General features: G+C 40.2%; 1 protein-coding gene and 1 pseudogene across 4 annotated transcripts; both read left to right on the forward strand.

Moving 5' to 3' along the window:
* Positions 1–223: 223 nt before the first annotated feature.
* On the forward strand, positions 224–65,940 carry Mkx (mohawk homeobox). 4 transcript variants are annotated; one of them, XM_063253715.1, is made up of 7 exons: positions 224–357; positions 2,278–2,547; positions 4,038–4,197; positions 11,741–11,894; positions 12,241–12,576; positions 63,281–63,314; positions 63,418–65,940. In XM_063253715.1, exons 2-7 carry the CDS (start codon positions 2,360–2,362, stop codon positions 63,602–63,604), a joined length of 1,059 nt encoding a protein of 352 aa, XP_063109785.1. In that variant the 5' UTR covers positions 224–357; positions 2,278–2,359; the 3' UTR covers positions 63,605–65,940. The 4 variants fall into 4 exon arrangements, with proteins under 4 accessions (XP_063109785.1, XP_063109786.1, XP_003468676.2 ...); XM_063253716.1 differs by having other exon boundaries at positions 63,423–65,940; XM_003468628.5 differs by having other exon boundaries at positions 266–480.
* A 14,543-nt stretch (positions 65,941–80,483) lies between these two features.
* LOC111756424 (small ribosomal subunit protein eS6-like) lies at positions 80,484–81,232 on the forward strand (annotated as a pseudogene).
* The last annotated feature ends 62,947 nt before the right edge of the window (positions 81,233–144,179 follow it).

Below are 144,179 nucleotides of genomic sequence, written 5' to 3' on the forward strand. Positions count from 1 at the left end.
TCCAGCCGGGACCTGGGGTTTGCACCGCAGCGTCGCAGCTCCCGGAGCCGAAGCGAGCGCTCCTGGAGGCTCCTACAAGCACTCTCCAAAGTGCGAAGGAAACAGCTTTTTCGCTCCGCAGCCGCAAGGCCGGAGGCCCTGGAGCTGCGCCCCGCCCGGGAGGACTAGGGGCCCGGGGCAGCTTCTCGGCGAGGAGGGAACAGCAGCTCTCCGGGCCCCGCAGGCGCGAACGCTTCCTCTCTACGGCCCGGGAACCTGGATACCGCGCCAGCAGGATGTTCGCCGGCTGGCCCTGGCGGTCAGGAAACATGAGAAGGCCTCGGCATTCCTGTTCCCGGGCCGCGCGCGCCCGTCCGGGTAAATAAAGCCGAGGCGACAGCGGTGGCGGCGGGGATCGTGCTGCAGCCCGCGCGGAGAACATGCTGCGGGGATGGGCGCGCGCCTAGCCGCGGGGCGGGGGAGCCAGCTGCACCGCAGCAGGTACTGCCCAGCTCGCCGGTCCCCTCCGGGCGGGGGTGGCAGGGCGCGGGACTCGTCCGAGCCGGCGTCCCCGCTCGTCTCGCCCTTCCCCCACCTCTCTCGGAGGTCCGCTGGGGACGCCCTCCGCGGCTGCCAAGGCTGGCTCCAGGGTCTGCGGGGAGCCGGGGCGCCCACCTGGCCGCGCCTCCTCAGCTTTAAAGTTATTGGCGGGCGTTGGGCGGGGCAGTTCCGCAGGGAGTGAGCGCCCCAGCACAGTGTGGAGTGAATCTGGGTAAGTGGGGAGCAAACGTCTTGTATCCCACGCGGGAGCCCGGGAAGGATTTAGAAAGGGAGGTGTCCCATGTTTCTGGGCTCTCGGATGTTTATCACCACTCGGGTCTGCAGACCCGGAGCGCGGCGGGTATCCGCGGGTGCGCTCTTTGCGCGGATGAGATGCGGAGCAGCAAACGCTTCGCTAGGAGAAGCACGCGGTTGCCTGTAGGAGGCCAGAGCTGGGAGGGGACACATAGGGAGGTTTGGGAAGGGCTGCTTTACAAATAAAACGGCAGGAACGCAAATCAACAAGCTCCCTGATGGGAAAAGAACGTCGAGCACCGGCCCGTGCTGTGACACTGATCGCTGAGGCTGTGTGCTCATCCCCTCACGTACCTGTCAGCTCCGGAGGACTTGGCCTTAGGGCATGCGGTGGCCACCCTTTAATCGCTGGTGGCCGGTGCGGTGGCCGGAGGGCGGAGCGGGGGCCTGGCGCGTGCAGATACCCGGTGAAGCACTGACTGGGGGAACGGAGGGGGTGTCTGCAGTGGAGACTGCACCAAGGACCAGGGCGCTGCCCCTAGGCTCAGGGCTGGGCAGGGCGGGGCGGCGATCTGCCGTTTCCCTGGCGGCGCGGGCTGGACCCTGACGCCTGAGAGGGGTGGGCAGAGGCTGCAGACCTCGGATCCCAGGTGAACTGCAGGATTCGGAGACTGCAGCCGCGGAGGGGAGGTGTGGCGCCCCGACTTCCGCCGCATCCTGCCTTAGGTCGCTTGACACCTTTACGGCCCCCAGCTTGTGGCTCGCACACGCGCGGCGGGCGAGCAGCCTTTGAGGGTCGGGAACGCAGAGCCTCTGCCTGGACCCTGCGCGTCCGGGGATGCTCTTGGGGATATAGCTCATTTTTGAAAGAATGTGGTGCATTTGTTCCTACACCGCTTAGCTTTCCAATGCTGGAACCTGGAGAACCTTAGCTGGAAGTCACAGGGGTTTCAGCCAGGAGCCCAAGATCTAGAAAACAAGAAAATCCCTGAATCCTAGCATGGCAGGGGACTCGTTAACGGGCCCTTGCTGATGCAGTGATGCAGTTGGTTGTATTACCCTAAGTGTTCTCTTCTACCCCACTCCTCCCGAAGTCTCCAGTCAGGGTGCCAGGTGCTTGCACTCTGATGGAAGGACACACAGAGCCCCTTGCTCGCCCTGCTGAGCTAGTCCCATCCTCAGTGCTCCTCTTTGAACCGCGAGGCTCCTTTGAGAATTGCTCCCTTTGCCCCCATAGGTGCGTTATTTCTGATTCAGGTTCCTGGGAAGTAGGGATGGGAGTTTGATGCCCCGAAAGAAAGGCTGCGATTTGTCCTGGATAACAGTGGCTGGGTGGGAGGGTGGAGAGACAGGTGGGAGAGGCGGGAGTCTGCTGGTCCTGTAGCTGCGGGGCTGCCCCGCCCCTGGGCTCCACAGCCCAGCGCTCCCTCCAAGTCCAGGGCCCGAAACCTGCGGGAATCCGAGCCTTGTCAGGCGGTAACGCGATGCACCTTGGTCTCCTAGAACTCCAGCTCTGCTGCGGAGTTCCTGGCTGCCGGGCCCCGAGGCGCCGCGGCCGCGCTGCGCGCTCCTGCCAGCCCGCACCATGAACTCCATCGTCTTCAACAAGCTCAGCGGCGCGGTGCTTTTTGAAGACAGAGGCGCTGCAGAACGGGAGCGGGGCGGCCGGCCCTACAGCAGTGTCCTGGACAGTCCCCGCGCCCACCCCGAAGTGGGCATTGCCGACGGCCCACCCCTCAAGGATAACCTCGGCCTGAGACACCGGAGGACTGGGTAGGCGTGCGCTCCTGGGGCCCTGCCCTCCTGCACCCAGCAGGGTGGACTCATGCACCCTTGGGTCCGAGGCTTGGCACCCTGGAATTGGTCACTCAGGGTTTCCCCAAGAAGGAAAGTACGGGTCACCTGGGGTTGCATGGCCTTGTTTTATGGATTTGGGATCCCAGAACATTAGCGATCCGTTCGTTTGAACAGTGGAAGAGGCTTTTGGGCAAAGGCTAATCTGGGGCATGCTGTCCCTCCTCTGCTACCTGGACCTCAGGGTTGTTTCTTGTCCCCTGTTCGTTCGTTCTGCTGGCGCAGAAATGACTGAACGGGCTGCGTAGAAACAGGGTAGAACAACAGTCTGGGACCCTGGGGTCAGGTCTCTCGGGGGTCTGCTTTTCTGTCATCCGGTCCCACGCCCTGGAGAGGGATTGGGAAGGTCACCTCCCTGCTGGGCATCCAGGGCGCTCGCCGCTCGGCGGGCCTTCGGTTCAGCGAGGTGAAGGGATTCCTGGGAGACTGGGGGCCACCTGCTCCGGTGCAGGGTGAGGGCTGGAGGTTAGACTTTAATGGCCAGGTCTAGGAGGCCAGGGGAGGAGCCGTGGTCCTGGCTGCCTCCACCTGAAAGATTGCATCAGCAGCTTGCTCTGCGGCCTAGCTGGTTAGTAAAATAGAGATTAAGTTTCGTCAAAAAAAAAAAAATTTACTACCAGGCGGTTCGGCTGGAATTGCATTTCAAAGTGTTCAAAAAGGCAGACGCCAGCAGGCAGCGGCGCAGGCGCTCCAGCTTCCCAGACCCGGGCGCTCGGGCTGAGGCGAGGCGACACCTCCCGGAGCCGCCCGGGAGCGCAGCGCGGTCGTGGCCTCGGGGTTGCTGCTGCGCCTCCTTTGCATATGTTTTTCCCGGGGTCTTTTTACGTAGCCTGCTAGGATTGAGCTTTCACACTTTCCATCCTGCCTTAGCCAGGTAACAGCGCCTCTTGAGTGTTTCTTACATTGTGCGTCTTTCTTGCGCAAACCTTTCTTTCGGAAAGTTTCCTCCCTTTCCCAGAGGATCAAAAGCAGTAGCGGAGACTTCCAACAACTGGGCAGTTTCCATCCTTTGCTCGATTCTTGATGTCCACTGGGCGCCCTTTCCCCTGATCACAGGCAGACTGAAAGGCCTAGGCTGCCAGCGAGGCCAGGACTCTTGAGGGCGTAACCCCAGGGGGCGATGGGAAGGGTGCAGTCACCCCTTCTGTTCTTCATATCACCTAAGCTTTATCTCCCACATCCCTAACTTTGAGGCTGAGGGTATTCTCCATGTCAAGATCAGCTTAGAGTAGGTGCTGTCACGGTTAGCAGGCCAGTGTGGATTCCTGGCCTGGTCTCAACCTGGGGGCATGTGGAGAGGGGTGCTTCTTGGGGCTGGGGCCCTGGTAGCCTTCCCCAAAGGCTGGGATCACGTGGCATATCCCTTAGGGCGCCGCTCACCAAGGCTTCCTCCTCTCCCGGGGTTCTAGGGCCCGGCAAAACGGCGGGAAGGTGAGGCACAAGCGTCAGGCCCTGCAGGACATGGCGCGGCCCCTGAAGCAGTGGCTTTACAAGCACCGTGACAACCCGTATCCCACCAAGACCGAGAAGATACTCTTGGCCCTCGGCTCGCAGATGACGCTAGTGCAGGTAAAGGGACCCAGCAGGCTCTGACTCCATCCCCCCTGCTGGCTGAGCAGGATATCCTGCGCAGGGGAGGATGGAGCCCAGAGCCCAGGGAAGGGCGGGCCGGATGCTTGGCTTTGACTGCAGAGGGTGATGCTGGGTAGGGGGCCCTCAGAGCTCTGCGCTTCTCTTATTTATCATTTCGGTGGGAATGCTCGCTCCCCCAGGGATGGTAGAACGTGCCGTGAGGTGGGGACTGGAAGATCAGCTTCAGAATTCTGAGAAGGCACTGGTAATCTACATTCAGGTGTGAGGTACATAGGTGGAGCTGCTGGCATTTAGTGCGCACCTGGTTAAGCTGAGCGGCTTGGGAAAACACAGACTCCAGCTCCGCATCTGAGTTCCTCATTTAGTAGGCTCCAGTCAGATCAATAAGTGACATTTCTAACAAGTTCTCGAGGGATTCTGCAGCTTCTGACTTTGGGCTCAAAATCTTTGAGAATCTTAGAACTTGGGAGCAACACATAGGGCCTCGTATTAAAACTTAAATTTGGAGTAGCTCTCAGAATTACAATTATTAACACAGGGGAGAGGGAACTAGGGAGACAGGTGATGAGTTTCGATATATATATATTTTTTAAACAGAAGGCATTAGATGGACAGGAGGATGGAAGGCATTAGTACAGGAGGTACTTTGCTACTGGTGCTTTTCTCCCAGGCTGAAGGAGAGGAGGCAGAGTGCAGTGGTCAGATGGCTGAGTTCTTTGCCAAATGCAGAGAAATGGTGCGAGGCTGTTTCTCCTCCAGTGAACAGGCGCTGGTTTGCATGGAGCTGGCTTTCCTAAACACAGTTATATTTGCTATTGGTAAAAACATAGCGATGTAGAGCAGTTACTGTTCACAGTTCACCGACGACAATGTAGCCAAAGAGCATGGATGTTCAGTGTCAGTAAGGCGCTGAGGTGGGCCTGGCAATAGAAATATAATTTTAGATCAAATGCTTTTTCCATTTCAGCACAGTTTTCTTGAAAAAATTTAGTGACATGGACGTTTATGAAGGAAACAGAACAGCTAGACCCAAGGACAGAAGGAAGGGCAGGATGGACCAGGAAGGGCATTTTACACAGTACAGCAGCTCCGTCTGTGAGATACTGAACATCCTGTGAAATTTAGTAAAGGAAACACCCCAAATTAAGCAAAATAGTAAAATAAAAATCTCTTTTCTGAGTGTTTAAACTTTTCAGTTACAAATTACTTTTTGACAAAACACGAATGCTGGCTTGACATCAGGCCTATCAAAATTATATGTATTTTTCTGCTTATTTTCAGAATATAGCTGTACAAGAAACCCTCTATTTTCCTTCTTATTGACAGGAAATTGTATTCTAGTGATTTCCAAAAGCACTAGAGGGAGAATCTAATATAAGACTTCTTGGCTTAATACCTGTTCAACATAAAATAACTCCATAATGAATATAATCATTATGTAGCAAGCAAGTACTGATAAAAACATTTAAAAACTTATGAGCTGTTTAGTGATTTACAAAAGTAGTTTCTAAATCAATTATTGTAATCAGAAAAGTGACCTGAAAATAAAAGCATATGCTGATTTTAGTTTAAACATGTATGCTATTTATTTTGAACATGCACTAGTTTATAGTTATTGAATATTTCACAATAATATCAACAGTGCATCACTGATTTTGGTTGCCATTCTTTCATAGAGAAACCAAAAAATTGACTATTTTAAAACGTATTTTAGTTATGAAAAAATAAGGAGAGACATTTAAACTTTTTTTTGTTTTGTTTTTTGTCTTTTTCCTTTTCCTTTTTATTGGTACCAGGGATCGAACTCACGACTGCCTGCTTGCAAGGCAGGCGCTTATGCAGCTGAGCTAAATCCCCAGCCCCAACATTTAAACTTTTATGTAGTAGTTTTGTTGAGATGCAACTCAAGTAATTATAATTTTCATGATGAATCAAATTATTTGCTACCTGTAACAATAGTTTTAATACATATAACAATTCTTTTTACAGTTACATTTTGATAAGGCTATTACATTTCGGTAATTTACATGAAATATCTATTCAAAACCATTTTCTTTCTCTTATATTAGTCCTCAGAAAATAAGAAATGCACAAAATATGTAATTTTTAAATGGGGCAAAGATTATTGATAATAGCAAATGATACCTGTATATAGATTTTCACATTTCACCATAATCTAAGTTGATTTCTTAAACTTTAAAGTAATAAGTGGAAAAAGTTAATATGTATAGAATTACCCAAGGCACCTTAATGTAGGATCCAGTTTATGTTCAGTTTTCAACTAGGCACAATGGTATGTCTTTGTAAATTTTATAAATATATTTTATTTGTGTATATACTTGTAAAATACATACATATATATGCTATATGTATATTTTATACATATATATGAGTGTGTATAATTCAAACATAAACTAAACATCCAAAGCAAATTGTGAGTATGGAAAACTGCATAAATTATAGTTTACATTTCTGGGGCAAATACAAAGCTGTGATCTGAATAAAGCTTTTGAACCATGCAAATTAGACCCAAAGTAGTGAGTCAGACTCTCCCAGTGAGTAAGCTTCTCCTGGGAAGTCAACCCTCTCGAGAAGCGTGCTCATGTCTTACCCGTGACATTCTCCCCAGCCTAGGGCTTTCCATGTAGTAAGTTGTCCACACACTTTTGTGGAATAAAGAGTTTACTTCTGGAAAATAATACTGTACTCATCATGTAGCTTTCCAAAATATCTCTCTGACAACTAAAGAAAGTCTTGAATTCTTAAGATCTTCTACTTTAAAACTCGTCCTAGTGTATGGAACACATAGAGAGGGGCTTGTGGCCTTTAATTCTGTATGCTAGTTCTGCAGCACAAGGACAAATATAACCCATTTTATTTTCAAAATACCTGGCAATATATCACATCTATGTCTAGAGGCAAATATGGAATGCTTCTCTCACATCTGTCAAACCTTTATTTTTTTCCTGTCTTGCATTTTTCGTGGCTTATATTTATAAGCTGTCAGCCTGTTTTATTCCTTAACTATAAAAATATATAAGGAAGTTTCTTTTGTATTTACTTTTTTCCTTTGGGTCGTGTTACTCTTTTTATGCACAGTATTTTCACTACTTTAAATTGATAAGGAAGAGTGTGGAATCTTGTCAGAAATGTCCCTTGAAGCCTAGAATTAAAAACATAAAAATAGTCTTGCGGACTTCAAAAGGTGCTTTTTCTTATCAGTAGAAGTTTTGCTAATCAGAAGACATTAATCAGTACCCACTTATGTTTGTCCTTGAAACATGAAGAAGGGAAATGTTTGTGCCAATTTCATTTCTTTTTGCTCACTTGACCTGGGTAGTTTGTTGCGATTTGCTGTGGCTATGCTCAACTATGCTTAACTCTTATTTGTATTATTAATTTGACATCTTTTTAATGTGATAATAACATTTTAAAAAAATTAACACGAGGCTGATTTGTGTGTACATTGATTTTAACTGAGCAAAGTATTCCATTGTGCTTGGTTCCTATAGCTGGCTATTGCCCAAACATTTGAAAAATATATTTTGTACTCTCAAAATATAAATATTTTTATTGTGGAATAATAATATGAAGTTGTATGAGATTGGAGTTTTCTTCTAGGTACATGCCAAGGATTAATACTTGGTCTTTTTAAAAACTTCAAGTCCCTCTGATCTACTTGGCTAAGGCTGTTGTGTTGTGAGATGTCACTCATTGTGGTATAGCTCTGTTTTTACCTGAAGGTGAGTGTCATGGCTGAAACAGGTACACCCAAATCAATTATAGCAACTGTCCAATAGTCAACAAAATCTCAAATCGTCCTTATAGAATACATTATTCCCAGGATTCTACTACGTAGAAACCAGGTGCTCAGTATTTCAGCAGAATAACCCAAAATGAGTTTGTCAGTTCAGTGTGTTCAAAGGTGGACCCCATGCCAGTTTACCCTTCAGATTCACTGTAATGATTGCTCTGTCTGTATGGTGAGTGTAAACACCTCTGTTAGAATAGGATAAAAGTGTTTTAGTTTTCTCGTCCAGTTCCAGATATTTGGCTCTCTATGCTTTCCCTGTAAAATGTGTGGTTTTTAAAAGCACTGAGTTTAACTTTAGAATGCTGTTCCAGAATTTATTCTTGGTAAGGAGGCCTGTTTTATATAAAACACAGTTTAAAGAGACTATGCATTACACCCTGAAGGGAGCCATAGTAGGTCAAAGATAGAAAATTTAAACTGGTATTTCTATCTTTAGCGAGATATGGGTTTGCATTAATTATCAGGAAAAAATGCAAAAATTATTCAAATTAATCAAACAGTGTTTTGTATCCCATTTATAGGACTTACTGATAAACATATATAAAATACCTTAGACTATGTCTGCCTTAGCCTCCAGGTTATACTGCATATTGCTGGTGAAAAATATTGGCAGAATAAATTTATTAACAAATTGGATAACAATCAAACTTATGAAATCAATTTAGAATCAGACTGTTAGATATCAGTAAACTTTTCTGGAAATTTTCCTAATGTATAAGTGTTATAATATGGTAAGAACTGTAGGCATATAAATCATTGAAAAGGATATGACCCCTATATATGAAAAATAGCTATGTACATTAGAGTTATAGTGTACTAATGTTTTTTATTAGAAGTCTGTTATGTTTGCATTATATGATGACTGTGGTAGGAATTGGTTTTTAAACTGCAGTATGTGGGTACAGTATAATCTAGTTAAGATTGGTTAAAATTTGATTCACTCTAGATTGTATGCAATTTAGTAAAGAAAGTAACAGAAAAGTTTTGGAGTTGTGTTCTGTTAAATATGAGTAATACAGGGAAACTGCCAGCTGTGCTCCTTGTGTAGGAGGAGGAAAGCAGGAAAAATCACACAGAGCTGGCTGCTAGAGAGAGGAGCGTGAAGAGCAGAAGGTAGGTTTGTACCAACACAAAGCGAGTCAACACTGACACAGGAGAGGTGAAGCAGGTAGCGATTTTAGAGAGAAAAGATTTGAAGTTTAGGGAACGTCGAGTGACCTAACTAGATTTGTGCATCATGTTTTGACCAATTCTGGCCAGGAGACCAGGTCTTTTGCCCTCACACCACAGTTAGGATTGCAGCACATCAATGAAGACTTGAAGAAATTAAGCAATTAAGTAAAAATGACTGTAAACAGTTGAATTTGTTGAGGGCTGTTAACCATGCATGTAATCTTATTATTACAAACATGTACTAATAAGAGTTTAAAAAAAACTTTAAAATAGATTCATTCAGAAGGATAGAATGGAGGACAGGGAAGTGGGAAGACCGTCATAAAATTCCTAGTTAGTACTCATGAGGACGCAGTGAAAACTTTGGCAGCGAGCTGGAACATCAGAGACAGGTTTGAGAATGTGAAGGAAGGGGTCAGGTGCTTTGTGTGTCCGTGTGAATGGTCACCTCTACATCCTGGTTAATCCCATCTCCACTGCTGATCCATCTGGGCTGCAGGGGATAAAGATGACTCAGTCCTGGCACTGAATGCCACGACTCACATAGTACAGCTTCTCTCTCCCACATCCAAGCGTCTCTCTCTCTCTCTCTCTGTCTCTCATATATATATATACATGTACATATCATACATATGTATATATATATACATGTACATATCATACATATGTATATATATATATATATATATATATATATTTGTTGAACAAATAGTTCTGATTTTGTCTAGACAGAATGAAAAGATTGGGCTCTTGGAGTCAGACTAAGTCACAGTAACACTAGTTCAGCTTAACAAGAAGCAAAGTTGGTGAAGACCAAGTCTTCTGCAGTGCCACAGAGAGATGATGTAACACCACTGCACATAAATGTGACGTGAAGGGGCAGTGTTCATGGCTAAGGCCGAAGGAGGTAATGCAGAACACACTAGTGTCAAATTTCTGTGCAAGAACTGTCATGCATTAGTCACAGAGATGGGGAGAACAAAATAAAATTTTGCTACTCTTAAAATAGAACTTACCATAGTTACATCCAACAATTAGGGCTTGATCAGTGTGTAAAATTGTGTATGACAGTGTAACAGAAAGGAAAAGAAAACAGAAACTTCCAGTGAAACCTTTGCCACATAAACCATACAGTAACATGGGATCACGTTCTGAAACAAACGGACAGGAAGACTTAAATCTCTTCTCATGTTTCATTCTTTTAAAAGAAGTTTTTGCTTGCAGATTTTTTTTTTAAAGTCTGCACTCTGATAAGATCCTGATATTTTCAAAGAAATCCCAAGGGCTACGTTAGCCTCTGGAAATCCAATGGCATCTTGAAAAAAGAACAAAGGTGATTTTTCTTTGTTTGGGGGTACCCATTTCTTTGGCCTCACCCAGTTGCTTTAGAAGCACTGGACTTTCACTCAAAGCTCAGGACTCTGGCTTTTTCTGGTCTTCTGCCCCTCTGCTCCAGCTCTGGTCATTTTGCTGCCGTCTCTCGCAATGGTTCCCGCTCCTTACGGCTGGCAGCTTCCCATGCTTGACCCCTGACCCTCTTATTTTGCCTCCTTACAGCCTCTGCCATCATCTCTGTACTCATGCCTCTCAAGTCTGATCATTTCCTCCTTTAAGTTTCAAGTATGACTTTTTATTTCTTGCTGGATGTCTCACTCATATGCTCTTCTAGTGCCCCAAATGAGATGTTCCCCTAACCAACCACATCATTTAACCTTTAAAAAGTTACACTTTCTCAGAATGGTGCTACTCCTCTTGGTTGCCCAGGTTTGATGTTTCAAGATCCTCTTAATTCTTCCCTCTTGATCACCGCCCAGCACACCCATGAATTGTGACTTACATTTGTTCCTTGTTCATTTTTGTTAGGAATACACCTTCTGTCCACTCCACCTGACACGCTCTAGCTGTCCTTCATTTACTAGCTTAAATTCCTCGTGAAGACTTGAGTCTCACTGGGAAAGAATCCTTTTTCTCCTTTGGATTCTTATATACCTTTTTGTTTTGTTTGTTTTTTTATTTTCTGAGATGAGATGTAGGTAACTTCCCAGGCTGGTCTTGAACTTCTGGCCTCAAACTGCATCTTCTGCATCTTAGCCTCCCTAGTAGGAGAGCCCACAGGTGTGCACCACCAAACCTGGCTTCATTTGGCTTTCCTGCCATTTTCCCCATTCTTTGGCATCTCAGGTGCTTGCTGGAAGCTAGGAAAACAGGTGGGACAGAGAACCAGGGGAGGGAGCACTGTGTGACAAACCAAAGTCATGTTTCTTAAGCATGTAGGTGCCATTCAGTTAAGACCAAAAACTTTTTTGATGGCAAGGCCTCTTTACTTTCCCAGCATTTAGAAAGAGCTCGATTTCTGTCACGTGTGCTCAGCACTGCTGAAAGAATGATCAGTCCTGAGCATCCAGTGCTCCTATGTCTGAGGCTGTCTACTGACCAAAGATGCTGGCAGATGCTTGGATCCTTTGTGACAAAGTAAATACAGAATGAGTCACGCTTTTGTGCTTTGTTGATGGAAAACTGCTCCCGTTTTAGGTGTCAAACTGGTTTGCTAACGCAAGACGTCGGCTTAAGAACACCGTTCGGCAGCCGGATTTAAGCTGGGCTTTGAGGATCAAGCTGTACAACAAATACGTGCAAGGGAATGCTGAGCGGCTCAGTGTAAGCAGTGACGATTCCTGTTCCGAAGGTGTGTTAATCCTTGTCATTCTGTCTCCTTTTGCTTTGCCTCTGAATAAGAAATTCCCCTCCGTTCCCACTTGTAAGACTGACCTCACCAAATAGGATGCTGCTGCGACAGCTGTTTGTCATTGCATGAAATAATTTTGACACTGCAGTCAATGACCAACAGAACTATGGCCAGAACATGTGAACTATTTGCTTACAGACTGACTGTGTGTGGAATCACCTTTTCTGTGAAATTAATTAAAATTAAAATATTATAGGAGAGACTACATAGATGACTGCCTTGTTTTGCCTAAAACTGAATCTCACATATCAACGAAGATTTGACACACTGTATGTATTCTTCATAGATGGGGAGAACCCTTCACGACCACACATGAATGAAGGGGGCTATAACACTCCGGTTCATCACCCTGTGATTAAAAGTGAGAACACGACCATCAAAGCCAGCGTGCGCCCCGAGTCGCGGGCCAGCGAGGACTATGTATCACCCCCCAAATACAAGAGCAGCTTGTTGAATCGTTACCTTAACGACTCTTTGAGACATGTCATGGCCACTAGCACCGCCATGATGGGGAAAACGAGGCAAAGGAACCATTCAGGATCTTTTAGCTCCAATGAATTTGAGGAAGAATTGGTGTCTCCATCATCATCAGAAACCGAAGGCAACTTTGTCTACCGCACAGGTAAGCTTGGGCTTTTCTTGTTAATACTGTGATATCTTGGGTAGAACAGAAACAAAACTGAGGGAGAGGGTTTTAATTTGACATAATTAAAGCTTATTCATACATTACTTATAACTCAATTTTAGAACTTTTGCTTTTAATTGATATGTTGCTTTGTAGATAATGGTCTTATAGATGAGAAAATTTCAATTTGAATAAAGAGGATAAAATTTATATTCTTAATGATAATTTTAATCTTAATGCTAGCAGTGTTTAGAGGAGGTACACATGTCTAGTGCCCTTTATGAATAATTTATAACACAAAAATGCATTGGATTACAGCCATTCATGCAAATACCTTATATTACTTTATAGTCCATCTTTTTTCTTAAATACTTTGATTTCTAATACTGCTGGAAATAAACACAAATTAACATGATTGCCAAGGTTTTTTTGAAAAGTATAGGTCTGGCTTCAACTGCTTTGGAAATTTTATTTTTATTCCTGGAAAGCACAAGTAGGGTTGATAAATAGCTTTGAATTTTTTGCTCTCGTTCCAGAAATAATGAATCAATTTCTACCTGTCCAAAACATTCAGATGGAGTAGCATGTTTGGTAAATTTTCTATCCTGACTTCACTTCCCAGAAAGATTTGCTCTGACAGAGTGTTTGAACAGGTTGTTTTGGAACAAGGAATCTGTGTGACCTACATCTGGTGTAGATAGAGTCTGAGTCTTGAAAACCGCCAGCAAATGATCGTTAGTGTTAGATCTGGAAACAACTTCAGAAGTATCCAGTCCAGCCATATTAAATCACAGATAAGAAAAGCCAGACAAAGAACTCCGAAGTTACTCTTTTCCAGTGAAAGAGTGTAGGTGAGCCTGCATAAAAAGTAGAAGAGCGTCACTACTAAAAGATGTTGTTGTGATTATACCTGCACCTTCTGGATTTTTTTTTTTTTTTTTTTTTTTGTCTTTTTCCTTTTTATCAGTACCAGGGATCGAACTTACAACTGCCTGCTTGCAAGGCAGGCGATTATGCTGCTGAGCTAAATCCCCAGCCCCCAACCTTCTGGAATTTACTGCCTAGTTATGATATGTTAGGCAACAGAGGTGCTGAATGGTTGTTCCTATTTAATCCTCATGATTTTGAGAATCTTGGTAAAAGAACCACAAGGCTTTAAGAAAGAATGTAAATTTGGTCTTTTTTTTTTTTTTTTTTGTCTTTTTCCTTTTTATCGGTACTGGGGATCGAACTCACGACTGCCTGCTTGCAAGGCAGGCATTTATGCCACTGAGCTAAATCCCCAGCCCCCGTAAATTTGGTCTGTTAAATGTACTTTTTGGATTATTCAGCCACAAGTTTCATTTTCAAGTGTCTGCAAGTATACACAAGATGTGTGATCTAGGAAGACTCAGTGATAATATGTGTACATTCTTTAGTCAACCTTGTTTTCAGTATGTATCTCCAGTTCCAACAATATGAACATCCCCAAGCATGCAGAAATACAAAAAAGTCTTGTAAGAATTGGGGCTAGAAAGAAATACGAGTAAAATGACATTTGACAGATAATGAACTATATATGAACATCTAACTATGTATTAACATCTAACTAATACAGTTGTGTATTAATGTCTAAAGTAACCAGAGTAGAGCTTGAAAGTCATGGATATATGAATGTTTTATTTTTCAGAGAAGGGAAAAGAAACCATGTTATTTTAATACAGGTAACTGAAAAAAAATGTGGAAAGGTAAAATAGTTGAAAAATAAATAAATCAAAAAGTGACTCTTTGAAAGTAATAATAAAATAAGCAAAAACTCAAAAGTTAAAGTTAGAAATGGCTACATTGTCAATGTATAATTAATATTTTAAAAAATTATACACTATATACACAGTACCCTTGGTTGACAATATAATGTGTTTCACTGTGTATGTGAAATGAATTGATATCAACCATTCAAATTAAATTATAAATTTATAGGTAAGAAAATTCTAAAAATAAGTAATAATGCAAGAAAAATTCAGGTTTTTAAAAATCCACTTTGCAAAGCATGTGTCTTGATAGATCCATTGGTTTTTAATTTCTTCTCCAAACTTTGAATAAATAATTAATTTCATGTTTTATATATTTTTCTGCAACATGTAAAATTATGGGATGTGCATCAGTTTTTAAAAATGTAAATATTATTCTAATCCCAAACCAAGTTAAGATATGAAATAACATGAAAAGCATTTATAATATAGGAAAAAATGAAAAAGAATTCAAAATTGTGAAAACACCCCATGTAGCTATGACAATGCAAATGATGACAGACAAAAAAGTTAAGAAGGGTTTTGGAAAAAATGAAATTTATCTTAATGAGATAGGTTAATTGCTAGAAGATTATTTAAATGCAAATTTTCTTAAAAAATTAAAAACCTGTGGGTGTATCAAGTTGCAGGCCTTGTTAATTTCTTTATACTATCTGTTGAAAACAGGATTGTATTCCTATGAAATTTATCTGTTTTGGTGAATCTTCTGAAAATCCATGTTCTTTTCAAAGGTGACAAAATATAAAAAATTGAGAAGAAATTAATGTGCCTGCAGTTAATGCGTCCCACAGTTAAATAGCTCGGCTGTTTATTTTTATGAATGCATTCCAAATGCACTTTATCCATATTAAGGACTATTCATTTGCCAAGCTCTATTTTTCAATAAAAGCCTACTTTTTAAAAATGTTATGCAACCAGTGAGAACGCAGCCCAGACATGCAAACTTCTGGTTTGTGCATCTTTGTAGGCTTTAAAGAACACACTGAATTTTTATTTTTAAATAAATATAAGAAGAATTAAGAAAGACTGAAGCTTTAAGAGAAATCAGACCCAACAGTAAGTGGCCATCTGCTGGGAGCGAAGTGACAGCCCTGCTACATTGTCGTCGGCTAACACAGTATAAGCACAGACAGCAGGACGAGGATTTCAAGAAATGCTTTCTGAAACCACTTGCTGTGGTTTTCTTTGGCACACAGGCTTATTCTGAGTCCCCTTAGTTCCGGCTGGTTGTGTCATTCTTTCCTCACCTAAATAGAATTATCTCGCATCTGCTGGTAACTCACCCCAGCTCAGCCTTGCTGGAGTACTGCAAATATTTTTACCTTTCACAGTTTTTTTTCCCCCCATGAACACGTATGAGTACAATCAATTCATTTATATTCTAAGGAATGTTGCTGTCCATTTTTGTATAAGAATTGCTATAATGATTCATTTTAATAAACATATATGATCAAAGAGCCAAATGAAAGTTAGTGTGTGGAAATGATGCTTGATCACTGGATTGCATTTGGTCTGTTCTTCCTGAATGCAGGAGGGAGATGTTTTGTGAATTATAAGGCATATTGCTAGATGCCATCAAAACAGATGCATATTTGTGCTTATTTTACGTCAACATTATTTCCTGTAATTAGCAGTATTGGGCATTGTGCCAGAGGCATAGTAGTGCTCGATAAATATTGGTTGAAACATTTCTGACTGCAGTAGTTATGTTAGAATTGGTCAGAATTGTTAATGTCATCACTTCTAAACATAGTTAAGTAATGTTCAAGGACTCAATTTGTTCATTGAGTGGCGTTATCTAAATTAAAATTGCAATCCATTTTCACCATGTTGGCTTAACTCGTAGTCATTTCCAGATGTTTAATGGAGTGAATTCCCATTACAAACCAAGATCCAGGTACCTGGATAGATCTTGGGTGCCAGATAAAGGCTCTGGTGCTCATGGTCCCCATCGAGGTTCTAGAGCATGCCCTTCCCAGAGGCTTGTCTAAGTTGGATTAGAGTTTGACTTGAGCTTCAGCACCAAGCCTGCTGAGTTTCCTACCCTAGGGAAAGAAGCAGAAAGAGAGCTAAGAAGCACATGATAAAGAGAGAGTCAGGAATAAACTGTGTACATCCATTCTTCTGCTTGCCATGAAGACAAGTCCTTACTGTGCTTTGAATAGCTTCTAAATAGCTAGCAAATTCGAACAGCTATCTCTGGTTCCTACTACCAGTGTATGATTCATGAATGCAACTTGCTCAAAACAGGCTGGAAGGGTAGACTTCCTCTTGTTAAAGCGTCTTCATTGGGCACATCTGGTATAGCCAAAGTGTGCAGGCAGACACGTTGGGCTGGTTTCTGTGTTAGTGTGAGTGAAGCATGTTAGCTTCCCCTCCGCTTGATGCAGGTGAATATCTCTGAAGAATTGCAGTTTTTAACTGAGAGAAAAAAGAAGCCATTGCCTTAGGACACTTCAGAAGTGGGATTCCCTTGGGCTGCAAAAGAGGAACTAGATAGTAGATACTGGGGAGGATGACAAAGTCCAGCTGCTGTTTCTAAACCTTTTTTCCTCACTTAATGGTGGCCCTGAGAGGGAGATGTTCTTTGTGTTCTCTCTCTCTCTCTCTCTCTCTCTCTCTCTCTCTCTCTCTCTCTCCCTCTCTCTCTCTCCCTCTTTCTTTTCCTGCACATTCATACACTTTAGGATTTATACTGATACCAACAGTGAAATCCAGGCATGCTCTGGGTTTCAGTAAACCTTTGGATCAGCCTGGATCTTCACCTCAGCTTACAGCAGTTATCTTGGAGAAAGGTGCTCTCAGTGGGCCCGAGCATTCTGGCAGGTCACGGTGCATTTGCATCCAGCCTCTTCCACATGCGCATTTGCACAGGAGCGTGTGCATGGCTGCTCCCTGAACCTGTGCTAGGGTCACTACAGCCTGGGTTCTGTCGAGACTACTGGGGTCTATGAAGCAGATTTAAATCAGCCAGAAGAGAAGTGTGGAAGGATGCACTGGCTGACCTCTGAATGGTGAACAATCCCCGCTGGTGATTAATGTGAGGTCGGATTTGGAGACATCTTTCAGAGAGACCCCTGGTGGTCAGGAGGGGCCGGTGTCCAGGATAGGATGTAGATTTAGAGATGCTTTTTCTTTTGGATTTTCTTGACCAGGGAGCGTATTTCAGATGTTTTTCTTCTCTTCGTTCCCGTTTTGTTGTCATCCTCTTGTTTCTTGGTGAAAGCTCTGCTGTTTTGGATGATCCCAGGCATTCTTTTGCTGGCAGGCAAGCAAATGATTCTTGATGCACTCCAGCAGAAAATAATAAAACTCTTTATCAGCACTCCAGCTGGTGACATTTAGAGGGTACTTGAGAGTTTGTTCAATTTCTTGTCTTGTGGTTCACCTATCAAAAGCTGTCTGGGAGTGAGGTATTCCCTGTAAGTGAAATTTCTAGATAGTAGAAACTCAAGGGCCAGTTTTAAAAACAAAACACAATATCCTGCTCTTCTAAACCTCGAATATTGAGCACTGCTTTCGGGGTGTATTTTTATGAAACTTTCTTCTCTGTGCTCCATCCTCTTAGTGTTTCTTTCTTTAAAAAAAATAATTAGAGAATGCTAAGTCTGGTTTCAGCACATTCATGCATACAAAGAACAGACTTTGATCATCCTCCCCTAGCCTTTCCCATATCTCCCCCTCCCGTCCTCTCCTAGAACTTCTTAAATGTTATTCCACCTGTCAATTTAGTATCCCTTGACTTACCCACAATCCTGACATGCCTCTCCCTCCTTGGATAAAGAACTAACTATGACTTTCTGCTAATCTTTGCAAGAGAGCTTCCTTAATTATTGATTTCAAGCTAATAATCTTTTAAATGAGATTTACAGAAATACTGCCCTTTGTGTGTGTGTGTGTGTGTGTGTGTGTGTGTGTGTATGGTTTACTGTAGAATTATAAAAAGTGAAACATTATTTTAAGTGCTATAGATTCTTAATAAATTTTTGACTGTAATATTATGGAAGAGCATATGAATTTGTATGGCTTATTTACATGGATGATGTATGAAATTCAAACTAATTTGACATTTGAAAATTACATCTTAAAAATTATTTTAGAGAGAATAAACCCAAGCAAAATAAAACAGAATAAAGCCAATCAAAACAAAACAGTGAAAGTGATACAGAACTTCAAAACAAGATAATAGGAATCCACAATGGCTAGCATAATATATTGTGTTATCTTCAAAATAGCTGCCCATACCATCAGACATAATAAAACCAAACACAACAGAACACAATAGAACCAAACCAAACAAAACAATGAAAATAATACAGAACTGTAAACCAAGATAATAGGGAATTAACAGTGCCTATCACCTTCAGAAGGAGATCCCCCATAGCTGTAATATTGCATACTGTTAGCCTCCAAATAGGTGCTCAGATTACTGACTTTAGGCCTGCAAAGTCAATCAAACAATACAAGCAAGCATTAAGTTATTTTTATGAGATGATAGCTACTGAAAATTATATTTATTAATAGATACACTTGCAAAATTTATTTGGAATTACGCTAATGTTCTACTCACTGTGAGGAACTGAGAGATTGATAGCAGATTAACATACACACACACACACACACACACAAGCTGGGCAAACTTGCTGGATCTTTGGGGGTGTCTTTCATTCATGTTTCCTTGTTACATGGTGTCATACTGACAACACGGTTTACAATTGAATAGGTAGCAGCTCAGTTTAGAAAATATATAAAGTTTTGAGGCTGCGTTTGAGATAAGTCTGTCCTTTTACATTGTAGTATTTAAAAAGGATGGCAAGTGTGACTTCACATTTGTCAGAATGGAAAGAAATTGTTTTGTGAAACACAGCCACATTCTCTCTTTCCCTCTGGTACCAATTTCCACTGCCCTATATGTATTAAAAGCTCCTGGAGGCCCTGAAATGGTGTTTTATTAATTTAATTTTTATAGGCCCCCCTAGCACCTAATGTGGTGTCTTGCACATATTTGTTCCATAAATGTTTCTTAAATGAATGAGTTAGTGTTTTAATGATTTAGTCTGTCTGCTCTTTAAATCATGAAAAGACAGTTTCATGTACACAGGTATGTGTCGGTCTGTGTCAGTCAACATGACAAGAGAAAGAGCAGGTTCATAAATAAGTTTAGGTTGGTTAAAAAAGAATTTCTTTAAAAGAAGGAAATGAAAGATTTGAAAAAGTAGTTAAAGGATCAAGCAAAATGAACTGCAAAACAAGAAAAAGTTTATGAGATTCAAAATTAAAACATATAAAGTATAAAATAAAACTAAATTGATCTTAAGTAGAAGCGTGACTTCCAGAGAAATGCACAGATGATAAATAGAAAAGGTGAACTAATCTAAAGAAAATCCACTAAAGAATAAAAAGTAAAGCAGACAGACTACGTGCTGGTGTTTAATGTGTATCTCTACCTGGTACACAGCCTTGTAGGTGAGACACAGAGAAGCAAGTTTACAGCCACTCATACAAACTTTCCTGCTGTATTTATTTTCAAGGTTGACAAGAACCCTGAGACAGGGCTTTGTCTTTTTACCAGTAACTGTTTGGGGCTGGGGGAGGCTCAGTGGCAGAGCACTTGCCTAGAATGTGAAAGGCTCTGGCTTGTATCTCCACCACCAGGAGGAAAAACTTATTTTTAGTCACGTGTCAAAATAAGAGAAAGTGCATGTAGAAGTGTTCCATTTTCTTTCTTCCATGTGTAACAGAGATTCCATGCATTTTGTGTATCTTCCTAATAAAAACACGTTTACCAGGGTGAGACTCTGATTCTAAAGAGGCGTTCTCTGGTCGAGGCTTCAGTCTTCTACTGGCATTTATCAGCGAATTAATTATAATTGATTTTCTGATACCTAGTTTATTTCAGGCTTCCTGTATGGTCAGTTGCACCCTGATGCAGTTTTGTATGTAGACCCTGTGCTTGTTTAGGTCATACATGTATTTAAGACCATGTCAGTATTTCCATTAAGAGACTTTTTTCATTCCCTTGGGCTTCTAAATAAGTCATAAAAATTCAAGCCAAACTCAGGCTGGCATAAAAGGGTCTTTTTTTCCCCCTCCTTCTATGTGTAAGAAATGTAAATGCATAACTCCTACTATGTTTAGTTAGGTTTATAAACTCTGACAAGAACAAATAGGATCCATTGACACTTCTGTAGCCTGAGACTGAAAAGATGTCAAAAAAATTTCTCTGGTAAAATAACAAGGCGTTCTATTTGATGCATATGGTATGCAAGCAGTTTTTCCCCCCTCTCTGTCTCTCTCTCTCTCTTTCTCTCTGTCTGTCTCTGTCTCTCTCTCTTTCTTTCTGTGTTCCAGTTAGTTTTTCCCTTCTGTCTCTCTACTTTATTTCTGAAACTAAACAGGTATTTCTCTATGTATTTGTCTTTGTTGATGTAACAAATTTTTTCACTCAGGATAAACACGTATTTTCTTCCAGTCCTGAATTTTGGTACTTTTAGCTTTTGGAAACTTATGCTCTTGATTTTTATGACAAATGATATAATTTATAATTGTGAATTTCGAGGACTCAAAAGAAGTAATAGTAAACTTATTTACTCTAATTTCTTTCATAAAATTTGAGGCTTTTTTTGGCTGGTTTTTATTTTAAATGAAGGATGGCGTATTTAAACAACGGGCTGTATTATAAACTTTTCTACCTTTTCCTCTTTGACAGCTTTCATACTTAATCTCTTTCAATTTCATTGCACTAGAGAGGTAAATAATCTGGAACTTTTGCAAGTCCAGCAGTCAATTTCTAAAGATTTCTTTCGCTCAATCCTTTATTTTGCAGATTGAAAAATTGCTTTATTTACTAGACATTGAAAATTGCTTTTTATGTATGTATTGCTCCATTTCTTGGAAAAAGGAACCTGATCCTTGCTACAGCAAGTCCAATTGCTTTTGGCAATTGCGGGTACTTAATTGACTTCTACTTTAAAAATATTGGAATCATTAATATTAAACTTCTGAGAACTTTGGATGGGTGTGTGTACATTTCTAAAAATTTCTTTTAACGCCTCTATGGAAAGGTCCTAACCCAAGACTGACAGCCACACATGATGCCTAGGGATTGTCTTTTGGTTATTAAAGGAAAGAGGAATGACTTGGCAAAGATACTTAATAGCAAATACTAGCAGTCAAAGGTCTCTGTGGTGTGACTATGTAAATTGTGTGCACATGCGTGTGCATTAGTGGTAGTAGGAGATGAACGTAGCTGAAGAACAGAGTAGCATTTGCAGATGTGGAGACCCTGAAGTCATTTCCAGGAAGTGGTCAGAAACAATTGAGTGATGATAACCACCCAATTGGAAGGTGGTTTGAGGGAGATGGATGAGTCGTAGCTTTTACCAACCGCACTGCTCATCAGCTTCCAACAGTGTTGAGTATTCCCAGTCAGAAAAGTGATTCATGGATGATTATTTCCCAGCCCAGCACAATGAGCAGCGTGGGACACCCGAATTACTGCAGGAGACAATTCGCATTTAGAGTTCCCTTAGGTTGAGGAAAACGCAAGTTTACGCTTCGTTTTCTGGCAATGCCTTAACTATTGTCATTGTGACGTAGAAGAATATTCCAGCTCACTAGACTGCAGACAGGGTTAAAAGCTGCCTATTTGCCTGATGATTTTAGAGCATGTTTTTCTTACTTATAAATATTTCCTTGTTTTGGGTGTACACGTTTAAAATGAATTGTATTAATTGTGGGGAGTTGGTACATGTACATATATTGTGTCTCAGTTCTCTTTACAGTGATCAAGATGTACATCTTTGACAGAAACAATGTGTTTGCCAAACACATTTTGCCTTTAATCAGTTTTCATTTAAATAAAGAGCCAAATTTTTTTAACAGTACTGATTCAGGGAGGAACATTTGGGTAATATAAAGTTAAAATGGAAAAACAACTCAAATGAAAAATGAAAGCTTCTAAAACACCGAAAGGTGGTGAGAGACAGCCATTCATAAAGCGTGATTTCCAAGAAACACTTTGTTCTTTAAGTTTTCACGTAGCTGCCTGTGTGTTAGGAACCAATTGTCCCTGTAGTCCAGCCACTCACTCAGGTGATGGCAGACACGTCCCTCGGTATGGCATTTCAAGTAAGAATGCCCTGTTCTGCCAAGACTGTCATTATGACACTAAAATATACCCTTTTGCGAAGGGCCAAGACTGAGAGGCTTCCTTCCAGGTTCAACACTGATTTAGACAACAGATGCATTAGAAAGTGGTATTTAGGCTCATCTGTCACATGGCTTCAAGGCAAGAGGATGGCAGCCTGGCAAGAACAGGAATTCCTTAAATGTTACCGGAGGATCTTCCATTTCTAAGTGTAAAAGCCCTGGCCAGCAGTTGTTTGGTGCCAAGTGCCTTGCTGTGATGTTAGCCTAGCGTGAAACTGGAGGGTTGTGTTATCTCAGCTGCCTGTGCATCTCAAGGCCTTTGCTAGTTTGGACCAAGGTTGACCGATACTGATGTTCCCATGCTCTTGCACTGTTGTTTGGCTTGTGCTAATTCTTGCTCTGTGATTCTCGTCTGTTAAAGCTATCTAACTGGGTCAAGGAGTTTTCTCAGAACCTTGTCAGTGCAGCTGGTATTGTGTTAATTGTTATTATAGCTCCTGGGTTTCTTTACTTTAGACCTTTTAAGAAATACGGCACCAGTTCAGATTTTCTTATAACTCGTGGGGCCTCCGGTTTACCTAACCTGTGTACTTTTTTCAGAATTTTTTTTAGTGATATGTACTTTTCTGTTGTTGTTCAAATGTGCTCAGAAAAGCATAAACATAAGTCCTCTAAACTGGGGTGGGGATATAGCTCAGTGCCACAGTGCCTGCCTGGCAAGCCCTTGGTCGTGAATTCGGTTACTGATACCCCTCAAAAAACAAAAATCCTCTGAATAGTAATTGTCAACTATCTTGAAAGGTATTTGAGGGCTATTTCCCAGTTGTTATGATTGAAGCAGTAAAATTTAATTTATAGTTACAATAATTTTCTTCTCAGCAAATGTAAAGAAGCTTAGTTTTATGATTTCATGACATTAGCAAGCCCCAAATACCATTCCTAATCCGCAGCCCCCTGCCCACTGCCTGGGTGCAGTGCTGAGAGGGAAACTCAGAGAGCTCTGTCTGTCTGTCCTTGACTTCACTTGCATCCTCTCTCCCCCCGCTGCTTTTATTATGATCATACAAAAGACTCAAAGAAACGCTGTTGAAACACTGCAGGTTTAATCTATATTTTGAAAATAGTTAAATTCCTGTTGCTTCAACTGTGGTTTGGAAAATGACTTTGCTGGCCTCAAATTTTCTCCCTAGTTAGCCTCCTTACCTGGCACGAAATGACCCGTTTGTAGGTTAGGCCACAGGAAATTCACATGTGGAAAAACAGAGAGCCTTAGAAATCAGGAGCCGTGTATTGAGCTGGATCTGCTTAGCAACACTGGGTTTGTGTTTTCTGACAAGTCCCTTTACTAGCCAGGGCCACCTCTCCTCTTGCTGTAAAGTTAAGCTGTGTGGTGAGACAATCTGTAAGGAGCTTACACCTCTGACACGCTGTGATTCTGGGAAACGCAGACAGTAAAAGATGCCCACAGTTTTCAGGAAGCCTTAGATAAGTACAGCTCCAAGCAGCGACTCAGCAGCCTCTCAAAGGAGCTGGGGAACAGGACAGTGACCTGACCCTTGCCTCCCAGGGCGGGCACTGGGCCCAACGAGCACATCAGAGGCCAAAAGAGGTTAAATCTGCCTCTGTGTTCTGCAATGTTGTGTCATTTTAGGAAGAGGTATCCCAAAATAAATAAGGATGCTTCTATATTTTTCTAATATTTTTATTATTTTAATGTGCACCACTTATAACCTACAATTTATGTTTGTAAATTACACAAAGTAATTATCAGACTTCTATTTTTTTCCCAAGTGACAGCCAATGGTCCCAACATAGTGGAACACTTTTTAAAACCTTTCTTTCTTGATTTGAAATGCTAACTTTATTATATACTAAGTTGTATGTATATCTATTTCTAGACTCATATTCCATCAAATTTTAAAAAATTCTTGTATGAACAGTATTCCATTTTCACGACTGTATTTTACACTCGGACTGATGCCAGGTTGTGTCTACTTTCCTTTCCAAGTAGTCTCATCTAGGCCCTTGAATCTAATTTTCCAGTTGAACTTTAAGTAAATTTGACAAGTTCCTTATTAATATAAAACTTGTTGGAAATTAAGTTGGAATTTCACCGAATATAAGTTGGGGGACTGTTTTTGTCTTTGTTGTATCAAGTTTTTTCCACTCAGGGACATTTGTTCTGGTGATTTTTCATGACACTCAATAAGTTTTTACATTTTTCTTTACATAGACCTGGCATAGTTCTCATATGCTCATTACGAGGAGTCTCATTTGTTGCTCTTACTATTTCTTTTGAACAACTTCTTGGCAATTTTGTATTATAATAGCTATCATTGACATGCAGGAAACCCGTTGCATTTTGAATATTTTTATCTAGCTGGATTATCAAAGTTTACAAGTGTATCTTTTATTTTAATATGTCTTGTATTTTAATATAATACAATTTTTATACTGTGTCTCCCTAGTGTAAGAAACTGAAAGAGTAAATAAGATCCAAAATGTTCAATAAATATTGTGAAAGGATAAGAAATTGCTCAAGGGGGAAAAATAACTCAGACAGGGAAAAAAAGATAGAGGAAAGGAAAAAGATATAAATTTGTATATATACACTTAAGATAGCTAAGATGGTTGTACTACCAATTCTGTTAGTTCTTGGAGCAAATCAGTTAACACTCATAGGATTAGATCAATTTTGCCTGGTTATATTTGGTAATCTTAGTAACTTTTGAAGATAACTACACAAAATAACAATCTTTGTTAGGTTCCTATCACCTTGTTTTGAAAGCCTACATTGTTATTGTTTTGGTTTTTTGTTATTGTTGTTATTTGTTTCTTGTACATTTTCATTTTGTTTTGTTTTTCCCTCTTTAAAATAAAAAGTACAATTTTTAATTTTCCTTTGCCTTCCTTTCTCCTGTAGTTACTTCATCATACTGGAGAATACCAATGATAAATAATATTAAAGGGAATTTTTCTTATATTTTATCATTAAGTATATTTTTTTCAGAGGGCTTCTGGTTATAAGAGACAAAAGAAGTATCAGGTTAAGGTGTTTTCCTTTTATTGCTAAAATAGTTAATAAGCAACATTTCAACCCCACCAGAAACACACACACACACACACACACACACAGTTGAGTAGTTATTGCATTTATAAAATGCTATTGTCTCAATTTTTAAGACCATCTCCAAGTTACTGTTTTTAAAACATTTATGTAGTTATTTTTTAAGATAAATTTCCTAGTGTTTAACTGTCTTTGAATTCTTGGAAAGAATTTTATTTGATCACAATGTATCATTCTTTTAATATATTCCTGGCCTCAATTTACTAGTGTTTTATTTGGTAGTTTTGATATAGGAATGAAACTCCTGACTTACTATGTCCAGTACGAGTTTGTGTTCTGTAAAATCAAATGAATTTTAGGAACAACAGAAGAACGGAATATATTTAGTGAGAGAAAGAAAGCTTCTGCCTGAGAGAGACAGAAGGGGTCCCCGGCGGGTTGCTAGGGATGCTGTCTTTTCCAGGGGCTTTTATAGAGTAGAATCATGTAGTGAGATGGGTTCAAGGTGGGGAAAACTGGGAACACACAAGGCAGATGGGCATAAGGTGGGCAAGAACTATGGTTAGCCAATAAGATTATGTTCAGGTAAAATTGATTAAATTGGGGACAAATAGGAAAGTGAGTCACGTAGAAAGCCAGCATTCTTAGGGAGCAGTGACTTCCCTAGGGAGTTGGGATGGTGACTTCTGACTTTCTCAGGGTGATAGAGAACTAAAATATCAGTCTATTAGGATGTGGATGCATTTGTTTGATCTTTTGTCTTGAGGCCTGGCCCGCAGCAGGAGGTGTCTGTCTCCCCCACAGTTGCAAGGTATCTGGGCTTCTGGACCTACCCCCTGTCTCACTAAGCTACCAGTGACAGTTTTACATCAAAACTCAAGTGAGACTTGTCTATAATTTCTTAATCCTGGCACAATTTTGGTATTAGAATTAAATTAGTTTTGTGCAGTAAACTGGAAAATGTTTCTTCATTTTCCACTCTGGAAAGTTTTAAATGAAGTGACCACTAGCTCTCCTGATCATCTTGAAAGTTTGAAAAAGTCTTCACCTATGTGATGATCTTGGCCTGAGCTTCCTTATTTTTCTACCCTTTTTCATCTTTTTTCTTTATATTCTGCATACTTTCTGTACCTAATTACTAGTATGCTAAGCATCAACATTTCTCTGTCCATTCTATTAATCAGCTATCTGTTTAATTTTTCCTTCTAATTTTGATGACTTATTTTTATTCTCCAAGAGTCTCCTTTTTATCTTCTGCTATAGATTAAATCAGAAATGTCCTCCAAAGGCCCACATACTGAAGGCTAGAGCCCCAGCGTGTGGCCCTGTGGGGAGGGGTTGAAGCCTGCAGGAATGCTCCCTGGAGTGGGAGGAAATTAGGTCATTGGGGGTGTGCCCTTGAGGATGACCTTGGGACCCTGCTTCCCTTCTATCCTTTTGGCTTCCTGGACATATGAGGTGAGCAGCTTTGTTCTGCCAGATGATCTCTGTCATGATGTTCTGCCCTTGTCACAGACCCTAAATGTCCCGGGTAGAGCTAATTAACCATGGACTGAGCCCTCTGCAACCGTGAGCTGAAACTAAACCCTTACCCCTTGTAAACTGATTTCCTAGATATTTTGTCACAGTGAAGGAAAACTAACATCACTTTTCCCTCCTTTGTCATTGCAGCTGGGGTCCCTTTACAGATCAGAAGTTATCTCAGTCTCTATTTTCAGTGCTGGAGGCTGAACCCACTGAGTCCCACTGTACTTACTATTGTTGTGCTTTAAAATCGTTTGCTAGGATTCCTATTTAAACAGGCTCAGCCCCTTCTCCAACTTGCTTAAAGAACATTTGTAGCTGGATGACTCAGAAAATTCTCTGTGAACTCAGCGAGGCCTTAGACTCAAGTCTCAGATGGCTTTCCCTTAACTGGGAATCTTCATGGCTTCCTTCACAACCCCTAATTTTCTGACTGAACTTCCGACTTACATGTCTTCTGTGCCCTGCTAGGAAAAGCAGCTCGGGCTTGGCCCCCGTCTTGGCCTCCACATGTTTTGAGTTGTGGTTCTCCGTTTAGATTTCCCCACCAACGTGATGCCATATGTATTTTAACTTTCACAAATTTCTCATCTTTGCTGATTTGGCAGTCATGATCTTTACTGTCTCTGAGAACTGTTAGGTGCTCAGTCGAGTTTACATTCACTTTCTATAATTTTAATGAGATTTTGAAGGAGAAGTGAGTCAGGCTTAATAAGTTTACTACCTTAAATACACACTTTTACCACAAAATATGTGTTCTTAGTTTCCAGGAGTTTTCAGTGAGAATTTACACTCATTCACAATTATGCATAGATTCTGAATTTCAAGGAATAATAAATACAAAGTAACTGTCTGAAGAATGGAACAGTTAGAACTCTTTCAAAATTCCTGATATAATTTATTTGCATAAACAGCACATTATTATAGGTAAAATATCCTAATCTACAGGGCCTGAAATAAAGATCTAAATGCAACTTAATTAAGTAAAAATACCTGCAATTACAATATAACAATATACTATTCCCTGGCAGTTGAGCACCTAATAAATCCAATGCTTTGGAACTGTGACTCAGATCCAAATGGATACTATTTTACTCTCTGTAGCTAAGCATGTGGCAGGGCCTACCAGAAACTTTTCTTTTTGTCTTTCCAGTGGAAAACTTAAGTTCTTTGTTTGACTGAGTACTGTTGGGAATTTTTAAGTAAAAGCAAGGAGCTAAGAATTCCACTCCTTTTTGCCAATCTTTTCTTCAAACAAAATTATCAATTAATGGAGCATTAAATATCCTGTGCCCATATTGTTTTTTTACCCTTTTGCATTTGGGTTATTTTAGTACTAGGTAGTGCTACAGATGTGTTCTATTACAGTTATACATAAAAACAGAAGAACACCATGGGAGGGAAAGGGCTCACATGTCTCAAAAACATCACATTAATAAAGTACTATTAAAATTCATATTTGATTTATCATGAAAATGTTAAAGTATCTTCTTTCCTCTAATACCTTTCTGTCTTTTCCTCCTTCTCCTCCTCCTCCTCCTCCTCCTCCTCCTTTCCCTGCTTCTTCCTCTGTTTAAACATTTTTTCCTCTTCTAACAATAAGCGCTTCATCTTTGCTCAGGGCTTTCCTGTTCAGATTTTCTCCTAGTTTATTTGACTACAACCAAGTCAACTGAATATGTCATAACACTTCTGCATCTCTGGACAGTGGTAGAAGAGGTACAGAATATTTTTCTGTGCTCTTTTTTTTTTTTTTTCTTCCTCCAGGAATAAGCTTGGCTTTAAATTTGTCATCTAGAATATATACTGCTTACTAGTGCTATGTTTGAAATAGGCCACTGTTCCCAAGATATTTCCAAGATCAAAAACTCTTTGATTTTTAACATTTCTAGGGTTCTTTCTTTGTAGTGACTTTAGTGTTGTTGTCTCAGGCAGAATGGATGGGCCTTTCCCTGGATTCTGTAGCTAAGGCTTCGGTAAGTCCTTTAAGGTTCTAGAATCAATAATTTTATATATTGCCACTAGTTCACCTGGCCATTGGGAAGACAGCATAAACAGCAAATACCCAGTTGTAAATCTTAGCTGATGATTCCTCCCTCATGGGCTTTTCCTGAAAATATGGGGATTTGAAAGATTTATTTTTTGTTTTATTTTTAACTGAAAAATAATTATATATATATAAAACAATGTGATGTTTTGCTACATACATGTATATTGTGGAGTGATCATATGAGGTTAATTACCATGTCTGTTACCTCAAATACTTTTTCTTAGTGGCGAAACATTTAAAATCCTCTCAGCTATTTTATCATATATAATATGTTATTATTAATTATAGTTAATTTCTTTGGGTGTATACCCAATAATAGCTTTGTTGGATAGGACAGTAATTCTATTTTTAATGGAACTTCAATGTTTCCACAGTGACTACAATAATTTACTATTATTATAATAAATAATCAATATTTACTATTGCAAATATTCCCTTTTCCTCATTGCCAGCACTTAGCTATCATCTTTTTGATAATTCTATTAGCCAACCTAAGAAGTATAAAGTGATCTCTCTCTGTGTTTTTAATTTATATTTATCTTATAACTAGAGATGTTGATCTCTTTTATGTGTCTGTTGGCTGTATGTATGTCATTTGAGAAATATCTATCGAGTTCTTAATCCTCTTGTTATGGAATTTTTTGTAGCCATCAGCCTGTTATCTGATGTATGACTTGCAAATGTATTCTCCTAATTTATAGTCTGTCTCTTCACTCTATTGCTCTATTGTTTTCCTTGTTGTACAGAACTCTTTTAATTTAATGCATGCAATCCTATTTATCTTTCTCTTTTATTAATCATTTGTGCTTTGGGGCTCATATCCAGTAAATCGCTGCCTTAACTTGTATCATGGACCTTTTTCCTTTTATTTTCTTCTAGTAGTTTTGTAGTTTCAGATCTTATTTTGTCCTGAAAGAGTTTATTTTCCAGGGAAACATCTGTGTGCCTTTTATTGGCCATACTAATGGCCAGAAGCACATCCAACTACTTATTCTAAGTTATTAAATGAACCTCTTGCACTAAGAAGAACAGAGAAAATATCAAAAGGTAAATCTGAGCTCATGGCCCCTGTATTTCCAGGAGGGAGTGGCTTGTGTGCAGCACTAAGAAATATGGCGTGTTGGTTTTGAATTCATTAACAATACCAAGTCTATAAGTCTTATGACTGGAGTTACAAATCAAAACACAGTTGTTATGCCCATGTTTTAGTTTTCTCTCACTTCATGACAAGTTACCACACATTTTACAGTTTATGTCCCAGTTCTGTGGGTCCAAAGTCTAGTGCAGCATGGTTGGATTCTCTGCTCAGCATAACGTGAGGCCAATATGGAAATGTCTGTCACACCGGAGTCTTTGGAGCTGAGAAAGAACCCACTTACAAGCTTATTCCAGCCACTGGTATAGTTCATTTCCTTGTGGTTATGGTACTGGGGCCCCCATTTCCGGGCCTCACTGCTTCTCTTCTCCTTTTTCTGCTGGCTCCTTGCACTTTCTCAGCAGCCCTGTGCCCACCCCTACTCCATCATTAACCAGGACAAATTTCTGCACTTAAGTGTTCTTGTAATTACATTGAACCTACTTATCTAATGGTAAATAATCTCCCAATTTAAACTAATTGATCACCTGAATGACATCTGCAAATTCTCTTTTCATGTGTAACGTAGTATGTTCACACAGGGAATGCCAGAGACATGAGTGGGGATGGAGGGAGGCAAAATTCTGCCTATCCCAGCATAGATCATGTAGCAATGGGGAAATGTATAAGGTTCTGCCCATTTGTCCCTAAATTCTTATGCAATAGACATCATTATGTGGTTATTTTAAAGGATAAAAGATATACTGGTTTAAACGTTTCTGGTAATCTACAGATTGAATACTAAAACCTTGTCTAATTAAGTTAAAATGTATATATGAGTACAAAACACACACACACACACACATATTCTCTGTACTATAGATTTATTCTGATTTCCTTAGGTTACATATATTTTACAGAATGGAGCAGGCATCTTAGCATGCAGGTGGGCATCAGTGCACCAACAGCACAGTGGCCTGAGGTAGCTGGCCGGATGGTTCACAGTAGTGAGCAGAGTGCTGTGGATGCTGAAGGTGACGTCTCTTTGCTGTACATGGTCATAAAAACTGCAATTTTCCATGGACTTATTGCATACCTGGCTTCACACCATTTTATGTAAGTGAGTTATATTTTATGTAGTAGTTACAGTAACTCCATGATGGGTATATTACTGCCCTTATTTTTAAAGATGATAGAGAAGATTTAGGCAGCAGAATGTGCCTATGTAGACGGTATGGTTGAAAAATACCGTGTTTAACTTTTAAAGGTTCCAGTAAAAGACACATTGCCATTGGTCAAGCTCCTCAAAATATTCCTCTGCACTCCAAATACACTTATTCCATCATTCTTGCCACTTTCTAGAACAGTTATGGAAGTTCCCTTTCATGAGTACCCACCTTTTGTTGCACCATGTGACTGCCTTGATGTCCCAAATCAGTGCAAAACATTCACCTTCCATGGTCATTTTGACTTTGGGGAAGAGCAAATGCCACACAGTGCCAGGTCCAGGGAGCAAAGTGCTTGAGAATGTTTCTATGAGCCTGACTTTCCATTGGATGGCATTTGGTGGCAGCAGTCACTGCATTTTTGATCACTCTTTAGAAAGACACTCACAAAAGAGGACTCCCAGAAGTGCTCCAGAAACCTGCAACAATGACAGGGGGTAAGTTAGAAGCAAACCAGAGTGTTTAGAGAGGAAATTGATGGCAACATGTCTCCTGTGGCGATGTCTCAAAAATATGAACATGCACCATAGTTTTCAGTTAGCTCTTGTAAGCTGCGATGCTGCAGAGTCAGATTTAAGCTCAGATATGTTTGTCTTTGAAACTCTTGACCATCCTTTTTCCTGAATCTGAAAAGGTTTACCAAGATGGTAGCTCATCTGTAGGAGATCTTTCCTCCTCCTTCTATAAGTCTTCTACCTTCTGGCTTCTTTTCTTCTACCTACAAAAAAACCCTCAAACCGTCACCCCGGGTCCTCTACTAATCAGCCTCTTCAGAGTCAGTGTCACTGCTGATATCCTGTGGAATTCAGGAGAGAGTGACAATGACAGGATAGCCAGGCTCCCTGCTATGCATCCTGCATGCATTGTCTTAAGCTTTTACTGCTCCATAAAGTAGGTACCACAAGTATTCCCATCTCCCACAGGTATTTCAAAAACAGAACATAATCCATAAGGAGTTGAGGGTGTGAGAGTTTTCAGGGAGATCCCTCAGTTACTCTGAGCATCTTAATCCTTTCATTTTTCCAGAAAGTTAGGACCAGCCATGTAGCTTGTTGATAAGCATCTTCAGCCTGGAATTTATGTGTCCTTCCTTTGTCTTCTTGATAGTTACTTTCAGGGGCCTCACTGTGGGCATGCAGGGTCCTACTGTGGCCAGTAGGACCAAACTTTCTCTGTAGGCCAAGCCCATGACATTCTGGCTTTAGTGTAGCAGAGGGAGCCCAAGGGCATCTTTATAGAGTAGGGAGGGAATCTGGGAACAGAGGGTCGCTGGAGGGAGCTGAGTATCTGCTGAGAGGAACCGAGTGCAAAAGTGGGATGAAAACAGGTGAAGGGATCCTGTGGAACAGGGCTGACAGACTCTTTGTTAGAAGAAGGTGCTCCTTGCAAAGCACAGCAAGTCTGTGGAGGGAGCAGGACCCCAGTCAGACTCCCTGCTATGGCCCTGGCACGTGGTGAGCAGGAAGAGGAGGAGAAGTCTGTTTCTTCACTTGTGCCCTGCTTATAGATTTGACATAAGCCTTCTACTTCATGTACTTTAAGAGTCTGCAGAAAATACATAAAATATACTTCAGCTTTCAGGATAGATGCATTCCATAAAGTAAGGCTTAAATCAAATCAAGTTTTCTTTTTTTTTTGGTACCGGGGATCAAACTCAGGACCCCACACTTGCCAGGCAGGCGCTTATGCTGCTGAGCTAAATCCCTGGCCCTCAAATCATGTTTAAAGGACAGCACAGTGTTCTAGAAGAACTCTATGAGGAATCCTTTGTTATATAAACAGCGAATGTCAAAACTGTGTTCTGTAAGGCTATTAAGATATCAGGTTTTTCTAGAATTTAAGGTGAATTAGCAGTACCAATTGCCTCTTAGTAGCTCTTACTGTATCTGCAATAACATTTGTTAAAATATTGCCTCTTGCTTCTAAAATGTAACTGAAATCACTGGAAAATGAAATACTGAGTGGATGGACTATGACTATCATAGTTTGAAAACCACAAAAATGCCTTTCTGGGTTCGTGCATGCACATGCGCATGTGTGGGTATTCTCAAGAGTTTGATCTTCCTGTGACAATGAAGATTGTTACTTTAAGAGAAGAATTAATTTTTTCAAAAAGAATTTTTTTGAAATGCTTTCTCCAACAGTGGGACTCAATAGCATTCCGTTAAAACAACTTTCACTCTTAATCTATAATTAAAACCAAAGTTTTCTTTTAATTTTAAGAGCTTGCCCTTGAACTAAAATAACATGGAACATTTTAAAACACGGCTCCAAGCTGCTGTAGATACATTTTATTTAAACCACAGAGGCTGCAGTTAGAATTCTCAGTGCCAGACAGACTACAAATTATAGCTGTAGCAGAAGTGACTGAATTTCGGGATGTTGTGGGACCAGGGAGGCTGGTTGTTGTTTTGGAGGTGCTCCTACCTTTGGGCTCTACCCATGAATGACTTAATCCCTGTATAAGATCAAATGTCACCACCACTGCCATGCGGAGAAAAAGCAGTCAATGCCTCTTCTGCCTCTGCAGAAATCTAATGCATGCTCGACTGCAAAGAAGACAATAGGTAGAAAAAAAGTCACTGAAGTTGTCATGCCAGGTCAGAATTCAAGGAACTTTCAAGGGTTAAGAGTGCAATAAAAAATCATCTAAAGCAGAACACCATTGTTTATTATGGCAAGAGAAGAGGATACTATCCATGATTGAATTGTAAAAATATTTTCACTGAGTTCATTTTGGTACTTACTATTCTGGTGTTAGATTAGCAAATCTAATGCCAGATTAGATCTAATAATATCTTATACTGGTTACACGGTGTACCTTCGAAAGTGCATGAACGTCTGTTATTTTTATTTGCTCCTCATTACAACTCTATGAGGTAAAAATGAGGCTAATTATTCCCACGTTTGTGCAGAGAGGGAGCTGCTGCTCCCGCGCAGCTATTTTGTGGCAGTGGCAGAATCTGAGCCACTCAGCTCCTGGTTCAGGCTCTTTCCGCTTGATTTCGATTTTATAGTGTTTTCCATTCTGGTGAACTAAAATTTTTTTCAAAAATCATTCACAAGGTAGAAGTTTATACCACAGTGACTACTAACCTAGTGGAGCTGTTATTCTTTTTGAAAATTGGATAAAAAGCTTTGGCTCCTTCTCCAAAAAAAAATGCACACACACACACCCCATACAACTTCCACGTCATCTGGGTGACAGTGAAAGTGTCTCTGTCCTTCTAGGGTGCATGATCCCCTGGGGTGCGCTGGCTATGCTGTGGGGGTCCGGTCTTCCACAGATGCCCAAAGATTGCATCTGCAGAGTGCCTGGAGCTGTGTGCTTTGCAAAGTGAAGTGCGTCCCTTTTGTGGCTCTTGCTCTTCTGCTGCTCAGTGACTGATGGATGAAATGTGTCCGTCCTCCAGTGCCAGCAGCCCCCGTACACATGGCAAGCATGTGTCCTTGTCTAAATGGGAAATTGGGAGTGAATGAAGGAGGCCTTCCGTCACAGTAGTGCTACCCGCCTTGCTCTGTGTGTGTGTTGGGCTGGATGCCAGGGTCTTGCACATGCACAGAATGTGCGTTCCCCTGAGCCCCAGCCCTGCTCCTGCTCTTAAGCATCCCTAGGCCATCCCACAGGGGACACTGCCCTGCCTGCTCCACCCCATGGAGTCACCAGCCTGACAGCATCTGACCAGCTCGATTCTCACCTCTGCCTCCCTTTCCCTGCCTCCTTACTCACCTTGCTTCAGCGTGGGTCTCTCAGTTCTTTTCATGCAACTCCTCTGTGACACCACGTCCCTAGCCACACTTCCCAGACTCAGTGCCAGGCCAGCCTGCACCTGCTCAGACCCCAGTGAGGGACTGGGTGAGCCTAAGGGGCTTTGGGGTCAGCTTCACCTTCCTTAGAAGGCACGGTAACATTAAAAGGCAGCTTGTTTTCTTCACTTGCGTCTGCTCATGAGTTTGGGGGCTTCGAGAATTTTCTGTAACTCAGCTACCATCCTCTGCCACCAGAGATTTAGAAGCCCATTTGGGGGTTATGTTGTCATTTGTGGTCTTGGACCTGTGTACGAGCAGGCATTTATCAGGACTCCCCTTTCGAGTGGAGCTGGCATGGTGCACCTTGTTGGCCATAATGGATGGGGCTGTATCCACAGGTGCTATGGAGGCTGGGGAGAGGTTGGGGACCTGCTCACACCTGCACCTGGCCAGTTGACAGACAGTATGGAAACACCTGGAAAGAAAATCTAGTGAATTCATCCATCAAAAACAACTTTGGTTCATGCTTATCATCCTACCCAATTTTTTTCTTTTATAGAATTGTAAAGAAAAGTGAAAACATGATAGAAGGATAGAGAATGGCATAAAGTGGTTTTTACACATGTGGATGTTGACTTTAGAAAGGAATCTTAAAGTAATTTCATAAAGTTTGTTCCACTGTGAAACTGTGTTATTCTAAGAGATGCGTGGTTTTCCCAGCAATGGAGCACCTCTCCCGGGAAGGTGTCTTTGACTTCGAAGCACTATTGCCTGAGCTTGCTCTCTCTTTCTAGACCATTCTATCAGGTGTCATTCTGTTCTGACCTGTGATTGGGCAGTATAAAAAGATAAGCATCTTACTTGAAGAGCAATAATGTGATTAGGCCGGAATTTATGAGGCTGTCCATTCCAATGATGTGACTTAGCAACATTCCTTATAAGCATGAATGCCCAGAAACTGTGATCCTGTTTCTAATCCCTCTCTGTTCCCTGTGACATCCTTTTTTAAGCTACAGTATCAGTGGGTAACAAAACCTGTTGGAAAGAAGGAGTAGGGTCCAGTCTTCCATAGCACAGTGGGGTGAGTACGGTCTGCAATAACTGATCACGTATTTATTTTATGGAAATCTAATAGAAAGGAGTTCAAACAGTCCAAAAAAGAAAGAAATGATGAGATTTAAAAACTACCCTGATTTGATCAATGTCTTCTGTGTGGATGATGAAATATACTATCCCCCCAAAATATGCATAATTTTACATGTTAATCAAAAATTTTAAAGAAACTAAGTGACTAACTTTGAAAAAGAGGAAGAAAAAGGGAGAGAAGGAAGAAAAGAAATGATAAGGTGAACTCAGTGGCACATGCTTATAATTCCACCACTCTAGGAAGCTGAGGCGGGAAGATTGCTTGTTCAAGCCCAGTCTGGCAACTTAGTGGTTCACTGAGAACCTATCCCAAAATAAAAAATATAGAAGGGCTGGAGATACAGCTCCATGTGAAGCCCTTGGGATCAGCCTCCAGTGCTGAAATGAGAGAAAGAGAGGGAGGAAGGGAATAAGTTGTGGCGAGGCTTGGAGTTAGGAATAGGCCAGAAATATTAGTACACCCACTGCTAATTCTGAAGCTATGTTGAAAAGACAGAAATCCTCCAACTGGAATGAGGCCCTGCCCATCCTTAGCCCTCCTGGGGCTCAGGCCTCCTGTGTCCTTGAGGTCTTGGTTTGCTCTCTGAATGATCAAGGCTGGGATGATGCAGACAGGATGCTAAGTAACAGGACCAACTTTGGACACATTTTGTCTGCTCCAATTAGCTTATGATTAGATTTGTCTTTTCCATGCTGTTTGTCTTCAAAACTCAGCCAGAAAACTCAAAGGCATGTGATTCACCTCTTTATTCAAACCACTGACTAAATTCGAGTACTTGAGGCAAATTATACATAAATTTATTTTCCAGGAAGGGTGGGCTGTCTTAACAGTTAAGTGTGGCTCAGATAAACTTGTCTTGGTATAAGAGTTAAAAGGATCTGATTTTGAGAGAGAGTAACCCAGAGTAAAACCTACAGATAGGTAATCATATTTAAACTTCATGGTTTTGTGGCCTAATCTCTCTCAATCAAATCTCTTAACTCTTGCATCAAAGTACATGGCCACAGTCCGGTTGGTCATCTTCAACTTTTGCGTTGCAGGAGGATTCTAGGACAGTCAGATTTTACAGGAATGAAACTGGAACCTGTGGACATTTCTATATTTTTGAAACTTCACAAAAAGATAACATTATATGATCCCACTTGCATGAAATTATCTAGAGTCAAATTTATGGAGACAGAAAAACAAGTGGTGGCCACAAGGGGCTGGAGACAAGGTGAAATAATGGGAAATTGCTATTTGATGACTACCGAATTTCAATTTTGGAAGACAACAAATTTTGGAGATAGCTGATGGTAATGTCTGCATAACAATACGAGTATACTTAATGTTTAAAAATCCTTACATGGTGACTTTTATTGTACATGGAGTCTACCACAGTTAAAACTATTTCAGAACACAGGTTCTTATAACAAGCTAGACTTACATATGGGTTCGATGCAGTCTGTGATAACCTTGTATTTATTTTATGACCAGGAGGGTCGGGGTGAGAGTTAGTCACAGCTTGCATTGGTTCCAGATACCAACAATAAAAAACTACTCTGTTTCACATGTAAAAAGTAACTATTAGCTTGAATGCATTTCCTTTAATAATATATGTTGGAAAGTTTTCCCATAATGGGACTTTGAGGGTATTCTGCATAGCATTCAATCTCACTTGCAAAATGCCCACTATGTACTTGTATCAGTTTGTACTCAGACCAACAATGGATGAGTTCTTGTTTGCACACAGCCTCTAGAGGCGATGTCACTAAGTTCATTATTTTATCCCACTAGCTCGTGATGAATAACTTGAGCATCTGCATGTATTTAAAAGTTGTTTGCAGTTCTGTGTTTTCTGTGTACATATACTCATTCTTTTTGCTGTGGACAATTGTTGATACTGTTTTATGAATTCCAAAGGACAATCAGAAGCATATCCAATCTGCAGCCTAAGGACACTTGTCCCCCTTTTGAAAAATGCTACAGTAATAAATAAATATATATATGTAGAATTTTTACTTGTATACATTGACTGTAGTATATGTTTAATGTGTAGCCCAAGACAATTTCTTTTTACTCAATATGACCAGAGAAGTCAAAGGTTAGACACCTAGAAAGGTTACCCTATAATATGTGCAAGAAATGTATCATCCTAAATAGTAATACATGTAATTTTAATTGTGAACTCCTCATACAAATGTCTTTAAAATGTAATTACATTCATCAGTTTTTATTGCTTCTAAATGCAAAGTGAAAAGAACTTTGAAAAGAATAGCCCAAGTTTTCTTCTATTTCTATGGTTTACAATTTTACCTTAACTCTTTGCTTGTGGGTCTTTATTAGAAATACAGTATAATATACTAGGATGAGACTTAATTTTTTCTATATTCTTACCCAGTTATTCTAATCCCATTTATTTATCAATCTTTCTTCTCCCTTCCCAGTGGAAAACAGCACATTTTAAATTGAGTCGATCTTGCCCTTCTGTTGTCCTTAGTTAATTCTTCTCACTCTGCTCCTGTCTCACGTTGTTTTACTTATTTAGGCTTTAACACCTGATTTGCTTGTTCTTGCTCACTGTCTGTTTTGTACCGTTTTTCTGGCAATCGTTTATTTTTTCACATTAACTGCAGGCTAGACTTGTCTACTCAAAAACGGAGCCCTTTTGTTACTTTTATTGGGATGTGGGATGCTCACAAATTACAGAAAGTTGTGATTTTTAGGCTGTGGAACCTTCTTATCCAAAAACTTGCTATATTCTTTTGTGATCGTTCTTAGAGTCTTAAGATATTCCAAATTGCTCATGCTCATTGTTGTTTTATTCCTAAGCATTTTGTCTCTTTTTTATTTTACTGTAAGGAGTCCTTTCTGCTGTTAATTTTCTTTTTTTTAATCTCAGAAAACCACTGTATATTAATATTATTCTCTGCCATCACTATAGATGTTTCTCATTTCCGGTAACTTTTGAGCTGATTTTATTGTGTTTTCTAGTCATGCAATCTTATTTTCATAGTGATGGCTTTGCCTCTGTTCTGAATTGATTGCCATGAATGTCTTTCTCTGGCTTATTGTATTCATTGTCACCTTCCCTGACCATAGTGGCAGAACTTCTAGTATTTTCCTTTTAAGATGTTAATATGTAAGATGCTGGCCTTGGGGTTTTAATCCATGCTTGCTCTGTGTATGGTTTCAGACTTTGAAGAACAGAGTTCCAGGTTTTTTCTCTACCATTTACTGAGAAACATTAGGTAAAACATTTAACTTCTCTACTTCCATACCCACAAAATGAAAGAAATAAAAATACCTAGTTCACAGGGGGATTTTGCGACATTCAGATACAACAATGTGATCACAAAAGCACGTGGACACCATGCTATATAAATGCTTCCTGTTATTCCTATTTCCTCCGATAGAGAATTCTTCTCTCCAGCTCTCCTTTAAGAATTGTAAAAGCTGGGTTTCCCTTTGTGGCTCTGAGCCTTTTTGTAATTCCATTCACAACACAGTTCCTCCATCTACTCCAGGGTTGGAAAGAAAATGTGTTTTTTGAACGATGAGCAAATTCCTTTGCTGACATTTAACCAAAAAGTATTCCAAACCTGAAGCTTTTTGGAAGGCTAAGAAAATGTTGGTCACCGTCTTGTAAAAAAGTGAAATAAAAAAATGTTTATGTACCCCAGCGCTTCCTGACTGAGCTGGAAGTGAGTATTGCTGGGGTGTTGTTATTTTGTGGTGTTTTAGTTCTGGGAAAAATGAAACCAGAAAATATAGGAAATTTTTCAAGACATTTGGTTGGGATGGAAAAGATTTCTTTCTTTCTTCTTTTAATTTTTTCTTTATACACTCCCCTCTACTTTGATTACCATTAAAACAACCGTGTAGGTTTGGTTTTACTACAGATTTTCTGAAAGCTAATTCTGGCCAGTGACATGTGAGATTTTCTTCGGAGTTAAATTGGGTGTTTAAAGAATGAATTGCATGCCTAACAGCTCTGTTCATCCTTTCACACCTGATAACCTTGACTGGACGGAAAATAACTTGGGTGTGTAGGATTTTTATGTTCCTTTTTCAAAGCAAGCTCCCCAAACTGGTTTCTATTCAGAGTTGTATGTGTTGGGCCTATCTGATAAGATGTGCAAATTTACTTTTCCTTTTAAGAAACCACCCAGAAAGTGGCTGCACTCCTGCATGGGTTGAGTTACTTGAGTTTCATACATCAGCTGCGTCCCCCACCCCTCCCATGCAGCCTGCTAGCTTGGAAGGTACAACGCACGCTAGGTCCCAGGTTTTCTAACACCTCCTCACCCTCCCATCCCAGACAGCTCCCCTAGGACTTCTTCTCATGCTGTGAAGTTATTCTTTCCAGCAGGAGCAGCCGCCTATCTGTGGCTTTGGAGATGCCTCTGGCTCTGACATGTGGCTGGGCCTCAGCAGAGAATTCCGTGCTCCCTCATTTTCCTGGATTCAATTCCATGAGTACTCTTCGAATCTGAGGAATCTGCCCTTCCTGGAATCATCCTGGATCAGTTTTGCATTAAAAGCTAATGAGGCCTTACGGTATTCTCTTGTGGTGATGGGTGTGAGGGGGACACTCTAGCCTCTGGCACATGTTATAGATTTGTTTGCTGACTTTAAAGGCATACACATTTGAAAACACATTCCTTCATATATATTTATAAAATCTTTTTGCATATATATTTTATATGTGTAACATCTTTTTATACATTCTATAATCACTAATAAACATCTATGTAAAATCCCCTTTCGTAGTTCTCAAATCAAAAGCATAATGAAGAAAAAGCAATTTTGCAGTGTGCCATAAGGCATGAGAAAGTCTCCCGAGAACCCTTGCTTCTCCATCCACCAGGGACAGTTGCTGTGACAACAGTGAGCATCGCTCCCATTAGCTTAATGTCTAGAGTGCTGATCCCAGCACATTTAGTACATTAGAATCAAACTAGGAAGATTAAACCAGCCCCGACTCAGCCCTAAACAATACTGCCTGAATTGCTAGAGAGCTGGGGGACAGCGCAGAATTTGAGACTCCTTTAACAAACCCCTGCCATTCCACACATAGACTATGTTGCTCGGCTAATTCAGTAACAGTCAGAGAAAAAAATGTTCTAGTTTCAGGGGAAGAAAACTTTTCGTAAGTATGGAAATTCAAAATGAATGAAGTTAAAAAATGACAGTCTTCTGAACCCATGGGTTCAGAAGACTGTCATTTTTTAATTTGATAAACTTCAGAGGACAGGGACCTTCTCCCTTATGTTCACAGCTGTTAACAACACTGGCACTTAAAATCCGCTGATTGATCAGTTACTGATTGATCTCTGGTGGACAGAAGTGCTTCCCCCTTTGAAACAATCACAGTTTTCAGAGGAAGGCATGTATGTCTCTTGTTGTGTAAATACAACAGCAAGCCGGTAAATACGATGGGCCAGAACACATTCTTAGCTAATTAGGAACAGCCTGCTATGCTGTGGAAATGGTTTACGTTACTCTAAAAGCGAAATTTTGCATTTAGTGTAAGATGTAGTGGTAAAACATGGAGCTTTTGCTTTTTATCAATAGTGTAAACATTACTCCAAGATAGTCTCTCTGGAAATAATTTACTTAACTCTTATTTTTATATGCACGTTCTGTTCTAGAGACTTGTTGCAAAAATGGATGGCAAGTTATTTTCTTTAAGTGACAGTTTGTTTATAGAAATTCCTTGAAATCTTGACGGTTATTGAAAAGGCTGACATAAATGTGGCCTGAAGGCGTCTGTGTGAGAGTCTCCTCCACACCTTTCAAAGTGGCACCATACTTTATGAATAAATCGCCTAAAATTCATAAAGGTCACGGAGGCTGCTCCCTTTGTGAAATGAAATATTTATGTTTCAATCCCCAAAACATATTGTGAATCATTCTGGTGTTTTAAGTTGAGGGTACATAGTAAATTATTCCAAAATTATGGAGGCCAAATGTCATTCCCTCCAAAAAGTTTGTGTAATATCTATTTATCTGCGGGCAGATGACTGCTCTGTATAATCAGAGGCAGACTTTGTCAAGTTAAGTCTAAGTAAACACAGCTGAATATAAGCAAGTTGGACTACAAGGTTTTTTTGAGCTGTGCCAATAGTATATGACCTTGGAGAATGGGGATTTTTTTTTTTTTAGTACAATCTGCTTTCAATGGAGAAAAGAATTCTTTTTGCTTCAAATTAACAAGGGATGATTAGAAGCTTGTTATGTTCTAATTTTTAGATGCAAGACAAATGAACATCATGCACGCATTCAGAAAAAGCCACCTCCTGGGGGATTTATTCCTTTGTCTTGGAGCAGAATAGAAACTGATAGGCGAAGATGGAACCCAGCAAAATGCAGTTTATGTCTTTAAAAAAAAAATCCCATTTTTACCGTTTTTTCTTTATCTTTGTGCCATTTCAGCAGATGAACATTGTGGCTCCAAATGCCACTAGCAAGTGAACTTTATGGATTTGTCCATTCTTTAATAAGCAGCTGTCCTCGGTAGGAAAGGAACTTTACTTTGTCATTAGCTTTGGTTTGCAGTAGAAATTCTCATTCACCGTTTTATGCTTTCCAGAAGTCCTTGTTTTTCTTCTCCTTTTAAAAAATAGTACACATTTCTTTTCAACCACTTAAGACCTTGTTCTAGCATGAAGTCTAATACTTTATTACATTTCTTAAGAAGGCCCTTCGTGGCTCAAGTTTCCATTAAATACTTCATGTAAAAATGACAGCTTGGGTAGAAGATGATTAGTAGATATTTACCTTAAAACTGCTAGCATCTCAGTGTTCTCTGACTGGCCTTCAGCCAGATAACTCTGCTTGTTCTGTTCCTTCACTTACAGAAACTATTTCTTCCCTCATGCACCCTCTGCACACACATTTCCTTTTGAGTGTAAATGCAATATGTATTAAGGGTGTGTGACTAGTAAAGATTTGTCAGTGCTTAATCTTCCAAGATCTTGGTATTTTACAGCTTCTTGTTTCAAATTGAATAATATTAGCTGGGCATGTGGGAAAACATTTAGATTTGTGTACTAAGAAATTATTCTATAGTTAGGTGCATGTAAAACTTTATTTATTTATGTCCTTCTTTCTTCTGTGTACTGCTGAATTTCCACATGGAAAGGGATGCTTTAATAAGAAGCTGTCAAAGTACTGCAAATATTTGCTAAGAGACTTGGCTTCACAGTTTCCTGTTTTTGTGTTCAGGGGTGCATCATACATCTCTAAGCCCCCATCAACATCTGCATTTGAACATCAAGGCACCTGATGCTTTGAACACATCAAAATCGAGCTCTGTGAACTACCTACTACAAAGCAAAATTTGCTATGCTACCTTTCCTTCCTAATTACAGCAAGCCACGGCCAGTTATCCATTCACCATTCATTTCAGACTCCTGCCTTCTGCTCCCAATCCCGTCCAATCATCCAACAAGTCTGTCTCCTTGTACTCCTCGGTTTTCTAACTACACTACTGCTCCCTCAATCTTGGGACCCCTCTGTTTTCCCTCGGGTTCCCACCATGACCCATCTCACCCACCCATCTGGTCTTACACTAGGGCAAGAGGAGTCTGTCTAATGCCTGGTCAGATCCAATCCCTGGGAAATGTTCTCAGTGTCACTCTGCACCATGGCACTCAATGCCCATGGCATGAGCTAGGCATGGATGAGGCTCTGCCCTGCTGTCCCCGAGGTACCCTCCTCTTCGAGCTTCTTTCCCAACTGCACCCTAGCCCCTTCCTCCCCAGCATTTCACTGTGCTAGCTACAAAGACTTGTTTCATTTGCTGAATTAGTAACTCTTTTGGGGGTGAGATGTTTTTGCAGTTTTTATTTCTAGGGCCTGTGACAGTGGTTGGTGAATAGTATATCCTCAACAAATGTTTGCTGAATGAATCAATGGAACTGAATAAATAAATGAAGACAGCATAGAAAAGATCAGATTCTTTTGCACTTGAAATGGGAAGACATGGCCTGTATTCCTGGTCCTGGGCACACTGACAACTTGGCCACGGGCCATTGGTATTTCTGAGCCTCATTTTCCACGTTGTAAAATAGAGACAATTTTGCAAATGATGGAAATGCTCACAAAAAAGAGGATAAATTACACATTTATGACTTGCAAAATGCTACATAAAGACTGTTGTTATCACCATGGATTGTACTAAGATGGTCTGAACCATAACTATACCCAAACCAGGTGGACAACAGATAAAATTTTATGCAGAAAGTATAGTCTTCCATATGATACAGAAAGATAATTTGGTCTGTGTAAGTTCAGATTTATTGTAATATGGTTATTCACTCTCTACCAAAGCACCAGACATCTAAAGATCGAGAAGAAAATTCAAAAGAAAGTCAAGTATTTCTCCTATACTGTACCACAGGGCAGTGCATGGAAATTTGGAATTGTCAGTCTGTTTATAAACTATCAGGAGTATTTGAAATGATGTACGTTTCTTGTACCTGTTAAAAGGTATGGAGTACACTGGTTTAGGATCAGCAGTGAGGGCTGAATAAGAAAGGTCACAAGTTCGGGCTCACCCTGGCCCTTAGTGACCCAGTGGGACTCTCTCAAAATAAAAAATGGAGTAGTCTGAGGATGTAGCTCAGTGTGAAGGCCCTGGGTTCAGTGCCCATTACTCCAGAAGGAAGAAAATAAAGAGGAGGAGGAGGATAAGGAGGACAGGAGGGGGAGGAGAAGAAGAAGAAGGAGAAGGAAGAGAAGAAGAGGAAGAGGTGGAAGAGGAAGAGGAAAAGGAAGAAGAACAGGAGGAGGAGGAAGAAGAGGAAAGTCTTTTTAAGTAATCTATGTTTTAAGTGGCTATTTTGCTTCATTGTGATGAGGAATGCAATTAGTTACATGTTCATAGAAAATTCTGGGTAAAAAGCTTCTTGAAATCAAGAATATCCAAAGAGTTCCCCAGATTCAAATGCCATGCTGTATCATCAGTAAGGATCTTCTCATTTAAAACATTCTCCAAGTAATTAAACCTGAAGTACTTTCTGGGATTGCAGGTCAGGAGCAAAGTGGTTGCCTAGCATGCATGAGGCCCTGAGTTCCATTCTAATGCTGGAACAAGGGAATAGAACATTTTAACACACCTACGTGATTGAATGGGGCATATACACACAAGCTGCTAGTCCTGTGACTGCTCCATGCACTAATCCACACGGTGAATAGCAGGGTGGAAACCGGCATAAACCTGGGCTATGCTTTAGTAGCTCATTTTTCTGTCACTGAAGATTCCAGCCTAATGTGCTGCATATTAGATCTACTAGCCAGCTTAAGTGACCTCTTCTCCAAGCAGTTACTGCAGCTTCCAGAATCATGCAATGTTGTCTTTCTGAGAATTTTCCACACAAGAGCACCATAGACATAACATGACTTAGACAATTCCAATACAAAACTATTTTGAATCATTGTGTTTCTTATAATCTGTTCCATTTCAAGGCAAATCTTCAGTGTTCATCAAAAGTTTGCTCCCCCTACAGAAATAATAGGTGCAATTGTGGGATCATTATTGCTGCTACTTATTGTATATTACTGGGTCATAGTGTCTTAACGTAATTATTTCTAATTTTCACAATAGTCCTAATGGTTTGCTATTCTTCTATCCATTTTATACATGAAAAAAAAATAAGACTCAGACAAATTAAATCACTTGTCACAAGCCACATGCGAATGAACACTGGAACTGGAACCCAGACTCCCTGACCTCAAATTTGTTCTTGTTCTGGTGTACCTTACTGTTGGAGGATTAAATAAAGTTGACTTATGCCGCCTTTCACAATTCGGATTAGCAATAAATAGGTTTATCCACTTCAAGATAACCTGACAGTCCCAGTAAGCCAACCGCCATAAGCCTGGAGGAGAAGAAGCCATGCCCTGAGGCCCCATTAACATTGGGGGAGCATCAGTGAGCTGACACCCCACACCTCTCTGCCACCCCAGGAACCTCGATCAGAGGAACCCAGATGCCTACCCCAATCCTGTGCATTGCAGGATGGGCAGCCAGTGCAGGAAGCACCAGGGTCTCAGCAACCAGCTGATTCAGAGCCACACAGGAAAATGTCAAGGCAAAGAAGCAAGGTGCAATCTCAGACCTCCAGCCCACCCAGAACAAGGCCAGAAGACACAGACACAAAAGAAATTAGAAGGCATACACCTGAGCTTTTGCAAATGATAGCAACTGAAGTGATGGAACAACTTAGTGCTTAGATTCATTAATATTGCATGCTTATTGATTAATATTGCATGCCTGTATCTCCTGGAACAAGTCCAAGAGACTTAGACATAGAAGAAATTAGAAGCCTGAAATTTCTGAGATGATAGGAACTGAAGTAAGAAAACAATATAGTGCTTTAAAAAAAAAAGGCAAACCAAAAGGAGTCTTGAATCCCATTAGAAAGCAGTTTAAGGGATTTCACTAACTGAGTGTTTCAATTTCTTTTAAAATTTCAATAGTACATGTGTGAAGTACATGAAGTTTACATTCATCCTAGGGAGTAAATGTATGTATGTAACACAACTTGTTTCTCTTTTTATTCTTGTTCTCTTTTATTCTTGTATCTCCCTCCATTTCTAAACCCCCATTGCCTGTTTTTGTTCTTGTTGTGATTATCATTTTAAACTTACGTTTATGACATACAATATTTACATTCATTTTGGGTGTTTGGTATCTGTATATGGCCTATCATAAATCTTACTTCCCTTTCCCTTCCCTCTCCTTACCTTTGGTCTCCTGGATCCCTTCTCCTTTACTAGAGATTTATCCTCTTGTTTCCTTCTATCGACCCTTATTTTGCTCTTTGTGCTCTGCCTTATGAAGATATCGTATGGTATTTAAGCTTGTGTGTCTCGGTTATTTCACTTAACATTGTACTTTCTAGGTGCATCCATTTTCCTATGGATGTCTCAAATTCCCTCCACTGCTCCTGCTACATTATAGAACAGTTACTACTGATAATTGAACAGAGTCTGCATAGACTAGTGATAAAGAGCAAAAGTATAAACATAAGGTCTGCCATATAAAAGGGATTCATTGATGCTGTTGTAACGAGAAGTAATTCTTCCCTCAAAACATAGGGACAGAGTCCAAATCATTTAAATAGCTGAAGGAATAAATCCTAGTTCTGAAAATATAAAACTGGAATTACATCACAGGAAGGTAGTACCTTACTTTAAAAAAAAACAAAAAAAAACCTCTTCATATCAATTACAGGCTCTCTCCATCCTACTAGACCTCAATCTTCAGTACCTCCCCCAAAAGGAAATAAAATGAGAAATTAAGGAACAGAAATGTAAAAAATATAACGTACACACAGAATCATGGGGAAACTAGGCACTGGAAGACCTCCAAGGGCTCCTAACTTCCCCAGGGAGCACAGCGGATAGGAAAGCAGATACCAGGCAGAGGAACTCTACAAATTGTTTAGGAAAAGTAACTGTTACTCTCTTCCAGTGTGTCTTAGCGACTGCAAGAAGTAGCATGGAATTTCTTCTTCGATAAGCCTCTGATTAACCACAAACTGTGACACTATCACGGGATTGTGTTGCAAGACCTCCAGTGAATACCTGAGAACATGGAGAATATCAAACTCTGTATGCACTATGTTTTTTTCCTGCAGGTACATGTTAAAGTTTAATTTGCAGACAGAGTAGGAGATTCACAATAATAACCAATGATAACGTAGAATAATTATAGTACACTATGGTGCAAGGATTGCATTCAGCTCTCACATAAAGGAGGCATTTTTACATTTTTGCATCTTAATGCGTCTGCATTGTCAGCACTACCATTCTTGAACTTTACATTAGCAAATAAAATGAGAATTATTTATACACAAACACTGAGTGCCATAGTGTTTTATGCCTGAAACAGCTAAACGCCTGATTGCAGGAATCATCTGCAGCATGGACGATCCACGTCCCAGGTGGAACAGAGTGCAACACTGTTACACATCACAGAATGGTGTGCAAGTTAACACCCACGAATTGTTTCATTCTGGAATCTTCAAATTAATATTTTTGGATCAAAGCTGACTCTGAGTGAACGGAAGTGTGGAACACAAAGCCGGATAAATGGGTTCTGTTGTAGCCTTTTACTAGATGTTTTCCATATTTACTCCCTACAACTCCCAATATTTATGTGTTTTTTTCTTTGTTGTTGTTGCTTCTGTGTTATTGTTGGTGCATCTTCCCATGCAAGTGAGCCTGTATATCCTAATTTTCCAGTGAACTACTGTATGTCTTTCAAAATGACTTTTATAAACCTAATCTAAATGAGAAAATCACCTGGATAACATCTAATTACACAGAGTTTGAAAAACAAGATAATATTTTTTCTTGAGCTTCATCAACCATCTTTCCTGTCTCTTACTTTATTTGCTTGTTTACTTATTGTTGTTGTTGGTACTGGGGATCAAGCCAGGGCCCACAGCACTAGAACGTGCCAAGCAAGTGTTCTACCTTGGAGCTACTCCCTAGTTCTTTTGCTTTTTCAAATGTTGAGCAAGGGTCTTCTTACATCTTGGTCTTCCATGCAGGGCTATTACTCATAATTCATGTCTTCATATGTGTTTTGTACGTGATCTTACGTCCAACACCCACTGTGTGTGGCCTGGGAAGGAGCGTTTCTTCAGTATTCAATAAGTGCCTTCAGTTCCATTGGGTGTCTTGGGTCCATGTGTACAACAGAGAGATAGCTCCTGCTGGATGTGAGCTGGCTGGTGGGGGTGTCTAACTGGAGGAACTTTTAAAATAGAGGATGTCACAGGCAACAGTGCTGGTCTGTAGCGTGGGTCTCTCTGAGCTCTAGGTTTCTCCTGAGAACCTATGTGGCCCTGGAATCCAGTGGTGTTCTACACAAACCCTCTTGCTTCCATGAGTGGTGGAAAAAGAACTACGGAATCCTCCTGGGGAGGGAAACAGCACCATGCTAGAGTTTAGGGATCTTGTATGGAATGTATGATTACACACACACACACACACACACACACACACACACACACACAGAGCAATATGGGTTTTTTTTTTTTTTTTTTTGGTCTTTTTCGTTTTTATCAGTACCAGGGATCAAACTCACAACTGCCTGCTTGCAAGGCAGGTGCTTATGCTGCTGAGCTAAATCCCCAGCCCCTAGAGCAGTGTGTTTGAGTTTCTACAATGAAAATATGTAGTCTGTTTACTTCTAGTCTTCTTCACATAATACCTTGACTCAAGACATCCGCTTCTCACTGTTCATTGATTATCTACTTTTGGATGTCCGGAAAGAATCTAGGGTCAGGAAACTTAACTTTTAGCCTCCTTTTGAGTATATGTAGAGTTTATTCTGTCACCAAACAAAATGTACAGGTGAGTGGAAATGTTGTTTTTGCACAGCTTTCTGCCACTCTTTCTTAACTCATAAGATTACTCTTTTAATTATTGTTAAAGTACATCTCTCTCTAAAGTCTCAAAAGATAAAAGAATGGCAGAGAATTTATTTTAGTCCAAGAAAAGTATTTGGTGCATTGTCTGTGTCTAAATCAGTAATTTTAATAACTAAAATAAGTATTTTAAACAAATCTTAGACCTCTTATTTACTTAAAACAATAAGTGATGGGGCTGGAGGTTTAGCTCAGCGGCATAAGTGCCTGCCTTGCAAGCAGGCAGTCGTGAGTTCGATCCCCGGTACCGATAAAAAGGAAAAAGACAAAAAAAAAAAAAAAAAAACAATAAGTGATATCTCTATCACAATATGTGTGGCAGCTGCTTAGCACTTAAATATATTTACAGCATGTGAACAAGGCATACTTTGTTATCTAAATTTCCATGAAATGACTTTGCAAGCACCGTTTTTTATATGCTCAACTCTCATTTTTGCTTTTGGTTTTGCTTTTCAATCCAAGATCCTAAGAGTACCTGCTTTCTCCCTATTTTCCTCTCTTTATAATTTCTTGGAATCATGCTTGAGTACTACACTTTGAATATCTTGCAAGGGTGGCAGAAATGCTCCTCCTGATACATTATTTCTTGCAGCCTTGGTGCAAAGCTGTCCTTAGATTTCCTGTCTTGTTTTTGGCAGGGCTATTGCAAACTGTGTTCATGGTGCGAGGTGGTGCCACATGCTTTGAGGGGAAAGAATGAAGCAGGAGCATCTTGTAGAGGATCTCAGATCTCAGCATTTTAAGGGGAAAGGCAGAGTCTTGTTATGTAATTCAGACTGGCCTTGAACTCACTGTGCAGTCCGGGCTGGCCTTGTAACTTGTGGCGATCTTCTTGCCTCAGCCTCCCAAGTGCTGGGATTACAGGTGTGCACCAAAAACACCCTTTCTCAGATCTCAGCCTCTGTCTCTGGAACCTGTATGTGGCTGTGAAATAGTCACCCTCAACAGTCCCATCCTTGTCTTGGTATGTTTTCTGTTGCTAGACTATAAAAAATGAGGTAATTTACAAAGAAAAGAAATTTATTTTGCAGAGCTCAGAGACTGAGAAGTCCAATACCAAGGTACTCACATCTTTCTATTTTTAAAGAGAGAAGAATGGCTTATTAGAAGTACATATAAGATGCACTCAAGACATCTTAAGTCTCCCGCAGCAGAAGGAAAGAGAGGGTGAGAGAGCGAGCAGAATAGAGACAGAACCCCCGGAAACTTGCCAGCAGCAACTACTCTCTCCCAAGATGATGGCCTTAACCCACTCAAGGAGCAGGTGACCTCATCCTCCTCTTCAACACCTTACCTTAGGGATTAAGATTCCAACACGCAACTGTAGGGGCACGATCCTCACTCCTCCTTACAGTTAAACCCAGTACTCACAACCCTTGTATTCTATAAGGAGTGAGCAAAACACAGGGCGAATGTTTAAAACAAATACAGTAACAGACCTCGGCCCTCCTCAAAGTGCTCTGCTCGCTTCGAGCATTTATCCCATTGTTGGTGCTGCTTTCTGAAGCAGTTTTGGAAGTGCTCTTTCAGAAGTGTCTTTACAAGGTCTGAAGACAAAACGCAGTGCAGGCTGCAGTGAATCTGCTGCTAGCGCCATCCCACAGGAGTGGCGCGGTGTGTCCTCACCCGCCAGGACCCAGCCCCCTGTGACTTCCAGCTCTTTCCTTTGACCTGTCATGGTCATTTTGAACTGATTGGAGCACCAATGCGGCCACGATGACACAACTAAAGACAGGAAATAAGACGGCCACCCTTGGTTGCTTGGTTGCTTTTTCTCTTCATTCCTGTTCCTCTTTAGAGACTATGGCTCCAACTACCTCTCATGGCTGTGGTAGAAATAACAGATTAAAAACAACCAGGTTTACCAAACTTGTCTCTGTGTCAGTGTGCAGCAAAACAGCGCCCTGTGTTCTGACGGCGGGACCTGAGGTCTGTGAGAGGCACCAGCAATGCAAGATTACTTTATAGAAGCTTATTATCCTGCCCCAGAAAGGCATTCTACGTTGGGCTGAATAATTAGTTTTTGATGACCCCTGTGGATTACTGTTTGTCACCTTAGTTTCCCAAAGGGGAGATAAAAGAATAAAATAGGAAACTTACAAAAATAAAAGGCTCCACCACCACAGCATTACAGAGCTGGGCCAACAAGTTTATTTTCAAAACAAAAAACCACAGATCTTATGACAGTGTATTATTACCAGAGTCATGCCAATTAGAAGAAAGAGTGCATTTTGATTATTTGGAGTCTTCTGTAGTATAGTGAAATCTTGGGTTACTTTGTTCTGAAGTTTGTGTTACTAGCAACTCTCCCTGAAGTATATGTCAGAGCATAGTAAAAATTATAATAACTGGGGAGAAAGGATAAGAGGAAAGTGAGATATTTTATAGCTAAAGAGCCTCCTAGTGATATATATATATATATAAAGACAAAGAAGTCTTTTGATAAGAAGTCTTTTGAACTTGGAGTTACCCACTCCTGAACAATATGTTCTTGTAAAACACTGTATTATATCTGCTGTTCACGCTAACATAAAATCAAGAACTCGGCATTAACCTAACGGTACGGCCTTGGCACTGCTGTCTGTTCTTTGTCAGAATATTAGGAATCTAATAGTGATTTTTAAAAAGACATATAAAGAAATCTTGCCTTGGATTGCTGCAGTTGAGCAGAGACTGAGGAATTCCCACGTGGCATTTTTCACTGAGAGCAGCACACTCCTAACCCCTGCGCTCCCCAGTAGTCACCCCCGGAGGGCAGCCTCTTTACACAGCTCTGTGGGAGCATGTCAGGAGCTGATCCCAAGGCAGGTTATAACCACAGTCTTAGAGACGGGGTCCTGCATAATTAGTCTCAGAGCCGGGCCCAGCAACCTGCCATTTGGAGCATCCTCCTGATTTATTTTATTCTTTTCTCTACAGCATCCCAAGAAAGTGAACTCAGTGGGGTTAGTACCTTGTACTGTGGAACTTGGAATCATATTATGACTAGCAGGGAGGTTTTGCAATGTGGCTTCTCTCCTTCAGGAGTCTAAGGCCATGCTGTGTGCCAGGAGCTTCTGCTATACCCATTTTATAAATGGGGATGTCGTGTACATAACTAACTTACCCTTGGTTATATAATTTGTGAACTGCTCAGTATTTTCCTATGGGTGTAGTTCAGTCTTGTGCTGTAGAAAAATTAATTGTTCAAGCAGGTTTTTGTGTTCTAGAAAATGTTTTGGTCCCTTCCCTTAAAAAAAAGATCAACTTCAAAGGTTTAAGCAACTTATTTGCTACTTTCTTGTCTAAAAATCTCCTGTATTCTAAATTAAAATGATAGTGGTGAAACAGGATCTCTATCCCTCTGTAAAATTCTAAATATATATATAAGATACCATCTTATATATACAATGATAACCATTATTAAGAATTTAATAAATGCATAACAATTTGATTACTTTTAACTGTTACATAAAATTGCACATATTTAAGAGATATCATGTGATAATTGTAAATTTAATAGACAAACAGGATTTGGGTGTGGTGGTACATGCCTGTTATCCCAGAACTCTGGGAAGCTAAGGTAGGAGGATCACAAATTCAAACCCAATCTGGACAATTTAGCAACTTTAAAAGATCCTTTCTCAAAGTAAACATGAAATGAAAAAGAGCTGGGGAACATAGCTAACTGTGAGAGACTCTGTGTTCAACCCCCAGTACTAACTGGATACAATAAAAAAGAACAGGAAGGAACATAATCAATACTGCACAGCAGGGGCACCCCAGCCCCCGACACGTGGCTTCCTTCACCAGAACCTGTCCTGCAGCACTGGAAGCTCAGGCATTGTTATAACGTCAGTGAAGGTTTCCTCTTTCTACCCCAGAGAGTCATTGTCTGCTTGGTGTTGGTGTGCAACCCTGGGAAAATGTTGAGTGGACCCTTTAAGTCTGGCTGGGCTTAAAGAGAGAGAGCAGTTCTATGGTGTTGTCTTGGTCAGGGGCCCTGAAAGTCCACTAGACTGGAGGCCATCTCAGTTCTGTAGCCCCTGTCGCCTTCCCACAGAAAGGGCACTTAACTTCTCCTTCGTGCATAGTTCTTTTATAACTTCTCTGGTCCTTCAGTACCATTAGCAAACATCTTTCTAATTTCCATTTTAAAATAGACCTTCAGCCCTGCATTTCTGAATTGAAAGCAGAAAACTGCAGGACCAGAAGGCAGAAAAAGTCTTAGAGGACGCTGACACGCCACGCGCAGTTTTAGGTTCAAATGTATTAAGAACACTGAAGTGGATTTGAAATGTGAAAAGACCAGTGAGAGTGTTCTTCTTGCGGCTAAAACAGTTTTTCTCTTGTAATAGCCACAGCAGTTGAACTGGGAGCAGAGCAGCTGTCACTTGCTATTCTTCTGAAAGAGACAAGAAGCTCGTGAAAGTCGTTGCTTTTTGTGTGTCATTTGTGGTGTTAATGCAGTCAGACAGGTTCAACATCAGGATCTCCCAGTCCGCAGCATCATTTCTGGAGATGGCAATTTGAGGAATTTGAGAAGCACGGCAATCATGTGAGCAGGTCCAAAGAGATATTGCAGTTCGTATATCAGAGGGAAAGCGCTGTTTGATGATTTTTCAGCGATACTGAGGACTTTGGACCAAGTGCATGAATACAGCCAGACTTTCCGGTCAGACTTTCCATCTCTAATAACGTGCATCAGGAGAGATGCTCTTCTTTCCATCTGAAAACCTTCTTTGCTGTAGAAAGTGCTATAGTACTGTGCAAGCTAACAAGTCACCAGTATGTGTATTAAACAGTTCAACCCTTGTTGCTGAGTGTTGGGGCGTGTGTGTGCATGTGTGTCTGTGTCTGTGTGTGAGCCGTAAGATTTATCTTGGGAGTAACAGCCTGGGGGCTGCTAAGGACCACAGAGAATTCAACGTCAGGATTCAGGCGCAGACAAAAGGAAGCTGCAGCTAAGATCAGAGGAGGTGTGTCCAGGTTTTGGAAATAGCTGCCCAACCCGCATGTAAGCAGAGTGATTTACAATGCTTAAAACTCCTCTTAACGCACAGGCACAATCGGAAGTCTTCTGAGACTGTGGCTGGACTCCGGCTTTCACAGATGAAGCATTTGGGTAACATTTCCAATGTTCACCTTGGGAAAAATGCAGTAAGGAAATCCATGAGACACAGAGGGTTAGTCTTTAATGTAGGTCAGTGCTCTTTGGGTATGGGGTGTAATTGGCATAGAGAACATAAAAAAGCTACCTTGTCTTTGAAGATGACAGAAGCCCACACATTTACTCCATTAATCTGAGCTGATGGGCTTTGCCAGAGTTATGCTATGATGTCCTTCCATAATGCTTTTCATATTAAACAGTGTTGACTTTCCTGGTGACTTCAACCCTGTTTTCTAGATTCAAGAAAAGTAAAACAAGAAAGGTTAATTTTTCTTTACAGTGACTCATATTAATACTTGATTGTGCATGCTGCCATTCCTTTCTAACATTAAATATTGAATTAGTTATGTGGTCCTCATTACCAACACCCTGAGTCTGGGACTGTTGTCCTTGCTTTGCAAGTGAGAAAGTAGAAGCACAGAGAAGCCAAGCAGCTGACCGGTGCTCACACAGCATCCGTGGAGAGCAGGAATCCAGCTCATGCCATTGTGCTCAGCATCTGGGCTCTGCTGCTGCGTGGTGCTGCCCCTGTGACTCGGTCTAGGCCACCCATGTAGTTACTGCGAGCAGCCAAGAATAGAAATGAGAATATTTAACATGTCCAGACCCTCTGTCTGGTCACCTACCAACCCCTTTCCCCATAGACTGTGTTCTCATCTTCAAAGTGAAGTCTCAGACTGAAAGCTTTAGACTTGGGAAAGAGGGGGGTTGTTTGAGCTCACAGAGGAGCAATCTTGGAAGAAAGGACTATGTAGAATAATTTAGCATCAAGAACATTTAATATGTTTAGTGGGAAAGACTGTAAGTGAGCTGAAACATTATCATTGGGTGGTATTCTGTTTATTCTAAGAAGTTACTTTTAAGTCCCAAATCCCACTTCCTGCACTTTTAGTCCACCAGCCAGAATAGCTGTGCATTTTACCAGAACAAAGGCAACAGGGAATTAATATGGTGGCATCAGCACAGAGCCCATGTACTCTACGTAGTAAGGGAAGGCCATCAAGGCTACAGCTCCCCAATGGATAGGGACTTAAGCAGCGCTTTACAGGGCTTTGGTTCTCCTGGAATAAGACAGATGCTGCATTGTAGCTGTTGTCAGCCGCAGTGCAGCCTACCTCAGGCTTCAATGCAGGAACATCCACCAATCCAACCAGGAAGCTCTTCGCCATTGGTCCAAAGTAGAGGGGTGTGGCCACTCACTTTTAATTTCTGGCGTGAGGTAGAGGGACAATGTATTGACAGAAAGGCAGCTGAAGGCGAGGACCCCGTGGTGCAGACATCTGGGCATCATTAGCCACACTGGGGGCCAGCCCACATGAGAGGCAGCAGGAAGGAAAAGAATCTCTAGCCAGATGGTGGAAGTCATGGCTGGAGGAAACACTGGCTTAATTTTTGGAAAAGACTTTTCTTCCCCAGAATGAATAATTTAGCTGGTACATTGCAAATGGGAACAAATAGCTCCATCCATAAAGATGTGGTGGGTTTCATTTTATAATTCTCACTATTTAGAAAGCTCCCAAAGTCCTCCCATTGCTAGACTCACAAAACCCAGGCTCCTGCTAATCACTTTGTAAGCAGTAGTCTTGGTAGGCCCAGACTTTTGTTGCGGTTTCTTCTTGGCATATGGAAGTTTTAAAGTGGAAGGATTTTTCAATCAGTGAAACTGCTAGGCACAGTTTACTCATCAGCAGATCTGTGTTACAGTTTCTTGGGTATATTGGTTTTTGCTTTTTTTTTCCTTTCCTTTTCATGACAGATCATTTAGAATGATGTATCTTTACTCATTCAAAAGCTCTATCCAAAAGAGAGAGGAGCTATTTCAAAGATAAAAAGATATATTATGGCAGCCGTTTTGGATTTGCTATTATCTTGTTTTGAAGTCCATATTGCATTCATTATTTTGCTTTTATTGGTTCTATTCTATTTGCTTTGTTGGATTTTACTGTCTGGAGATATGGGTAGCTATGTTGAAGACAACAAGGTGTTATGGTAACCATTGTTGATTTCCTATTATCTTGTTTTGAAATCCTGTACACACTATTTTGTTTTGATTGGCTTTATTCTGTTTTATTTTGCTTGGTCTTATTCTCTTTAAAATAAACTTAACATTTAAAAAAAGAGAGGGGAGCCAAAAAAATTCCTCTAAAATGATGAAACAACGACTCTCTAGGAGTTAGTTAGCAGTAATTTATCCCTGGCTAGAGGAGAGTAATCAGAATTATATCAGTTCTCTGGAAACATCCTTCTTAAAATGTGAGGGCGTACTCAGGAGAGCTCATTGTGATTCCTAACCCTGCACTATGGACAGATTCCTTGATATTACTCATTAAATCATATGAAGAATACGTCTTTTAAAATCTCTCTGGTCTAAAATTCTAGCAGGAAGTAAGAAAAAGAGTTGGCTAGGTTTTTAGTAGACCCTCATTCTGTAGTCTTTTTATGTATGTGATGCTGTAGTCACTGTGACCTTTGTAAGTAGCTTCATCATCAGAGGAATGTGTGGTCACAGACATGGTCTTCAATGCTGGCCATAGACCTGGAGCTGTCTCCTCCGAGTCCCGTGAGATTCTCAGATACACAGGTTAAAGTGTCATTTGTCAGTGAAAGTGACAGTGCTACCTCATAAGTTTGTGAGCATTTAACCAGAGAGCATTTGTAGAGTTCCTGGCACAGTGTTTGGCATGAGAATAAGCATTCAGTAAATGATAGTAATTGTTATTTTATGGAAGACTCCTTCTCTAACATTGTGTTTCTCCATAGTCACATTTAAATTGATGGATATAGATTTCGAATTCTTTCAAGCTGCTTCTATTCACAGCCCAAGTCCACTGCCACATCAGGGGAAAGTCAACTGGCAGAATACCATCTTATTGATTAACAAAGAAAGGGTAATTCAGAAGTGGAAGTATTGTTTCAAAAGATGATCTGGTCATAGTGATGCATTCCTGTAATCCCAGGACTCTGGGAGACTGAGGCAGGAGGAACACACGTAGGAGTCTAGCCTGGCCAACTTAGTGAGATCATGTCTCAAATGAAAAAAGAGGAGAGAGAGAAAGCGCGCGCATAGTGGGGAAATGAAGGGAAGGGAAGAGAAGGAAAGAAAGGCAAGGCAAGACAGAACTGGTGATGCATCTCAGGGTGAAGGACCTAGATTTAATACCCAGGATTACAGAGACAAGCAAGCCAATCCGCAAGGTGTAAGATATGTACAGAATGACCTCAGCTTTAAAGCTTGTGTGTGATACTTGCTTAGAATGCCATAGATCCAAATGTTAATGCTACCTATCCTGTGTTTTCCATTGCACACTCTTTCTCAGTGAACCTGTGTTACTTTCTCATTAGATAAAAACAAAAAATGCTATTTTTAAAAAGCAAAGAAGTGCACAAGCACCAGTGGAACTTACCTATGGGGCTATAGCTAAATCTGGCCAGGACTTCTGGTGGGGGAGGAAGAGATACAGACCTTAGTTAGTGGGACCAGGATGCCCAGGAATCCCTTGGTGTTTTTATTAAGATCCTGCAAATTTGCAACAGTTGATATTCCAGAATCTCCCACGTGGATTTTTACAGTCCTCCTGTGTTTTTCCTCAGTTGTTCCAAGTATATGGATAACTCCAGAAGCTGGCGTCTCTGGGCTTTCTGTGCCTGTGGGGATTGTCCGCCCCTGCTGATACCAGTAAGGGTCCCCCAGTGAACCAGTGTATGGAGGAACAGTACTCAGGAAGCTGAATGTCTCAGTTTGTTTGAGATCACTGACAAAAAAAAAAATCCCCAGATTCTTCATTTCTTGAGGCCAAGTTTGATAGATGAGGTGAATATTTTCTTCAATTGTCTTAGAATGCAGCTTTTTTTCACACCCAACCCAAATGGTCACCCCACCCCAAGGCCACACAGCTACTTTGGGGATAATTCTTACTTCTTTGCCTCCCTTTTCCTGATCCCAAAAGTCTCTTTTCTACATTTTCCACTTTAACATAGAGAAACATATACATTATATGATTTTAAAATGCTCATATGCTTTCTCTTACTTAATTTTATTTACATTTCAGTGATGTGTATAGTATTTTGTGAAAACATTCCTAACTTTAAGACTTATTTGTTAAATCTGAAAAAAAAAGTCTCAGAGAAAGAAGATTTGGCTGTATTTTTCTTTTCATGGCTACAAATGTTACTTCAGGAATATATATTAGACTTAATACACTTCTGCATGGTCTCTAACAAAGTTGAAAAGACCATCGGCCCACAGAGCTCTGTGCTTCTATCTTGAGTTGCTGTAAAGCTGGAATTTTATTTTATTTTATTTTGTATAATTGTTTCTCTACTTAAATTTATGAGGAAACACATGTCCAAACTGAGGAGAGCCCCACTTTAAGTTTCAACATGGTCTGGGTTTTACAGCATCCAATATTTTCCTAACTGTGCACCTCTTTTTTTTCTTTCCTTTGGTCTTAAAACACGCTCTTTTGGCTGGTTCAATAAGTTGTTCCTGCCAACCAGTTGCTTTTATGGTAATTGACAGCATAGCTGATTTTTTGGAACCTTAGACTCTAAAAAGGCATTTGAGCTCAGACTTTTGGGAGGCCAAGCCAAACTACTTACAGAGTAAGAGATACAGCTGAGCTAGATGTGAGGGGCTCGACCCCGAGTCTGTGTCATCCAACGAAGTCTACGGAGCAGCCTACAGGCCGGGAGCAAGCTCAGACCTGCAAGTGCCCCCCGAATTTTAGCAGCATTTGCACCCTTCTTTACCCTGCAAGGGTCTCTGAAGTTACTGGGTGCAACTTCTGGGGGGCGGGAGCCAGTGAGACCACCTGGCATGAGCAGAAAGAAGTGGCCTGAGCCCTGTGACTCGTAGTGATGGGGACAACAGACCCACTGCTCCTTAAACACTGGCTTTGGGCCGAAAAGACACCAAATAGCTGAACTGCAAAAAAAGCCAGTGAGTTCTTACTTCAAAGGAAGGGAACATAAGAAAAAAGCATTACAACACTTAATACCACCACTTCACATAATGATTGAATTGTGAGTGTTCTGAGTTCCCCTGAGATGATATCAGTCCTTTAAAATAGCCGGACACCTCTCCAGATTTCCTCTTGACATTAAGAATAGAAAAAATAAAAATGTCTCCCAATCATCAGATCTTCAGAGTTCTCGCTTTCTTATTGTAATACCAACTTTTCTGAGTGAAAGGGTGTCTGCTGTCTCTGCTTTGCTTTTGGTCTGTGGCCCCTTAGGATTCATGACAGAATATCCTAGAGACACTGACCAGTGATAGCAACAACTTATTTTTTGAGCCCAGACACAGAAGCCCACAAAGGTAATAATAGCCAGCTTTTTCTTGTTGGTTTGAACTACTTGAGACTGAGCATTCTGACACACAATTTTAGCACTGCTGATAGTAACACAAGATATTTCTTCTCTTCGCTACATTTTATAAAGATTTTTATTCTGTTCTGGAAATGAAACCAATCCACATACCTGATGACCCTGGATATGCCCACCTGCCTTAAAATAAGATACAGAATCCAGTCTTTCAAATACAGGTTAAGATTTGTGAAACTAATTAAAATACTCAAGTAGGAATTGGAGTCAAGGATTGTTATACTTCAAAAGTATTTTCATAGGCAAAGTGTAAAACACATGCATTCTGAGAGTAAGCAAGATTTTATAATTTTACAGTCGGCCCCATAAACTTGTTCCCCAGTGGCACGAGTTCAAGGTGTCAAGCACAGGGAGGGTCGGCCATGCTGGGCGTTGCTGGGACTACAGAACACTCGTGTGGATTCCTCGTGAGTGTGTTGGAATTAGCCAGAGAGGGAATTCCGCATGCAGGACCCATGCACTGATGTCATCACTGTGTTTTGAGTTCCGCCGTGGATTTGACGGGCACTGGCTTCCTTCTGGTCTGCACAGTAACTGTCCTCTCTGGTTGGTGGCTCATCAGGGGAGTCGTTGTGGAAGCCTTCTTTTGTGAATCCAGGCAATTAGTTACGTCTAAATTAGGTTTGGTGGCTTCCTTCATAATATTTAAGCTTTTGTGAACCTTCTGCTTCTTTAGCCAGATCTCTTCACTGAATAAATATCCCCGTAATCTGTTGCTTCACTTTGGCAATAAAATTGCTGTAACTTGTGGGCAAAATTGAGCAAAGCTCTAAACTCATTTTTTCGTTGTAAAATGTCCAATGTTACTGGCTTTCTCCCAAACAGAGGCCATGACTTGTTCTCTGTCCTAGTAGCGCCTTGTCCCTGTCATTACCGAGCAAAGATTTATGGATAATGGGAATGAATAAAGAATGCCTTCTTCACCGTCACTGAAGAAATATGCTATCTGAGTACCAAGTCACTGACACCAAATAAAGTTAAATGCGAAACTCTGAGAATGGTGCCTCGCACAGAGTAAGTGATCCATAAATCAGGAAAATCAGAGGGGTGCCTTCCTCCACTTACATGAGTAATTTTATAATCCCCAAAGCAGCCAAAGCAAGGCCAGATGATGCAGAAGCTGACTGGGCTACCGAAGGCGACCATCCAACTGCTCAGAGATCCAGCTAAAGGATTCCTAAAGCCTTATAAACGCTGCCTGAGTATTCCATGAAAGGAGACTGGAGGGACTTGTGCAGTTCCTTTTCTAGGGAAGACACATGTGATCTCATTTGTTCTTTATAAAAGCCTTGGAGCTTTGTTTGCTTGTTTGCCTGGTTTTCTGTTTGTTTGTTTTGTTTTCTAGTTCCGTTGGCTCCCAGGGACAGTTGGTGAGAAGAGCTCACAGTGGCCCGTTTCTGTCTCAGGGTCTTTTAATGGGCTTTCCCTACTCTTTTCCACACAGAGGGCACTGAAGCTTAGCACTGGTCTACCTGCCTGTGTGATTCTCGTGGCCATCTCCCTGCTGGGAATTAATTACTGCCCTGGTTGGATGTGTTGTGGTCGTGTTTGGGGTCCATGGCTTGGCAGGACCCCAACTGGCTTTGCAGTCTTTGATCCTCTTACAGTTCAGAATCGGAAATGATGCCTAATGAGCCTTGGGCATCAGAGAGAAAAACAAAAAAGCCTTGGAAATATTGAGGAGGAGGAGGAAAAGAAAAAGGGGAGGGTAGAGGGCACAGAAAGAGAAGAGGCCTTGAGCAAAAACTGCACTGTCCTTGCTTCTTTCGTGCACCACAGGGCCCCAGCTGCCGCTGCTTGGCAGTGCTCACTGGTGCCACAGGTGACGATGGTAATACTGGCTTGAGCACCACTGGGCTCAGGGTTTGCTGGACAGTGTGTATGTCTGTCTCAGGTCACCCGCTTTCTCTGGCCATGTAGGCAGCCCCTCACATTCTTCTCTCTGGGATATCAATACTTTGTTCCCTACTTTGTCCTTGGTTAAAGGAATCACCCTTAACCAAAGAGCTTCTCAGAGAAACTGATTAAGACGCAGAACCCATTTTCGTCTTTCTTCCCGTTCGTGTGGTGCTGAGTGACATCAGTGTCCCGAGGGACAGACAGGAGCAGAGGTGAGGATGCGCACGTCTGTCCCTGTGTGAGCACTCCCCAGAGGGGTGCCAGCTCCTGGAGCCTGACGTCTGGGAGGGGCGCAGGCGGGACAAACACCTGGCCTCATGTGAGCCCTAGCTTTTCCTCACACTGATGGCTTCTCAGTGAAAAGCCCCCCCCCCACTTTTTTTCTCATACTAAACCTCAGATTTTTATGTATCTTAATTACCTGATCTTAGTCTTTTTATTTATTTATTTTAATGCATATTAGTTATATAGAACAGGGGGTTTTATTTTGGCATATTTATGCATGCATATAACATAGTTTGATCACAGAGAAAATATGGCATAAGCCCGATATGGAGACACACTCCTGTAACCCCACCACTCTGAGAAGCTGGGGCTAGAGGACCTCAAGTTCAAGCCCAGCCTGACTTAGTGAGACCTGTGTCAAAATTAAAAATAAAAAAGAGGCTTGAGATGTAGTCAGCACAAAGGCCCTGGATTCAATACCCAAAAGCACACACATACAGAGAGAGAGAGAGAGAGAGAGAGAGAAGGGAAAAGAGAGAAATATTATTCAGCCATTAACAAGAAGGAAATCGTGTCATTTGCAGGGAAATGGGTGGAATGGGTGTGTTAAACCAAACAATACAGATTCAGAAAGTCAAACATGACTTCTTGCCTATGTGGCACCTACAGCAAAATCAAGGTTTTCCTTTTTTTGCATCTTAATATAAAAACAACTTTATCTTAGAATGTAATTAACTTTCAACCACGTTCTCTTTCATTCCTGTGAATAAATGATGAAACTCCTGAGATTAAGAAAGAAAAGGAGGGGACTAATTGAATTTTGCTTCTCTTTACAGATGCTCTGGAAAACGGATCCAGTAAGGGCGACAGGTGAGCCACATTTTCCTTTGCCCCGGGCGCTGTGCAGTGAGGCCCTTTCCAGTGCAGCCTGCAGGGAGTTTGATCGTTTTCTTTCTGCTTTGCTTCAATCCAGTGCAGCTCACAGAAAGGGACCGAGCAAGGATGACACGTACTGGAAGGAGATTAATGCGGCCATGGCCTTGACAAACCTCGCACAGGGGAAGGACAAGCTGCAGGGAACCACCAGCTGCATCATCCAGAAGTCGTCCCACATAGCGGAAGTAAAGACCGTCAAAGTGCCACTGGCACGGCCGTTTTGAGAGTGCATCTGAAGGGTGCTTGTGACGTCCGCGCTTCCCCAGCACTCCTTGGGGTGCAGGTGACTCCTGCTCAAGCCTCCTCTTATTTTAATTGTCCTAGATATAACAGTTAGCCGCTTCTATGAAAGACATATAAATTATAAAAAACTCATTTTAGTCAAAAATATTAACTTATTTTATGTTATTCAAACTATGCATAAGACGTCTGCATTCCCATTATAGTAAGTGCCTTGCTTTCCAAAAACCAGCTGCAACGTGGGCATAGTGGGACAGCTATGCCTCAAAATGCCAGTGTCCTATGCGTATTAGTCTGTGTACATCACTCGGACGAACCTAACCATTTCAGGATGAAATCAGAGTTCTTGAAAGCCCTTGAAACAGACTCAGTAATTCACATGTTAAAACTTAGGTATCTGCTCAGTCCAGATGAAATGTTCCTTTAAAAAAAAAAAAAAAAAAAAAAAAAAACTACCTGATTGAAAATTGTTCAGTGTACTTTTCACAGTGACTGAGAAAATTTTATGCACATATTTTGCTTGCTTGTCTGATATGTTACCATCTTCCAAAATGAAAGGTGCAGTGATCCACAAAATGAATCATTTAAGAAGTGATTACTACAAGCTGATTGGAAATTGCAAAGAATACACGATGATCAGAAAAAAAAATTTTCAAGCACTGCTGGAACACCACAATGCCTTTTAGAATTCATTTGAATTTTCTTTCCCTGAAGTTCTGCTGATGTTTTAAAAATACTTTATTATATAAATAACTGAACTTTTTCTGTAGAAAACCAAACCTATAGTTTAGTTTTTAAACATAATCCTGTTTGTATTAGAGTTCAGTATTTTTTTTTTGTTATGGAAACTTTCACGTGGAATGACTAAAAAGCCTTTTATTTGGTTCATTTCAAAATTACAATTGCTGATGGACAATTTGTATTTCAATAAGAATAAGACAATGAAGGAAATGTATCTCTGTGAATATACTTATATACACATAAAATTGACTTTTAAATTTAAAACATATGGGAAACAAAACATTGAGCAGTCTCTGGATTTGGCCAAGTAAGAGATTTAAGTAAAAATTAAATGAAATCATGCATTAAGAGAAAGAACATTTCATTTCTAAATTAGATGATCATTGAGTGAGAACAATCAATATCAACAGCGAACAGTATCTTTTTCAATCAAACAGTAATTTCTAATCATCTTGGGAAAACTTGAAACTTTAAACAGTGGCAATGCCAAATACAACAGAGTATGTGTGCTTCAGAAAAGGAAAGAAAGACTGCATTCTTCTATGGTGGGACTTTTTTCCTAGGTATATAATTTTTGTAATTTTTTAAAACTGGAAAACATTTTTTTTGTAAGTAAGAGCCAATAGTACAGCCATATGGTGACATTTTTCTTTATTTCTCAAAATCCTTTTAAAACCAAAGGCTGCTCTGGTTGAAATATGGACTGTATCAATCTCGATATAAATTGTAGGACAGTTTTTTTATGTAACATAGCATTTGGGGATTGGGTTTATTTCGTGTAATGAAGATAATTTGATATGAAAATATTTTGTGCATATTTTTACTTTGTTTTCTAATTTGCGTTTTACAGTAACAGTAAATGCAAAGCAAGATATGTAAGTTATGACTGTATGATCAGAGGAAGTATGAGTTCTTTTTGGTTTACAACTTTAAGTAGTTAGAGATCCAGGGGGAAAACTTTGGAATTGTTAGAAAACAGTTTTTTGCCAAACTGTGAGCATGCCAATGAAAACTAGGGACAAGTACTTCACTCTTTTTTCATACTATTATAAGTTATTATGGTATTAAATATTTTAATAAAAGTGTTTTTGTTTTAACATATTTCATGTAGATGAATGAATACTGGTTGTATTTAATCTGAATTAGTCATGATTGATTTTTGTCATCTTTTTGTAAAAACCAGCAAACTTATTCTTTGTATAAATCTTAGCTGACAAGCCATTACAGGACCGCTATCAGATGATTTCTTTAAAGCACCAAAACTTGGAGTCTGTTCTGTAAACACATTGAGAAGATTTTATAATTAGTACATCCTTGGCAATAGCTCCAATTGCAATTACTTTTAATTTATTTTTTTTTCTTTTGCTGCTTTAACATTTCTGGAAATTAAAGTCTCCCCAGTCCTTTAAAAGAATCTTGAACAATGCTGAGCCAGCAGCTGAGAATCTATCTCATAATTTATATTGTAGAAAAATAGAATTACCTCTTCTTTATTTTGCTGTATTGTAATCATTTTAAAATGAATAACTGCCAGAATTTCTTGACAGATTTAAAATAAAAGTTAATTTCTAGACCTCAATGATTATATGGCTTTTTCTTTCCTTGGAGAGTCAACTGGTGGAGAAAGTGGTGGAAAAATAGGGTGGGTGTGTGCACGGCAATCCTTCCTTGGTTAGTAAGAATATGATGTACGAGCACTACATTTGTGTTAGAGATGCATTCCATCATCCTAGACCACCAAGGTGTCTTTTAAAATGCATGTAAAATAGTGATCTGACTATTACAATGCATACCCAAAAATGAACATTTTCACTAGGTTCCTTCTTTCAGTGTGTAACACAATAAGCATACTTACTGATGTGATCTTTACTGGAGAGAAATTCTAGGCTTGCAAGCCAGACAAGTCTACATTTCAGTCCCACCTCTGACACTCAATTCTGTAAGGTTTAGACTCACGCTTCTCTTCAGTTTCTTTATCTGCAAGGGCTGCACCTGTGGAGCTTTCTTGACAATTGATATATGTGATTGAACGCTACCACAATGCTTGGCAGACAACAGCTACTCGACAAATGGAAGATGCTATCACATAATTATAATTCCTTTGTATGGGGTTCATGCACAGAAATATAAATGGAATATGAGATAGTAGTAGCTTGGCAGAGAATGTTAGGGCTAGAAAGATGTCTAACATAAAACTGCAGACAAGTGATGAAAGTTGGTGTATGTGTGAGAAAGATCTCCAAGGAAAGTGAAATTCTTTTCACCACTGGAAATCCTGGGAAAGAAAGCATAAAGCACAGCAAATATATGGGAGAGTCTACATGCTAGTAGAAAACACAGGCTGTACAGCAGCTTCTTTCATTCAGATAAGCGAGAATTGCTTTCTTCTGTTTGTCCTGCTTAAATCTGATCAAGATGTCTAAGAAGAGCTCGGGCTGCTGACTGTATTTTCTCTCTGCTCCAAGTAGCCGTGTTTAACAAACAGTTCCAAAGCATGGTCTGCTTTGAAATCCACCGAGCTCAATGGTATAACATCATGCAAATAGAAGGAAAGAGTGCGATTCCCCCGTCAGGAGTAACACAGGTCAGCAGTGCCGTGAGCGTTGGTCAGGTCTTGGGCTCACTTGATTGCTTCACTCCTTAGTGACTTGGGAATGAGCGTTAAGCCTTCCGTGCCCAGTGTTGTTATTGATAAAATGAGATCTATGGAAATTGCCTACTCCAAACATCTGATGTGAAGATTCCTGTGAGGACAGAAGGAAAAATGCTTTGCAAACTGCATGCAATTGTCAGATGATTACAATAGTGAGTGTGTTCCACGTCACCCTCCAAGACACAATGTATGTACTTTGGGGGAGTTTAAACTGTGTTTTCTGTGAAGCATTTAGGAGCCCTTCTCTTTCTCCTATCCATGCAACCGTCTACAAAATCGCTGGATCCTTTTGAACATTCAGAGTTTCTTGGTCCAAGACTTCTTTGCAACAGTTATGATCACAATTAGATGATAGACTGTCAAACTGCAGGGACACAATCCCAGTGTTCCCCTTCCTAAAAGGAGACCCATCTGGAATTAATTTTAGTTAGGAGGCTGTTTGCATTGACTACAGTAAGCTTTTTATTTTTTAAGGTGAAATACAAAGATTTCTGAATTTGGAAAAACCAATTAGTATATTCTTACATGTTTATACAAATGACTCCATCCCAGGTGAACAGTATGTTTGTATATTTGAAAAACAAATTAAGCCCAAGGTCAGATTTTGGAAATTTGTCCAACAACGAGTTGGATCTGATCGGCATTCATTTTCTATGCTTTTATTTTTATTTTTGATGCTTTATTATAATTATACAAAATTTATGAGGTCCAGTGTGATGTTTCTGTGTATTTACATATTGTGGAAAATTACAGAAGGATCAGATCTGGGTGACTAGCATATCTATTGCCGCTAACATCATTTCTTTGTGTAAAAACATTAAAAACCCTGGCTTTTAGCTATTTGGGAGCATATGGTACCGCATTCTTTGCTGCAGTTACAGGAGGTTTCTGGAACCCATTCCTTTGATTGAGTTTTATCTTCACGCCATCGTCTCCCTCTTCCTACCATTCTCCTCTCTTCTATGCGTCTCTGTTTCACATTCCACATGCAAGAAGAAATGTGTGCTTTGGTCTTTTGTGCCTGGCTTATGTCCCTTAACACAATGTTCTCTAGCTTCATCCATATCATCACGAATGACAGAATTTCCTTCTTTTTCAAGGCTCCCTTGTGGATACATGCTGTGCTTTCTTTATCTGTTAATGTGATGATGGACATTTCAGTTGTTTCCACCTCTTGGCTCTTCTGAGTATGATAAGCGGCAATAAACGTGTGAGTTCAGAGGTCTTTTCAGCATACCGATTTCGTCTGCCGCAGGTCTGCACATCCAGTAGCGGGATTGCTGAGTGATGCGGTAATTCTGTTTTCCATTTTTTGAGGAACAGTTATTCTGTTTTCCACAATGGCTGTGCTAATCTGCATTCCTGCCCAGTGCAGACAGGCTCCCTTTCCTCCACACTGGCTCTCTTTTGTTTCACTGAGTGAGCCCATATGCCACTGAGGTGTTCCTCTAAAGATTACTGATGTTAAGCATTCTTTCATGTCTGCTGACTAATTCATCTGTCTTCTTTTGAGAAACATCTCTTCAGGTCTCCCTCCACTTTTGTTCTTTTTTGTACCCTCATGGAGTTGAGTTCTTTATATATTCTAGGTATCAGACATAGTTTGCAAATATTTTCTCCCAGTCTATGCATCATCTCTTCACTCTGCTGATTGCAGAGAAAGTTTTTAAAACTTTGGAACTATTCAGTTTGTGTATTTTGGCTATTAGTGCCTATTTTTTTTTAAAGTACTATTGCAAAAAAGCCTTCCCCAGAACTTATGAAATGTTTCCCCTTTTTTTTTAGGATTTCATAGTTCTAGGTCTTACATTTCAAGCCTTTTATCCATTTTTGTGTTGATTTTTTTAATATAATGAGAGAGAGGGTGACTGCTATTCTTGACTTGTAAACAAAAATTTAAACTTTAGTATTTTACAAAATTTTAACTGCAGGTTGTGTTGCAAAAAATTTAAATAGTATCAAGGCCCATATGTCCATGATCACAATCTAACATCTAAAAGATGGCTACAGTCAACACTGTCTTTTGTATACAAAATTCAACATGTATACAAACTTGTACTGTTTATCTTATTTCTATATTTGAAACTTCTCTGCAACAATTTTCCATTCTATCATGGATGTGTTTTTATCAGTATTTGTAGCTTTTGTTATTTTAAATGAATGCATATGAATTTATTTTTGGATCTATTTATTTAGCAAATACTCATTAATGGAATTTTAATGTAGTTCCAATTTTTAGTTATGAACCCATGATGCCTTAAAGATATATTTGGTTTACACTGAGAAGCACTGTTATAAGCACTGGTTCTGTAACTATTCATGTGCTTATGAAAGCATCTATAAAATATACACTCAGAACTGGCATTAATGTATCAAATGATACATTGAAAATTTTGATGGTTACTGACAAATTACCATTGAAAAACTGCCAGTTGATGCTTCTAACTATATGTCTTTTTCTCAGTGTGGTCAAATATTAAGTACTATTAAATTTTTCAAGATTTGGCAATGTGACCGGTAAAAATTATTTTTCTTGCTTGCATTTTAAAGATGAGTGATACTGCATAAACTTCTTGGTATTTTTTTCCAGATGTCTGGTTGCTCTGTCTTCTTCTTTTACTTCTAATTGTTCAGTTTTAAGTAATTAAATGTGGTTTATTTAAAAAAATCAGTACTATGCCTGTAATATATGTTGTGACTATTTTATTCCCAATTTAATTATTTTACTTTATTTATAATGTTTTTAAAAGTAGGAGCTTAAACATCATCTGCACACATGGTGGTAGAAGGATAGAACATATATGCAGTCATCATAGAAGCAAAGTTCAGAGCACACACCATGGAGGGCCGGATCATTTCTCTCCCCTTATTGGATTTACAACCTGGAACAGAACACCTAACCCATTTTTGCCTCAAATACAGACCATAGTAATTCTATTATTGTGAGGAGTTGGTTATTTTCTTTAAATCACTTACAGTAGTACCTGATATGTAGTTAGTGCTAAGTAGTAGTAGTGAAAGGATTCATTCATGTTTTCTACCAGTTCTGGTTTACTTTTGTCTATTTAAGTCTCATATACGTTGTCAATTTATTTTGCGTGAAAATTAAGCTAGGTATCTGGTATCCCCTCAAATACTCCCACTTGACACACCTTCAAAAAAATAAATCCTAATTAGTTGTCTTTAAACTATTTAGTAGATAATCCACTAAACCTTTTTTGTTTATAAACAAACCAATAATTTCTTAATTTTACTTGTTAGCCACTTAACTGAGATTTTGGGAATTGTGATGTGTCAACTTGATTTAAGTAGGAACTACCAGATTAGCAAGCCCCTGGATGGATTTGTGCATAATTGACCTGTAGGCCCCAAAATACATGGGAGAGACCAACCCTGGGTGTGGGTAACAACAGCCAATAAGCTTGCAGCCTGGGTGACATAAGGCAGGAAAGCAGAAGTCTTCTCCTTAGAGCTCGGTCTCTGCCATTGTCTTTGGATCTTGGCCTTTGGTTTCTACAGGTGTCTAGCACAAGCTCTTCAGCCCTCCAGTGCAGACTTGTGCTGGTGACTCTGTAATGAGCCTCCATGTCTTCAGCCTTCAATCACTGCTGAATCCTCTAGTTCTGCAGCATACAGGCCATCATGTTGAATTCTTCCATCTCTGTTCTGCAGATGGCCACTGGGATTCTTCTGATTCTGAGCCTGTAAGCCTACCTAATAAATCTCTTGTATACTTACAAACATATTTTATATTGATTTTATTCCTCTAGAGAGCTCTAAGACAGGTTTTATTTTTATAATTAATTTTCCAGATGTTTCCCTTGGGCTTCAAGGTATACAATTATATCATTTTCAAGTAAAAAAATTTACCGCTTTCTTTCTAACATTTATACTCTTTATTTCTTTTATCTTGTGAGATGACAGGGAACCATCTTGCATATTTCCTTACATTAATGAGATCTCTTTTAGTATTTAAACATTTTTGTGATAATAACTATTGGTTTGAGAATTATTTTGTTAAATTTTAAGACAATATTTTTCTTTACAGTTTTACTATAAGATCTTATTATAAGTAAAAGCTGATTTTTTCTAAACATTTTACCAGAAAAGTTCACATCCTGTTAAGTATACAATTCAACAAAATTTTAAAAAGAGAACAATGTGTAACCAGCACCCAGATCAAGAACATTGTAAGTACCCCAGAGCCTGGAAAAGGAACCATTTTGCTGACTTGTGCCTATTTTTTAAATTTAAGAAAATATAACCATGGCACTGCATTCGTATGTCCATCTTCTTTTGTTAAATATTGTGTTTATAAGATTTATTCATTTTATGTGTAGCAGCCACTCATTCTTTTTATGCCTAAATATTGCTACACAATTTTCTGAATATATGGCAAATTATTTACATGTTCTTTGGCTGATGGACATTTGGACAATTTTCTGTGTGAGGGGCTAAGATAAGTAAGTTTTAAACATTCTTGTATATCTTTTTGGTAAATTTATGTATGCATTTTTGCATACATAAATTGAAGTTTGTGGTAGGGGCTGGGGATTTAGCTCAGCGGCATAAGCGCCTGCCTTGCAAGCAGGCAGTCATGAGTTTGATCCCCGGTACCAATAAAAAGGAAAAAGACAAAAAAAAAAAAAAATTCCAAACTGAAGTTTGAAGTAAGCTCTATTTTACTGGAAATTGTCAAGCAATTTTCCACAGTAGTAGCAACGATTTACATTTCCACAAGAAGAATATGAGAGATGTAGTGGTTCTACAGATTCACCAGTTTGGGTATTTTCAGTTTTTAATAGTTTATGCTTTGTAATAGTTTTACACAGTTATGGCGCAATTTGAATTTTTGTTTTTAGTATTAAAGCTACATGATTTTTATCAAACATATTGACATTTCTTATTGCAAATAGCTAATTAGTACACAAATCATGGTTTTAAGATATACTGATTATTGGGGTAAAGTGGCAGCACCTGTTCAAGTTGTTGCCCATTTTGTAACTGAATCTTGTTTTTTTTGTTGATCTTAAAATCCTTTAATATATTCCAGATATGAAGCCTTTGTCCGATGTGTACATGTGCATGTACATTTGAGTGTGCATATGTGTTTGTGACCATTTGCCCTAAATGCAGCACAAGATGACAAAGAACTCAAGTTGCTGTGTGTATTATCTACCTCCAGGTACAGTTTGACGGTAGCACCAGCTATGGTCTGTCTCTGAACTCATCTAGAGTTTCAATTCTTACAGAAAATATCTGCCAGAATGCTGCAATTGAATTTCCTTAAGTGCACTAATCCATTAGTTTGTTTACTGCCAAATAACAGTAATTCTCCAATGGTTCTGTTTCAGTTGAAAATGCAGTGGTTATGCTTTTAATCCCCTCTCTGGCTGCTGAATCATGACTTTTCATTGCACGCTCAAGACTGCCTTCAATTTCTTGAAGCCCAGATTCATTGTAAGCAGTGGAAATCCCATGAGTGGTGGTAGACAAGACACTTCAGCACTTGTGATCAGAAAACAAACTAGCCAGGAAGCTGTGAGTCCTTGGTAAGGCACCAAGAGCTATGGCTTCTTCCTTCCAAGCTGCATAACTAGAAAAGTGGGAAAAAGGTGGCCAGTTGCCCAGATAGGATTAACACTTAGTTCTGCCTCTTTTTCAGCGATATGTGTGTTCACAAGCCAGGTTTTCTCTAAGCATGAGAGATAGGTGTTCTTCCTGGGACCTCCACTAAGCAGTCCAGGTTTTAGGCTGGGCTAACAAGTTAGTGAGAAACCCAGGTCTTGGCTCTTTGGCCTTCGGAGCTCTTGCAGTCCTATCTGCTGCAATATTTGCTGAGTTTTCCTTTCTTCTTATGAACATATGAGATATGACCTTAAGTAGAATGAATGTCAGTTTTTATAAATTATTACAGTAAGTGACACACTGTCATCGATCCCCTCAAACACTGCCCCTTGCTTTGAACACACTTGTCCTATCCTTCTTGCTTCTCTCCGAAGCAATTCTGGAAAACCTTCTTCAGGACAGTCTTCAGTTATGCTGTGGTGGCTGCTTTGATGTCCTGAATTTATTCAAAATGTTTATGTTTTGTGACCTTAGGTAAGAGCCAGCAGTCATGGGATGCTGGACCCAGCGAGTAAAGTGGATGAAGTCATACTATCGTGTTTCTGTGAACCTGGTTTTCATTGGGTGGGACTGAGCAGGAGCCATTCCCTGTATTCTTTAAACCTGGCTTTATTGTAATTTTTAAATTTAACATTCACTGCATATTTTAATCATCCCTTGTATAGTTTTTTATTTATACTAAAAGTTTAGTAACTTACACAGGCTGTGTCTGGGTTTTTTGTTTGGTTCTTTGTTCTTTTTATTTTTAATTTTGTTTTGCTTTTTTTAAAAAAATGATTCTGTGTCTTCTGAATCTACATATTGAAATGAGTTGCAATTAAAAACAAATCTTTTCTCAAATTGTTTTCTAAATTTCCTTTTTCTGTTTTTTTCCTCACAGTTACCCATTACCCTTATTTAGTTATTCACCTGTTATTTGCTGTGTACTGATAAATGCTAGGCATTGCATTAGCTTTTGGATTCAGTAATGTGAATTAAAGAGCACAGAATACAAGTGAAGTCCTTGCATCCGTCTCTTGCCTGCTGTATGTAGTACCTGGTGTTCTTGTATCGTAGTCACATCTTTAAGTTTAAATTTGTTTTTTTTTTTTTTTTTCTTTTTTTTTGTCTTTTTCCTTTTTATCGGTACCGGGGATCGAACTCACGACTGCCTGCTTGCAAGGCAGGCGCTTATGCCGCTGAGCTAAACCTCCAGCCCCTTAAATTTGTTTTTTAAGTTGCCTTCTATTTTTTTCTTCGTTGGGAGGCTCAGTTTTGTTACTTTCCTCTCTGTGCTAGTTCATCATTTATTACCTCATTAAACCTGTTTTCTTAATTCCTTTTTCTCCTTCATTTCTTTGAGATTAAGTCGGAACTCTTATGTCTTGGAATATTTCTTTGCATGCATGTTCTTCATTACTTTCAACTAGCTGTATTTTCTTCTGCTTGAAAATGATGCTCATGTTTCACTTTCCATGTTTTATTCCCACTTTGCCTTTTGCTCAAGAGTATTTGCCAGGATGGAGAGAATACAGTGTCCCTGGCAGCTGCAGTGCAGGTAGGGCTGCTCATTCTTGCATTTCTTACCAAGTCTGGTCTGCGTGTGCCCAAAGGCAGGGCTCCTCTAGGACAGGAGGAGGTCCCATGCAGGAACCAAAGTGACTGTGAAATATGAAATATGGTGACTTTCACAGATTATTCCTTTGTTCAATTGATCAGGTCAGCAGTAATAAACTAGATTACAGTTTTTTCTCATTTTTTTTTTGTCCCTATCTCACTTCTAGTACATTTTTCTAGCAGAAAATAAGTCTTTCAGCCCTGTTTCCTTTTTAGTTTCATGTTTTGGAACCAAGTGCTCATTGGGATTTATTCCTTTTCCTGTGGTCTGCTCCTGACCCAGGTCCTTCTCTTTTTAAGTAAGGGATTGTTAGTTGGATATTTCAGGATTTTGTTTTACCTAACTTTTCAAGCAATCTATACCCTCTGGAGATGGAGAAGGATATGCATGAACTCTTACAATTGTCCCTAAGTTGGTTAAAATTTTACTGCATAGGGCAAATACCCTTTATCTTCTGTGGTTGAATCCAAACCAAGTTCATTGCAGATAAAACTTTGCCATTTTTCTTCTTCTTGGTTGTGTGGGAAGCTCTGACAAAGTGAGCAGAGCTAAGTATAACTTTGTATTAGTATCTTCCACCAGAAGTCTCAGGGGAAATTACATTCTTATTATCTTTCTGTATTGGGGTCTTAAAATTTATGTTCTGATACCTGTTAGTTTAAAAAAAAATTTTTACTTTTGTTTTTGTATCCCTGTGAGATTTGTACAAATCTCTGGCACCATATTTATTTATCCTGACAACATCATCTTCCTTAGAAGTGATTTTCTCCTTCAAATAGCTTTAGTCATGGCTAGCTGTCAGGAGACCTCCTGTGGTCAGTAATGAATGCAGTAGCCATAAGGAAGTGATAACCTCTATTTCCTGTTCACTTTCTCACAGGCGGTTAAGCTTAAATGTATACTATAAAATCTCTTCAACCAACAAGCCCAGCCATTTATCACTATAGCTGTAACTACCTCTGCTTTTTGGATATCTTAACTCCCCAAAGGACTGTCAATTTAACCATAACTACCTAACAACTGCCAAGGCTCACTTTATGAGCTGCTGTTGAGAGTTTAGCTATTTAAGGCTGATTTTTAAAAATTTTTACTGGCACTTCATGGTGTTTGCTTGATTTACAGTGCTGTAAATAACCACAAATTAGGATAATTTCTTTTCCTTTAAGGTACAGGCAATTATTAAAATAGACATTGTGCTATCTTTCTCCATGTGGTTAACTCTGCTGGGTGATTCTCCTGAGTCTGCCCAAGTTCAAGGGGTCACTTGAGGTCAGTTCTCAGGGGTGGAGTCCTTCTTGGGAGGAAAAATTGAATCCTTCAAGGCAGCAACTCTGCTGCCCCAACCTGAGCTGTTGAGAAATTTGTGTCTCTACCATTCTCAGGGGCTTTTCTTAAGACAAAGGCAGTTACAGTCATGGCTACATCAAGTACGCTGGGTTCTGTAAAGGTGTGCAAAGTTGGAGAGATCCAGTGGTTAAAAATGGGATAATGAGTATTATTCAAGTGCATAAATGAAAAATGACAAATATTTATGATTCCACTTTGATGAAGTATCCAGAATAGGTGGATTCACAGAGACCAAAAGTGGATTAGTTGTCAAGAGGGTTTGGGGAAAGGGGACAGGGAACTATTTCTTAATGGTTCCTGAGTTTCCTTTGGAGATAATGAAAGTTTGGGGCCTGGATAGTGGCAGTGGTTGCACACCACTGTGACTGTCACTGAATTACATACTCAAAATAGTTTTTTATTTTTTTCAAATCCATTTTATTCAGTGATAGAAAGAAAGAAAAAAAAGAAGGGAAAAAAGTACAAAATTTCAAAACATGTCAATCAGTGGCAACAATGTTACATACACTGCACACTGTCATCTCTAAATCATTCACACGGAGCCCAAGACATCTGCATTCAGTTGTCTGACCACTACCAGCACAAAATCTTTCTTTTAGATGAACTCAGAGAAATCAGTACTATAACTATCTTATTTTTATAAACATTACATACACATGCATATGCATATGTTGTTTCTTTCAGATTCTCACACTAATGAAACAATACAATGTTTGCATGTGTGTGTCTCATTTATTTCACTGAGGAGTTGTATCCATTGACCTACAAAAGTGTCTAGTTTATCCTTCTTTATAGCTGAGTAGTGCTCCATCGTATACAAATGCCACATCTTTTTTATTCATTCCTCAGTTAATGGGCACTTAGGTAGTTTCCAAGATCTGGCTATTATAAACTGAGATGCTATAAACATGGGTGCACATATATCCCTGTGTTGTGTTTTTAATTCTATTGGAAAGATACCCAGAAGGGGAATGGCTGGGTTGAATGGGACTTCCAATCCTACTTTTTTGAGGAATCTGCACACTGATTTCCAAAGATACTATTTGTAAAAGGCACCTGAGGCCTTTTTCTGTCTCCATATCACCTCCCGAGGATACTGGGGGAAATGTGCATCTGTCGGCCTCTGCCACAGCCTCTCTCCTCTCCCGAATGCAGAGCTCTTCCACCCTCCCGCAGTAGAGTGTTCTCCCCTTGCGTTGTCTTCTTCACCTTCTGTACTTGCTCTGTTCCCTTCTCCCTCTCCCGTCTTCTGAGTAGTTGGACCCCAAGTTTCTCCTGCTCAACCTCTACTGTCCTCAGAGCTCCCACCTGCCTCAATTTTTTTTTGTCTGTTTCCTTTTTATCGATACCCGGGATCGAACTCACGACTGCCTGCTTGCAAGGCAGACGCTTATGCCGCTGAGCTAAATCCCCAGCCCCTCAATTTTTTTTTTGACCAAGACTCAAACTCAGGACTTTGTGCTTGCCAGGCAGTCACTTTTGCGGCTGAGCTACATCTCCAGTCCTCACTAGCCTCATTTTTGAGGCCAAGTGACAGAGGTGGATGGGACAACTCCAGCCAACACCTATTAGGACATGCCTCACCAGACTGTTGGCAAAGACCAAACTGCCTGCCTTGTGCGGTCCCTCCTGAGAGAATCTCCTGCTGGAGCGGGCAGTTTACCCGAAGAACATGTGCCCCCCGCCTGCAAAGGAAGAAGGCCAAATTAATGGAAGCACATCACCAAGTCACTAACTAGGTCACCATTTGGCCTCGCGAGCCCTTTGACCTCTGGCCCAGCCCTAAGTCCTTCAAAGCAGGAGGAAGGGGTGGCTGCAGTTGATCCATATGAGGTGGTGACAGGTGTAAGAATGAGACAAGGGCTGGGCCGGCCAGGAACCACTGCAGGACACAAATCACAGAAATGAAGACTTCTGAGAGGTATTTAAAGGAAGGCACTCCTTTTCCTAAAACACTACACAGCCAGTGGCAAGCACTGCTGGAAACACAAACAGCAGAGACCTGAGTAGAAAAGGTGGGGAGCACCATGTGTGTGCTTTGAGGTCATTCCTTTTTGTGCTGAATGGCAGCAGCAAGACAGAGGTGGAAACTCTGGAGGAATTAACCCAGGAAATTGGACATTAGGCAAATTGATTTTCAGGGAATTGCTTTTCAGTAACTCAGCAGAGACTCTAGCCTGGTAACTCCCTTTTAGAACGGAGGACAGTTCTCCTAAAGTTCTTTTTCCATTGTCTCAGAAAACAGCATTTGTGACCATGTCCAGCAGTAGAGATGTAACATGTTTATATATTTCAAGCTATTTTATCCAGACCTGCAAATAATTTTAGGTTCCAGCATCGGGGCTGGAACACTGCAGAGGTAGGATGTAATTGCACGTACTGTATCTGCTTTGATCTGTGCAGAATCATCAGAGGAACTTTTCACAAGAGCAGGTGAAATCGGCAAGAAACTGCGGCAGGGCTGTGCTGCCTTGTGGGTTGGGCGGAGCCGTGATTTGGTGCTGGGGTGGAGGTCGGGGTGGGGTGTGAGGCTCCGCCTTGTTAGCTGAAAGAAAACATCATTAGGAAGGAAATCTGCTACTGAACCCCGGGCCATCATATATCATGGCTACAAAGCCAAATGCACGGAAAGGTTTTGTTTATCCACTGTCTGGAATTTTCCATACTTTTGCTTTTAACCAATGGAGAAACAGCCTCACTCTGAGCTGGCTCATTAAGGCCTTCCAGAAAGGAGCCAGTGGATTTAGCATCTCATCCCAGAGGGAAGGCCCCTGATCATATTAAACGCAAACAGAGCTGTCTGTTTCCTGCTTGCAGCACTGTTAGTGAACGGGAAGCAACGTCAGGCATCTGGGATCACACTGCACCTTCTTTTCTATCGTTGCTGTCCATAGAAATATCCTAAACAAGCTCCTATAAAGCTTTGCTTTAATTTTTTACTCTGCTTTAAACCTTTGCCTTCTTCTTCTCTCCCTTTTTCTTTCTTTCCTTTACCTCTTTATTTTCCTAGGACATAATCTGTCTCCAAGTTCAAGTCAGAGCTTCAGTATTAAAAATAATAAACACACACAAAAAGCAAAACCAACAGCCCAGGCATGAACCTTCTTTATGAAAAGCTCCTTTGCCATGTTTGAGCGCCCTGTAGCAAGAAGACCAGCTAGTTTGTGTCCAATTTCAATACAGTTTTAGTGTTGAATCTGTGCAGGTCAGACTACATTTCCCTTGGTTGGTAGGCGGAGCTTCACTGAAGAGATGGTGTCATGATTCCTGAGCTAACCTTGACGATGACATTCAGGCCACAAAATGGTAATTGGAAGGAAGATCACAAACCTACACAGAGGTGGCAGAGGATTCTACTTTTTAGGTCAGGATATTACCAGCTCTTGGAGACCACTCCTGAAATATGGGGAATACAGCTTTTTCAAGGAGGATGTCTCAAAGTGAGGCCAGATATCACACCTGGGTGCAGTCCCTCCCCTGCAGGTGCACTGCCTTCTCTCTGTTCAGTGCTTTGCACTTTTATCTACCTTTGTTTAAATAATTTTAAACTTCTTGCTCCTAAAGAATTTTTCTAAAGCCAAAGAAAGATCCTTTTTATTAATGTGTAAGTCTGAGCATCTGGTGGACAGACCTGTAATCCCAGACCCTGGGTGGGTGAGGCGGGAGATCACAAGTGCAAGTTCAAGATGAGCAATTTAGCAATTTAGGAGGACTTAGCAACTTAGCACTTGGGAGAACTCAGTCTCAAAATTCAAAATGGGGATGTAGCTCAGTGGGAAAGCCCTGGGTCCAACCCCCGTTACCACAAAGAAAGAAAAAGATGCAGTGAGTCCCTGAAGAAAGTGAAACCTTACAGAAGGGAGAAGAGAATTTGGGGTTTCTTTCAAAAAGAAGAATACCCGCTTCAGGTTAATTGCACTGTCCTGCTCATCTATCATTGTGGGACTTAGTGTTTCTTTTGGCTTTTTGTGGGGGAGGGGCAATCAGTTCTCTTAATGATCCCATTCGTTTTTCTGAAACGTGTGAAGTCAGTAAGTTTTGCTCAATAGAATTAAATCAGTAAAAAAGAAATCATATGAATAGACAAAGACATTGTGATGTATGTGTGTGTATGTATCCATAAAGGAAGATGAAATTATGTCATTTTTAAGACAGTGGTTGGAACTGGAGATCATCATGCTAAGCAAAGTAAGCCCGACTCAGAAAGACCCTGAAAATGATGTTCAGGCCATAAGTGCTGCATGTTTCTCCTAATATGTGGGATCTAGAAAGAGAGAGAGAGAGAAGGAAAGAAAGAAGAAAGAAAGAAAGAATAAAAGAAAGAAAGAAAGAAAGAAAGAAAAAAGAAAGAAAGAAAGAAAGAAAGAAAGAGAAAGAATGAAAGCAGAAGGGATATGTGCAATCTTAAAAAAAGGAAGGACAAGAAAGAAAGACAAAAGAAAACCCCATGAAATAGAAAGGATATGCAGGATCTAGAAAGAAAGAAAGAAAGAGAGAGATGGCATGAAAGTAGAAGAGAGATTATTGTTAGGTAAGGGGAAGGGGATGGGCATCATGAGAAGGACCATCAGGGAGTGGATATGATTAAAATGTTACATGTATGAATGAAATGACCACATTTAAAAACAACATTTTATAAAATTAATATGGGCTATAAAAAAATAAAGCAATATGGGCAAAACAGAAATGTCCCAATGCAAGAGGGAGAGGGAACGGAGCCACTCTAACCATGAGCCACCCCCACCCCTTGCAGCCTGCATGTGGGGTACACTGCCACGCTCTATCATTGATGTTCAAACAAGTAGTTTAAAACCCCTGCTCCCCGTGGCTGTGTCAAAATGAACCGAGAAGCAGAAATCGGGCCTCTTTTTCATGGTGCTTAGAGGGTGATCTTCAAATGCTTCAAAATGAAGCTGAACGTCTCTTCCCAGCCCCTGGCTGCCAGAAACTTATTAGTGTGGATGATGAAGCTAAATGTCACATGTTCTGTGAGAAGCCCACAGCCACAAACGCTGCTGCTGACTCTGGGTGAGGAATGGAAGGGCTACATGGTCGGATCAGTGGTGGGAACAGCAAGCAAGGTTTCCCCACCAAGCGGGGTGTCTTGACCCACGGCTGAGCTCCTGCTACTGAACAAGGCCCATTCCTGTTACAGACCAAGGAGAACTGGAGAGAGAAAGTATAAATCTGTCTGAGGTTGCATTGTGGATGCCAATCTGAGCATTCTCAACCTGCTTATTGTAAGAGAGAGAGAGAGAGAGAGAGAGAGAGAGAGAGAGAGAGAGAAGGATATTCCTGGATTGACGATACTACTGTGCCTCGGCACCTGGGGCCCCAAACAGCAAGCAGAATCCACAGACTTTTCAAGCTCCCTAGAGAAGGGTGTCCACCAATATGCTGTCAGGAAGCCCTTAACCAAGAAGGTAAGGAACCCGGGACTGATGCCCCAGCGTTCAGCACCCAGCGCAAGTGCTGCTGTGTTGCTCTGAAGAAGAGCGTCCTGAGAAAGACAAAGACAAGGCCGCAGAACTTCCAGCCAAGAGAAGGCAGGAAGCTAAAGCAAAACGCTGGGAATAAACTGCCCAGAGACACAGGCTGTCCTCTCTGAGAGCTTCTACTTCCAAGTCTGAGTCCAGTCAAACATGAAGCGCTTAAGTAACAAATAAATTAGTTCGAACCTCAAATCTGAAAACAAAACAAAACAAAAAACGAAAACCATGAACTGAGAGGCTGGGGATATAGCTCAGCAGCACAGTGCCTACCCAGCAAACCCAAGATTCTGAGTTTGATTCCTGATACCAAAAAGAAAAGCAATATGAACTGAGAAATTTTTAAAAATACAGATTCTCAGGCCCTGTCTCAGACCTATGCATTAAAATCCCTGAGGGTAAGATTCAGGAAATGTGTATATTAAGGGCTTTAGAGGTAAATCTGAGTCCCAAGTCCATGTTTTCTTAAGTTTTACTCTGAGGTCAGATAGTAGGTGCCACTGATTTCTCTTTTCTGCAATAAAAAATTTTACAAAAGGGTGCTTACTTTGCCAATGGAGTGTTAATATTTTCTTATATCACAGATTTTCTTCCCAGGCCCTGTAAGAGTAGAGTTCAATCAGAAAGACAAAAACATTAGATATTTTTCGAAGGGAAGTTATACAATGAGATCTGGGTACTCAGGAGATAAAAGAGATGAGAAGTCAAGCCAGGATCATGATAGCCACCTCAAGACTGGAGAAATGAGGGGATGCGTTAGCAGAGCCCAGGCCACCAGGGAGAGGTGGGAGCATGTGGGCCAGTCTGGGAGAGTGGCTGGTGCTGCCGAGGTGATGTGCTGCGCTTGGACAGCTGGAGCCACAGAAGAGAGCCAGCCACGGACAGGGCAACCTCCCGAAGCCAAGAGACAACCTCTGGGTCACTTCCTTCCCCCTGCCTGGTAGCTCCAGTGTGCAAGGAGCCTTGGATGGAAGCAGGGCAGGAACAGAGCAACCAAAACATAACACTCTTCACACAATTGGCTTCTTGTACTGGGTTCCTGTCTGTTCTTTTTTTGAACCATCAGAGTTCTCTACAGAGCTACAATCCTAGTGGTGACAACTCCACATGATCACAGTCATATGAAGCTGAATTCATTCAGCCTCTTAAAACCACAAAATTCTGAAAAAGATGCTTCTTTTTCTTCTACAGAGATCTCAGCCTCTCAGGATTTTTAAAATCCAGGCTCCTCTACCCTTGCTATGCCTATCTTTGTCTGGGGATAGGAGCTGAATATCTTTTATGACATGTGATCAAATATATAGTGAATATTTAAATTTAAGAAAATTTAGTACAGCAACAGATACATTGCTGTTAATTTCCCTCAAAAGAGCGCTCCCTGATTGAAGCTTTTCACATTATTTTGTTCTTGCCACACTCTCTGAAGCAGTTCTACGTGTCTCTTTTTGTGTGTCTCTTTAGTGATCAAAACTAGAGTGAATGCTGCTGCTGAGTGGCATCCAAGGGAAAGATAGGCTTGTAAAAATAGCATAGTGTGTCTTCACCACCTTATTCACCAGAAGTGCCACCATGTGACTTACCATGGAGCCTGCGACCCCACTAGGAAGATAGACACGTCCAGAAGCACTCCTGGACAGAGGTGGGCAGAGCACACAGAGGGTGTGGGAACAACGGTACCTCAGACAACACACAGCTGTGCTCAAACAGGCTTCCTGTGTGGGGACAGAGAGGTCAGGCTACCATAAGACCAAGGAAATGCAGGGGAAGGAGGCCCTTTAACAGAGGCAGAGGTTGACCAGAAGTCTGAAAATAGAAGAAAGCCAAGTACAGCCATGACCTCTCTGATATAGCAGAAGGTACAAAGGAAGGAGGTACAAGGGTGGGGTGTTTCGAAAGATCTGGGAGATGAGGAACTAGCTCTTGGGGGCCCTTCCAGCTCAATGTCTTCAGGCTCCAACCTGCAGGAAGGAGGCCTCCAGTGAACACAGGTTCACTGCTTAGTGTCAAGAAATCACTCCGGCTATGCTAGGTAGAGTGTTTTCTACAGAACTCAGCCCAGAGCCTGGGAGGCCCACAGGGGGATTGTGGCAATAGTCAAGGCTAGAGATAAAGGCATCCTAGACTGGACACCCAGAGGCTGACTGGGTGCAGGATGCTAGGTCAGAAGTAACTGGGGTAATGTCTGAAACAAATGGTAAAGAATATTGAAAACGCTGTTTGGAAATCCTTCCCAGTGCATTAGCTTGTTTAAAAGCTATGATTGGGAGTAGAGAGTGTCTCATAGTGACACTTAGTCAATGTTTTCCAGATCAGAAGGTCACCTAGCATGAGTACAGACTTCACCTCATTGTGAGGGCATGAGGAGGACCCTCCCCTACACCCCACGTCTTCTGTGGAACTAACTGACTTCTCAGGAAGCTGAACCTCACAACTCTTGGGGAAGGGGAACAAATAAGACTTGTCTCCCTGAGCAAACGTGCATAAGCCACAAAATGTGAAATTTTGTCTATCAAAAAGTCTCCAGAAAGTCTGAAACTCATTTTAAATGGTTTCATAGAAAACTCATTCGAGGAATATGGCAGGGCTCACAGAGCACCTTTAAAGTAAGAATTTCCATTCAACTGTGAACACTAAAGAAAATGTCTCTCACAAATATTTTCTAACCTGCTTCCACAGAACATCTCCTGAGGCTTCCCCCTGACAGAAACACCGCGTTCATTCTGTGCTTCACACCACTCAACACAAGGCAAATTCTGAGATCACTCTTGTTCTCGTCAGAGACGACACAAGAAAAAAATCCAATTCCTGCTTGTGTTGAGTGGTATGAAGCACTAGTGGGAGGGCACATGTGTGATGAGACCAGTGTCATAAGCTGGGACTGGATGGCGTGTGCAACTGGAAGAGTTGTCAGGCGTGTTTAAGTTCAGCACTCTTCAGAGGAAGCATGTAGACTAAACCCAAGAATAATCCAATCACATGGAAACTGATAGGAGGCTAAAGTCTGGCAAAGGCCACCTGTGCTCCTGTCAGTGAATGTTCTGGGGACCAAAAGATGCTCAGAGCAAAAGCGCCATGAAATGAAGAAGACACAAAGTAGTAGTGAGACACAGCAGGACCGGTTTGCACATCTTCTGTGGCCACAGCCAATAGACTTTCATCAAGAGCTTGGAAACTTTAGTCACTGATAACCACTGGGTCAGCCAGAGCCTCCCAGCAAACCAGAGTCTCCTTCAAGGGCCTTCTGGAGAGAATGTGATGAAGGGACAATTTGACAGCCAAGGGGAGGAGAATCAACAGGGGTCCTTTAGGGAGAGACTTGGATGGGAAAGAACATGCTGAAAAGGACAGAAGACCTTGTCATGGGGGAACTCAGCCTGGCTTTCAGTCGGTGTCACCACAATAAGGCACTCAGAGGCAGAGAGGGGAGAAATGCTCTGCCACTCCCTTTCCCACACTTCCATCACCTACTAGTGTTTTCCATGGCTGAACCAATGAAAAGCCAGAGCCAAAGGACCGCCATATTATGGAATCTCTACTGGTTATGGTGATTCCATGGGCCAATCATGGCAGAAGGGAAGGACTTGAGATTGGGTAAAAGGCACAATGACCTAGCCTAACTATTCCCTGTTCACTTTTCCCAAAATGTGAAATGTGCAGGTAGCAGAGAAAATGTATGCCAATACTCATGCTGTATTTCTCGGTAGAATCCAGACTCGAGGTCAGAATACAAGGAAAAGTGACTAAAATGTAAGGGGGCCCAAACCTGCTGTTGCATTACAAAGAGATCAGGAGTTTTTTTAAATAGGCATTTAGTCTCAGTGACACTTCATGATATCTAAAATCAAATCATCTATCTAATCATATTTATTACAAAAAAGTCTTTAAAATAGGTCAGGAAAAAAGTGTTCTAAATTTAGAGATTTTTCAACTGAAACTATGACAGCACTGATAATGTAGAGGGAAGCTCATGACTAGAGTGGTCCTACTTTGTTCAACTTTCTCTCTAAAATCTTCCCTCCTGGCTCCAAGGCCAGTCAGACTCTTAACCCAATCTGTCTGTGTATTCTTTGCTTGCTCCCTGAGGTGGGGTGGATAAGGGTGAAAATTCTCATGGCCTTGGACATCCTGGTACTCACAAGCAAAGATGGAGCAAGAAAATAAGACACTGTTTAAGAATATGTGCTCTTTCTCAGCCACCTACTTACTGAGCACTCTGGGGAAAATTACTTGGTTTCTCCGTCTTTCAAACAGTTCATAGCAACACAAATTGAGCATTCTTAATCCAAAATTGAAAATGCTCCAAAATTTAAAACTCTTGAACGCTGACATGATGCCACAAGTAGAAAATTCCACATTATGAAACTGTTACATGCATAAAATGTTTGAAGTATATTATATAAAATTACCTTCAGGCTATGAATGTAAGCGATATTTGAGAAGTAAGTAAATTTCATGTTTAAATTTGAGTACCATTCTGAATATACACACACAGAGGGAGAGAGATAGACACACACACACACACACAGAGAGACAGAGAGAGACAGAGAGAGATTCTAAAATTTTAAAAAATCCAAAACTTAAAGTACTTCTAGTCCTAACCATTTTGCATAAGGATAATCAACCTGTAGCACATTTCTAATACTATCATAATAAGAACTGAATAAATAACAGTTTCTAAAGGTTAAGTGGATGCATATGTAATTTTCTCTGTGTACATCCAGGAACTATAGGTAATGTTCTAGTGTATCACCTGTATTAGTCTGCTTTCCTGTTTCTGGAACTAAATGCCTGATATCCACAATTTAAAAGACAACATAGCTCATTTGGCTTATGGCTTCAGAGGATTCATCCCATGGCCAGCTGGCTTGAAGAGAGGAACATCATGGCAGAGGGCTTGGCAAAAGTATGTTTCTTACCTCAGTCATAAAGCAGATAGAGAAAGAGCCAGAGAAGGACAGATCAGGGACCATAGATAGTCTACTAAATTTAAATCTGCAAACTCAATAAGCTCATCAAATTCCAGATGTGATAAACTCAATAAAGACATGTAGGCACATTATAATCAAATTGTCAAAAGAGAAAAATATGAAAACACCTTGAAAGTAAAAGAAAAAGTGACCTATAATATATTGGATCTATAATAAGATTATTAATGAATTTCTCAACAGAAACTTGGAAAGTTTCAAAGAAGTGCTGAACATTATACAAAAAAATATGTATTTTTTTACATACATATTTTTTACATATTTATATACATATTTTTTTACAAAAGTATATTTCAAGGAACAAGTAGAAAAAATTGTCAACTGAGAATTTTATACCTAGAAAAACTATCCTCTAAATGTGAGGAAGAAATTGAGACATTTCTGGATAAACAAAAGCTGAGAGAATACATTACCACCAGACTTGACATGCAAAATATACCACAAAAGCTTCTTCAGGTTGAAATGAAAGGACCTTAGGGAGTAATCTGAGGTTATTGAAGAATAAAGTTTTCCAGTGAAGTTAAATATCTGAGCAATTACAAAAAGCTAGCTTCACTGTAATTTTGATTAGCAATATGATTAAAAAGACAAATGCATTTAAAAAATAATTATTAACCTATGTTTTGAACTCACAATATATAAAATATAACTGTGACACTCATAACTGTAAACAGATGCAAAAAGAGCTGTATTAGCACTGAGTTTTGTGTTTGCTGATGTCAGTTAAGTTAGTGTTATAACCTTAATTCATTGTAATCCCCACGGAAACCACAAAATAAAAAGAAAGCTGTAAAGTATGCACTAAAGAAAATGATAATAGAATGAAACCATTCACCTGCAAAAATGTATCTGAACACAAAAAGAGACATTAATGCAGGAAATGAAAGGCTAAATATCATGTGGAATACAGAAAACAAATGAAAACATGATGTAAGTCTTCTCTTTTTTTTTTTTTTTTGGCTTTTTCCTTTTTATCGGTACCGGGGATCGAACTCACGACTGCCTGCTGGCAAGGTAGGCACTTATGCCGCTGAGCTAAATCTCCAGCTCCCAATGTAAGTCTTCTTTATCAGCAATTATGAATGGCGTAAGCTCCCTAATCCAAAGACAGATATTGGCAGCACAAATTGAAAACATGATTTGCAGCTCAGCGCTAAGATATTTGCCTAGCTTGCCCTAGGCCCTGGCTTTGATCTCTACTAATGCAAAACAAAAATAAAAACTGATCCAAATATATGCTTTTCACTAAATACTCTCATGTGATCCAAAAACACAAATATGTTGAAAGCGAGAAAGTGGAAATAGATTCCATGTAAAATTGTACCCCAAAATGAGATGTGGTGGTTATATGAATATCAGATAAAATGTTATATCAAAAAAGCTCCAAGAAACGAAGAAGGCATTATATGATAGTATTAAATAGTATTAAAAGTTTCAACACAGCAAAAAGATATAGCATTATAAACATTTATGTACTTCATAACAATCAAACTATATGAAGTGAACATTATCCAAATTCCTCAGAGTATTTGCATAGCAAGATTGCCACCCTGATTAAATCTAACATTCCATTTGGACCTGCACCGGTGCAGCTATCCTGGGAAGGATTTATAAAATCATAGCCACATCCACTGATCTTGTTGGAATTCATGACAATGAAGTTTCAGTGGGCACAATGCTATCTGTTGGTTATCCTGTGCTTTTTCCAGTCTGTTCATTCTCCCACTGGCTTAGAAAGTCATTTGTGCTTCCTCCTCTTCCCTGTCAGCTTACAACCTTGCTTACTTCACAAGGAAAACAGAAGCAATCAGAAACATCTTTCAGTAGTTCCAACCACCACATTCAACTACAAGCCATCTTTTGTTTTATAGTCTCACTTTCCTTCCCGTTATGATAACTTATGTGTTAGACACTGCTTTCTGGTACATATTAAAAGATACTGCTCTAGCAATTCTTCTCCCTCTATGGTAATTGTCCTCTGTGTGTGAGAAGGACTTCAGTAAGGTTTTCAGATTTTACATCTGACAGTGTCATTGTTTCTAAAGGACTTTCTTCACTATGTGGACAACTCCTACTGACCATGTCTTTCGATCTCTTTTTCTAAAGCATTTTCATCTTCCTTTCTTGTAAGCATTGGTTTTCGCAGTCTTTGGATGTCTTTGCCTGTGTATCTAGAAACATCCATTGGTTACCACAAACTTCCTTGTGGTTTTTTAATAGCATTTATGCAATGATAACTCCTTGATCTCCTTTGTTCTAAATCAGTACTCTTAACTCATTTATACAAGTGTCCATCCAGTGTGTCTATTTGAACGTCTTATTGCACTTAATACCTATATTCAAAACTGAGCTGTTGATATTCACACACATCCTACTCCAATCTATTGTCTTCCCTTTCTCAGTTAATAACAACTCTCTGCTTCCAAAACCTTAGAATCATCCTCAACTCTTCTAATTTTTTCATATCTCATATCCAGGTAGTAAATCACATCAAGGCTTCCTTAATAACACGCCTGAATCTAGTTCCTCCCACTGCTATTGTCCTGGTGCAAGCCTCCATCCTTTCTCAATATGATACCTCCAGAGCTTTATAACTAGTCACTGTGTCTCTTCCCTTGTCCTAGTCTTGGAACAGAAGCCAAGGTGATCTTCTGTAAAATTTAAACCACATCATGCACCTTCTTTGTTCAATAACTTCCCTGCTCATTTAAAGAAGAAATCCCAGTCTTCATTATGACTTTCAAGACTCCCCCACCCCTGCCAAGACCTGCTGTCTTCCCCACAAACTCTAAAATCACCTTATACTACTCTGGCCTAATTCAGTCTTCCACAAACACTCTGGGAGACACCTTCAAGCTTTCATTCCCCTCCCTGTAACTTGTTCCTCTCTTAACTTCCTTCAGGTCTCTACTCAAATACCACTGTCAGCCCTATCCCTGGGCTCTCTGTATAAAATTTCTACTATCCACACCCACCCTGGTATTTCCTATTCCTATCCTTGGTCTATTTTTCAGCAGGATTTCTGGGGAATTCGATTTGCTACATCTGCACTACTAGCAGAGTACTTGGAGACAGGGAAGGGATATAAGAGGAAGCAAGGACTCAGTAGTGACTATTTCTGCTATAGACTTGGGTTCTGAATTCAAAGCAATGTAATTATGTCTACAATGGTCAATTGATCAGGGGGAATCCTGCAGTCATTCTGAAAAGAATAATAATTTCCAAACTCATGTTTTCTTCAGAGATTTTACAATTAAGGACAAAGATGAGGTGACATTGGTAGTATTTTAAATTGACACTTCTTCAAATGCTTTTTTTTTTTTTTTTTTTTACTCCTTTAGTGTCAAAAAATTGGTGAGGGGCAGCGTGCCAAAGACAGAAGGCCCAGGAGCAAAGGCAGAAGGAGCTCCCTTTTGTCAGGCAAAAAAATGATAGGTCCACGCCAAGAGAAAAAAGCCAAGAGTGATACAACCTTTGGCTCTGGTGGCAAAACCCAAATATAAATACATCACATTTGGCCTAGCTTCAGCACATACGTTTGGATTCAGAGAGCTGCACACTGCTGAAAAAATATAAATGTATTCAATTCCAACAGTTACTTAGACAGGGGGGAGACTGCCAAGAAATGTGGAGGGAGCTACACTTTCAATGCATAGACAAGGATCCTGAGCCTTCTGTCTGTGTCTCCTGCATTCAGTGTTCACCACAGACATCACTACCGTGCCCAGAAACCTTTTTCTGCTTCCCTCTCAGTGACCAGCTCAGCTCTTGTCCATGGCCCATCTCTTGCTGCTCTCTCTTCCTCATCTGTCTGGCCTCCCTTCCTTTCCTGTTTTGCTCCACAGGGATAATCGCATCTTTCTCAGTGTAAAATCCCTGCCTTTACCTGTGTGGCTGCGTCTCTCTCAACATTGCTAACTGGGCACCACAATACCCTAAGCTCTGAGCTCCTGCTCTCGGAAGACAAGGCTTCGATTCTCTTTGTAAACGAATGGGGAGGGGAAGATCAGGAAAAGCCAAGGCCACAGAACACCAATAATTTTCTTCTTCATAACAGTAGAACAAAGTCTCTTCCTTCTTTGGATGTTAAGTGTCTGGGAATATCTCATTTCAAAAGAAAGAGGAAGAAGGAGCCTTTGGAAAGAAAGAAATCATAATGAAAAGAGAAATCCCTCTCTGCTTGGGGATTTCAGCCAAGGGAGCTAAAAGGCCAGGATTCTTTTTAACCGTCCACCCCAAAGATGTAAGTGAATCTATTTACTCAGCAAAATATTTCCTTATTACTTTTTGAGTAATTTCCCACTGAAAACAAAGAGTACATGTCAAAAGCTCCAAGTGTCCCCAAGGCTCCTGAGGCTTAGAATGCACTCATCTTAGTCATCTTTTGTTCTCTTTCAAGAGAGAAAGTCAGACAAGTTTATTTTTATTTTTATCTTGTTATTTTGAGTTACCAAATGCCACTGTTCAGTGAAACTTTGAAAAAGCCTTTGCAGTTTTAGTTTGGAGAGGTTTACAGACAGACCTTTTATTTTACCGACGTTGAAACTGGGATACCCAACTCATTAACTCTTCAAATATTCATTGAAAAAGAAACAAAAACCAGCACACTTTCACATTTTCAGTGATCTTCAGCATGACTCACTGGATCACCCGCTCTTCTTACCGTGTAAAACACCACTTTTGCCACATACTAATCCTTGTGTTCTGCTCTGTTCTGTTGACCCAAGTGTTCCAGCAGCAGAGACTCAAACTTTGCTTTCTGAAAATATCTCATTAATTGTCATATCTTGTACCACAAGATCACTTTCATTGCCCCTTGAAAGTTGTCTTTTATAGTCATTGTGTTGTGTAAGATGCATGATAATTTGACTGATTTTGTCAAAAACTCCTGTTAATGTTATCATATTAAATTATACTTAATATCATTATAATTTTATTCATTTTGAAATAATCCCACTTTTTGTTGTGTTTTTTTGTTTGTTTGTTTGCTTGTTTGTACCAGGGATTGAACTCCCGACCTCGTGCTTGTCAGACAGGCTTTTGTGCTGCTAAGCTAAAACCCCGGCCCACTAATCCCACTTTTTAAGTTCGGCTGTATAGACATCATCCAAATGCTGATGGCCCTCAGCAAACTGCTTCTCATTCAGATTAATTGTCTGGACTCCTCTCCAGTGCAGTAGAAAACTCAGAGTAAATGAAACCAGAACAGGCTGGGCTATTGTTCATAAGCTCCACAGGTGAGGCGGGCTCAGGTCCAGAGGAAAGCCAGTTATTAGTGAGTTTTCCCAGAAGAAATCAACACACCTGCTAGAGAGTTAATGTTTCTTAATATTCCAAGAACCGAGTGAGGGAAGACAGAGTAGAGGTCTCACCACTCTACACACTGACTTCCGTTTGACCTCTCTGCTTTCAGTGGACATTTCACCTCGTACCTACTTTTCTGCTCTGCCTGATCCGCCCAAGGACAGATGGCTAGAAATGGAAAGAAGTGATGAACCGTGAGGGGCGAGGGAAGTGACTCTAGCACTGCAACCGCTCAGCATTAGAACTTGTAACCAATCATCCTGACCTGACCAGTACCCTGCTGTCTGTCTGTAATTCTCTGAAACTTCTGGGCTGACCTGGGGACCCTGGTTTACTCCCATGGGCCATTTTCAACTTTTTTTCCACTGTTAATCAGTGTCTATATTCTTGCCTTCAAAATGTTGGCACTATAACTTGTTTACTATAACTCTCTATTCTTTTCCTTCTGTCTTTGAGGACTTTGGTCTTGTGCACTGTGTTTCGCCATCATTTTTGTGCAGTTTCTAGAAATAGCAAGATTAACTCACGCTTGATAAGCTGTGTTTCCATTGTTTTTTTGAAAATGTTTTCTATCATTTATTTTGAGGCCTATTTTTAAGCAGCATGTAATTGCATTTGAAAATCCAATTTTAGTCTTTGTCTTTCTCCTCCCACTCTTCTGCCTCTTCTTTTTCATGAGGTATTGCTTCCATAAACTCCACAAATCTTAACTGTACAATGGAATGGATTTTTGCATATGCATAGACTTGTGTATCCAGCTCCCAAATCAGGTTACAGAACATCCCTCGGCCCTGAGCAGGCCCTGGACCCTACTGTAGACTGTGTTTGTTGGAGGCAGACTCTGAGACAGAGCCTTCACTTGGACTGTTTTCAGGACGGAAGCTGGTGGGACAGCGGGAAGGCTGAGGGATAGGGGGAAAGAAGATGAAAAGTTGTGCGGACTCACACCCTCGGGAACCTCAGCACAGGACAGACCCACCCACGTGGGCCGGCATCAGCACACAGGGCCAGCCCTCCGCCTTGCACCCTGGGCACAGTGGCTCTGGGATGTAGGTTTCCTCTGGGAAGAGGTGGCCCTGGCCAAGACAGCCCTCATGCTGCTGCGGAGTCCCGGGAGCACCTGGCAGCTGAAGGCTTTTCCCAGACAATGCTTCTCTGGAAAATTTCCACAGTGCCCTCCTTGTCATGCCCTTCTAGGAAACATCACTCTAATTTCTATTGCTATGGATTATTTTTGCTAAATTTTGAGGATTTTCCACTTGTCTTCCTGTTGTTGATTTCAACCATTCCCACAGAACACTGTATACTCAGACATTGACAGTATGTTCTTTTTCTTTGAAATTTTTTGAGTCTTACTCTGATCTGACCTATAGTATATTTTGGTAACTGTTTCCAGTGAATGTGTAAAAATTGTGTGTTCTTCCGTGGTTGGGTTGAGGGGCTGTGCATGTGAATTAGGTTAGATATCCCCTGTTTTTATTAATTTGTTTCTACTTATAACATGGACTGCTATCAGATATTTAGAAAGGCACATTACAGTCTCCAGATATTATAGATTATCAACTTCTATTTATATGTCTGTCTGCCTTAGGCACTGTATATGTCAACTAAATTGTTGTGTATATATAAATTTAAAATGATTATGTCTTCATGAATTGGCCCCTTTGTCATTAAATTACCAGTTTTGTCCTAAATCCTATTGTTTGGTGCTATTATAGCCACACAGATTTCTCTTGATTAAGAGTTGAACAGTATATCTTTTTTTCTTCTTTTTATTTTTCCATCTTCCCTGTCCTTATACATAATGTCTCTCATAAACAATTTCTTAAAGTGTGACTCTTACAAGGAGCAGATAGTTGATTTATCTTTTTAGACAAATTAGCAAGAGAGGCCAGCAAGAAAATAGTTTCTCACCTCATGCAGTCTCTTTGTTTCTGCAAACATTACCTGCCTTTAAAAACAGCATTGGAATTCAGGCTAGCTTTAGTTAGTGCAGTGAAAACATTTTGCCACTAGGATCTGCTATATCCCAACACAAAGTACAAGTCCTTGCGTCTTTGCCACAGACACTAAGTTTACCCACACTCACCTAATGGGATAATTGTTTATTTGATCAAACTCTTTTTGTAATTTTTCATTTTACTTTTGCACAGTTTCATCTTTTCAATTCTAACAATATGGACTGTAAATATTCTGTGCACTGGATGTCAGAAGGCTCCTTGGTATCCCAAAGCAAAACAAAACCATTGACCCTACCCACCACGTCCAGTGAGAAATCTTCTCTAAGACTTTGCCAAGTCTGTCTAGGTTCAAGTTTTTGTGGAGAATTTGCCTTGGAATATTGGTGTCCTCAGCATTTTCGATGGGATCTCATGGCTTCATTTGGTCCAGATGTGTGCCCTCTTCCCTTTCCCTTTGTTCCTCTCTAACCACTGCCTCACTAAAAACCTTAGACCAAGATTTTCATCATGTCAAAACCTTCTACAAAGCCTTGACTGAAGACCTGAAATATTTATCAGTTATACCAGAGTGAGAAATGTAGTCCAAAAGAAATGAATTTCTTCTTAGATGTTCTTTAATCATTACATTAGAGTTTTCACAAGCCACCTTTCTCTCAGTAGGTTAATGTACTTTCTTTCTCCTAGTGGACCTTTACTTTTAAATAAATCACATTTTATAAGTATTCAAGTTTCCCTTTCTCTGCACATCCCAAACTTATTAACACACCATACCAGAAAATGTGCATGTGTTTTTCTGGATCTTACGCTTATGAGCATGGTTATGGTTTACATGGAATCTATTCTCAGGGGCGGGACTTTGGGAGAGGATTGGACAATGGGTGCTTACAGCTGACCCATTTTTAGGAGGTGGCATCTGGGGGGAAGAGGTGAGCCCCTGGGGTGTGGCCCTCAAGGGTTATCTTCCTTTATGATGCTTCTCTTCCACTATGCTGTGAGTAGCTCTCCTCCATCGGACCATTCTGCCATGTCTTCCTGCCCTAGAAATAGCCAGCAAAGGGCTAAAATCTTTCTTTCCTTAAGTTGTGAATGTCAGGTACTGTTCCCCCCAAAACAAGGAAACTGACTAAAACAACCACCAAAATATTGTGAATAACTGTGTGTGTCTTTTTCCTCAATTGTCCCTCTATAGCAAACAGAATGAACAATAGAAACGTCTTTCCTACTAACATAACTCCTGTCATCAGTTTTTATCTTCCTCTTTAGGAGGCTGCCTTTCTGTTTCTTTCCCTATAGACCGCCTTTCAGTAATCCTTGACCCTAAAATCCTGGTTAAAAATCAAGCAACAAATCATACCCTCTCGTCTCCCCTCCCATCCTGTAAAACAACACTAACAATATTTTACCTTGTAGCCCCAGCTTGCGGCTACTATTGAAGCTTCTAGATCCAAATTACCAGCATTCACATTTTTTAACTTTTAACCTTTCAAGTATCACTTATGAATCTTCCCGGAACAACACCATGAAGTTATCAGCCTAGCCTTCCCTCTGTTCCTGCTCTTAGCTAATTAGCGTGCTTATTTTATAGAAACAAGGTACATATGTCTCCATTGCATATTTATTTAGTTATTTCAGTAGGAATTTAGAAAGAGAGAGAGAAATCATCTCCATGCTTAAGTACAAGGAAATTACCTGCATTTCTAGTTTCTAGAACAAGAAATCTATTCATGAATTTTACTGACACACCGTCTGCCATTAAAAGTAACTCTTTAAATGATTCTGTGCTTGATTCTTACATGTAAGTCTGTGCTCCCACCGACAACCCTCCCTAATTCGTTCCATCTTCTTTCTCCCACCACAGGGAGCCTGCTGTCACAGTCTGAAATCGTGACCTTAGTTTTTGCCTAGTAAGAAATTATTCATGGAATGCAAATGTACTTGAATGCTTACCCCAGTCTGTTTTTATTTTTAAAAGCCTACATTTCCACCATATTACACAGAATTTATTCCTAAAACTCTGTTTAAAATTGATTTCTTTTGGTAAATTAAATGAACCAGCAGGGCTGTTATTTAAAGGAAGCTTTCAGTGAATTCATTTTACAAAGTAAAGGATTTTTTTCAATATGAATAAATTGCTGTCCCATCCCATTTCTACCTCCTCTTCCCACTAACAACAATCGTAAAAAAATCTGTTTTATAAATTTGGATTTCTGAATAGTAAGTGGGCCTTACCATATTTCGTTTAAAAACCAAGCACAGCATTTGCAGATGCACTATGGCTGTCTCTTATCATGTAAATCATTCATTCTCTTTATTTAAGAACACACTGTCTTTTTTAATGCTTTCACTTTCCTTTTTTTTTTTTTTTTCTTTGCTCCAAGACTATCAGATGCTTAAAGGGAGCTGCACAGAAACAGAAGAAAAATCAAAGAAGAATAACAGTTTTTCTTTATAAACGTTACAAACCCTTAAGTTCTTCTCTTCGGCTCAAAACGCCTTGAACTTTTTCCTGTCATTATTTCTGGCCTGCTGGAGATTAGAGCAAACACGCTAAGTAGTTATGTACATACTGGCAGATTTTTATGCTTGCTGGGCTTTTAGGCAATGAAGCCAGCAGCCTAGAAAAATCAAGTCATTTGCTAGAGTTTAACTTGCTGGCAAAACCACACTCCGACATGAATGTCCATTCCCATTTCAGGAATTTCCTTGTGCTTTCCTCAACACTGTACTCTTGCTGTAGTTAATAATGATGTCTATTATGGGGACAAAGAGTCCAAAAACGAGAAAACCTTACAGTGCAAGATAAGCTTTTGCAGTTGTCCAAGAAACACAATAAAGTGCTCTTACAGCGTTGTGGCGCTTGCTAATAAGACCCACTTTGGATGATTAAGGGAGAGTGCTCAGTAGGCTTCATGCTGAAATAATTAGCGGAATTTTTGATTATATTCTGACAAGTTCAATACAAAGATGTTTAGTTACTTTCTATAGTCGCAACACACATGGAAAACACATGTAGCACTGACTGGAGTTTGTTCTACGTTAGAGGTGTTGATAAAATATTTTTTAAAGTGTAATTCACAAGCCTGTAACATTCCTCAACCCTCCAGGATGTAAATCTACCTCCTAGTCTAAAGGCAGTACGTTGGCGGAGAACCCTGTTACCAGCGAACTGACTGTTTGTACTACCCCAAAGGGGTGCTGCCCTGCCCCAGTGCTGACCTCGCTTCAACCTAGGCCATTTGGTAGGACCCAGCTCAGCACAGGAGCAATGCACGTGGCAGAGCTGTGGACTCCAGATGGGGTCCTCCTCCCATTGTCTTCCGTTTCCAGCTTTTGCAAAGTCTGTGTCTCCAGAACCAAAGTACGTGGCCACCAGCAGAATCCAAGTTGAAGTCTCAGGAGGTGGTACACAAATGATATGTGAATACAGAGCAAATGAAGTCCCCTTGTGATTTCTCCCCCTCCAGATCTCTAAAAAATCTTGATTCCATCCATCACCCCTGGCTGTCAGCATCCTCAGTGACTATCATCATCTCCGTCTCAGATTAACATCTGTCTCTTACACTCGCTTGCCTCTGGTGTTATTTCCTTCAAAACATTCTCTGCTGCGGCCCATGGCAATTTTCATAAAATGTAGATGTGACCATGTTTGCCATTTTAGGCCTTCACTGGCTTCTTGAAGCTTCAGAATTAAGCTCCAGTATTTTGGAATGGGGTGCCATATCATTTGTTATCCAAAAATGTTACTGACAGTGCAGGAGGAAAGTGGTAGTGGTTACCCTGGGACATGGTTGTAAGTAGGCACTGTCTCAAGGCAAATCAGAACGTACAGCACACAGAGCACAAATGGCTAAGATGTGCTTGGACCTGATTCCTGCCGAGCTTTTCAACCTCATTTGCCACCCTGTTTGGTACGGATTGTGAATGTCCCCAAAAGCCCACATGAAGGCTCGGTTCCTAGCCTGGGGTGCCGTTGGGAGGTGGTGGAACCTTTAGGAGGTAAAGACCAGTGGGAGGAATTGGGTCACTGGAGATGTATTCCCAAAGGGGACACAGGGACCCACGCCTTTTCCTCCCTCTTTGCTTCCTGGCCTCCATGCAGGGAGCAGCTCCACTCCACCCTGCCTTGTGTTCCACCTTGTCAAAGGCTCATGGGCAAGCAAAACAGTCAACCCTGGACCAAAACCTCTAAACCATGAGCCAAAGTTAATCTGAGTGGTTTTTCTTGGGTGTTTTGCTGCAGTAACAAAAAATGAATGCCCATCCCATTCTTGTCTGCACACGTCCTGTTCTCACTTCCTTCAATTCCATTATCCTCCTGTCCTTGCCGCCTGAACAGCTCTGAGTGAGTCCACCGGGCCCTGGCTTGGGCTCCTGTTACTTTGGGAAGCTGCCCCTGCCGCACCTCTGGAGATGAAGCTCAGCAGTTCCATCTGAGGGCTCTCCCACCACTGCACCTACTTGTCTTCTACCCTCTCTACCCCTCCCCTCACCCCCATGGATTGTTAAATTGTTTGACAGTAGAGATCCTGGGATTGGTGGACTCTTGATACGTGTGAGTGAATTAATGAACTCCACGTTCCACTGGAATTTGGAAAAGAAAGACCAGGAGTGATCTGGGGAGATGACACTTGAGGGAAATACTTGGGGGAGATGATACTTGATTTTGAAGACTCAGTCACATAAGGGAACCTGAGTGTGGATGTGGTGGGCACAGCCCAAGTCACAAAACCACCACTGCTGTGGGGAGTTGGGTGCAGAGGTGCAGATCAGGCACACAGCATTCTGTGGCACCGGGGGACCTGGATTTGTGTTTGCCCTGAAATTCTAGCACAAGAAAAGCCATCATCATCTTAACAGCTGATCAGAAAAATATAATTTAAATTATAATGAGTTAAAGGGACAGAATAGTGACTGGAAGGGAACCTGAGTGAGATTTTGGGAATTCTGCCCATCTTGTGCTCATGTTATGCAATGTTTTTATTTTGAAAAAATCCATTCGGTTGATGGATGAAATTCTCTGCATGTGTGTTGTACCAAACTTAAAAGTGAAATCAGTACTTTCTAAGTCCCTTCTCCAATTAGGCTGATGGCCACTGATTATGACGATTTCAGCTGCCCATCATTTTCCCGGCCACAGCGCAATCTGGAAGCCTGCCTTAAGGCTAAATGTGTCTGAAGATTTTTGGACTAACAAAGCATTAGGAGGGTGAGTAAATAAGTCAGCTGGCTTATTATCGTTTAGGTGCAAGTTTAATTTTTTAAGATATGCTTTCATCTTTGTTAATTGCGCGTATGTTTCCAATGAAACTTTCAAATGTGCATCTGACCTTCCCACCATTGCAGGGACCTTCAAAGCATGCTGCGATACCCTTGTGAGTGTGTATTAGCATTCAGTAGAAACCCACATTGCTAGACATACATATGCATGCTAAGCTCTCTGCTCAGTCCACCGTGGTTCTCCTCTCCCCAGCCCCAGGCCCCTCATTTCCATTTTTGTTTTCTTGGAGGCTAACTTGCCTCAAGATGCCTAGACCGTCAGGCCCATCCCTGTGGGTCTAGAACAACACCAGCTGCTGACATCCAGTGGCAGCTTGGCTTTATTACAAATGCATATTCAGTCTACTTTTGCTGAACCTGGTCCTGTCTGAGGGGTTCCTGCCCAAGCTGCCCAAGGGACTCCACTGGCAGATGGTGACAGCTACTTCTTTGCTGGGCGTGTGCATTCTGTCATGCCTTGAATATTCCAGTTGTCAGGCCTGGGGGACCAAGCTGAGGGCCTGGAACACAGTCAGGAGCGCTCAGGCCCAGCTAGGCCTCTCTGAGGCAGAAGACAGAGCACAGACCTTCGGGGACCTCCTCGGCCTCTCTGCTGCCTTCCTCTCCCCTGTCCCCTCTACCACACTGCCCCCTTCCTCCACCTTCGCAGCCTGATGGGTAATCCCCTCCTGACAGAAAATCCAACTGGAATTGTGAAACAGAAGTCATTTGACAAGAACCCAGCTCCGCATTTTAGTATTTTTCCAGGGAAAATAGGTTTTGCGTTGGCCAGTCCTTGGTGGGCCGGTAGGATATGACTTGTGACAAGGCTGAAACTCATTCAGAACAGTAAACACGAGCAGGCTGTGGGCCCCTTGTTTAAATGGGGGCAGGCGGTGTTTATCCCCGCACGGCCAGCACAAGTGGCTTCACTTCAGAGCAAGCTGTTCCTTTTGAATCCGAGACAGGGAGAGAGAGACTACAAGGAGGGAAAAATTTGGTTTCAATATGTGAAATTGGTTCCTGGGGGGAAACTTTAATTCTTGTCAAATGTTTAAGGAGAATTCAAAGGGGAAATTTTCCACGTTCACAGATGTATTCCCTGGCGCCCGGGCTCTGGGTTTCTGTGCAGTCTCACTCCGGGTCGGTCGAGGTGCTTCTGGAGGGCTCACGGGCTGGGAAAGGGGGTGAAAGATGCCTGGCGAGGCGGCAGTCTGGCCACACAAGCACAGCTGGAGGCAGAGAGGAGAGAGGGAGGAGCGGCCCTGCCTGGGCAGGTCAGGGGCAGAGACAGGGAAGTCCAAGCAAATGCCTCTCTGCTTTTCGCCTTGCTTTCTGTGGGTCCTGGCATCCCGGCCAGACCAGGGGACCTTGATGCTCCGCTCTGTGGGACGCACAGCATACTGCCTGCTATGAGTGCTGCAAGGCATACAGATGAAGGCCAGCAATGATTGTCACAAGCACATTTTTGAGCCCACGAGTCTGAAGTTCAGTGCCTTTGGGGTAGAATTTAGAAGTCCTAACAGAAGACTGGGCCACGTTTGGGCATGACTGGTGTTTTGAAGAGGAAAGGGAGATGCATTGGACAAAACTGGCAGCTCCAGCAATGAGACAGAAGCACTGAAGGCATCTTCCCCACAAAAAAGGAAAGCCTCGGTAGCTAGGTAAATATGCCATCAATAACCAAAGGTCATAATGACACAGAGTATCAACTGAGTTGGGCAACAAAATAGATCTTGCCCCATGCACTTTCTAGGATAGAGGTGGCACTCGACTTTGGGAGCATCCAGAAGAGTTTGGGGACAAAGCTCTGCTCCCTGATCATGCTAGCTTCCCTCTGCAGGGCTGAAGATGGTCTCAGGTAATCCCTTCCGATGTCGTCCTAATCTCTGGCTGAGTTACTTCCTTTTTCTTCCCACTGTTGTGCGTATAGTTCCTGTCTTCCTAGCTGGACTAGGAATGCATGGAGAGCAGGGGTTCCACCTGTTACTCACTTCTGAATCCTGCGTACCTACTCAGACTTGCACAGAGAAAGTGCTCAATGGCCTTCTGCTCAGGAAATGAAGCTGGGCTGGGTAGTGCACCCCTATAACCCTTGCACTCTGGGAGATGATGTAGGAGAATCAAAAGTTTAAGCTCAGCCTGGGCAACTTAGGGACTTAGTGAAACAGAATAAAAAATAAAAGAAAGACTGAGGTGCAGGTCAGTCCGAAGGCCCTAGCTTCAATCCCCAGTACTGGAGTGGGAGAGAAGGGAGATCAATGAGCCTTTGGCTTGCTTCTAATAAACAAGTGTTGTAAAAGAACAAGAAAAAGAGATAGAGGTTTTAAAAGACCAACTAGCCAGGGATTTAGCTCAGTGGCATAAGTGGCTGCCTTGGAAGCATGTGGTCATGAGTTCGATCCCCAGTACCAAAAAATAAAAATAAAAGATCACAGATCTAACAGATCTAACTTGGAATAGCATAGTTTAGCAGATAGCTTTAAAGGCAAAACCCCTGGACACCAGCTGGCCTCTCTCCCTTCCCTTCTTCCTTCCTTCCTTTCTACTCACATGCAAACTGTACATCATACTATGGTGAGGTGATGTTCTGAAACACACATACATGATGTAATGTTCAAACCAGAACAGATTTATCCATTCAAACACATATCATTTCATTTCTTTTTGGTGAAAATGTTCAAGATCTTTTATTCTAGCTTTTAAAACATTTACAGTACATCATGATTATTTATATCACCCTACTGCACACCCAGGCTCACTTCTCCTAGTACTATTAACCACCTTCCTGCTTTACTCCCTCCATCTACATTCTCCTGCCCCTTGAGGCCATTTCAGTACTGATTGAAGGATGCCTGGCCCGTGAGAATCCTCCTTGTGGGGAGTGTGCCCATGTTTGCCCATGCTGGAGTCTAGGGTTTGGGTTTGGGAGTCACTGGAGAGTTTGGAGGCATGAAAAGCTAAATGTGGAGAGAAAGGCCAGCACTGCACAATGAGTGGCCTCTAAGGAAGCCCAGTGACAATGTTAACTAGTGTTTCACAAGTCCCCTGCATTCACTGTTTCGAAGCAAAGCACAGAGTGTTGCTATTGCAATGCAAGAGGGTCATCTTGGAGGGCTGCTACAGAGGCCTCAGAGAATGACTCAAATATACTCTTTGATGACCAACAAATGGAATCTTGGTAGTTTGAACCAAGACAGAAGGGCTTTAAGAAGGAAACCAGGGAAGACGCCAGCATGAAAGGCAGGTAACCATGTTCAGAAGTTTCCTGCCCATTTAGAAAAGGAAACAGGTACACACCCTGCCACTAGCAGTTCCTATAGACATGTCTCTTCCAACCAGATTTAGTTTAATTTCACATTATTTGCAGGCAGATAAATGAGGAAACCACAATGGGCTTGGTATGCAGTGACTTCAGGAAATTCCATGACAATGTATCCAACAATATTTTTGCAGAAAGCATGGTGAAATACGAGCTGGTTTGAAATTAGTGAATAACTGAAACTAAAGATTTAGTGGCCTGATGACATCCAAAGAGTCACTTCTAGACTTCAGCTGTATTATCAGTGGCTTTTCTGAAGACAGAAAATATCAATGTCATAAGTAAAAGAGCATAGATTCAAGATTCAAAATGCGGCCATCAGCCTTGGAGACTGGCTGAAATGGACAGAGTGAAGCTTAACAGGGAAGAACAGGGGTGAAGTCCTACATGTGACCTCCCAAAAGTAAATCACAAATGTACAGGGTGGAGGACACAGGTTAGTATTAAGTTCATGAGAAAAACATCAGAAGATCAAGACTGACCAGAATGTGTACAGCACACCACATGGGAAAAGTGCTGAAAAACCTGACAATGGACCGAAAAAACTGGATCTATCTATCTGTCATCTATCATGTATTGTCATCTATATAACAACTCTCTATCATCTATTTGTCATCTAATCATCTATCATCTATCATCCATGAATCATCTATCAATCACTCTTATTATCTATCATCTATCTATTTTCTATGTGTCTGTCAACCTCTATCAGTTTATCTATCATCTATCTATATATCATCTATTTATTATCTATCTGTCTATCATCTAGAAGAAGATATTTTGTCAGGATATCTTGTGGTGAAACACTGGTTTGCTTAAATGGTTATGATTTGACCTGCGCTGTTCTGCTGTTATGCCCTCTTTTATCTCAATCCCCCCCCTTTTTTAATTATTTACTTTTTTCTTTTTATTTTTTTAATTAAGGGAAAAATAAATAAAAAAAGCAGGATACATTATAGTAACCTACTTTGATTTCCTATTAACTTGATTTGAAATCCTGTATTGCCCTCACCATCTTGTTTTGACTGATTTTCCTCTATTCTGCTTTGCTTGATAGTACCAAGATCGAAAGTATAGGCATAACTGTGAAGACAATAAGAATCATTATGACGCCGATTCTGGTTGACTATTAATTTCTTTTAAAATCCTGTAATGTCTCCAATGCTTTGGTTTTATTCTTTACTGTTTAATTCAATTTTATTATAACTGCCAATTCTTCTTAAAATAGCAAGAGGCAGTATGGTAACCATTGTTGATCACCTTATATTTTGTTTTTACGTTATCTATTATGACCATCCTTTTGATTTGACTGACTCTGTTCTGATATGTCACATTGGTTTTACTCTCTTCAAAAAAAAAAAATAATAAGAACTGTGGGAGTAATAAAACCCAAAATGTGTAATTGTCATTCTACAAAAAAAAGAAAAGAAAGTGCTCTAAAGGTTATAACTGCATATATGTTTAAGTGTATAAGATAGATAACCATATTGCTGAGTGGTTTTTTTGATCATTGAACAAAACCGTTTGCCCACTAAATGTTTGAAAGTCCACTTTATGTGCTTCAATTTTGTAATTTGAACAATTATTTCTAAGATGAGAATATGCAATCTAGTAACTAGTGATTTCTTACTGTTTATTTTTTTAATTTTATATTACTTGTACTCTTTTTCTGTTTTTTTTTTCCTTTTTCTCCTTAAATAAAAATTAAAAAAAAAAGAAGAAGATATTTGTTACAGAAGGGAGAAGTTGAGACACACAAGGAGACAGTCTTGTTCAGAAAAGGAATTATGAACTTCTAACTGACAGCTGTCTAACTGCGTGATACGGCTGCCTGGTGAGCTCTCTGTGATGACATGTTCAAAGTCACCTGTTCAAAGTTTGCAGGAGGAAATGGCAGCTCCTGATCTCAAGCCCTAAAAGCTATAGCAGACTAGCTCAGTGAGAACGCCCAGAAGAATAGCTAGGGAAGAGAAGGGTAATACAAAGTGACCAGGGTATCTGGACCACAGAATTTGGGAAAAGGTGTTTCATTCAGTAGATGAGAACAACCAAGCAATGGCTTTGAGACTCTGGGCAGCAATTTGTAAAGCTTTTCTGTCTACTTTTGGGGACTGTGGGGAGGGGAAATGGCCTCCTGTCATGAGAGTCCCCCGAGGTCCCGCTCAATCTTTTGGTTCTAAATCACTTTTATCCCTTTCTCTTCCTTGATCTTGGCAAGCACTGAATTTCCTTTGTGAATCACTCATAGAACAAGCAAATGCTTGGCCATGTCATAAAATATTTTTCCACTTCAAGACACAGAAGAATTTGTTGTGAACACGGGGAACCCTGACATGCTGCCCTCTTGCCAGTGGTTCTAGGAAAGGCCTGAAAGGAAGGGAGTCGGAGGGCCGGCCGAAGAGAGAAAAAGGCACCTCAGTGCTTTAGGGCATGGCCAGGGCTCCTCTGGGTGGATCTGATGCAATCGCCTGACTGGTCGCATGAGACTCTGTTTTGTACCTTCGAGGGCTGTTGAAGAAGGCAGAACAGAGATTTATAACAACGGTCACTCATTCCAGCCCAACTGGTTTGGCACAGGGAGGCGTATGTTTTTCAGAACAGCTTTTCAACATTCCTACATGAGCTGAAATGCATGAAAATTTTAGTTGTGAAACAACCAGATGTTTTTGTCAGGGAAGAAATAAATGACCTAGAGGAGCCTACGAGGACAAACTCAGAGGCTGGGGCAGGCAAATGGCACCACAGAGCGCGTGTGTCTTTCTCACGGCCGTCCACCATGATTGGCTGCTTGTGCCAGAGCCAGGCTCCCCTTGGCATTCTCCTTCCCCAGGACTCCACGTGGGCTTCAAGGCTGTGAGGCTGGGCAGTGACAGCAGCCTCCTGGCTCCCACTGGACACGGGTGTGGAGGGAGTTGATAGTGGGAGTAGTGATGCGTCCAGGCAAGGCTGACTTGACACAACAGATAAGACGGGCTGCAGAATGAGGGGGAAAATGTTGGGCTTGGAAGTAGGGACCTGGGGCCAGGGATTTAGCTTAATGGTATAAGTGCATTCTTCGCAAGCATGAGGTCATGAGTTCGATCCCCAGTACCAAAAGAAAAAAAAAAAAAAAACTGTAAGAAGTAGGGACCCATGTTCTTCAGGTATAGATTTATTCATTTCTTTGAGACCCATCTCCTCATCTGTCAAATGAGGGTCTTGGACCAGGTTTTCCATAGCACTTTTTATATTATCTGCTTCAGTGTCTGATTGTATGCTTCCTTACAAATAGGCAGTATGTTGAAATGGATATGGAGAGAAGACAGATTTCTTTTTCAATAAAGGTAGCATTTCCTGATTTGAAAATCATTATCACTTCAGTTGACACATTGAATTAACATTTATTACACTGGCCACAGTTACAGATTTTTTTTTTAAATAGTCCTGATTTCAAATATTCTGATGTGGTATCTTAGCAAGAATTATAATTTTTAATTAGCAAAATATGATTGAAGGCATAAATAACTGGTAGGAGAGTGGAGAGAGATGATAAATTACAGTATTTCTATGCTATGTGACCGTTTTTGTGCTACGTGGAAGGTTTGCATGGCTGTCAGGATGAGTCTTGTCCAGAGGCTCCTGAGCAAGAGCAGCCCAGAGTCAAGCTCCTTGCACCCCTCAGTCTCTGGGCCTTCTGGGTCCTCTTCATGTGTCAGAGATACCAGACCACCCCACCTGTCCCTGTGCTGCCCCAGAGCAAAGCCTTGAGTGCTGGTCTCCTAACTGATGCTTCTTGGTATTCCAGCACCTGCTACAATTTATACCCATGCCTCCTCTTTTCTCTGTCTTCTAAAATCTTGCTTGGTTAGAGGAGGTAAAAGGTCTCTGAAAAGAGGCTGTAACTGAGAACAAGTTGGACAGAGTGCTGAAGCTGCCCGTCTTCATTTGTACCCGCCACATGCCACACTCGGTTGCATTCCAGAACCACACTCCAGCCTCCAGCTGCTCCGTGCCTGCTGATCCATCCACAGATTCCCAGGCAGCTCCCCATGCTTTCCAAGTGCTACCAGCACCTGGGTGATTTGTTGAACATTACTCTTGTAAAGTTTCTGCCTCTCCCACAGCCGCGTCAGCATGCCTCTCTCTTCTCCAGAGAGCTCCAAGAGAAACTATTAAAAATGTGTTTGAAATTACACATTCCCTACTCTCCTTGAAAAGAGGAGCTTTGCAAAGCTCGTTAAGCAAGCTGGAGAAAATTCCACAGCACATTTTTGGGTTTATGGTTATTATTTTGCATGTGCTGCTGAGCTAATAGAATATGATTTGGGGCATCCATGATCTAAAGGAAAATGGCTGCTTAAGTCTCAGGCTTTACCAGAGTGGCAGAGGTGGCTACCATTCTGGCCACTCACCTCCATTCCGGTACTTGTGGACTTAGTGAAAGAGAGGAAAGCCAAGCGGCCAAAGGCAAAGAGGAAAGAAAGAAATTAGGCAGGTTTTGGAATGAGTCCTCTTCCAGTTCTCTCTCCTCTTTCTCCTCCCTCCCCTCTCCCTGGGCCCTCTCCTCCTCCTCCTCGTCCTTTCAAATGTTGCATGGCTGAACTGAGTTTATTTTACAGCTTTGCTCCAACTTTGTAAAGCTGAGCTCAGTCAGAGCTAGGCTCTGAGACTTGTAAATAATCTCCTACAGGAGGCTTGCTAAGTGGAAGCAGCCTGCTCAGTTCAGTTTTCTCCTCTGGTTACCATCAATGACCTCCAGACATCTCGATTTCTTACATAATCTTCAAGCAAGCAAAACCTTGGCTCTATTGCCTCTACTGGAAAGAATGCTACGTTGACCTGTCCCTGATTGACATGCTAGTCTTACAGTATGAGAACCAGCCCTAGTCAGACTGGGAAGCACCACACTGAAACTCCATATCCAGACTTTTTGTTTCATATCTTCCAAAGATTCGCAGGCCTGGTGAGTGTATTGCTAAACAGACCATTAGAAGTGAAGTCCTCTACCACTTCACTGAAACTGATCTTCGCTATGAAAACGATGAAGTTCAGTGATGCTACTACTGAACAAAATCTAAAACCCCATTTGATCTTGGGCCATGTAGATAAGTTTAACAAGCAACAGCTACAGCATGCAGAGTGCCTCTAACCAGAAACATAAATTGAGAACTTAGCATGTTAAGTTGGTTTTAAAAAGACATTAAAATACTTGATCCTAGTGATTCAGGAAAAGTCTTTTCCTCAAAGTGTTTGCAGGAATGCTCTTATTGGGGGTTCATTCTCTGTGATGTAGAGACATAGGAAGGGAGAAGACCTTTCCACAATCTCAGAGCCCTTAGAAGGGGAGAGAAGGGTGCATCCTCACAGGAATAGCCTAAACCTCAGGTAATCTGTATTATATCTCCAGGCATGACTTAATTTTCCTGCTTTTGATGTCACTGCTCCAAGAAAGGTTAAAAGGTCCTGTGGATCTACAAAACAAGGGAAACAACAACCTGGATTGGGAGAAAATATCTGCAAGTTACATATCCATTAAGAAGTTAATATCCAGAGTATACAAGGAATCCAAACAATGCAGTAGCAAGAAAGCAAAACCAAACAATTAAGAGAGGGGAAGAGATTAAATGGAAATTTCTCAACAGGAAAAAAACTGCTCATTATCCATAATAATCATGAAAATAAAAATTAAAATCATAATGAGATATTATCTCACATCTATCTGAAATTCCCTCCCAAAAAACTTAAAGTAGAATCACTACAAACTCACAATCCCAATTCTGAATATTTACTCACAACAGCTGAAATCAATCTGTTGAAGAGATAGCTGTACTTTCTTGGTGAATGTAACAGTATTAACAACAGCTAAGTGGTAGAATCAACCTAAATAAATGTCCATCAGTGAACAAATTAATTAAGAAAATATGACACATAACACACTTAAAATATGATTCAGTCTTACAAAAAAGAAAATCCTGTCACTTGTGACAATGTGGAATCAATTGGAGAATATTATATTAAGTGAAATAAGAAACATGAATACTGCATGTTCTCATGTATATGTGGAAGCTAAAACCATAGAAACATGGTGGAATGGTTATTGCAGAGACTGGGAGGTGGGAGAATGAGGGACTGTTGTACAAAATCTCCAGTTATACAAAGTGTAGCACAACAAAAATATTTAAGACTGATTGCACCGTATGGTAGAAGTAGTTAATGACAGAATTTGTACAGTTCACAATTGCAAGGAATGGAGATTTCAAATATTCCTATGACAAGAGGTTTAATTATTTGAGGTGATGACTATTTTGACCTAACTTGATTTAATCATTTCACAGTGAATTTATAAATCATGGTATTATGTCATATGTTAGAAACCACCCTGAGTAGGAGCTGATTAAAATGAAGAAATATGCCTTAAAGCAGAGGCAGAAGTTTAGGAGAAATGCAAATGGACCTGGCAGAACCTGGTTGTGTGTGATGATCAGTGTCGTACAGAATACAAGATCAAAATAGGTAGGTGAAGATATTTTTAAAGTCCCAGTGTTGCAAATCAACAATTTAAGGAACAGAAAGTAAATGCAGGTGGAAAAAATCAGTTTGTTTGGTGAGAAGAGTGTCTTAACATTTCCCAGAAGAACAAAAAAGAAAGAAACCAAAGGAAGGGAACAAGGTCAGTGAATTCTCATGTGAAAGGGCTCCAGGTGGAGGGGGCACCATCCGCTGCCATCTTTCCCCCTTCTCTCTGAGGTTATCTTCTCCACAGGCTCACCATCAAATCAACACCAAGTGACCAAGTGGGAAAATTCCCTCCTCTCTTTCAGAAATCTGCAGACTCCACTTGTCTGTGCAGGCTGCTGTGGCTGCATCTCACTAGGCTGGTCCTTCTGTTCAAGTTTGCCCCCCACCCTGAGATTGTCCTGAAAGGCTCTGCTATGGAATGGCAAGCATGTGGAGTCAGCATTTGGCTTTCTGTTCCCTCCATGAGCCTGTAAGCCATACAGAGGTGGCCATGGGGTGTCAATTGGATGAAGTTATCAGAGAAGTCCCACAGATAGGTGACAGTTGTGTCTACGAAGGGGTGACAGGTTGTGGCTAGATCCACAGTTATCTGGATAACAGAAAATTCTACACATTGTACACTGCCAGAGAGGCAGAGAGCTCATCCATGAGAAGGGAGCGCCACCATGGGAAAACGGGAGACAGAGGCAGGAAACAAGGTTGGGCGGCAAGGCAAGACAGATTGTGAGGCCAATGCAGGCCATGGCAAGAAGATTGGGGTTGTTTCCAGCTCATGGAAAGTCATCTGAAAAGTATAAGCAAACAACATGGTGATATGATGTAAATGTCCCTTTTAAAGGTCACTGGCCCCTGTGTAGAGGAATGTGTGGGATAATGGAATGAAAACCAGGGGCATGATTATTCATGCATACAAAACTCCACTGCTATGAATAGCAGGGTGTCTCACGTGAACTCTTCAAGTGAATTATGCAGAATTCCTGGGAGTTAGAATGATCCTTTGAGGACCTGAAATCCAGGCTTAGTAACACTAGTAAAGGCATTTGAGGTCATCACTTCTGCATGATATCCTTAGGTTTATTTTAAATTTTAGAAATTATGATATTTTTCCAATTAACTTATTTCTCACAATTTTCTAGTTCTTAAAACAAATCCATCCCTCTGGGAAGCAAGAGCTGACCTAAGGCATTGCTGGGTAGGTCTGGGCACCTGGTATTCAGGTAAGAGGCCAGATTCTAGAGCTATTGTCATGAGTATCCTAAGCCCCAAGAATCTGGCATGACACAAAAGTGGAAGATGGAAGCTGTTCCTGAGGAAACAAAGCAAGAAAGGAGAAGCCAATGTCTTGCTCGGGTTTTGGAATATACCTGGATTTATGTAAGGTGGGAGGAGGACCAAGAACCAACCCCTCCTGTGGGCCAGAAGTAGCCATGCAGGCCAGGAAGAATACTAAGAAGCCAGTCCTCTCCTATGAGCGAGTGGCAGCCAAGTAGGCTGCGAGAAGAAACAAGAAGCCAACCCCCTCCCATGAGCCAGATGGCATGCAGGCTGGGAGACAAGAAAAGCACACCCTGTCACAACTGGCTGATTTGGAGGAACACAGGCAGAGATAATAGCTACTAAAGTTAAAAAAAAAAAACAGTCATGCTGAAGCTGCAGCCACCAATAACAGGAGTCAGTGAGTCTCAGGCCCTTGATGGGAAGACACAGCACAGTCTAGAGTGGAGCCAAGGGGGAGAGCTTTATTGGCTCTCGGTGAGTACTGGAAATTGGGACCCGAGGCCCCACACCAGAGGAGGCTGCCGAGAGGACCATGTGCTTGGGCACCAAAGTCAGGCACCACGCAGTTTTCTGAAGAGGCAGGATGCTGATCTAGATGTGGAAAAGCCACATCAAGCTAGAATCTACCTCTGCAGAGTAAGGAAACATGTGAGTGTAGGGCTGGAGCCCTGTGCACTCACTGAGACCGGTCTGCACTGTACTGGGAGCGCTGTGGAGTCAGGTGGTTCAAGGTTGAGCTGAAGCCACGCCCACTGATAATGGGAATTGTTGAGTCCTGAGCCCTTGATGGGAGGATGTGGCACAGCATGGAGTGGAGCCAAGAGGAAAAACTGCATTGATTCCTGGTTGAGTACTGGGGATTGGGTCCCGTGGCTGCTATTGCTGGCTGGCAAACATCTTGGAGTTGGGCAGAGCCCAGTACCACTGTGGTATCAGTTGGCTGCCTCTGGCACAGAGAGGACTGGTGGGCTCTGCTGGGGCTGAGCTACGTCTCTGGTTGGGACCCAATAGCCAGGGACAAAAAGGTCACAACTCTGTGATGTCCACAGGTACACCCTAAGTTGCTGAAGGAAATTGTGGGTCAACTGGCTCAGAGGCTTGAGGCTAGCCTACACTGTCCCTGCATCCCTGCATGTACCTCAGATAGCAGCAAACTGGGGAGGGCAGCAAAACTCCAGTCAGCACACTTTGGAAAGACTCTAAGCAATATAGAGAGGGCCAGAGATCCCCAGGACACACCTCTCTGAAAGAAACCAGAAACATGAAAAGAGATAGAAATAAAAAAAAAAACTCCAGCCACTGGCCCTGGAAAAATAAGCCCAGGAGAAGTAAATACAGAAGAGAACCAGTGCAGTAATCATGCAATATTAGACACAGCATCAACAGACATAAGGAAATACATTTATGACCTCATAGACGAATTTAAAACTGTACTTCTGATCCAAGTGAGGCAAGATATAAAGAGATTAATTAAAGAAATGATAAGCCCCTCCCAAGAAAACACAGATGGAAGAATGGAGGAACTCAGAAAAGGAAGAGAAACCTTTCATGGAGAATATAAGCAAAATCTAGAATACATGAAACAGGTCCAAAGAGATTACCAGGAAACTAAAAACTCCATTGAAAGCTGGCAAAATGCCTTGACAGAAACTAAAGTTAGCCTTTCAAAACTTGAAGAGAGATTTATGATGTGTGATCGTGAAAGAAAAGATCTCTTAAAAATAACAAGGAACCAAGAAGAAACAATTCAAAGGCTAGAAGATGACAAGAGGATTTATAACTTAAGAATAAAAAATGTGAGCAAAGAAGCAGGAGTAACCACAAATGAACTACAAAGGCTATTCACAGATATAATTAAGGAAAACTTCCCAAGCATAGGAAAAAGAAATGATATCCAGATAAATGAGGTATACAGAACTCTAGCCACCTACAACCAAAACAAATCTCCACCCAGACATATAATAATCAAGATACCAGAAATCCACCACAAGAACAGAATATTAAAAGTGGCCAGAGAAAAGAAGCAGACCATCTACAAAGGACAAATCATCAAAATAACAACAGACTTATCAACACAAACTCTCAAATCGAGAAGAGCCTGGGGGAAAATAGTCCAAGCCCTGAAAGAAAATAATTTCCAACCAAGACTGATGTACCCAGAAAAACTCTCTCTCAAAATTAATGGAGAAACAAGATATTTACAAGACAAGGAGGAACTGTGGGAGTTCATGACCACCAACCCAAGAGAGGAAAAAGTACCAGGATTCCAGCAACAGTGGCAGAAAGGCCTCAATGAACAGGGCAGACAGTGAAATGAAGGAGTAAAGTGGATAAATAATGGCAGAAGAATAAAATAACAGAGATGAAGCAGAGACAGTAAGCTATAATCTTGAATATAGATAGCCTTGATACACTAACAAAAAAGAAACACAGACAGAGTAGATTAGGAGGCAGGATCCATCAAGATACTCTGAATAGGAAATATACTCAACCTGAAAGAGGGTTAATAAACTGAGAGTCAAAGATGAGAAAACAATGCTATATGTGACAGGAAACCAGAGAGAAATAGGGACAACTCGTCCAGCAGTCACAGATAGGTTGGAAAGTTATAACAATTATGTGCAGTGTAGAACTACACAGCTGGAAGGAAGGAAAACCTTTGTGGCATTAGTAAGTAAAGGAGTACAGCTCAAGATTAAGCTCAGGGGTAAAAAGGTTCAGCAACACTCAGATAGATAACAGGTTGACCCCTTAGTCTAAAAACTATAGGAGCTAGTGGGACCCAAAATATACAAAGCATCCTGAGAAGGGAAAAGGTAAGGAATTGCCTAAAAAAGGAAGGCAGAGGACATTGTTAAAAGTGTATCAGAATTTAAAAGCCACAGCAGTCTTATCACTCTGTTTAGTTTGATTATATTTTGTTCTGGTCTGTCTACTCATATGAGATTTGAGGGCACAGACAGCTAACCCAAAAATAACAGGTTATACCATGGTAACTATCCTTAATTTCCTATTAACTTATACTGAAACCCTGTATTACTTACATTGTCTTACTATGGCTGATCTTATTTGAATCTGGTTTGTTAGACCTCTGTTTAGCCTCAACTGATTTCATTTAAGTGTAAGAGTAGAGGCAACTACTCTGAAAATCACAAGATGTAAAAGATATCCATTCTGGTTTTGATTATTAACTGCTTTCAAGTCCTAAAATGTCTCCAAGGATGTGTTTTTATAAAAATAGCTATGTAATGCTATGCTTAACTATATAATGCCTGATGATGTGGACAATACTATTGAAAATAACAAGAGAAAGCATAGTAACTACTGTAGATTTACCTAATATTGTGGTCTTACATGTCTTTGTAATTTCATGTTTTTCTAGTAATTTGTTTTGTTGTTTTGATCTGTTTTTCCCTAAAATCCAGAAAGAATAGATATACATTTAGAGATTCACACATGGGAAGAATTTCTAAACTATTTACGGGAACAGTTTATATAATACACAATGTAATGAACAGATACTCTGAAGAAGAAGAGACTCTAAGAAACCCAGTGCTAATTCTGTAGCATTATGATATAAAATCTAGCAATACTATTATTCACTGTTCAGAGTGATATTAGTCTAGTCTCTTATGTTCACTTTCAGCATATGTAAAGATAAAGACAGCTACTTTGAAGAGAATGAGAGACATTATGGAAGTCATTATTGACTTGCCTAAAATCAGGTTTTGAAGACCTAAAAAGCCTTCATCATCCTGTAATTATTTGATTAGTTCTATGATGTTCAGTATATATTCAATGTGTGTGAAAATTGGGACAACTATTTGGAAGAAAACTAGAGACAATAAAATAGACAGTGAAGATCTCCAGTGGACTTGCTTTGAAATCTATGTTTCTTTGTTTCCTTATGAACTGTTTTGTTCTGTTTTGATATGGTTAATCTTACCCTCTTTAAGTAAAAAACAAGTATGTAGGACTGATAACTATATTACTAAGTTTTTGTTGGATCATTGAGCAGAATTGTTGGCAGTGTCATTATTTGAATATCACTTTGTATGCTTTAATTTTGTAACTTGAACAACTATTTCTAAGATGATAATATGTAACTTATCAACTAGTGATTTCTTACTGCTTATTTTTCTGAAATTCTGTATTATTTCTACTCTTTTTTCTGTTTTGTTTCTCTTTAAATAAAAAAAAACACTTATATTGTTTGATTGACTTTGCAGGCCTAAATCCAGTAGTCTAAGCATCTGTCATGGTTTATGTCTGCGTCCCCCAGGCCTCATGAGTTTGCATTGTTCATTTGTGATGGTTCATTGTCTAGTGCTTGGATTGATGGTGTCAGTGCTCCACCCACATAAGGGTGGAGCCAGGATGTGATGTAATGGCAGGAAGAAGGTGTGTCTTGCTCTTTGCTGCTTCCGGCTTGCTGTTTGCAGCCACCATGAAAAGTGGCTCAGCCATGCCCACCTGCCTTGGAGCCAACTGAGTGTGGACGGAAACCTCCAAAAACTGTAAGAAATAAACCTTTCTTTTCCCAACTTTGGGCTTCAGGTATTTTGTCTCAGCGACGAGTAAAAAGTAACTAAGATAGCATCTATTTAGAGGATACCAATATGCAGTTCAGCAACTATGGGGGTTTGCCTTCTGTTTCGTTTTTGAAATACAGTATTGGTCTCACTGTTTAGTTTTGTTCATTGTTTTGTTTTATTCTCTTTAAAACAATTTTTTAAAAAACATTACAGGAAAAAAAGTGAATAACAGTAAATTAAAAAATATATATACCTGGATTTTTAAACAATGCTCAAATTTACTAGATCCTTCTCTACAGGGCAAACATCTCTTTTTGCTGCTGGGCACTCAATCTCTGCACCAATTCCATGTTTTTCAACTGCTTCTCCCATCATACTGACTTCATATTTAATTATACAGAAAAACCCCGACTGAGCTGTGCATTAGCAGAAAACAATACGAGGCCCCCACGCAGTTCTGTGTCTGAATGAATTGTCCAGCCAAGTCATCAGCTTCATCTGTTTTGCAAAATCAATGTGATGCCTCACTTGCGTAGCCAACAGCACCAGTCTAGCCAAATCAGTCAACTGTTATCTTTTTAAAACTTTATATAATGAAATATTCTTGTTTTCCTGAAATGTCTTGAAAAAGTTATTTCCAGGCTGACATTCTGCTTGCCAGCTTTTATTTTGAAGCCCATTTTTATATATTCACTTTAATACTCTGGATGAGCGAAGGTCCAAGCAAATGTAAATAATAGCAGAGGCCAAGGTTACCATCCATCCATCACTCCCTTGATTACCACTGCATCATGCAAGCAAAGCCCTGTGGGTGGGAGCGTTGGCCAGACTCTATGAAAAGGCACTCCTGTGGCCCTTGAGGGTTTAAAATTCAAACCCAGAAAGTGGTTCAAAGCCATCAGAAAGTGAAAAACCAATCTAAGTGCATCCATGTAACATAGAAGTGTCAGAATTCATAATTCGGGTTATAAATCTTTTTGCATTGGAGCAAAAATAAATAAACTCATGCAAGCACAAACCTAAAGACAGCAGGCGCATGCATACTCCAAGTGTCAGTTTTAATTTATTTTTTCACTTGGAAAGGGGAGACTTGGAGTTGGCTGCCAGTCTGGAGGGAATCTCCTCAGCTCTTCTTCTGACCCAGACAAACATTTGAATGCTGTAAGGACAAATCCAAAGAATAACACAAGAAGCTTTTTGACTTCTTACACTGAAAGACAGTTCTTTGGGACGAGGGGGCAAAAAGAGAAAACAAACCTCTTCTATAATAATGTGTTCTGTATAATCTAAAATGCTTGGCACATTAAAGCCAAATACCACCCTCCCCTAAAAAAGAAAAATAGAATTCTGATTTACTGCATGCTGGTTGACACATCTGGAGGGAATTTAGAAAAGAAATCTACAAACAATTTCAACTGCGTTGAGAATTTGGTCAGGACAATAAAGACGTGTATATAAATATGTACACAATTGTAAGTACAGAAGCTGGAGTACATAATCGTTTCCCCTGACAGGGGGAAGAAAGTCATTACAGCATTTAAACTGGAGGCGATCAATAGTAATGGAATTTCCTGAGAGCTGCACATGGAAAGAGATCAATGAAAGCAGTACCTAATTACTTGTCATTAGATGCTGCAATATTTCAAATAAACTTGCCCCTTCTCTTCTGTTGTCACTTATTCTAAGGCACAAACAGAGTACTTCAAAACTGCAAAGTAGAAGATCCCATCCAGGAAAATGCTGGTGCTCTAAGAAGATGGATTCTGCAACAATTTTTCAACATTTGAGCCACGTTAGGAAGTTTCTGGGATCAGTCAATACTGCATATGTGAGCTGCCTCTCGGTTGGACCATCCAGGATTCAGACTGGAAGTGAGTCACTGGATTCCTTCAGTGGGTGGCCCTTGAGTTTTGATGCCCCATTTTCCTTTGTCTTTAAAACAGAACTTCTTTCCTACCTCATCACTTTCATATTTAAGATAAAGTAAGACATTGAAAGCATTTTGAAGGCATAAAGTGCCTCAAATATACAAGCAACCTGTTGCTACCAAATTGTTCAAGGTGGGGCAAACTCAGAGTGAAGTGCGCAGTGAAGGGAACTAGTCTCTCATTGGCCATGGCCAGCTCTCTACATTTCCCCTAAAGGCCAGTATGGGATGGAAGGCTGTGTATGGACAACGGAGCAGATGGCCACTCTGGGTGTGCATGCAGCTTGCTGGACTGCAGGAACTGGAGACTAGGTGTCCACTACCAGGCCTCACCATGTCCTGTCATGTAATTGTCTAGGTAAGGAACTCAGGGGAAGCCTGACTTTCCAGAATTGTTGCCTGACTTTTCAAACCCTGTGTTTTCTACTAAGAAGGTTAGAGAATTGATTCCCACTCAGAATTATTCTTTAGAGAGCAAAATACAGGACCTTTTTCTAGATATTCAATCATTTCAGAAGACAAACTCCCCTAACTTAACCCAAGAATGCCAAGGCCCACAGAGAATCAGGTCATGCTAAGTTGGGGCTTTCCGGAAGGGGTCTCCAAGAACAAAGAGCCAGTTGACAGAACCCTTTGAGATCTTCATGCACAGCCCTTACAGATGAACCAGCAAGCTACATGCAGAAACTTAGAGCTCTTCTCTCTGCTTTCATCCTTCACTCACACTCAGTGGGCTCCCCACCAGCTTTTGAGCACTTACCCACTGAGGGTTTTTACCTCATGTGAGAGTCCTGGTACTGTATCAATTATAAAATGCAACTGGTTCTTCAAATCTGTGGGTTCTACATAGGTGCATCCAACCAACCTCAGATTGAAAATGACTGAAATAGAAATTAATTTATAATGAATGTATGCAGGCTTTTATCTCATAATTTATTCTCTAAAAATAACTATGTACATAGGGCTTACATTGTATTAGGTATTAGAAGTGGCCTGGATAAAGTGTGTCCCCCACAAAGGGTCATGTGTTAGGAGCTTGGTCCATCTTGTGAAGATGCTCAGATGTGGAGGAATTTTAAAGCAGGGAAACCTGGGGAGTGAGGGATCATTAGCTGGCAAAGGTGTTCTTAATCCTTAGAAAGAATTGAAATAGTTCTCTCATGGCCATGGTTAGAGAGTTATTATAAGACCAAGCTGGCCCCTCTCTCTGCCTCCTGTCTCCCACCATGTGATCTCTTTCACAAACACGCTATCCTGTTGCCCTCAGACATGAAGCCCTTGCCAGAACCAACACTATGCCATTGGGACTTTGAGCCTCTGAAACTGTGAGTGAAATAAACTCCTTTTATTTATAAATCACCTAGCTTCAGATATTTTACTATAACAACAAAACATGGACTGATCTAGTACTTTAGAGTACTAAAGTACTCTAGAGAGGATTTAGAGTACAGAGAATTACATAGACTATATTCCCATATACCATTTTATGTAAAGGACTTGAGCTTCCATGAATTTTGGTATGTGAGGGTGCTCCAGAGACTAGTCTCATGTTTATACCAAAGGGCAACTTTGCCATGGAATGCATTTTCTACTATGATAGTTGTCTTAGTCAATTTTTTCTCATTGCTGAGACAAAATACCCGATGCACAGAGTCAAAGGAGTAAAAGTTTATAGGGTCACAATTTGTAGAAGTTTCAGTTCATGGCCAACTGATTCCAAGGCAGGGTGGCACACCAGAGGCGCATCGCAGAGGAGAAACAGTTCATGGTGGGCAGAAGGCAGGAAGGCAGCAAGGAACGAGCACCAACAGCAGCTCTCTTTGTGTCCCTTATGTTCTATCCAGGGCAGTCACACCCAGTGTGGGTCACCCTTAATCCTAGCATCACGCCGTTCATCAATGCCGGCTTCATATCCTTAATCCCAGTATCACACACCTCCGAAAATCTCCACCTGAACCACATGAGGCTTTGGGGAAACATCTGGATAGAAGTCAAACAATAGCAATGTGTAATAATTACCAATCTGAGTTTATTGATTTTCTTTGTAGTGATGTTCTTTCTCTGTAGGCTGGCCCCTAATGTCACCAAATATCAGAAAAAGAAAATTGTTTGCCAGATTCTTTGTGTGCGTGTGTGTGTGTGTGTGTGTGTGTGTGTGTGTGTGTTCTCTCATCCCTCTCCTATCCCTTACTTATTATGACACAATCTTGGTAATAAGGAGGAATAAATACTTATACTTTCTCACAAGTTCTGTGGGTCAGCTGGGCCATCCTGTACATCTACGAAGCTTGCTGGTTTTAGCTCAGCCCCTGAGGTCAGTCACAGGCCGCCCTGCTCCCTGGGGGAAATCATCTCTGCTCTGTGTGGTATCTCATTCTCAGTGTCCAACCTGGGCTAGTCTGGATGGTTGTGGGGCAGGGATCTGAATAAGAGCAGAAGCACATACAGCTTCTCCAGATACAGACTTGGGATTGGCACACCATTCTTCTAGAGAATTCCGCTGGCTGAATTCACAAAATTGATCCAAATTCAGGGGGGAAGTAGATTCCACCTCTTGGTGTGAGGAACTTGCTTCCAAGTCATAGTGCAAAGTTTGTGAATCTACAAACACTCAAAGCATCCAGGAACTTTTTATAATATGCCTACTACACACCTTTTTTCCTAAATGGATAGAACTTGGGGCCTGTATAATCTCATTAGAAAAGAACAGTAATCATTTCTACACTTTAGTCCAGATGATTTCCCTGTCTGAACTCAAAAATAATAAGTGATCAGTCCACAGAAACTTGCAACAAAAATTCCAAAATGAAAATGAACTGTTAATATTCATATGATTAGATCAGTGTTGCACGTCTATATCTGGTAATCTAAGAAACCCTTTTGAAGGTAACAATATGCAATATTGCAACCATTGTTAAATTCCTATCATCTTATTTTCTAAATCTATACTGTTATTTTATTGGGTTTGTTGTTGTCTCTTTTTCTTTTTGTTTTCCTTTTCTGTGTCTCTTTTTTCTCTTAAATAAAAAAAGAACATACAAAAAATGCTTCTAGATTGTTTTTTCATGAGGGAAATCTGGAATGTGCCTCCTACTAACCAAAAATCTTTATACTAGTTAGGGAATGCTGTAAATGAAAAAGAAAGAAAGAAAATATATGACCTTTCACCTTAATTTCAGTTTCAAAATTTTGGAACTTTCTGCCTGGGCTTAAAGAAAAGCAGTGTTACCAGTGGACAGAATGGATGTCTTGTGATCTCTAGTATCAGAGGGTGAAATTTCCAACTCTTTGGTAGCTGGTACACTGAGTATTTGCACAGCTTCCTGAAAGCACAGACCTGGTTTTAATATTTGCTTCCACCCTATTAGCATGCTTACTTATTCTTTGCAAATCTGTGTCCAACTTGACAGCTTTTTGGAGTCTGCACATTGTAACCATCTAGTTAATAACCAGATTTGAGAGCCAGCGTTGAAAGTGGTCCTGCCAAAGCCCTGGGAAGCCAAAGTCAGGTAAAACTTGGACTGATAAAAAGACTTCCCAGTTTTACCTGCAACTGGGGCCTGGGTCACTTCCAATACTCGTGAGAGCTAACTCTTATTGAAAGTAAAAACCCCAGTGGACTAGCCCTGTGGTAAATAAATTACTGACCCTTTATATCCACATGGCTCATTGCTATGCGATTTTGTAGTTCTTCCTTCTAGAGGTGGAATGTTCTCTTTTTGTTTGGACTTTGCCATGTGACTTGCATGTCTAGCAGTGGGGCAGCCATGGTGGAGGTTTGCTCCCTCAAGTCTCTATGTAAGAAGAACGTGCCCTGGCAGCTCAGCAATCCAAGGAAAATGAGAAATGCCTGGTGCCTAGTCAGCCTGAAGTTTGTTGCCATCTTGCCCTAGCTGATCAACAGATAGGCAATCCAGAATAAAAGTTTATTTTTAAAAACATTGCTGCGAGTGCAAAGTTTGCACTTATTGGACCACTGAGAATGAGCATAAGCATAGAATGCTGCGCTGTAAGGTATCAGGCAATAGTGGCTGATATGAGTCCCCACTGAAAATAGAATAGGTTATAAATTGCAAGTACAGCCTGATGTTTGGTGCAGATACAGGGTTTCTTTTTATAACTACAAAATTTGAACATTGGGTCTTATCCATATGTTTTGATTAGTCCTCTTTGATACTCAGTTGACATCCCAAGTTCCCTTAATAATTGATTTATCAAATATAATCTGAATAGCAAGAAAGCAACACATCCTCCTTTCTGGTAAGTGGCTATAGTGCCAGTGATTGGCGGGCGAGCCAGAAAGAGAACCAATCAACATCTCCCGTGAGCCTTCTAGTGTACAGGCTGAGAATCAAATATCCCATCATTCTCCCACCCCAATTAGCAATGGGGGCAGAGGTCTTGGGAGGATGACCATATACAATATAGCAAATATGGAGGATTTCCTTCTATCTTCTCTTCGAAGGCAAATATTGTTTTCACTGTTTTGCTTTGTTCTGATTGTTTTGCTCTATTCAATATTCTGTTTTGATAGGTTTTAGAATGTTATGTTTTTGGTTTGATTTTACTATACCTGATTTAATGGACAACTACTGTGAAGATAACGAGATATACTATGGTACCTATTACTGTTTTCCCAGTATCCTGCTGTGAAGTTCTGTACCAGTTTACTGCATTGTCTCAACTGGCTTTGTTCTGTCTTGTTCTGTTGTATATTACTACCTTCAAACAAACAAATATAATCTGAATAGATAAAAGTAGACCTTTTATAAAAGTTATTTTTCTCCTTATGTACCCCAAGGAAAATAGATTAAAAGCCCTCCTACAACACTTGTGCAGCTTCAACAATTATCAGGGTTTTACAGAATTTGTTGCTGCTTATTAGTGGTAAGTTCTAACAGTCAAAATTAGAAAAGATTATCCTCCTTTCAGGAATTCTTAAATTTGTGGTTAAGGAAGCCTACATCTCTGGAGAAATTCAGGTAGAGTTTGTATATGTAAATTCATTGGTAGAGAAGCCCCGTAGTTTACATCAGATCCAGAAGGTAAAATCTACTCCTCTCTAAGTAGAACATTGGCCATGCTTGCCTATTTTCTCCAAGCTTTGCCAAGAACCAGCATCTCACCCCTGCTGCAGGCAAGAGGAAAGCCTGTGAGGACCAACAATCAGATCTCCTGGGCCTAAGGAAAACTTGAACTCTCCAGGTTGTGGGAATCATTGGTTTGATTATGTAGGCACAGAAAGAAGACCAAATGTCAGCTTTGATTTTGCAGTACTAGAAGTCACACTCCTGTAAGTGCTTGGGAAGAACCATTCTCTCTCTTGGTGAACATGTCTTGAATGATTTAAAAGTTCAAGGCTCAAAACCCAACTGTCTAATAATTTTGGATGTGCTGCCAACCCTGCCTCCTTGGCCTGAAGAGGACATTACTGGACCAGGTATACTGAGTCTAGATCAGTGGTTCTTACATTTTAGAGAATGCAGAAATTGCCTGAAAGCCTTTAAAATCCAGATTTCTGGGTCCCATTCCAGACCTATTGAACTGGAGCCTCTGTGAAATCTGAGTTTTCAATAAACTTGGTACAACATGTCCAAAGACCACACTCAGAGAGGCTTTGGCTTAGGGACACCCCCGGGGTTATAGTAACCATCAGGAGCTTAAAGTAAGTCTTCCTTTCTTGAATTCATATTTCCTTTCAGTCTGTAGAAGGGAATGGAAAAATAAACAAAAATTTCTGACATCTCTACCAGCCTGGAAATCTGTACTTGTGCTCTGTTTCCTTTGAGCCCTGTGCATCTCTTCTGAATTTGTAGGACTGCTGTTCTTTGTGGCTGGTGTTAGCCTTTAGATTCCGGGGAATTCTCAGAGTGGGAAGAGCAGGGCCAGAGAGCTATTCACATTCCACAGCTGGCAGTGACAAGGGACACTGTTTGAATGTCTAAATCGGTTCTTCCCTGGAGAAATGTCGCCTGAGCACTGGACTCCAGAAGTTATCCTCAAATACGAAGAGGACCAAGAACAACAGGTGAGAAGCGCAGAGCTGAAGGACAGTAACACCTCTGCCCACTCTCTTCACGCTCAGCGCCAAGGCCACCTCTAAAATGTGGGTTTCATTAATGGCTCAAGGACAATATTTCACAGAGTTACAAGTTCAAGATGTTAGTGAAAAGCGCATGTAGTGATGTTTAATCCCCTCTCGCCCAGGGGCTTTCTTAAATCATTTAAGAAAAAAGCTTTTTAACATGGTTCCATCCAAGTGGTCATATTTCTAAGGATCTGGGGCAGCACAGACTGGGGCGAGTGAAACCCAAAACTCTTTGGGAGAAGGATGATGCTATTTCCTTTGCCTCTGGAGGAGCGGCAGAAAAGCGATGGCCTCGCTAAGTGCATAAGCAGGCCCGTGTGGGTGGCCTAAAAGAGGGACACCTGTTTTGCTACTAAGTGTGGGGTCACAAACACAGATTTTTCTGTAATACTATCATATGTGAAGCGCGGGCAGTCCTGCAAAGCCAAGGGAATGTCTAGAGAAATGTCAAGCAAGATCTCACAAGGTCCCCAGAATGCAGTCTCAGTGAAGAGCCACTGACCGGAATGGAAAAGTCTTGTGGAGTCTTTTTCACATGTGCAGACCACTCTATGCTATGGTGGTCATTTGGGTGTTTGCCTTTTTTCTGTTATACACAGTGCCACAAATGTGTATGTACGTGGATATTCATACTCTGTTTCCAGAAGGAGAATTTCTAAAGTTACTGTTGATGGGTTGAGTGCACATTTGATATTTTAAAAATCATTTTAATAAATATTTATTAATATTTAATGTAATACAATATTTAATTTTTAATTAAAATTTAAAATAAATAATTTAATAAATTTTAAATAATTTTTAAAATAAATTTTTAAAATTATGCAAATAAGGCTGAAATACACTATCAGTAGATACAAGTGCTTGTTTTTCCACAATTCTGTGAGTATTGCTTGTTTCATTTCTTCTTTCTTTCTTTTTTTTTTTTTTTTGTTTTTTGTTTTTTGTTTGGTACCAGGACTCAGACTCTCAGCGCTTGCACTTGCCAGGCAGATGCTGTGTCACTGCGTTACATTCCCAGTCCTCTTTCCTTTTATAAATTAATTTTTGACCACTCTCATGGACATAAAGTGGTCTTATTGTATTTTTATTTGCATTTCTGTGTGTCAGGTTAATATGTTTGTATGATTATTGGTCATTTCACATGCATTTTCTCTCCTGGGAATTTTTATTCACACCCGTTGTCATATTAGCTTGTCTTTTTCATATGAATTTGTAGAAGCTGAACAACATTAACACTTGGTCTTTCACATATGTTAGAATGTGTTTTTTTCACTCCCCAGACTTGTTTGTCTTTTAGCTTTTTCTTTTAACCCAACTTTTGAAATACAGATGTTTTTAATTTTTAGGTAGTCAACTCTTAATGAGTTTTGGGTTTTCTAAATACTAAAGCCACTCAGTCATAAAATACATATGTTAAGATTTCTTTCAAAATATGAACAGTTTAACAGTTCAGAAATTTTGATGCTGAGCCTGGGAGGAGAAACAAGAACCTAATTCACCCTTCCTATGAGCTGGCACAAACCATGCAGGACCCATGAAGAGAAACAAGTCAATTTGCCCTTCCTGTGAGTTGGTGGAAGCCATACTGGGTCTGGGAGGAGAAACGAGAAGCTAACTCACCCTTCCCATGAGCCAACCAGTGTGTGGGCTGGGAGACAAGATCTGCCTCTGTCTGTCTGTCTGTCTGTCTGTCTGTCTGTCTGTCTGTCAGCAACTTGCTAATTCAGAGCACAGGCTGATTTAATAGTAAGTAAGGTACAAAAACAACTTAATGCTTGCACTGTTTGATTGACTTTGCAGACCTGGGGCTGGTAGTCTGAGCAAGAGGATAACAATATGCAATATAGCAACTTTGGGGGGATTTTCTTGTCTTGTTTTTGAAATTCAATATTGTTCCCACAGTTTTGCTCTGTTCCATTTTATTGTTTTGTTTGATTCAATGTTCTGTTTTATTTGATTTTATTAAGTCTGATTGTATAAGCAGATATTTTGAAGATAGCAAGGGACATTATGATAGCCATTGCTGATTTCCTATTATCCTGTTTGGAAGTCCTGTATCACTTTCACTGTTTTGTTTTGACTGGATTTATTCTATTTTTTGTTATTGTTTGGCTTTATTCTCTTTAAAATAAAAAAAAGGTTCAGGAATTTTAAACCATTCATCTTAAATTGGGGTTTTGTGTATATGGTGTTAGGTTTGGGATAAGATACCTAAAAACAGATGGTTCTATTCTGTGCTGAACTGAAGTGCCACTATGGTTCCCATGATCTACTCTTAAATTCTCTACTGTCTTTTATTCCTCTGTCTATGTCATGTTATTTTGTTTATGGTACTTTCATAGCAAATTTTAAAGTCCTTTTGTTCTATAATTATGTGCAGTTCTTGCATATCTATTTTATAGAATGCTCATTTCTGCAACACATATACTAAAATGTTTTTACACAGAAATTTTGAAAATGTTTTATCTATGAAATACTACTCATTAGAATTCTGATTGAAATGATTGTTAAATTTTCTTGTTATGGTTCATGTCTAGATGTCCCTCTAAAGCCTTATGCTTTAGGTAGACTTTTGAAAAGTGACTGAACCATACTCAACAGTGGATTAGTGCACTGATGGGTTTAGAGCTAAGTGAACTGTTGGGAGGATGGATCATGGGGGTGGGACCTGGAAGGGTTTGTCTCCCCCATGCCCTTGATCTATCTCTGCTTCCTGCTGCCGTACCACAGACTCTTTCTCCTCTGCCATGCCACCCTGCCTTGGTACCAGCTGATTTTGGACAGAAACCTCTACAAACTGTGAGCCAAAATAACCTTTTCCTCCTTAGGGGAGTGGATGTCTTGTGTCTCAGTAATGAGAAAGGAAGATAGTTCTCATAAGAAACATGGTAGGTTTCCTTTTATTCAAATCTTGTTTAGCATCTTTTGAGAAGATTTTATAAATATCTTCATTTGTGCTTTTAATCCATAGCCTGGATTGTGTTGTACATATAAAGGAAATTTTGTCTATATTTAATTCGTGGTATTTGAGGATTCTGTATTTGAAATTCACCTACATAATAACATGAGTTTATAACTCCAAATCATGCTCAGTGCACTTTGTCAGTCATTCACAGATATATGCAGAATGGGAAAATATTTGAACCACCTGCTGGACACATCCCCAGATAAGACTAAAGCAGTGTTCTGCCTTCATGGTTCAGCTTTCATCATACAAACAAGTGTCCTTTTCATAATACACCAGTGCTATGATTTTTATATTTTTGTGCTTTTCCTAGTGAATTTAATGATTAAGATGACCCCTAAAGATAGGGGGTTGAGCTGTTGTTCAAGGGTTTCTAAGCATAAGAAGGCTGTGATATATGTTTTATGGGGGAAATGCACAGGTTAGATATGACTCAATCCTGCCTGAGTTACAGGAACAAGTTGATTGTGACTAGAATGTTATTGAAGTGATGTTATTCAAACATTACATAGATATATCTAAATATAGACATGTGTCATATAAAACATGGCAGGATGGCACATGACTCAGGAGGCTGAGGCAGGAGGATCTCCATGGGTTTTAGGTCAGTCTGGACTACATAGTGAGACCTGTCTTAAAGAGAAACAAAAAACATGTGACAAGAGGCTTGCAGGAACTCAATTTTGCCTTTCCTTTGAAGCAATGCTAATTCAGTTACTGCTAATTCAGTATTTGTGACAATTTTATAAAACAAAATTATTATAAATAATGAGAACCAGCTATACAGCGTTATCTTTACATCAGATTTTGATATTAAGATTATGCTAACATAGTAAAATTTAGTAAATTTTATATATGATTAAGAGTAGTTTAAATACACAAAATGCCTTTATTTGAGTTGATCTGTACTCAAGAATAGAAAATTCACTCACAGATCTATATCCCAACTGAGTTATAGCCAGTCATATTATCAGAGCTGTTCAGTGATATTAAGATTTTCCATTACTACCAAGTGTAAATCAAATTTTTTCTTATTTATTTAAATAGCAAATAATGAAAATGCTTCAAAAGCCCCTATTATGAATTTTCTCCTGAGAAATTCAAGGGGAGGGAGGCTGAGGCAAGAGGATCTCTGTGAATTTGAGGCCAGCCTGGGATGCTAAGTAAGTTCAAGTCCAGCCTGAACTGTGTAGTGAAACTCTGTCTCAAAAAAGAAAATAAATTAAATAATTATATAACAAAAAAGAAAAAATTAAAATTTGAGGGTTAAATCCCAAAGAGATCAAAATCAAAAATGCTTACTTCCAAAAGATGCAATATGAAATTTGTCCATTTGAATTTAAAAAAAAACAGAGATGACAGTTTAGCAGTCATCCTCCCCTTCCTGCTCCCTGTCTGTGTTCCAGATCTCTGCAGGTCCTCAGTACTGGGTGGAGGGAGGTGGCTGAGCAGCTGCATACAGGAAGACTCGAGTTCACTCTGGCCACAAATGGCAACTCTTCCTTCCTATCTCTGTCTCCCCAAAGCTCCGAGTGTTCAGAAAATATCAGTATAATACAAAGAGCTTTATACTTACCAACTTCTGAAATAAACCAATTTTCAGGCTCCAAGAGCAGTTACCTCAGATAAACATAGGTTTCTAGAATCCAGTGCTTATTGTTGATAAAGTCCTAAGTTCAGTGAGGTCTGAAAAAGAGAGAGAAGTCTTGATTTAACTCGGGAAGATAACAGAGAGTCTATGTGAGTTGTCCAGGGTCTGTAATCTGGGAATTAGTCTTCATTAGAAGCTATCGCCCAGAGGAAGTTAAATTTGGACTATGAGCCAATATATCTGGGAGAAAAGCTGCTTACACATCTGAAACCCATTTCTGAAAGTGCCACTTTTTAAAACACTGTTTGTGCTGCTGTTTTTATAAATGTACAGTCTCACGAAGTCTGACTCAAGGATCCTTCATTTCTCTTCCAGAATAGTCAATGGTTGTAATTTCTGATTTCCCCTTTGGATCCTGTATTTCTGGAAACAAATGTTGCCTTGAATACACTTCTGTCCAGTGACATTCTTGGCAATCTCATTTGGGCCGGCATTGTCACTGCTGCAGTACAGTGGCATTTCTACAGAAACCTGGGAAACTTGCTGTCCCGTGTTGGCTTACCTTTCACTCCCTTTATTTCAGACAAAATATCAAAGTTGGTGATTAAGAATTTAGGTTCCTAGATCCTGGTGTAGGCCTGCTATTCTGTAAAGAAGCCTGTTCTTCAATACAATGCACATCACAGTTTAGGTCTTGAGCACTTAAAAGCTATGGTAAAAGCATGTGTAATTCATGAGTGTAATATTGGGGTGCCAGATAAACCATACCACACCCAACTGAACGTAAATTTCAGATAAATAGTAAATATTTTAGTAGTGTATATTCCAAATATTGTATGAGACATGCTTAAACTAAAAATTAAATGTGTTTACCTGAAATGCAAATTTAGCTGAGTACCTACATTTTTAGCTGCTTAGTGCAGCAGCCTGATCTAGAGCCAATTGGAAGCTATACAGGGGAAGCGAGTGTCAGCCTGAGAAAAGTCACCTAGAGGCTGACCTTGCCACACTTCTGCCCTTGCCTCTGAATGGCAGATAAAGTTGAAACCAGTTGATCTGGTGTCACCCATCAAGAAGCCATGTTCCCCTAGAAGTTTCCTTTGCTCCATAGAGTAGGCAAAGCTTAATGTCCTTGCAGTTTAAGAGCAGTGACTATCCAATATGGTAACTACTTTTGGGTCGGAATTATCTGGTGGTGAAACACTATTCTGCTTAAATGGTTATGTTTTGATCTGCGCTGTTTCGCTGTTATGCCCTCTTTTATCCCAATCTCCACTCCATTATTTACTTTTATATTTTTATCCGTTTAATTAAAGAGAAAAAAAATAGCAGGATATATTATAGTAACCCACTTTGACTTTCTATTATCTCGATTTGAAGCCCTGTATTACTCTCACCATCTTGTTTTTGACTGATGTTCCCCTATTCTGTTTTGCTGGATAGTATCAGGTTCGAAAGTTTAGGCATCAGCTGTGAAGATAATGAGATTCATTATAATGCCCATTCTCGTTGACTTTTATCTACTTTTGAAGACCTACAATGTCTCCAATGGTTTGGTTTTGTCGGTTTTGTTCTTTACTGTTTTGTTCAATTGTATTATAACTAATGATATAGGCAATTCTATTAGAGATAGCGGGAGGCATTATGGTAACTATTGTGGATCACCTTGTATTATGTTTTTATATTATCTATTATGTCCACCCTTTTGACTTGACCAATTCTGTTCTGTTATGTCACATTTGGTTTTACTCTCTTCCAAAAAAGCAATAAGAACCATGGGAGCAATGAAACCCAAAATGTGTAATAGTCATTGTACAAAAGAGAGGAAAAGAAAGTGCTCTAAACTATATAACTGCATGTATATTTAAGTGTATAAGATAGAAAATGATATCACAGAGTTTTATTGGATCATTGAACAGAACTGTTTGCAGTATCATTGTTGGAATGTCCACTCTACAAGCTTTAATTTTGTGACTTGAACAATTATTTCTAAGATGGCAATATGTAATCCATTAACTAGTGATTTCCTACTGTTCATTTTTTTCTGTAAATCTGTATAACTTGTACCCTTTCACTGTTTTTTTCTTTCTTTTCTCCTTAAATAAAATTTTAAAAAAAAAGAGCAGTGACTATCATTCTGTCTCTCAGTGCCTGAGGAGCAAGTGTAATTCTTTTCCAAGCACATCTGTTCCAGTGAGAGTTAAAGTTGTGCTTCAGGTGTGTTTGTGTTGAGCCTTTCCCCTCAGTGTGCCTGGGCATCTGCCATGTGGTTACCGTACGCCACACAGCGACTGCTCCAGGGCAACCTCAACCCTGAGAGACACTGTGAAACTGCCTGTCTGGATAAGAACCGGTCCCATGTCTGTGAATAAAAAACACTCAAAATGCAGAAAACCACCACAGAATAATATAGGATGCTGAAAACTTCAGATTTAAACTTTCCCCATCATCTACATCAACACTGAGCCTAATAAAACAGCTAAAGTCAGAACTACAATTTAGGAGAGAAAAATGCATCCATTCACTATGGCAAACATGAAAGATAAATACATGTATAAAAAGTACATCTATATGCACTAAAAACAGAAAATACAATCTGGAGCCTATATTATTGTAAAAATTGAAAAGATTTGTACCACATGATGTTATTAAATATTTGAAAAAATGGATATTTTCATATAGTTTCAGTTGGTATGAACTGGTTTGATCTTGTTAGACCAGCAGTCCCCAAACCTTTTAGTAGCAGGGACTGGTTTCTTGTTCCTTTCACCCACAGTTTGCAAGCAGTCCTTCCTTTTGAGGCATCTGGTGAGATACAGCCCATCTGATCCTTAGTCCACCAGACATCCTGAAGCAACCTTGTGACTTGGTTCCAGCCCCACTCAGCCACAGACCAGAAGTGATTTTACCAGGAAGGAATCCAATGGGAGGAATACTCATATGTGTGCCACTGCAGGCAAACCAGTGAACTTCATTCCATCTGCAAATAAAAGCATCTCAGTACCTCAATTCCAGCCCCATTCAGCTATGGTTCGGATCTACCCAAGGACCCACAGGGAACAATACCAATCTGTGCACCTGGCAATAGGCACTCTATCTGTAGGCCCAACAGCAGACCCTAATATGGTTCCTTGTCTCAGTATTATCCCTAATTATAGAGTAGAAGAGTTTCTTCTATCTACACAGGGACCAGACAGGAGTCACATCTGCATAAGCCCAGTAAAAAGTCTGCCCACTACGGAGCTCAGCAGTACCTGAAAGACAACTCCATTGGACTGGGATTCAAGTGAAAATGCCATAATCCCTGGGACTCAACAGAAGAATTTATTGATCTGCTGAAACCTCTCTGTGAAAACTAAGGGAGGTATTTTCATCTTGAAATGCACACACACTAGAACAGAGCTACCAGGCATGTGATACCACTAGAGGAAACTAATAAAACCCCAGTATCTGACCTCAATGAAAAGAAATACATGAATTACATGACAAGGAACTTAAAATGATGTTAAAAATCCTCAAAGAGAGACTTCTGGTAAGACAACAGAGGAGTAAGCAGCAGAGAAAGGGCCTCCCAGGTATTTGGTGTACAGATGCTGAAACACAGCAATGTGAGGAAGAACCAGGAAAGATCTGAAGCAAGAAATGAAGCTCACAAGGAAGATGAAGAGAGAAAGTTCAGCGAAGGAGGTGACAAGCAGCGCAGTCTCCCTGAGTCAGGACTCACTGTGTGAGAAGTGGTTCCAATGTGAGCACACACGGTGACTGCTGGCAACCCCAGAAGTCTGCACGGAGAGACACAGCAGTGCAGTGGAGCAGTGGATGCTGTGGACCGGGCTGGCTGGTAACAGGGATGGATTTGGCTGTCCCATGGGAGAGGCTGATTGGTGGAAGCCATTTGGAGAGGGGACAACTGAGCTTGGAACTCAGAACAACTGCTGTTTAATTTAGTGGCTCCCCACTGAGTTCAGACCCACAAAAGGTGAACTGACTGCCGCAGGCTGAACAGGTCTGGTTCCAGCCTCATGACCAGAAACCAGCTGAAATGCAAGGAAGATAAAGGTGCAGACTCACTGGCGTTATTCACTACCCCACCGTAAAGATACTGCTGGCTTGTGGGATAAGTCCACATGGATCTGGACTGTGTCTACACAGCCTGTCTACCAGTGACAGTGGAAACACACCTTGAAGTAACCACTTTCTCTCTCTCTCTCTCTCTCTCTCCTTTCTTTTCTTTCTTTTTTTCTTTTTTTTTTTTTTGTTTTACTTTTTCTTCTCTTTCTGTCTTCATTGGTTGATCTTTTTTTTTAGTGTAAACATGATTTCTAGGGTTTGTCTGTGGCTGCTGTTCTGTTCTATTCTTGCTTTTATTTCTTCCTTCTCTCTTTCTCTTCTGTCTTCATCACCACTTTCCCAAAGTTTGTGAGACCTTCCTTTGCCCTCCAGCTTTGCTTCTAATCTCTTCTACTTCTTCTATTTCTCTATTCTCCCCCCTAATCCCTTAACTTTTCTCCCTGAGGCTAAAATTGGCATTTTGAGAGCTTATTTACTGCATACAATTCTCTAGTTTGTCCTAGATTTGGTTATATAACCACAAATCTAGTTCATACAGTGAAAGCTGGCAAAGTGATGGTTATCTCAGTTTTTCATTTTCATTATGTTTGAAGCTATAGTTATTGTTGATGGTACCAGTTTAGCCAAAGTGACTTAATTGTGACATAATTACCAACTGTTCTTCCTGGTATACCAAGACTAAGATTACCTAAGGACATAGAAATACTGCTGGCCAGTACCAAAGAATCAGGGGCTGGGCCAACTAGGCAGCAACTTCTCATAGCCGATAAACTGAAGAAGTAAGATCATATCCCAGACTCAAAACCCCCAAAACCAAATACATCTGGAAGACATCTCTGAGAAGTAGTCATTATCTAAGGGATCTAAATATTGCAATAAAGTTATTGATCATAGGAAATTTCCAAGCATCAAGTCAAATTAAACAAACATAAAGCAAATGATAAGACACTTAAACAAGATGCAACCCCAGACATCCAGTTCACCAAAGTCAGATATGGGAACTCTGAGGTGGGGCAAGGTGAAAGTCGCCCTCCTGGCCTCTATGAAGTGGTGACAACAAAACATATGAATGAGGATCTAGAAAAAGTCAAACCAGAAATAATTTCTCAGATAACTACTGAGACAGTGACTGCAAAGAAACACAGGCTTGATGCCTCTAGAGAAGATACAGATAAAAAAAATAGAGGAAAGAAATAGAATGCATAGAACAAATTCAAGCAGATATCCAGAAGATTTAAACCTGTGTTGAAAGCATCTACAGCCAAACAAACCAGTGTAAGGACAAAATCTCACATACAGATGACAGGCTTACAGTTACCAATTATGAAAAGAAATATTCCTTTAAAAAATCAAGGGACTACAATCAATCCAGCAGCTGCTAGATGGTGCAAAAACAATAGCATAAGATTGATAAGAATGAAAAATCAGAAGATGGCAAAATGATATTTTTTTTAAAAACCTGTTCACATACATCAAAGCAGAAAATTTCCCTGAGAAGGAAAAAGAATTTGGCATATAGGGTAAGAGGTATATAGAACTCCAATTAGCAATGGTTTTTAAAAGTCAACACCAAGGAGTATAATAGACAGATTCCAGAAATTCAACATAAACAACCAGAATGTTAAAAACTGTTAGAGAAAACAAATAAATCATCAGGGGCTGGGGATTTAGCTCAGCGGCATAAGCACCTGCCTTGCAAGCAGCCAGTCGTGAGTTCGATCCCCGGTACCGATAAAAACGAAAAAGACCAAAAAATAAATAAATAAATAAATAAATCATCTACAAAGGCAACCCGAGAAGTGGCTCCCCACCCTGGTAAGTGGCAATGGTGTGGCTGCCTGCAGCCCTTCCAGGGGGACAACCACCAGTGTCTCCTGAGATTCATGCCATGTTGGAACTTAGGACACTGGGAAACCAAGCAAGCAGCTCCCCTCCCTGGTAAGCGGTGGCAATGTGGCTGGCTGATGCCCTTCCAGGGGGAGAACCACCAGCAGCTCCTGAGATCTGCGCCATGTTGGAACTTAGGATCTTGGGAAACCAAGCAAGCAGCCCCCCTCCCTGGTAAGTGGCTTCAGTGTGGCAGACTATGGCCCCTCCAGGGGGAGAACCACCAGTGTCTTCTGAGATCTACACCATGGTGGAACTTAGGATGCTGGGAAACCAAGCAACCAGCCTGCCTCCCTGCTAAGCAATAGTGAACCCTCTGGTGCATGGCCTAGAGTCAAACATCCCACTTCCCCTATGCCCCTTCTTCTATCCCCCCATTAGCAAATGGGAACCAGAAATCTGAGCATCTCTTGGGAGGTTGACCATAGCAAATAAGGGGGATTTCCTTCTACCATCTCTTTGAAGGCAAATATTTTTATTACTGTTTTGCTCTATTCTGATTAATGATACTGCTCTATTTAAGATTCTGTTTTGATAAGTTCTATAATGTTCTGTATTTCATTTTATCTGGTATACGTGATTGAAAGAACAACTATTTTAAAGATAACAGAATATACTGTGATACTTATTACTGTTATCCTGGTAACTTGCTGTGAAGTTCTGTACCAATTTCACTATACAGTCTCAGTTGGCTATATTCTGCTTGTTCTGTTGTATTGTACTACTTTCAAAATAAAATTTTTTTAAAAAGGGAAAAAAAAGGGAACCCCAGCAGCCTCAAAACTGAAACAGTGAAAGACTTTGCTTTGAGGTGCAAGTCGCAGAGCACCATGTTCCAGAATGGTGGCAGCATAGAAAATTTATTCTTCAACTGTGTTCAGAGTGCAAAGTGACCCGGGCACTCATGCTGTACAGCCAAGCAGAGGAACCTTTGGCTACTGCCCCAAATGGAAATAGACCTTGGCACCATCCAGATGGTGCTGGTTTTAGGTGGATACAGAAAGTCAGAGTTCTGAAGTTAAAAAAGTTTCCACCTTGATTTCAAAAGTCCTGGAAGGCCAGGCAGTATGCCCTGGGAGGGCAGTGTGGGAAGCTGTGTGTGGGAAGCCAAAGGTACAGTGGAGACTCCCAAAGAGTGGAAAAGCTAGCAAGATGGATCATCTAAAGATACCTACAAGAAGGGAACAAAGCCAGCCTAACAGAGAAGCTGTGGGATCTGTAACCACCAGAAGTGGCATAGGAGTTTAGTCACCCAAGCTTTTTGGAGCTCACAATTTGCCATAGATAGCCTCAAATGGTGCAAATGGAACTCCAGGACCTCAGTTTGCCCTACTGGATTTTGGACTTGCTTTTGTCCTAACCCTTTGTATTCCCCTAGTTGTAACATTTGGAAAAAATGTTTATCTTGTGCCATTGAGTGTTGGGAGTATTTAACTTTGTTTTTATTTGTACAGGGTCTTGGAGCTAAGAGTTGCCTTAAATATCTGAGGAGATTTGGGACTTTAAATTTTCAGCAAGGCTAAACTGTTAGGACCTTGTCAACTCTCACAGATACACTAAGTGTCTTTTGCATAAAGGGATGTTCACGAGTCTTTGTGGGGCAAGGGGAAGAATGTTATGGTTTCAATGTAATATAATGTTCATAGACTTAATAAAGGTCCTTAAGGGTTGTTAAACTTGTGTCCTAATGATCAAGGTGTGAAATAGTAATAAGCACACATCGTATCTGAAAACCTGCTTAAGGAGATGTGCCTGCTTACACCTTGACAGTGGGTCACAATAAAAATGAGTCCTATGGGAGAAATTTACAGCAGTGAGTATCCATATCAGGAAAACAGAGTGAACTCAAATAAACAGCTTACTGATGAACCTTAAGCTTCTAGAAAAAGAAAAGCAGCTTCAGCCCAAAGTTGTATAAGGGAAGACATTTAAAAGATCAGAGCAGAAATTAATGCAACAGAGGCTAAGACACAATACAAGGAAAAATCAATCAAAGCATTGGTTCTTTGAAAGATTAGACAAAATTGATCAGCCTTTAGCCCACCTTACCCAAAAAAAAAAAAAAAAAAGGAAACAAGGGACTCAAATAATACAATTAGGAATGAAAATGGTGAAATCACATCAGATCCTATAGAAACCCAGAAGATCATCTATACCTACTTCAAGAATTAGTATTCTAATAATTGCAGAAGAAATGGACAGATTCCTAGGTGTATATATAAAAATTACCAAAACTGAATCAAGAAGATAAAAGAATCCTACATATATCAATATAAGTCAATAAAATTGAAGATATAACTAAAAACCTACCAACAAAAATGTAAAATCCTAGATCCTAATGGATTCACTACTGAATTCTGCAAGAAATTTAGAAAAGATCTAACACCACTACTTCACAAACTCTTTAATGAAATTGAAAGGGAAGCCATACTCCCAAATTCATTCTTGGAGTTAAGCATTACCCTAATACAAAAACCAGAGAAGGACCCAACTGAGAAAGAGAACTACAGGCCAATCTGCCTAAGAACATAGATGTGAAAATCCTCATAAGATACTTGCAAACAAGGAGCTAGGGATTTAGCTTAGCGGCATAAGCACCTACCTTGCAAGCAGGCAGTCATGAGTTCAATCCCTGGTACCGATTTTTAAAAAAAAGATACTTGCAAACAAAATACAGCATATCATGAAGAAGATAATCCCAACATGAACAAGTGGGATTCGCTCCATAGATGTAAGGATGGTTTGACCATGCAGATCAATAAATGCAATACACCAATGACAAAAATCACATGATCACATCAATAAATGAAGAAAAAGCTTTTGACAAACTCCAATGTCCATTCATGGTAAAAATCCTACAGGAAATAGGAATATATACTTTATCTCAATCTGATACAGACCATCTATGACAACCAACAGCCAAAATCAACCTGAGTGAACAAAAACTGAAAGCTTTCACTCTAAAATCAGGAACAAGACAAGAATGTTCTCTGACATCAGTCTGATTCAATATAACTCTAGGAACTTTATCCACAACAATTGGACAAGAGAAAGAAGTAAAAGGAATAACAATAGAAAAGGAAGAAGTTAAATAATCATTAATCATGTATGACATGATACTTTACATTGAAGATCCCAAAAACTCCACCAAAAGTTTTCCAGATTTAACAACCACATTCAGTAGCATAGCTGGATACAAAGCCAACACTCAAAATCAACAGCTTTCCTGTACAAAAATACAAATTCAATGAGAGAAATCAGGGAAACAACACCATTCAAAAAAAAAAAAAAAACAAAGAAAAAAATGCCTAGGAAGCAGTCTAATGAAGCAGTCTAGTTTATTTCTAAATGATTTGTTCATTGAAAACTATAATACTTTGAAAAAGGAGATCGAAGGGGATATCAGATAATAAGTATGAAGAATTAATATGGTGAAAATGCTTCTAGATTTAATGCAATTCTGATCAAAATTCCAACAGAATATCCCACAGAATTAGAGAAAATAGTCCTAAAACTCATTTAGAACCAGAAGAGACCTAGAACAGCAAAGGCATTGCTGGAAAGCAAAGGTAAGGCAAGGCTTCACAATCCCTGACTTGAAATTATACTATAAAGCTACTCTGATTTAAAAAAAAATAGCATGGTACTGGCAAAAAAAGCCAGACTGAAGGATCAATGAACAGATTAGAAGATGCAGAAAAATATCTAGATATATGTAACCATTTTATCTTTGAAAAAGGTGTTAAGCACACTCACTGGAAGAAAGATACCCTCTTTAACAAGTGCTGCTGTAAAAACTGGCTGCACGCTGAGGATTAAAATTAGATCCACGTCTTTCACAATATATTAAACTAAAATCAAAATAGATCAAACATCTGCATATTAAAGTAGAAATATTAAATCTGCTGGAGGATAGACTAGGTAAAACTCTTGAAGACATTGATGTACTCAAAAAGTTTATGAGCAAAAACCCAAATGTACAGAAATGATCACAAAGAACCAACAACCAGAATCTCACCTTATTAAAAAGCTTTTTGCAGAAGGAGAAACTAGCAACAGAGTGAACTGACAACCCATATTTTGGGAAATGCTTTTTGCCAGCTGTTCCTCAAAAGATTACTATCTAGAATATAGGAAAAACACAAAAACATAAGATTCCCCAGATTTAAAGACCCATTCCAAAAATGGACATCTGAAATGAATAGACACCACTGAGATGAAGAAATACATATATGAAAAATTGTTTAACTTCACTGGTCATTTGTGAGTTGAAAATTTAATAAAGGCTGAGATTCCATCTCCAGAAAAAATGGCTGTCATCAAGAAATCAACCTAAGGACTTCCGAGAGAACATGGCGGATAGATAACGGCAGCTACGGAGGCTCTCTGAGATAGCCAGCTTAGAATCCAGGAATGGTGTGGTGTGAGGAGTCCTAAGCAAGGGGAGATATACCCTGCTGATCCAGGAACGAACTAAGCTGAGAGAAACCAACTGGAAATGCAATCCCGGTGCTATAACCCGAACAGATAAAATCTCAATGCCGAAACTGGAACCCGCGCCTCTGGAAGCTGCGATTTGAATTTCCTGCTGCCACAGCTGTCTGAATCGGCACAGCAAGGTGAGAGATGCAAAACCTTTGAGAGCGGGAATCAGCAAACAGAGTTGAGGGCAGGACTGGCGGGGAGCCCTGCATCAACCTGCAGTGAGTGAGAGGAACGGGGACCCCTCCATAGGTAAGGAGGCTCCAACAGAGGACATTCTGGGACCAGGCAGACTAGCCGGAACAGGACACTGCAGTGACTTTAGTCACATACTCCCCTCTCAAGCAGGATTGGTGGGGAGTGCTTGGCCTGGGTGACGCCACAGACTAAGACCCAGTAGGCTAGCCCAAACCAGGTCCCACCGCCTGGCAGTGCACCCTACCAGTGAAGTCTTCAGTAGGTTGACTGACCTGGAGGGCGGGCCCAGCAGAGCCTGCCCAGGTCTGTGTCTCCCTAGTACACTGCAGTGGGCGGGAACACCTAGCCTTCATGATTCAAAAAAATCGTAACCCACAAAGAAAGAAACTGGGCCTCCTGTATACGCTTCTATGGAAGGAACAAAAAGTATGGGAAGAGGGAGCAACAAGAAAGGGTCCTTAGCTCAGCGGCATAAGCACCTGCCTTGCAAGCAGGCAGTCGTGAGTTCCATCCCCGGTACTGGAAAAAGGAAAAGAAAAAAAAAAAAGATTAAAAAAAAAAAAAAAAGAAAGGGTCCTCAGTCCCCAATCCTGAGAACACTGATCCAGGAAAGGTAAATGCAAAGAAGAATGAGGACAGAAAACATGCAATATCAGACATGGCACCAATAGACATAAAGCAATATCTCTGGAGCCTCATAAACAAGTTCAAAAGTGAAGTAATCAATGACCTAAAGCAACATATAAGTAGAATAGTTAGAGAAATGCGAAGTACCACCCAAGAAAAAACAGATGGTGGAGTGGAAGAACAAAAAAAAAGGGGAGAATTGTTTCATGGAGAAACTAGGGAAAACAAAGAATACATGAAGCAGGTTCAAAGGAAACTAAAATCTCTATTGAAAGCTGGCATAACAGCTTGAAAGAAACTAAGGATAGATTATCTAAACTGGAGGACAGATTTATAATGTGGGAGCATGAAATGAAAAACTTCTTAAAAATAACAAGAAAACAAACAGCAATAATACAAAGGCTAGAAGATGATAACAGGATCTATAACTTAAGAATTAAGAACATAAAAGAACAAGTAGGGACGCAAACAAATGAACTACAAAAGCTATTCACAGAAATAATCCAGGAGAATTTCCCTAATTTACAAAAGGTAAAGATACTCAGATGTCTGAGGCATACAGGACCCCAGCTACCTACAACCCAAACAGAGCTACACCCAGGCATATAATAATCAAAATTCCAGAAATCCAATATAAGAACAGAATATTAAAAGCCATCAGAGACAAGAAACAGATCACTTACAAGGGAACACGCATCAGAATTACAGCAGACTTCTCGGCACAAATCATCAAATCACAAAGAGCATGGGGGGGGGAATAATTCAAGCTTTGAAAGATAATAACCTCCAGCTAAGATTGATATATCCTGCACAACTGTCCCTAGAAATTAATGGAAAAACAAGGTGCTTCCAGGGTAAAGAGGAAGTAGGGGAATTTGCAACCACCAATTCAACCCTATAGAAAATACTGCAGGACATTCTAAAAAAAGAAAAATACCAAGATTCCAGAAACAGTGACAGAGAGGCCACAATGAATGGAGCAGAAAGCGAAATGAAGAAGACGAACTGACGACTAATGACAGAAAAAGAGCTCAACAGAAATGAGGCAGACAAGGTTGGATGGTAGGAACAGCTATTTTGGAGAAAACAAGACATCATAACAGCTAGTGCTGATTCAATATCATCTTGTTTTGAAGTCCCATCAAGCTTTTGTTCTTCTGTCTCCATCGGTCTTAACATGTTGTATCTTATTAGATTTTATTACATGTGATAATATAAACAAAAACTTTTATAGGCAAGGAGATAATACAGAAATCATTGTTCATTTTCTGTTAGTTGGTTCTAAATACCCTGTAATACTGTCATTCTCTTGAATGGTTTTACATTGTCTTGATATGCTTGATGCTACAGTACATGAAGTTATACTCAAAGATTTCAAGGAAAGAGACACTATGGTAACTACTTTTATGTTGGGATATCTGGTGGTAAAACACTATTTTGCTTAAATGGTTATGTTTTGACCTGTGCTGTTTTGTTGTTATATCCTCTTTTATCTCAATCTCCTTTTTTTATTATTTACTTTTTTATTTTTATCTTTTTAATTAAGGGAAAAATAAAAAATAGCAGGATATATTATAGTAACCCACTTTGATTTCCTATTAACTTGATTTGAAACCCTGTATTGCTCTCACCATCTTGTTTTGACTGATTTTCCTCTATTCTGATTTGCTTGATAGTACCAAGTTTGAGAGTATAGGCAACAACTGTGAAGACAATAAGATTCATTATGATGCCCATTCTGGTTTGACTATTATATTCTTTTGAAGTCCTGTAATGTCTCCAATGTTTTGGCTTTATTGGTTTTGTTCTTTACTGTTTTGTTCAATTTTATTATAACTGATGATATAGGCAATTCTTTTTAAGATAGCAAGAGGCATTATGGTAACCATTGTTGGTCACCTTGTATTCTGTTTTTACATTGTGTACTATGTCCATCCTTTTGATTTGACTGACTCTGTTTTGTTATGTAACATTTGGTTTTATTCTCTTCAAAATAAGTAATAATAACTGTGGAAGTAATAAAATCCAAAATGTGTAATTGTCATTGTACAACAGAGAGGGAAAGAAAGTGTCTAAAGCACTTTCTTTCAGGATATAACTGCATGTGTATTTAAGTGTATAAGATAGATAACCATATTACTGAGTTTTGTTGGATCACTGGACAGAACTGTTTGCAATCTCACTATTTGAATGTCCACTTTATATGCTTTAATTTTGTAACTTGAACAACTATTTTTAAGATGACAATATGTAATCTATTAACTAGTGATTTCCTACTGTTTATTTTTTTCTGAAATTCTGTATAACTTGTACCCTTTTTCTGTTTTTTTTTTCTTTTTCTCCTTAAATAAAAAAAGGAAATCAACCAGTAACAGAAATTGGTAGGACTGTGGGGAAAAAGGAACCCTTCTCCCCTGTTGGTGGGAGTGCAGTCTGGTGCAACCACTGTAGAAATCAGCATGGAAATTCCTCAATGAAATAAAACGAGGATTAGAGGTCCCATTTGACCAACCTACTCCCCTTCTGGGTATCTTCCCAAAAGAATTAAAAGCATCATACCATAGTTATATATACATACATCCATGTTTATAATGGAACTCTTTGTAATATCCAAATCTTAGAAACAGCCCAAATGCCCATCAGTTGGTGAATAGATAAAGATGTGGTTTTCTATACAATAGATTACTACTTTTTCATAAAGAGGGATAGCTTGAGACATTTCTAGGTAAATATATACAGTTGAGACAATACTCTTAAGCAAAATAAATTGGGCACACAACTATATACATCCCACATTGTTTCTCTGGTGTGAGAAACTGAAAATGTAAATAAGGACCAAAATATATAATAGGTATTGTGAAATGTGAAGAAAATGTTCAAATGGGGAGAGGAACAAGAGAGAAGGAGGAGGAAAAGTAAGAAAGCAAAAGTAAAGTGAGAAAAGGAAAATGGAAACAAAGCTTTTAAAAATGTGGAAGGAAGAAGGGGTTGAAGGGAGGGTTGGGGAATGGGAGGAAAAAGAACAACTTGTAACATGTTGTTCAAATTCTTTGTGATGAGTGTGATCATTATGTATACCTACAGTGTACCAATAGGCTGATGGGGAAAAAATCCTCCATGGTACAAGAGAACACAGACAACTAGACAAAATCTGAAAAAGAAATTGTTAATAAGTTAGAAGCTTACTAAAGAAACAGAAAACATAAAAATGGCAAAAAAATACTACAGATAAAGGATACCATGACAAAATGAAAAACTCAATAGAGATCTTCAATAGCAGACTTGATCCACTGAAGAATCAGAGAACCCAAAGACAGGTTATTTCAAATTAGCTGGTCAGAAAAACAGAAAAAAGAGCAAAGAAGGAAGGAAAGTAGAATGGGAATAAAGAAAGGGAAAGAGACAGAAGACATATGGGACATCATCAAATGAATGAGCACAAACATCAAGAGATTTCATCATGAAAGACAGAAATGTGCAGATACTTTATTTAAAGAAGTAATGGATGAAAACTTTCCAAATCTTAGAAGAAATATTGATATTCTGATTCATGAAGCTCAAAGTTCCCAAACAAGATCAACTCAAAGGAGATTATACCAAACACACTAAAATCAAATTGTCAAACATCAAAGACAGAGTGTATCTCAGTGGCACAGTGCTTGCCTGCTATGTACAAAACCTAGTACTGGAAAAACAGTAGTGAAAAACAAAGTCAAAGGCAAAGAGAATTAAGAATGTAGTAAAGTAAGTAACTTGTCACACACAAGGAAATCTTCATAAGGTTTTAAGCATATTCTTCAGCAGAACAGTAGGGAATAGGAAGATATATATTCAAAGTGTTTAGATAAAAACCTCCCACCAAGAATAATTTACCTGACAAAGCTGCTCTTTGGAAGTGAAAAAGACTATTTCAGACAAAAGCAGGAGGAATCATTATTACTTAATCTGCTTTATATGAAGTGCTAAAGGTAATTCTTCAAATTGAAAGAATAGAATACCAATTAACAATATGAAAATATATGAATATATTATCTCAATTTGTCTTATGCTGTTACACCAAAGTATCACAAAATAAGTAATTTCTAATGTGAAAAATTTACTTAGCTCATGGCTTTGGAGCCTGGAGAATCCAAGTGCAATGGGCATGACTCTTCTTGCTGTGTTAGAAAGAAAACATCATATGGATATGAGGAAGTAAGATCTTGGGAGAGCCAAATTCACTTTTATGAAAAATCTACACTAAGAATAACAAACCTATTTTCATGATATTGACATTAATCCATTCACCACTACAACTCCTACCCAGAAGAATTATGCTGGAAAAAGAAACAGAGGTATCCAAAACAGAAAGAAATGTCAAGTTGACTCTGTAGATGTCATGATCTTATATATGAAAACCCTAAAGATACCATCAGAAAACTGTTATGACTAATAAGGAAAGTAAATTTTCAGAATACAAAATAACACATGAAAATCTACATGCTAACAATGAAAAATATGAAAAAGAAAATATGAAAAAATTGTATTTACAATAGCATAAAATATGTAGGAATAAATTAACTAAAGATCTGAAAGACCTGTTACTGAAAACTATAAAGCATTTCTGAAAGAAAACAAACACATAAGTAAATGAAAAGACATCATGTTTTTACAGATTGGAAGAATTAATACTGCTAAAGTATCCATGCCATTAAAATGATCTGTAAATTCAGGGAACTCTCTGTCATAATTCTAACTATATTTTTCACAAAATAGAAAAAATACTAAAATTTTTACAGAACAATGGAAAGCTCCAAAAAATGAAACCAATCTTGAACAAGAAAGATAAAACCAGATACATCCCATGTCTACATTTTAAATTATTTTACAAAATTATAGTAATTAGAACAATATGGTACTGGCATAAAAATGAATATATACAACAACAAACAGCAGACTAAAAAACCAAGAAATAAATACATTTGTGCAGAGAATTAATCACTGACAAAGGCAAATTAAGCACAACAGAAGAAGGATAACCTCTTCAAGAAATGGGGCTAGAAAAACTAGATATGCATACATGAAAGTGTAAAATTAAAACCTTACCTTGTATCACATACAAAAGTTTACTCAAATATATATAAAAAACTTAAAGGTAAGCTTGGAAGCCATAAAACTCCAAGAAAAAAATAGGGGAAAATCTCTTTGACACTTGTCTTGGCAATAATTTTTTAGATGTAATACCAAAAGCAAGAAAAAGAAATGAAAGTGACATTGTATCAAATTAAAAAGCTTCTACAGCAAACAATCAATGAAATGAAAACATAGTGTATAGAATAGAAGAAAGTATTGTAAAATTCTTACAAAATAATAAGGAATACATACAACTCCATAACAGAAACAAAATAAAACCAGAGCTATGAATGAGTGAGTGACCTGAGTAGGTATTTGTAAAAACAAAAACAAAAACAAAAACGTGAGAATGATCAACAGATAAATGGAAAAAAAAAACATTCAACATTACTAGTCCTCAGTGAAATGCAAATAAAAATCATGATGTCATATTACTTTACACCAATTCCATGATGGTTATTATGAAAAACAAGAGATAAAAGTGTTTTGACAATCCTGTGAACATAGAGAGCCTCTGTACACTGTTGGTGGTAATTTGAATTGATATTGCCATTATGGAAAACAGTATCAAATTTCCTCACACATTAAAGACAGGACTATCATATGATCCAGCATCCAGCTTTTAGTTGTACAACCAAGGGTAATTAAATCAGTATGCCTAAAAGATACTTGGACCCCTTTATCACAATAAAATATTATTTGGTCACATAATAGAAGAAAATCTTGCTGTTTTTTAACATGAATAAAACTTCTAAGTGAAGTTATAAAGACAAATACAGTATGATTGCATGTGTATGTGAAATTTTAAGAAGCTGAATTCAGAGAAGCAGAGAATGAAATGGCTGCCATGGGCTAGGGTGTCGTGGAGGGGGTGAGAACATAAACCTGCAGTTATAAGTAGGGATAGCATTTATTCCTATATTTAATGACCCCTACTGTATACATTAAATAGGCTAAGAGATTTGATCTTCAGTGTTTCTGTCTTAAAAGAAAATTATATAAGATGATTGATGTGTT

Source organism: Cavia porcellus, unplaced genomic scaffold, assembly GCF_034190915.1.
Source record: "Cavia porcellus strain 051 isolate PalLab524CR breed Dunkin Hartley unplaced genomic scaffold, mCavPor4.1 scaffold_7, whole genome shotgun sequence".
Classification (NCBI taxonomy): domain Eukaryota; kingdom Metazoa; phylum Chordata; class Mammalia; order Rodentia; family Caviidae; genus Cavia; species Cavia porcellus.

What these genes read in the sequence shown, in the direction of transcription:
- Mkx (XM_003468628.5), top strand. Translation starts at nt 431, where the DNA reads ATGGGCGCGCGCCTAGCCGCGGGGCGGGGGAGCCAGCTGCACCGCAGC. An exon ending in CGCAGATGACGCTAGTGCAG is followed by an intron (nt 4,198 to 11,740) that starts GTAAAGGGACCC and finishes CTCCCGTTTTAG; the next exon opens with GTGTCAAACTGGTTTGCTAA. An exon ending in CAACTTTGTCTACCGCACAG is followed by an intron (nt 12,577 to 63,280) that starts GTAAGCTTGGGC and finishes TTCTCTTTACAG; the next exon opens with ATGCTCTGGAAAACGGATCC.